Raw genomic sequence first — 144179 nt, 5'->3', positions numbered from 1 at the left:
ATCAGACTGTGCCACACAGCATTAAACTTTGTGCATTGCTGAAATCCCTCAACCTCAAGCCTTTTTCAGAAGCATCATAAAAAAATGAAGTCTTATGTATACAAATAGAAATAGTGTTAGGACGATATGCAGAAGCCAGTTAGTGTGCTTGCTCCACATTTTAGGAAACATCTTCTGAATCTGGCTATGCATTTAGAAGATCCAGTCTCTACGCTTCAATTCTATTGTTAGCAGTATTTTCTTTGGAAAATAAACTGCTTTGGCTCAAATTGGAGCTTCTGCCACGTTAATGCTCACTTCCTAATATATGGCAGTAGAAAATTTAGACCACCTAACATAAATATTAGCATCTGTGTCCACAGAGAGAAAAAAATATATAAAACACATATATAATATATGCAATATTATACATATACATACACATCACTCAAGGAATTGTGTTGGCCACTTAAATATGGGAGTCTACTGTGCTTTATTTATACAGCACTGACAGATGGCATGTCTGAAATCCCCAGCCAGTGTACAGGGCAGTGCTGCTCAAATGGCTGTTACCTATTTCAGACCACAAGTAAATTTTGTTCAGATCCTATGCAACCTTATTTATAAGATCTATCACTAACAGCTGTGGAAGAGCTCACACTTCTTTGTTGTATTCTTTTTTTTCCAAGGAACAAGTGTGGTTCATGGGTAGGGTTCCCAGCTGGGGAGGAGGCATGAAGAGCCCAGCAGAGGTGGAGGTCACACAGCATATCTTACTGAGAAAACTTCAACAGCAGCTGCTGGATATTCATACGATAATCATCAGATTGTGCTAGGATCTGATTCACTTTGAATCCCAGAAATAATATTGACTGTATAATACTCCAAAAATATTGCTGTACTAGCCATTAGGGAGCAGTCTCTGTACACAGGAAAGTGGTAAATTATAGGGATTATAGGGATTTAAAAAATAAATTATATATATGGATATCATTAACGGCTACTTCCTCACAATATCCACAATTTGTATCACTACTGCCTCACAGTGCAATCATCCTAGGCACTCTTACTCTCTGTGGTGTTTCATTCCTATGTGAATACCCCTGTTACAGATCTTCAGAGCAAATGCATACCTTTTTACTGTATACATCATGAAGATGCATTGCCCAGCATGGCCTAAGAGGTGTCCTATCCAAACACCAGATCCTTCTCAAACTGAAAATCTTAGGGACAGCTCAACCTGGGCGTTCTGCAGTAAAGAAGTGCACAGTTATAGGGCAAAGGCTATCACTACAAATCTTAGTAATAATCATGTCTGAATTCCTATTCAGTACTTAGTCACATTCTTTCCAGCACAGCCCTTTTTCATCTTGTTTAAGAAATTATGACTATTTGGTTTGCATCTGTCCATCATCTGGAAGGTGCAGGGGCATGGGAGCTGCAGCAGAGAATTGAGTTGTGGCAATATGATGGAAAGATGAGCAAAAGCTCCTGTTTGTGTGAAGGGAATTTGGAACAAGCTGCCTGGGGAGTTTGCCCCATGTCATTAAGAATGTCTCAAAACCTGATCTGACTTCTACAGCTACTGAACCCATTTGTTCTTTCACATATCTTTTTGCCTTTAGCCACTCTGTACACCTTTCTATGGATGCTTGCAGCGTCTGACTCTTACCAAAAAAACTCTACACTTGTAGCATAAAAAGGAATGCCTGTCATACCCAGCCATCATGTACCTTCTTTTGGTGCCATGATAGATGTACCTAGAATGGAGGACATATATGTATAGAAACTACACATAATAGAATTTTCAGTCTGGAGCAGAGGTAATAGTGAAGGAAGAAAAGGCACTTTTAGAAGAAAAGGACAAATACCAGCCTAATGATGGTAGAAAAGGAGGTAATTCCAGCCCCTACAGTTCTGTGACTCCAAGAATTCAGAAACGATTAGTAGAAATAGTGGGGAACATTTGAGGAAATTAGCAGGCTCAGGGATCAATGAAAGCAGAAGGAAATTCTCATTTACAAAGAGTATAAATTGTGGAATGTATTGATACAGGCCATTGTGAATGTCACAGGCACTGTCCACTTATAAAGTTTTTAACTTCTGCTGAGGTTAAAACACCTTCTGATGCAGGCAGAAAAAATTGGGTAGAGTAAGGATGATCTCTGTCCTTACTCTGGTCTTTTGTCCAAAGCATTTACTGCAGGGCACTGTCATAAACAGGATAGAGGGCTGGACATTCTGATTTCAGCATTCTTGGAGGCGTGTTAGATTGTGACTGAAGAGAAGGGCTGGGGTGTTTATACAGGATGGGATGTATGGTGGCTCATTGAAAGCTCTGGGTCTGAATTTTTGATCAAATGCTGCCTGTGAAGCATTTCTAGCCTCTAGTTCTGGTCTTGTGACATGGAGTCTGCTATAGTGAAAGTTCAGCAACTCTGTAGCAGGAAAATCAGAGTTTGGGGCCAGCTCCCCAAGTATAAAAGAGACACCTAACTTGTTGAAATAAAGTAGTAAAGCAACTAAGTATTACAAAACTTATCAGGTCTCTGATGATTAATATTTACATTTATTTAGCCACATTTAACTTTTTGAAACAGGTGGATGCTCTTCTAGACTTTTCTTTAGCCAGACTGATTTTTTCCTTTAATCACCACATTCTCATTCATTTTAATGCAGCAAGGATTCTGCAATGGAGGACTTTGGTGAAAATCAAATATAATGATGTCTTTAATCACTATTTTCACTTATCTGTGTTCTGATGTGCAAAACAAATACAATATGTAATTAAAATGTGCAGATTCACTTGAATCAGTAACTTTCACCTGGAAGAGCTGAGTAACATCATTTGTTGCCTGATATACAGGAAGAAGCTTCAAGAGCATTTATATAATAGCAGTCTATTTTGGTCTCTGTCATAACCTCCCCTTAGAGGTTTAGTATCTTGGGTTACAATTTGTACCTGCAAGTCTTGCAGAGAAAATAAGTCCTGCAGATTAATTCACATTATGTTCTGGATTTTTTTCCTGATATTGGCAAAACAGTGCTTAACTTCTGATGTTTACAATAGGGGCATCAGTATTTCTTCCACCTCAAATTCCCCATGAACTCATTAAGTTTGTTTCAAAGAGTTATCTACTAAATGTCAATTATTATGAGATGTCTTAAGCTAGTATTTTCTCTCAGAATATTATCTCAGGAGCATACCTACTAATTGAAGGAATTTATAGTGTGAAACATGGCAAAAATATACATACAGACCTAGTTGTCCAAGGCCCAAAAAGAGTTGAGAAATCTCAGAGAATTCCTAGGGAGGAAAAATGCTTCTAGTGTCCGAAAGAACAGTGAGCAGAAATAAACAGATCTGAAATATTTGTCTGGTTCCCTTTATTTTATGATCCATCAGTAGTATTTCCAGAATTAATCAGGCTATGAAACTCAGTTAGTTAGTCATAAAAGCTTACATAGAGTAGTATGGCCTAAAGATACCTTTGCTGAATAATCATCCTCATCTATCATAACAGCAGCAAGAACATTGACAAAAAGATGGAGAATTGCTTAAACTTTTTGGAAGTAAAATCTGTGAGTGATCTAGTATGTGGAGGTTCTCCTACTGAAGTAAGTGCACAAATTCACTGAAGAACAATTTGCAAGAACTAATAAATTGCAGTTTAGAGGTTTTCCATCCAAAAGGAACAGCCAGAAAGATCTTTCCTGATCTTTGTGTAGATAACAACACCTCATAAGTTAATGACAGTAATCTTTGAGGAAGATTAGTCTTACAACAGATTATAAGAGTCAGGTGCCCACGTAATTCTCTAAGCAAAAAGAGAGAGAAAGTGATACCTAAAATGGTATTGTGCTGCTTAAAAGGGTACTTCTGTGGGGGGTATATTATTCTGTGCTTTTCTCCTTTGGCTTCATGCATTTTTAAAATATTTTGTTTCATCATTTGAAACTGATAAAGTAGAAATAAATTAATTAGATCTAATTTTCTAAGATCAGGAGTGGATTCAAGATAGAACTTTGTAACAGTTTCTCTAACAAACTCTTGATGACAACACCTGCATTTGAGAGAATGGCTACAAATGAATTTCTGTTGATTTTATCCATTAATAAAAATAAATCTCAAATTTTACCTACCCACAAGTAAATGTAACTCACATAATCACAGAATTATTGATGCTGGAAGGCTTTTCTAGAGATGATCTAGCCCAACACCTCTGCTTAAAACAGCCATGTGGAACATATTAACCAGGAGTACATCCAGTCATGTCTTGAATACTTGAATATTGCCAAGGAAGGAAATTCTATAGTCTCTCTGGACAACCTATGCTGGTATTTTGCCACCCTCACAGTAAAAATGTTTTTTGCCTTATTTTTAAGGCATGTGCTCTTTTTATTTGAGTTTGGGCCCATCATCACTTGTGCTATCACTGGATACTCTGAGAAGAGTACACCTCTTACCTACTTTACTCCCTCCATCAAGTAAAATGCCCCTTCAGCCTTCTCTTCTCTAGGCTAAACAGAACTAACTCTTTCAGTCTTGTATGACAGATGCTCCAATCTCCTGACCATTCTGGGGCTCTTCACTCCACTCTATTAATGTCTGTCTTGTACTGGGAAGCCCAGAACAGTACTGTGGGTGTACATTGGACTCACCAATGCTGAAAAGAGGAGGATTGCTTCGCTCATTGCTGTTGATACTTTGCCTAATGCAGCCCAGGATACCATTAAGCTTCTTTGCAGCCAGGGCACTTTGCTATCTCATGTCCAATTTGGTGTCCATCAGGACCTTGGATCCTTTTCTACAAAGCTGCTTTCCAGCTGGATATATCCCAGCATGTCCTGGTGTATGGGGTCATTCCTCCTCAGAAGCAGGCCTTTGCAATTCCTTTTAACTTCATCAGATTACTGTCAGCCCATTTCTCCAATCTGTCAAGGTTCCAAGGTAGTACAACCATCCCATGCAATACACATTTCTCTCAATTCTGCATCATCAACAGACTTCCTGAAGGTGTGCTATGCCTCACTGTACAGGCCATCAGTGATGACATTGAATAATATAGAATTCACTATCAACCCCATTAGTGACTGCCCTCCAGCTTGACTTCATACCACTTACCACAGCCCTTTGAACCCAGTATTTTAGTTTTTAATTCACTTTGCTGACCACTTATCTAGTCTATACTTCATTTTATGATGAAGTGGTGAAAGCCTGCTGAAGTCAAAGTAAACAACATCTGCTGGTCTTCCAGACTAGTAATTTTATTCTGGAAGACTAGCTATTTGGCCAGACGTTACTTTTTGTAAATCTGCACAGATTATTTACATTCATGTGTTCAAAAGTCTCCTAGGAAGATTTGCTCCATCGCTTTTCTACTGTGAGGATGACAGGTTTCTTGTTTCCCCAGATCTTCTTTCTCTCTCTGTTTGAATACAGCAGTGATACTTGCAGTGCTGGATTCTTCCAGTCCTCAGGAATGTTCTCCAATTGCCACAATGATATTAGATGTTCCATAACTTTGTTCTCCTCTTACTGGGGAAAAGATTTCATTGATTCAAATGTAACTCCGTTCTGCTCATAAATTGTTCTTTCTTCTGAGGCCGATCTTACTTCGATACATGATGGCTCCCCAAATAGCAGAAAATAAAGGACAAGTAACACAAGTAAAAACTTGCATTTTTCCCTTTCAAAAACAATGCTGATGCAATCCTTGCTAGTAATAGTTTAGAGTCTAATTTTTTTAGAGTAATACCTTCTTACAGGACTTTATACATAACCCATCAAAATGCAAAGTTAATTCTGTCGTAAGACTTTGATGGCACTATCATATCAACGGTAAACCATAGGAACATTAAAATAATTGTTTGTCCTGGCACCTGTCAGATTAATGAGGTTTGAAAGCATGTTGTATCTGTTGACAATCTATTCGCAGTACTTAATATCGGATAAAAAGAAATAGTGATTGCAATTGAAGTGGGAACTAAGGAAAAAACAATGCATACCTAAGCATGGTGTAAGAGTAGACTCATATCTAGATATTTGCATCTAGATATAATGGTGAAAGGCCGCTTGATGAGCTGTTGAAGTGATGTGGGCTCTGTCTTGAAAGTAGTATTAATAAAGAAATACAAGCTTAATTTTAAACCATTTAACAACCTTTCTCACAGATACCAACCTTTCTTGCATCATCAAAATGTTAGCAGTGCTAACATTTCATATGCAAAATGCTAGGCTAATATTTCATTATACTATTTTCAAGTAGATAAAGATAGATTTTTCTATAAAGTCTAGAGAACATTTTCTTTGATCTGTTTTTCTCCTTTTTCTTTAATTCCTTTACATTTATCTCAGAAGTGCTAATTCTCCAGCTCCCTTTAAGAAAATCTCAAACACTTATGAAAGAATACCAAAATACCACAGAAACCATACGTAATTCTGCTAAAAATATTAGACTAAGAATACTGTGAATACTGATGATTCATCAGTTAGGGATGAGGACTGTGAGGAGTTCAGGAAAAGAGAGGCTAATGTTGCCAAGCAAATTTCTCCTTTAGAGTGGAAGGATCCCTCAGAACTTCCTTTCTACTTAGTGATGATGACCATTCAAGCAATGCTTTTAAATACTTCAGAAGACTAATAGATGCAGAATATTTGCATGTATCCTGCAGACTTGCATACCCCACTCTTCACCCCATTATTGCAAGAAAAAAAAATTACCTGTCATAGAGGGCTGCTTAGAAGTACCCTAATCTTTCACTCAGTACTTTACATTCAGATCCAAACTGCTCTCAGCAACTAAATAGGATAGCTGAATCATACCATGAATGTTCCCTCTGAGGATTTAATTGTTTTCTCATACTTCTTTCAATGCTGGATGATAAATGATCTTCCTTTTTTGCATCAGATTCCATTTGCATCAAGGAGAGCTCTTGCTGTTTTGCGTCAGACTTTAGTTAGGGATGATTTCTAAGACAAGTATTGCAAAGCTAGGCCTAGATGTGATCTGAATAGAAAGAGGTGGATTAAATGAAGTGCTCTACCTATGTTAGATAAAGCCAAAGACCACCAGCCATCACAGGTGAGGTCTAGCATCTTCTACAAGAACTCACAACCTCCTCAAAACTAGATTTGTACTGATATTAAAATTTCTGCTAACAGAAGGTTACATATGGCTCTTTGAACATCTTCCCCTTGGCCATTAGGCAGCACAGAATTCCTTTGGATGCAGCCTTTCAAACCACCAGTTAATTTGGTCTTACAACAGCAACCTACCCATTGTCCTTGCCAGCTTTTTGATGTTCAGTGCTTCACCAGAAAGAAATCTAGAATGATTTTAGAAGTCTGAGTTTAGTCTCCTTCTACTTAAAAAGATGACAGCTCTTGAAAATATTGGAAGATAGTACAGTGCATTATTTTAAATCCTTCTGACAGGTTGTTTTTTCCACAGTGTTCTGATGTATAAGGATGTATCTGTCTGTCCATGTCAGGAAGGATTACAGGAAGGTTACAACCCTGACTGAATTCAGAGGCAGCCATGTAGCTGTCCAGATCTCCTGCTGTGTAGAGAGCATGAGCCTTTCATTGGCATTATAGGCCAGCAGTCAGAACAGCTGTGAGATGTGAGCAGGTAGAGTAACTGCTCTGCCTTGTGGCTAGGATACAGTATGAAATATATAGGTTAAAAAGTCATGGAGGACAAAAAAAACAAAAATGAGCAAGGAAACAACAGTTCATCCATGTGCACACAGGTTATTTCCAAAGAAAAACAAAATAAAAAATCCAAGGGAATCTGTATCCCATCAAGTTGAGGGGAGTTGTTTCCAACTTGTCAGGTTGGAGACAAGAACACGAATGAAAGGAGACAAGTCTGCTTGAAGCTGCAAATGAAAACCCTCCTTGCCTTCTCCACCTCCAAATGTGAAGTCCCTAAAGAATTTAGGAGTCCTTTAGGGACCCTTTAGCAGTCTCTAAAGAATAGTCACAATTGTATGGGTGCCAGTTAGAGACTGAGGATGCAAAGGGAGACCTTGTGATTGGTATCTACTACAGGCTACCCAGTCAAGCAGAGCATGTTGATGAGGCCTTCTACCTCCAGTTTCAGGAGGCATTGCAATCACAAGCACTTGTCTTGCTGGGGGACTTCAACCACTGCTGGAAAAGTAGCATGGTAAGCTGCAGGAAATCCAGAAGGCTCCTGGAATGCACTAAGGATAATTTCCTGAGCCAAGTAATAGACAGTCCCACCAGGGGGGATGCAATACAGGACCTGCTGCTCACCAATGCAAATGGACTGATTGGTGATATCAGGATTGGAGGCTGCCTGTGCTATAGTGATCATGCTATGATGGAGTTCATGCATCTGAGGGATATGAGACTGGAAAAGAGCAGGATTAAGATTTTAAACTTTAGGAAAGCTAACTTCCAGCTCTTCAGGGAGTTAGTCAGCAGAAGACCCTGAGAAACTGTCCTCATGGTCAAGGGTGCAAAGAAGAGCTTGCAGACTTTAAGAAAGATTTCCTCAGGGCACAAGGGCTCTCCATCTCAGGTGTAGTAAGTTAGGAAAGGAACACAAGAAACTGGCATGGCTGAACCAGGACCTGCTGGTCAAACTGAAAAGCAAGAAGAAAATGCACAGGCAGTGGAAACAGGGACAGGTACTGTGGGAAGAGTATAAGGAAGTTGATAGTCTGTATAGGGATATGGTCAGAAAAGCCAAGGCCCAGCTTGAACTTTGAAAGGAATGCCAGGAGAATAAGAAAGGCTTCCACAGGCACCTCAACCAGAAAAAGAAAGTCAAGGAGAGCATACCCCCCCTCACTAAGTGAATCAGGCAACCTGGTAACAACAGACAAGAAGGCTTAGGTGCGTAACAAGTTTGTTCCCTCAATCTTCTGTGATAACATCACACAGTCCTCCCACTGTAAGCAAAGATCAGGTTTGTGACCACCTGAGGAACCTGAACAACCACAGATCTATGGATCCCAGTTAGATGCACCCAGAATCCTGAGGAAATTAGCTGATATAGTCACCAAACCACTCTCAATGATATTTGAAAAGAGCCCAGCCCCTTCTGCTTGATGCTCACACTTTCAATGTTTGTAAACAAAGATAAGATATCCAGTCTTCTCTTCTAAGATGGAAGAGTCCTGGATCTCTTTCAGTGGTTTAGGGACTGGTTCAACCCTGTTCCATGACGACTGGGGCAGGGTACACATGGACCCATGCCCCAGAAAAGGGGAAAGGGAAAGGGGAGATGGGCCTAAAAACAAAACAGAGGCAACAATCTGAGGAGGAAAGCTGGTTTACTAAATCAGATATTGGAATGCAAAATAACACAATATAATACAATATAATAGGAATTGAAGCTAATAAATCAAATAAAATGAGCAAGAGAACGCCTGATAAACCAAAGGCCTTATGTAAATCACTGAAGGTGAAATGGCAGCAAGCACCTGCTGCCGGGTCAGTCCAAAAGGGAAGAGAGTGTCTCATGACACAAAGTTTTTGTCTTTTCCCTCAGAAAACAAAAATACAAAGCAATGCAAAGTCCTCTGGGGTACATAGTTCTTCTCTTCTGAGACAGGTATACTTGGAACTATCGATGATCCACAGAGCTGGAGCATTAATTCTTTAACTCCCAATGCACTACATGATGTTATGATGTGAAATATCAATAATACAACAGAAATCATAAAACCATAACAATAGTTTTGGATTTCTGCATACTGAAAACAGCTCTGGTTCAATCAGAATTCATTTTTCTTTTTAGTTTAGGTGATTCCTACTTTAATGCCATTGATAAAATATATAAAAACCATGATAGCAATGACACACAGTATTTTGAAGCAATTAATACCATAAAATTCATATTACTGGCTGTTCTCCCACAGCATCAAATTCCCTTGAGGCACCCATTAGACATCCCCATCTTTCTGCCTTATTCCCCAAGTGCACCCAGATCCTTGCGCAAAGGTAGCCCCACAGATAGACTTGCCATTGCCTGAAGTAAGAATAACCCAAACAGTCTTACCCAGCATAGTTTTTTTTTTTGTTTGTTTGTTTTTGTGTGTGTACTACACTAGAGACTACACCTCCTTCTAAAGAACATGAGAGTTTTGATTGGGCAGAATCAGCTAAACTAGCAGAACCCTGAGTATTGACTAAGTGCAGGGTAAATAACTCCCAAGGATAGTACTCCACAAAGAAATAGTATAGATGATAGTATATTTTGAGTAGTTCTATATAGATAGGATACAAATAATATAAAAGATGGCTCACCTTCAGGATGACAAGGCTCACAGGAGACTCCATGTGGAAGGGATCTCCAAGAAGAGACCCTTCCCTGGTGGTGGTCAGCCCTTAAATGGGGTTTGGGAGAGGTGGAGCCAGGCTCCACCCCTTCCAATCACACAGGTATATCACCTTCACCTGTGGGCCCATGGCTGACTTGGTGCTCACCTCAGGTGACCGATCAGAGGTTCAGGTCATGATTCAGCAGTTCCCATACACTAAGCAGGTGGCTTTTGCTAAATATGTGTCCCAATATTTGAATATCCCAGTACCCTTTGTTCTCTATGTAGTCTTTAACAATCCATTGTATTGTTCAACCTCCTGAGAGGCTGGTGCATAATAGGGGATGTGATGAATGCCATGCTCTCTGGCCCAGGTGTTTAGGATGTTGTTTTGCAATTAAGTTCCATTATCAGACTCAATTCCTTCATGGAGTGCAATGTCACCATAAGACTTGTTTTTCAAGACCCAAAATAGTACTCTGGGTGGTGGCATGGGGGATAAGATATGTTTCGAGCCATCTGGTGGTTACTTTCACTGCTGTAAACACATGACTTTTGCCATGGTGTTGTGGTTTAACCCACCAGGTGGCTCAGCACCACGTAATCATTTGGTCACTCCACCTGCTTACCAATGGGATGAGGGAGAGAATAAAAAAAAAAAAAAAAAAAAAAAAAGTAGAACTTGTGAATTGAGATAAAACCATTTACTAAAGTAGAGAAAAATAAGAGGATAGTAATTATGGCAAATATATTTAAAACTCATTCCACTTGGTGTCATATGACATGGAATATCTCTTTAGTCACTTTAAGTCAGCTGTCCTAATTCTGTTCCCTCCCAGTTCCTTGGGCCCTTTGCTGCAAATGGCCTTGGCTTATCATGCAACTATAAACATTGGTGTGCTATCAACGTTATTTTTCTTCTAGAAACAAAATATAGCATCATACCACAAACTCCATCACAGCTGAAACTAAGATACATGGCAGGTTTTTGGGAATATCATGATATAATCATCTACCAGGCCTCCCCATATTTGTATTTCAGCCATCGTCCTCCATATTAAAGAGGCTTTATATTCTTGGCTTGTTTAATTGCTGTGCATTTCTTTCACATTCATGGGTAACTTGTGCAATAGAGTCCATGATCAAGTCCACCCCTGATCCCATGCTGTCATGTTTTTATGACTTCTGTTATTGATATTTCACATCATAATATCGTGTTGAGCACTGGGAGTCTCATAAGAGATATATTACAGCTTCCAGAAAGCTTTGCTGTTCTGTTTCTGTTTTCTGGTCAGTGGGAAAGATAAAGCTGACTGGAGACCACAAGACTATCTCTCTTTGTTCCACGGCAGATCAGAGTAAGAACCTTGGTTTTCAGAAATTCTCTTTCGTTTATTTTTTAGTTTCAATCCCAATTAACTTGTATTTTCTGCTTATATAATTAGTAAATTAATTTTCCTCCTCAGATCATTGCTGCTGCTTGTTTTGCTTTTTTTTTTTTTTCCATTTTTGTTCCCTTCCCCTTCCCCCACCCCCCACCCCCTCACACCTTTTGAGGTTGATAGGCCTGTGAGCCTGCTATTTCCATGTCATGGATACTGATAGATCTAGAGATACCCATGACACAAATCCATCTATATGTTGCATCTTTTCCTCCATTATATGTTACTGGTCCATTGAGCTAGAAATAATTCACCCTTATTTTGCCTGTCCAGATCTACCTGAGTCACTTCAGCGCTAGCAGTCTGATACATCTGCTGTTGGTCTTGATGTTCTTCAGTGCTCTGACTCTTGGGTATGTGGGTTTCTTCATGACCTACTTTTACAACCATGTTCTCTATCCAGGAAGTAATCTTTCCACAGTGCAGCAGCACAGACTGATTTGCCTCTGCACTGCCAGTTGCTTTGCTTCCATTGCTGTAACCATTCCACAGGGCATTTGCCTCCATCCATCAGTCAGTATAGAGGTAGAGTACTGGCTACTTATTTCATTTGACAATATATAAAGCTAGCTGGATGGTCTTCCTTGTGTAAATTTGCTCTATTCATCCTTTCAATCAGCCTTTTCTGAAATTTGTCATGTAGGGCTCTATACAGCAGCCTTCCACCTCTGACATTTATATTATACAGCAGCCTTCCACCTCTGACACAGTACAACAGGACCCATCACTGAATAAAACATATTGTTTCTCATTCTCTGGTAGTTTATTATACAGTGAGGCCTCTTCAGCACACATCATCTCCTCTGGTGATATTCCAGAATCTTTGCTTGAAGGCCAGTTTATGATAACATCCAAAATTTCTGGATGACTGGGATTCCCTATTCAGGCCTGATGTGTGGTCAGTGTGACCCACTTGCTTGGTGTAGCATCAGTTACTTGATGTGTGGAGTGGACCCTCCCTTTGAACATCCAGCCCAGCACAGGTAGTTGGGATGCCAGTAGTGTGCTCAGGTGACCAAGAAAGCCAACACATCCCGGATTGTATCAGAAATAGCGTTGCCAACAGGAGCAGGGAAGTAATTGTCCCCCTGTACTGAGCACTGGTGAGGCCACACCCCAAGTACTGTGTTCAGTTTTGGGCCCCTCACTGCAAGAAGGACACTTGAGGCTCTGGAGCGCATCCAGAGAAGGGCAACTAGGCTGGTGAGGGGTCTGGAGCATAGGCCTCATGAGGAGCAGCTGAGGGAGCTGGGATTATTCAGTCTGGAGAAGGGGCTTAGGGAGATATTATTGCTCTCTGTAACTACCTGAAAGGGAGATTGTAGTCAGCTGAGGGGCAGCCTCTTCTCTTGTAACTAGTCATAGGACTAGAGGGAATGGCTTCAAGTTGCACCAGTGGAGATTTGGTATAGATGTTAGGAAGTACTACTTTTCTGGAAGAATGGTCAGGCACTGGAATGGGCTGCCCAGAGAGGTGGTGGAATCACTGACCCTGGAGGTGTTCAAGGAACATTTAGACACTGTGTTGAGGGACATGCTTCAGTGAGAATTATTGGTAATAGGTGGATGGTTGAAATAGATGATTTTTTAGGTCTTTTCCAGCCTTGTCAATTCAATGATTCTATAAATCAAGAACAGCTGTGCTTCAGTACCAGCTACTTCCAAAGCAACCCAGAACCCTTTAATTTGTTGTCAGTATAGTTTTTTCAATTGGAATGTAGTGGGTCTTGGATTCTTTGTATCTCTGACTCCAGAACTCTAGGGGTCAACCTTCAGTCTCCCCTGGTGCTTTCTGCTGGAGGCTCCATGTAGGACCATTCACCTTAACTACTGTGTAGAGCACATTTTTTACATTTTGTCCTGCCTGGATTGTCCCAAGGGCTGCTGCATTGATTATCTTCTGCTTCATTTGTTCAAAGGCTTGTTGTTGCTCAGTACCCCATGTGAAATAATTCTTCTTCTGGGTCACTTGATAGAGAAGGTTTACAGTCAGGCTGTAATCTCGAATATGTATTCTCCAAAAACCTAAAACACCTAGGAAAGATTGTGCTTTCTCTTTGCTAGATGGTGAGATCATGGCATTTATTTTGCTGATCACACCCATTGGGATCTGATGGTGTACATCTTGCAATTATATTCCAAAGAACTGGATCTCCTGTGTAATTGGCTTGACCTTACTTTGTTTTATGGCAAAAACAGCTTTTTTAAGAAGGATTTAAATTCTTTTTTTTCCCTCCTCAAAAACTTATTTTGCTGTGTTGCTTCACATGATGATGTTGCCAATGTATTGTAGATGTTCAAGAGCTTCCCCCTGTTCTAGTGCATTCTGTATGAGACCATGTTAAATGATAGGGCTGTATTTCAGCTCCTAGGGTGGTCAATTCTAGGAGTACTGGACATCCCTGGAAGTGAAAGCAAAGTTTGGACTGCATTCTGCCACCAAAGGGACTGAGAAAAACACACTGTCAACATCAGTTGCAACATATCATTTGGCTGCCTTTGCCTCCAGTTTGTATTGAAATTCTATTGTGTCTGGCATGACAGCACTCAGTGGTGGCATGACTTCATTCAGGCCATGATAGACCACTGTTAGCTTCTGAACTCCATTGGCCATATGGGACTATTGAATGTCGAGTGAGTCTTACAGAATATTCCTTGGTTCTCCAGATGACGAATCAACTTGAGGATTGGAGTTAGGGAGTCCTGGCTGGTGCAATACTGCTGCCAGTGCACTGTTGTGGTAGCAATTGGCACCTGCTGCTCTTCTACTCATAGCAACCTCACAATAGAAGGGTTCTCTGGGAGGCCTGCCAGGGTAGGCAGTTACTAACTGTACAAGGTAGCTCTAGCAAAAGATACCAAAAGCCCACCTGTACCATTTGGGCCCATGAAGTACCCCCTCCTGAGGCCTCTGGCCTGGTCACAATGGATACTTTTGCCATTCATTCCCAGATTTACTTCAGACAGAATTAAGAAAAACAACCTTAAAAGGAAATAAAACTACACTGCGAATGAAAAGGTTAGCATTGTAATCAGCAACTATTAAGCTACTATGCCATTCATAACAATTATGTTTGAACACTTCTGGCCAGTTCTGTTATTATCTCAACCCTTTGAACCTCGTGTTGGGCACCACGAGGACTGTTGTATTTTAACCCAGAAGGCAGGTAAAATAGAACACAGTCCCTTCACTCAACCCTTCTCCCCCTTCACTCTAAATGGTATAGGGGAAAGAATCAGAGAAGGAAGAAAAGACAGAAAAGGGAGAAAGAAATAAGAGTAATGATAATAATGAGAATAACAATAATAATGATGATAATAATAATAATAGTACACAAAACAAGTGATGCTTAACACAACTGCTCACCACTTGCTGACAGATGTCCAACCTGTCCCCAGGCAGCAGCAGCTCCCCTGGACAACTCCCATCAGTGTTATAGTTTTTTCACATGTGGTTCAGAATATCTTCTTGGCTAGTTTATGTCAGCTGTCCTGATTCTGTCCCCACAGCTCCTTGTGCTCTCTCAGCCCCTTCACTGGCAGGATAGTACAAGAAGCTGAAAAAACTGAAACATCCTTGGTTTTGTGCAGCACTGCTCAGCAACAACTGAAACATTGGTATGATAACACAACATTGTTTTTTGCCAAAACAGCATCATACCAGACACTATGAAGAAAATCTACACTGTCCCAGCTTAACCAGGACACCATTCAATAATCCGTCTTTCAAATCCATATTCCTCTAATTTAGAGATAAGGATGTGGTGTAGGACATTGGCCTTGCAGAAGTCCAGGTGGATGACATCAGTTTCACTACCCTTGTCCTTCAGTGCCATCACTCCATTGTAGAAACCCACCAGACTGGTCAGGAACAATCCGCCCTTGGTGAAGCTGTGCTGTCTGTCTCAGATTATGTCCTCATCTTGTATGTGCCTTAACATAGCTTTCAGGAGGTTTCTTCCATGATCTTCGCAGGCACGGAGGTGAGGCTCACTGGCCTATAGTTCCCCAGGGCTTTCTTTCTCCTTTTCTTACAAGTGGGAGTTATGTTTCCCTTTTTCCAATCACCAGGGGCTTTGCCAGACAGCTATGACTTTTCAAATATGAATGGAGGTTGGCTTGGCAAACACATCAGCCAGCATCTTCAGAACCCTGCGAGACATGTTTTTGGCCTTGTGGACTTGTACATATTCAGCCTCTTGGGGTGGTCTTGGACTTGATCTGCTCTTACAGTGGCAGATATTTTTCTCCCCCAACCCCACCTCATGGGCACAAGAGGCATGGGAAGCATGACTACCCATGAAGTCTGATGCAAAGAATTCGCTGAATACTTCAGCCTTCTCTATAAGGTTCAAACCATTTCTCCCTCATTTATCAGAGGGGGTACACACTCTTGTCTTTCTCTTCTAACCAATGCATCTAAAGAGTCCCTTTTTTTTATTTTTCACATTCCTTTCAAGTTCAATTCCATGTGCACTTTGGCTTTTTTTGACCTGATCTCTACATGTCTGAACACTATCCCTGCATTATTCCCTACTTCTACTGCTTATACTTTTTGTTCTTACTCCTCAGTTTGACCAGTAGACTCTTGATTTGTTATGCTGAGGGATGGAGAGCTCCTGTGCTCTCAGAAAAGCATCCTGACAGCTCTGTTCCATTCCTATGTCCCTAAGGACAGTTCTTCAAAGAATCTCATCCAATATTTCCTTGAAAAGATTGAAGTTCACTCTCCTGAACTTCAGGGTAATAACTCTGGTCTTCGGTAGCTACTAGTTTTGCTAATTGTTTAAACAAGTTGGTTCTATGCATTATTTGGATTATTAGCCAGGATATTCAACTCTTTCTGTGGTATTCTCAAGAAATGTCTGATATTTCATATTACAATCTAGACAAGAGTAGGAAATAATGAATAGCATAATCCTCACATACAGAGAATGGAGAGTTCAGAGCACTTCTGCAGCTTTCTGCAAAGTATCACTAGGTGTCGCCTTGCAGTAATTTTATTCCTGTAACACATTCAGAACCGTATTCTGGGATGGGAAAAATCCATCCTTTTAAATAAATGCCCCAGAATAGATTTTGGATTGACTTCTCCAGGGTTTCTGAAGCTCAGTTTCATTTATGAAACACAGGAAATATTGGGGTGTTATCAACTCATATTTATGTGATATTAATATGATTTCCAGATCATACTGGTTTTGGTAAAGACCAAAATAATATGAGTACATAATCACACATGCATTAAAGCTGAAAACTGTCCATATGCTTCTGTCACCTGGAGATTTTATTTACAGATCAGTCAATTAGGAAATAACCAACTCCACTTTGGACCTCTACTATTGTTTGAAGTTTTACAGCACAAGTATTTTAAGGTTTATGGTTTATTACATGGTCTTATTTCTAGATCTATATCCGTGATAGAGGGACAGCAGACCTACAGGCCCACTGGCTCAAAAAAAAGTGGAGAAAGGGAATGAAAGGGAAAAAAACAGCAGCAATGATCTGAGGATGAAAACAAATTTATTTTACTAATTATAATAGTGAAAGAAAATACAAGTTAATTGGGATTGAAGCTAATAAATCAAATAACTGAGACAGAGTTTCTGAAAACCATTGTTCTTACTCTGATTGGCCAGGGAGCAGAGAGAGCCAGCCTTGCGACCTCCAGTCAGTTTTAGCTTTCCCACTGACCGGAAAAAGGAAACGGAACAGCAAAGTTTTCTGAGAGCTGTAATACATTTCTTCACTTCAAAGACCGGTAAACAGAACTTGTCGACAATCCACAGAACTGCAGCACTAACTCTTTCACTCCCAGTGCACTATATGATGTTACGATGTGGAATATCAGTAACAAAAATCATAAAACAATGAAGTGTTTTAAAAAGCAGAATTAAGACTTGTGTGACAAGGAGCCCGTTTCTGGCTAGTAGCAATCATGATACATGAAGTGGGTTGACACTACATGCACAGCAGCATTATTTGCTTAGTCATAATTTGACCTGAAAATGTATTTCGCTAATTCCTTGCAGTGCTCAGACATTTCACTGCAGGTTATTCAGTATAATTATGCAATGCTGATACTGGTGAAAAACAGCAGCTAATTTCAAATGCATCACAATATGTTCATCTGATCTTTTGAAAAATCTGATTTTTTTTAAATCAGTGGACTACTAACTGCATTTCTATGATTCTCCTTACTCATAAACATTCAATTCATTCTGTCAGACAGTTGAAAAAATCTGTAAATATCTTACTTTAATTGTGAGGTTTTTTTTAAGTTTCTTCTCTGAATCTCTAATCTTCACCTATGAGCATAAGCTAATAAATTACTGGCAAAAAGAAAATAGGAAAAATACAAAATGAGGAGTCCCTGTGCAAAGAAAAATAAAGTGACATTACCTAAACTCCTTGATTCCGTTCTACCCCGAAGAAAAAGGAAAACTCAATACATGTAGTTAGCAGAATTATTTTTTAAAGCTTGTGGGGCTTTTTTTAGTATGAGGAAAGAAATCTTTTGTTTGCAATTTGACTCTTTATTTTTCAAATGTTTATTAATCAATTTGAATTTTAGTGTTTGTCTAAAAGATAACTCAAAACCAAACAGATTTGCCACCTCCTTTCAGTTTGTTACATTTACTTGGAATGTATTGGGTGGGGCATAGTGATGGTAACACAAACTTTGAGGATTATATTCCTGTTTAGTGCTAATAGGATGTGGTAATAAAGGCAGACTAAGAACAGATGAGATTGTTTGATGCAGCGAGTGTACACTGGCCATGTTGCAAACCCAAGCCTTACAAAAGCAGCAGTAACTGTGCCTTTTCCAAATCTAGAATAACAAGAAAAGATCAGACTGACTTGCTAAGTTGGTTGGTTAGCTACTTACACAGCTCAGGGGTGCCAGTTGACAGGAAACAAGAGTATGTGGGTTAATCCAGACTATAGACTGTAATCAATCTTTCACTAATATAAGAATTGCATGTTGTAAGCCATAAAGAAAATAGTCATTCACTGAACTTTTGGTTGCTAAGCAAGAATTCTATAAAAAAAGATTTCAAGCCTGTTCCTTGAGTAGAAAAAGTTGGGCAGCTATAAATAGGAATTTTTGGCAAATTAAAATTACTAAAAACATACTTTTCTGCCATTATCACAGGAATACACTTAGTAGTTATGGGATTTCATTATTTCTATTTATTTGTTTACTCCCGCAGGCCTAGGTAAGTTTTTCAGGACAGAAAAATTGTCTCTCTGCAGACTGTTTTATATGTGTGCTCTTGGAGAATGTGATCCTTCTAGCTACATTTCAGAATCTTCATCTGAATAAGCAGCATACTATCAAAATGCAAGTGCAATATAAACATAGTTTTATATGTTACCAAAAATCAGTTCTCCTCAGGAGTTTCCTTTCAGTATTGCAGTGGTAACAAGGCAACTTCAACCTCAAGGAATGTTGTAGAATCATAGAAACGTAAGGTTGGAAACGACCTACAAGATCATCCAGTCCAACCATTCTCTCATCACCATTGCTGCCACAAGCACTAAACCGTCATAGGTTGAGTTGCAAATTTTTTAAAACACAAGTAGAAATTCGTGGAAGAGAAACAATGTCCAATTGGTGTTCAAGAAGGTTTTTCCTTTAGCAGGAATTTCTCAGTGTTTTAAAGTATTTGCAGTCATCTTTATAGGAAACTGGTATTATTTGGACTCTGTCACTCTCACACTTTTCATCCTCATCCTTCTTAACATTAAAAAAAAAAAAGTATGTAATATTTGTGGTTTTTATATGCTTCCACAAAATTTCAGATCAACTATTTCTCAGGCCAATACACATAAAACATTAAGGGGCATATAGATGTATAATTTTGTTTGACAAATCAAGACAGATTGAATGTTCAGGTTTTAAGAAAATAAGAGTTGAATCATCTAGAAACAGATTTATGAATGTAGATGAAATGATTATGAGTCTAGATAGGTCTAGTAAAAATTATTGGGGAGTTGCTGGATTTTTTAAATATTCATAATCATTTAATCATATAATCATATCAGACCACTAGTCTGATCATAGACTCATTGTCACCTTGTTCACTTAACTATGTCAGCTTTAGAGTATCTTGGAATCTCTGAAGGTTAAGGACTGAAAGAACAATCCATGTTTTGAAATATATATATATATATATATATATTTAAATTATGAAATGTATTGTTGGACCAAATCCAATATTCCCTGAATGTCAAATTGCTACCATCCTTCTGACTGACACGACTCAACATACTTTTGAACTGTTTCATAGTTAAGCAGGAATTTGGCTTTACTATTCCAGTTCCTACAGAAAAGAGGCTTATGAAATCATTTGGACATTTTTCATCTCTGATCAAGTTTGCTTAAGTATAGTAGAGACTGAAAAATTCTGAAATTCCCTAAAGTTCTCAAAAAAGCTAGGAAAAGGTGAAAATCCCAAATAATGACCTCAATTGAGTCCCATTATCTGTCTGGAGAGATGTCAGACAGCTGGCTGCTCAGCATACACAAAACTCTAAAGCAGCAGTTGTTAACAAACAAGTGTGTAATCTGAGAATGACACACCGACAAAAGAGAGAAATGTTCACCTCACACCTTTGAGAGAGCTCTGTTTTGTTTGATGTGAGAATTTACTAGCTAAAAAGCAAATTCACCTGTAAAAACAACTTCATGATGTCTTCTTTTCAACTTCCCACATCTAACTTTTCTCCGGTCATCTATCAACTTCTTAAGACTCATGGTCAACTGTTGTACATCAAAATTTTCTCTCTTCAGTTCAACTAAATGCTAATTCTTTAAGCACTTTCATGTATGCTTCTTTCATCAATTGCTGTTAGGATATTTTTGGGAACAAAATGCATTAAAGTGGGATATTACTGAGACATACCAGGAAAGTAAGAAAAGGAGAAAATTGATGGTCCAGAATAGTTATTTCTAAAATACATAACATAATATGAGGCAATTTAACAGTGAAATAATATTTCAACAAAAACTAGACAAAACAAAGTAATATGAACACTAAGACCTACTATGTTCAGGCATGGTTTTTTAAGAGTGTGTTATAAAATAGTATTCTGCAGCTGTCTGGGAAAGTTTAATGGTGAGACTAACCTGTCCATCATGAATAGTGCATACATGACAGATCACACAGCACAGGCATTGCATGTACACTGTGTTCAGGTCTCCTGGATGTTCATACCTAAGGTGGTTTTATTTCAGTAATTATCATTGTGACGGAGCACATGAAATCTGTATTTTTGTACTGCCAGTCGTCTTGCTGGTTGCCTTCTTACTGCATTATCCTCACTAATAAAAAGGAGCAGTCAGAGCTATCTTGATTAGCCTCTGGTAGGTCTGGGCCTTAAATGGAAATGACGTTTTTCCAGCACCCCTGACACAGATTGAGAAGTTTCTGCTGGGAGATCTGACTGAAACTACTCCAACCTCTGAATCTTTCTCCATGTTCTGTTTTATGCAAGTGACCTTGAGGAAAACTATTTTGACATCAGAGAGGAAGGTGGTGTTAAAACATAAATTGCTGGAAGCATAAAGATAGGCACACAGCATTCTCTTAAACAGTGTTTACAAAATAATTATTATTGGATGTGCATGGCTATTAAATCAATCTTTTTAACTAAAAGAAAGTCCACAAAATTAAGCATAAAATGTCATCTGGAAAATTATTTCTAACATATTTTATAAATCAATCATCTGAATTCCAGAATATTAATTATTCTGATGAGCATTGTTTTCTCAAGCCAATATATATAGCAAATATAAAACCAGAAATGTTATCACATCTTTTTTTTTTTTTTTTTTTCCATTGGCTTGGAGAATAGCAAAGGCTGTTTTGCACAGACTGTGAGATTTTTGTTCTGTGGGTCTCTCTCGTGCCCAGGGAGTTGTACCATGAGCATCGTGAGAAACTGACATGATATGAGCTGTGAGTATTCAATAAATAGGAAAGGTTTCACAGGATGACAGTAAATCCTGTCAGAACTGACTGTCATGGTACTTGGGATATTCCTTGGCTATCTTCTGACTGTTACTAGAAGAGGCTTTGCTAACAACATGCCCAATAGAAAGTTGTTGGGAAAATTTTTGCCCAATCTTTATCCCCATAAGAGACAGAGGAGAGTCTTCAGCTTTCTTTATTCAAATAAAGGGAGAATCCACCGGGGCATACCCCTGTGGTGTCTCTCAAAGTGATGGGCGACAGCCCCTCTTTTATTCCTGTACCCCAAAGCAAGCGAGACCTTTCCCTATCCTTATTATCTGAGGTATTTGGGGTTCACATTGTTCTCGGTTTCCCTATCAAGCACTCATCCCTCCAAGCAGGTACACCCCTTCGTTTCCTTTGTTTATGCATACTTTGTAATCTGGATTCACAGTTCATTGTTTTGTCCAACTAGAACTATATCTGTATTTGTAAAGTCTATGACTGTTCTGTCCATCAGACAAGCTAGCATCTCTTGTCAAAGACCTGCAAGATAAGTTTATTTACCAGTTCTTCTCAGATTTTATTTTCCAAGTACATCTTATCCTTTCTTCTTTAATCTCAAGAGTGACAAGTTGTTTGGACTGCTGGATGTGATGCAAACCCAGATTTTTTCCTTCTACTAACTGGCAGATAATGAAACTTTCACTAAGATAGCTGTTAAACCTGCAAGTATTCGATGTTTCAAGCAGAATGCTCTGTCCTGGTATGAATAGTGTATGCTTAGGGAAAAGACAACAGGATCTAATCCAAGACAGCATCTGTCTGTAATCGTGACCTTAAGTGGGGATTTTCCTAGATAAAGCATGCAGTTTTTCTGCCTGAGTCAAAAGTCATAGAGGTTATTCTTGTGCCTGTGATAAACTAGAGTTGCTAGTCAGCACCGCAACTTCAACTGTAATTTGGAGAAATCTTCATCTGAACTGAGGACCTTCCTTCATACCCTTGCAGAAATGAATGTGGAAGAGAGAAGTAGTTTACATTTCTTTCTTGGATGTTCTCATTATAGTTGAGGTCTCTTCTGTGTAGGTACTATGTCTGGTAGGGTAAGAAGGAAGTCAGATGTAGCAAATAATATTAATGTAGATCTTCATGAGTAGAAATGCAAACATTATTACTTGATGGTGTGAAGGACATCAAAACTTCCTACTAAGTGGCGAAGAACCTAATTTTTGCTGGTTTTCTGAGCTCTGTGCTTAGGTGTAAAACACTTTATTCAATCAGAGAGGGACTCAGATCTTCCAGAGCAACCCAATTATATTTCCCAAAGCTGACAGTAAAATAAAAGCATTTTTCTCTGTTGAAATAAGACATGAAAATGGCAAGCTCAAGAGAGAAGGTGTTTAAGAAGGCTTAGCACAAGAAAGAAGATAGAATAAAAATATTTTCAGCAGCCAGAAAACCTAAGTAATTCTATTTGAAAAATATACATTGATATTAAAATGGTTATTGTACATTTTCCCTTAGATTTTTTTGGTGTACTTTGATATCTCATTACAATGATTTATAAAAATATATATTTACATATATATGTACATTTATACATCATTAAGATTAAAAATCCAGATTTTTTTTTCAGTTTATAGATCTTCTGGGATCTTGTATTATTTCTTCAAACTAAGCCACTTCATATTTAAAACGAACAGCCAAAAAGAAATCAAAACAACCATTTGTGCTTATTATTTCCAAAGATGTTGAAAATAGTTTAGTGAGTAGCAATTGCATGTTCAGTATAATAATCTCAAAATAAGCAATGATACTTTTTCAAGAATGGGTCATAGGTGTTCTACCAAGTTATTTAACACTCTGGATATTTAAACTGGTTTTGGATGTTCAAACAAGGACTGTGAAAACACCATAAAGAGTTACTGCCATTGATGCTTAACAGTAGTGTTGCTCTTAAATGCTTCACCTACTAAAAGGCATCAGACTATATGATGATTCATACTTTAAAATGATGAGTCAGCTTTAAAACTGATTAGAGGAAGACTAAGATAAACCATAAGTGCAATTAAAACACTTACTTGATTATGAAGTAATTTAACTTCTTAAGAAATTGTATTCAAATCCTTCTTATACAAATGAGCAGATTAACCACTTCACTTGTATTGAGTCAAACCTATATTCTTGCTAAATGATAATCCTTTAACTGAATGACCAGACGTTTGTTGTCAGGTAATTATTACAAAATCACAGAATTGCAGGGGTTGGAAGGGACCTCTAGAGATCATTGAGTCCAACCCCTCTGCCAAAGCAGGCTCCCTACAGCAGGCTAAACATCCAGACATGTCTTGAACAACTCCAGAGAAGGAGACTCCACAAACTCTCTGGGAAGCCCGTTCTGGTACTCCATCACCCTCACCACGAACAAGTTCTTACACATATTGGTGAGGTACTTCCTATGCTCTAGTTTATGGTCATTTCCCCTTGACCTGTCCCCACAGACTGCTGAAAGGAGGTTAGCCATGATGCTTAAGATATTTATAAACATTAATAAGAGTCCCTCTCAGTCTTCTTTTCTCAAGGCTGAACAGACCCAGGTCACTCAGCCTTTCCTCTTAGGGGAGATACTCCAGGCAATTTATCATCTTTGTGGTCCTCTGCTGGACTCTTTCCTGGAGAGCCCAGACTTTTTTTGTACTGGGGAGCCCAGAACTAGATACAGTACTCCAGTACTGTGGCCTGACCAGGAGAAGGAGGATTTTGACCTGCTGGCCTCACTCCTTTTAATGCACCCCAGGATCCCATTGGCTTTCTTGGCCACTTCTTGGCTGGGGCACACTGCTGGCTCATAGCCAAGCTGTTGTCAACCAGGACCCTCTCAACAGAGCCCCTTTCCAGCAGGTCATGCCCCATCCTGTACTGACACTTGCAATTATTCTTTCCCACACACAAGATTCCACACTTACTTTTGTTAAACCTCATTTGGTTTCTTACCACCCAGCTCACCAACCTGTCTTGCTATTGCTGTATTTAAGCGCTTTCTTTCTTTCTTTTTTTTTTTTTTTTTTTGTACCCATAAGGCTTTGTTGACATTTGTCTGCAACTTTTTAATGATGTAAAGGTGTGTAAATGAAGCTTAAGGAAAAAGTAGTTTTTTGATCTTGGCCTTTTTTTCAAGGGAAGAGTTTGTACTGTTAAATCTGCAGAAGAGGTACACTTTTTCAACCTATGGGCTATTCAAAACAAAAAATTTCATTACTAAATCCTACACCTGAACTCAATATAGGAAGTGAGGATAAAAAAAGCAAAAATCATTGCCACAGGATGTTCATGCTTCAGCCTGTGTTGAAGAGATACTATGTATGCCCATGTCAATAGGTTACAGTAAGGCAATACTGTGTCTGGTAGAGACTTGTCATTGTAATACTAAGAATATTGACTGAAAGTGTAGGAATTAAGCTGCTCTAATTAAGCTTCTCTAATTTCTATGAAGCATTTGTAATATTCCTTAGTTTATCATCTATAAAGGTAAGGTTTAATACTTTGTCCCAGTAATACTCAGTTACATGTTTCAGATGGTCAACATATTCATCCCGTGCTCCTGCCGCTCTGCTGGAGTCAGGGCGCACTGACAAAGGAAGTGAGGGACGTGCTCTTCTTACTCTTCCCATGCTACCTTTGTGGATCTTTGTCAGGCAGCTATCCCTAAGCAGTTTTGTGACACACCTAATGATCATTTGACATAAAAATGCACCTTTTCTACCCATGTGCCTTTCTAATGCACCTTAAGAAAGGAGTTCAGGTTTGTGCAATCTTTTACAAGCTCTGTTTCAAATTTAGACTTAGGAGAACTTTACTTCATTTGCAAACAAGACTTTGTATTGCTAACAGTTTAAGAGCAATGGAATTTAGAGGGTTAATCAAGAAAGAATAGTGAAGACTAACCTCCCATTTGTCCTTGAGGGCAGAGTACTCTGGAAAGTTCACATTTTTTATTGCTTTTGCGCACTTGTGATGTACTACTTCAACCAGTTAAAAAGCATTTTTTCAGCCAGGTCTTCAGTCTTCCATACCTGTGACAGAGAACTATTTTGCAACCTTCAGTTTTCTGAATCAAAGGGCAGTTGCTCAGGTTGGTACCGCATAATGATTGTTTCTTCATCTTGTTAGTCACATTATCCCCTCAGCTTTTCATGGAAGCTATTGAACTGCATCTGACATGCCGCCTGCTCCATGTTGTAACTGGTTTTAGAGGTATGTCTTCACCAAGCCTGCTCATTTTTCCAAACTTCACAAAGAGATTTCATTAGATTTGTAGATTTGATTTTTTCTTCCCATTGGAAGAATTTTTGCAAGAACTGATGCTATTCAAGCTCTCTGTTCAGTATGCTGGAAGATAACATGAGCAATACTTCTAATTCTTTGCTTCCCAGAAGCTTTGATTCTGGTTATTTTTCAAATTAAAAGATCACTGTTTTTGAACAAAACTACTCTTGATTCCCATTTATCGCCAAGCTGGAAGTTGAAGTATGGATTTTTCAGTTAGAGAGGGGCCTCCGCAGTCCATTGATGCAGATACTTATGTTAAACACGAGGCAACCAAAACCCTGTTTAACTATAATCATCTGAAATACCCTCAGTCACTTTCAGCAATCTTGACTCGCTTGGGTATGAACTACTTTCAGTGGCCTCTCTCCTTTTTAAGGTCCCTCCCACTATATTTCCAGTGAATGAATTCAAAACATATTTGCTAGAAGTTGTGGATTCTTTGTAAGGAAAATTGGAAATGCAAGCTAGAACTTCAACTGTCCTGTTAAGTGTTCTACCCCACTAAAAAGCTGCTGCTCTCACAAATAGACAGACGCTATCCTCCATCTATGTTGGTGACGCAGACTATGAGCCCTACAACCTAAGTCTTTGCATGAGATGAACAATCTGAACAGGTCTATCTGATCCCACACAGATAATCTCACTCTAGCTCTGCAAATAGCAGAAAGCTGTTGACATAGACCTTGGGTAACTGGGATTTTTTGATTCACGTTGGTCTAAAGAGCCCTATACTTAGATTACAGCTCAGTGTTACATTAAGAGTAGCAAAGTGCATATTGTATAGATGCTAGGCAGAATGAGGTGAAAACATGAAAGGACACATGCTTTGGAGACTCCAGCTACTTCTTAAGGCTTAACTGGTAGCACCCAGGCACGCAAACACAAACCCAAGAAACTCTTAGGGAAATGGCAGACACCTGCAGCCTTTAAACATCTCAAGGATGGCATTAGAGACCAAAGAACTGTAGCTGTGAGTGCAGCATGTAATCACTCTCCCGAGTGCTGGTACTGATTCAGTCAGCAGTGATGATCTTAACTAACATTTCTGGGGCCGTTTTTTTAGTGCTAATAAACTGATGACATTAATTAGACAAACACAACCTTGTTAATTAATGCTTGTACACACTGCGTGAGGATCCATATAAAAGCAGCTCTTCTTGCTTGTTCACAAACTGAGTTGAAAAGATCTTTCTGAGATTTATCTTTAGTAGATGAAATGAGAAAACTAGCATTTGTGGTTGAGTAGGTAGGTTGTACATTTTTTTTATTTTTATTTTTTTCTGAATAGCTGCAATGCAAGTTGCAACACAGACACACCATGACATTCTTCCTCATCATTTTAAACGCAGAGCGGAATAGATGGGCTTTAGGCAGAAGAGGGAACGCTGTCTTTTGTACGTCAGAGGACCGTGTAGTAACCGTTTGATATTCCCCTCCACCGTAATTTCCTCCAGCCTCCAGAATTCGGTCCCGGCTCCGCGCTGCTGCCGGGTGGGGGAGGACAAGGGCAGAAGGCAGGAAGGGGCTCGGGGAGGCGCTGAGGAGCTGCCGCTCGCCTCGTGTGCCGCAGGCAGCTCGGAGCTGGCAGCGGAGCCCCGCCATCCCGGTAAGAAGAGCTGCGGGAGAGCCTTTCCTTGTACCGTCTCCTGAAGCCCGGTGGCAATGCGGGCGGGTCGTGAGCTGTGGAGGCCGGAGACGGGGCGGCCTTGAGCGTGGGGCCTGGGATGTCTCGTCGCCCACCCCTAGTAGATTCCCACTGGCCTGAGCCGCTCCGCATCTCTCTCCGGCTCACAGCCCTCCGCCCCAGCTCCGAGAGGCGGCGGAGGGAAAGACTGAGCACAGGCTGCTCCTCCCTCCCTCGGCCGGATATATAGTATTAAACCCAGAAGGGGAGGAGAGATTTATAATTTTGTATCATTATAATATGTAATTTTATTTTTTTTTTCCTTCTTCCACCGCCTTTTTTTCTTTGCTTACGTGTTAGGGAAGGTGGGGGCAGCGGTTTGCAGACGGGAATTGGTTGGAAAAGCGGGAACTGAAGGTAACGAGCCGCCGGGGGCACGAAAAGGAAGCAAAAAATTAAAAGTAATAAGGAAAATAAAAGGAGTGGGGAGAAGATGAGGAGCCGAGGCTGTGGAGGGCCGGTGTTACTCAGGAATGGGGAGCGGGGCTGGGCCGGCTGCAGCCCCCGCCACTGCGGGAGCCGGGCCGTTCCGGGCCGCGCTGCGCGGGGAACACGGCCCCCAGGCTGCCCCGGTGCTGCGTGGTGCCGCGGGGGAGCGGAGGCCCCGGCCCCGACGGAGCTCTCTTCTATCGCTGGGGAAGTTGAAACGGGCGCAGCCCTACAGATGAGGAGTGAGGCGAGCGGTTCCTGCGCTGCTTCCCAGCGAGGTTTGCTCTGCGTAGGGCTGATTTGGAGTGCAATGCTGTCGATAAATAAGTAGAGAAGCTCTAGGCAATTTAATGGGAGGCTTGCCATCTTGTTTTTACTGGTGCTAAGACCTACATTTAAAATATATATATAATATATACATGTAGTATTAGACGGCATTAGAGTTTTAATTGGCACTGTTCTGAAACTTGCTGCAATTTCTGTTTCTTGATTGGGAAATTACTGGATATCCCTGCTGTCTGCCCACACACTGCGAAGATTTAACCCAAATTTTGTTGCAGGATCCTGTGAGGATCTCCTCAGGTTTCTAGATACTGAAGACATGTGACCCCACCTCCTACAGCTCTTTGCAGTAATATTATTAGTCAGAACAATTTATTTTTTACGTGTTTGCCTCAGAGCCTTTTAAGGACATAACTGGAGGCACAAATAACTAATGACAGACCATTACCTTTGAATGAAACAGAATATAAGTTGATTGACCTAGAAATATTGCACCACAAATTCAGTCATATAGCTATCCTTAGTTTAGACCTTATTTTTAACATTACTGAAATTTATTAATAGGCTGGAGAAATCTACTACAAAGTCTGCATCTGCCCTAATTCATTCGAATTTGCATTAACATAAGAGTAAAATTGAAATATGCAGTAATCCCAAAGGTAGCCCATCAGAATCCCAAAGCCTACATTGCTTTAGAGCACAACTTCCTACACATACATGCATTTCATTTCCACTTGATAAGAAGCAGCTTATGTCAGTTGAGAAAGATGCTACTGGAGTTTTGTTTTCTTTTGCGTCTATTTTATCAAAACCATCATCGTTTCCTCCTTATCTGTAATATTCTTAAACAGGAAAAAATCAGATTTTGTTCATGACTGTGCAATATGCTTATCTTCTCTTCAAAGTAATTACGCACTTTTAAAGATGGTTGCATTAGTGGAGCTGTATGATACCCATTTTTATTTAAATCTCCAGTGCCTTAATCTTCAACCTCAGTAAACTATGGTTTTGTAAAAACAACAGTTTAAAACTTACCCTCTGTGTTTTGGGGTATTTGACTATATTCTACATAATACATAGATTTGTGGGAGGATGGTGTGGGGAAGGCTGCACTCACTCAAAGGTATTTGAATTAAACATGAAGCAATAGATTATGTTTAAGGATTTATCACATCTGATACTGTAACAAAGTTGCAAGTTCTTAATTTCTGCCAATTTGGGTTCCAGTTCTAATCCCTATTAAGGCTTGTTTGGATGAGTCATAGGGGAAAGCATTTTTTAGGAGTGCTTAACAGCTTGAGAGTAGTGTAGTAGATTGAGTAAATAAAACCTATGGAAGGTTATCTGGGGAAAAAAAAAAAAGGAAAAGAGAGACTGATGAGAAGGGAAAGGTAGTAGGGAATTACCAGCTAACAAGCATGGAATTATCAGCTTTATAAACTTCCCATAATTTCTCCAAAGTCCATTTAGATTTGGCAGAGGTGGCCCATCAGGGCTGGGTGGGTGGAGGAGGTTGGTCAGGTGTGGGAGTGCTGGCATGGAGAACATTGGTGATGAGAGGGTGGATGGTTTGTGTTAATAAATATGGATTATGTGACCAAAGGCACAGACTGGCATTTGGTCTGCATGGTACAGCAAAGGAACATGAATGAGTGGTTGATATCTTCAGTAAACTGACACTTCTAACTTCAGTTCCTATAACAGAGTGTAAGTCCAGGTTCCAGCAGGTCTGTCTGCAATGTTATGCTATCATTATAAGACACTTCTAAAATTTTTTCTTTATGTTCAACATAGGAAATTGCTAATTCTTATCACTTAAGGTTATTTTTATTTTTTTTTCTGAAGGTGAAAGGTCCATCCTTTTGATAAATAAAAATTATGTGAATGAGAGAGTAGTGAAGAAGGGGAAAAAATAACCCAACAGGTTTTAAAATGGGGAAAGGAAGAGAAACCAAATTTATTGTTGGTATCACCTATGTGAGTAGTTCAGAGAAGCCGAAATGCAGTGCAAAGAAAAAACTGAAGGTGCGGAAGCTACTGAGTGCTTGTCTTACCTAGGAAATATAGCTTACAATGTTATTTTGCTTTGCTGTGTTTATATGGAAATTTTGGGGATAATGTTAACATTGTTCTGTAATTGCATTATTATCTTTCTTGCTATTTAAAGCTACAAGTATTCTTATCCTTAAAGCTCCTGGGACCACAAAATAGTTTTAGGAAATGATAGTTCAAACATGGCAGTGCTGTCCAATGAAATCAATACTGTTTAAGCTGTTAGCAGTAGACAGTAGAAAGAATTAGATATCTGTGTATTGGACATACATAGTAGTAAGTGCTGATCAAAGCATGCTGACTTTCCTAGTACAGTAAACTATTAGAAAAAGGTAGTTCTTGCCTGGGTGTAGTTCGTCTGTACAAAAGTGAAGCAGGAGGTGAGCAAAATATTCCTCTCAGTAAGGCAAACAGTGTAATTATGTGGTCATTTTAATTTACCACAAATGTAGACTGCTGCTGAAGGGTCAGACTGCCTGCGTTACCTCTGGCTGCAAGTTCCTCATCTTTCTTTTGTGCTGGTGTTATCGTTTTTTGGCCACAAGCAAATCCGTTCTTGTTTCTATTGGCTGGGCTTTCAGCTGGATATGTTCTGGGGCTGATTCAGTGCCTTACTGAAAGTCAGCAGAGGTGTGCCATTGGGAAGAGCTCCAATCCTCACATTGCTCTTTAGGAATCCCAGAGTAGAGTTGATCGCATTGTAGTGTAATGAGATTCCCCTGTCCTGGTTGACGATTCTGCATGCCTTCCAGATTGGGTTTGGCTTGCATCTGGCTAGTTAGGAGGGTGAGGTGAGAATTTGTTTACCGTTGTCTGTCTGTGTAGCTGTACTCTGAGGGCCTGGTGAAGCTAGTGAAAGAGGAAGCTCCAAGGACAAAAGCTTATTGTAAATACCTGTGTCCTTTAAGGTAGTGGGGCTTCCCTGTGGCATGCTAAAAACATTGCCTTCCTGTGTTCAAGATGCAGATCTCTGTATGTAGGTTTTGGATCATTTCTTCCGCTGTAGCTTGCAAACCTGCCTATCCTATTTTTAAATTACAGGCTTCTTTAGCTACAGTTTCTCTTTGTTCCATACTTGCACATAGCTTGTGCTGATAAGGTCAGACTTATGGTGTGAACTGTTGCTATGATGATTATTTCTAGGCATGGGGTGATCAAGGCCACAGAGCCAGTCATGGGGTAGTGCCTGAATTTGCTTTTTTCCCAAATCTCTTGGGCTTCTGTGATTCAGTTAAATGGACTATTTTGCAGTGCTGCCAGGGGTAACTGTATACTGTAGCACCACAGCCCTCTATGACAACCCCCTCTACAGCTGGCAAAAGTTAATTTTCATTAGTTTTCACAACAAAGCCTGTAACTCATGTTTTTAATACCTTCCAAGATAGCCAGGCTTAAAAACAAACAAACAAAAAAAACCTGATAAAAATATTGCTTTCAGGCTTCCTTTAGAAACTATAGTTGTTTTTGAATGATGTACTTTTATAGATTACTGTCAATAGTGGGATCTTCTGTATGTAAGCATATAGTTGATGTTCTGTTGCTAATTACTTAAGGCTGGAAATCACTTCTCCCTCAAATTCTTGGTTAAGTGACCTTTATTAAAGAATTAGAGATATTAAAAGTTTAGCAGAAATACCTGTAGTTTGACTGTGATTATGTGGAGTCCTAAGTTTTTAACTGTCTTCTGTAAGAGTTGCATATAGATGTGCTTCTCTTTGTGTGTAGCCGTGTTTAGACAGTTACAAGCAACTGGAAACCACATAGGACATTTGGTTTTCTCCACTCATACAGACAAAGATGTGTTGTGCCAAAAGAATAAGCTCTTGTGTTGAGCTCAGCTGTTTTCTGCTTCCTTAGAGTAACTGTGGAGCAGCTGTATCCATAGGAGGTGCATATTATAGTGTTTTGTTGTTTTTTTTGTATTTATTTTCATTTTTTTAATCTGTTATGCCAGTATCTGCAACCTATGTATGCTTTCAGAAGAAATGAGTTGCCGTATAGGGGTTAACAGAACAAATAAAAGAATTAATGACTGGTTCGAAATCAGTGCAAGAAGGGCAAGAGTAGTCACAAAGCTGGATGATTACAATTTAATTTCTAAAACTGTCTTTCAGCTTTCCTATCCAAGCCAGATAAATACTGTATTGTGCCCAGAGGTGTGTGGCAGTTTTACTGGCATTTACTTAAAAATACAAATATTTATCCAGATCTAAATGCCTTTTTTTAGGAAACTGTTTTCAGAACTGTTTTTGTTATGTCATATAAAATTGGTATGAGCTGCATTGAAAACTCCTTTTTATTGTTTTAATTTTCTGAAAGTAGCTGCAAAACCTGTTGACTGAAGGAAGGAGATTTCCTGATTTCATTTCTGGTCCTGTCAAGAATGTAGATTTATTTTGCAGTAGCTTGTTCAGGAGGGCTTTTTCTTATGCAAGGGACATTCTATATGGATGCACTGTAGTGTCATTTCTGTCTCTAGAATATTCCTTCATAAGTTGCTTTGATATTGTGAGTGAATAAACTGATCTAAAAAATGAATTAAAAAAACGTAGCCCCCAGCTATAGGTGGACAGTAAAGGAAAGGTTGTCATCAAAGAATACAGTTATACTGCTTAATGAAACCAAAAATGAAAGTACGGGTTATACTGAGATTGTATCAAGCAGATCTAGTTGAGCGCAAAGATGTGATGTAGACAATGTTTCATATCTGTTCTGGGCTCCTCACTAGGAGAAAGACTTTGAAACCATTGAGCGTTCCCAAAGAGGAGCAGCAAAGCTGGTGAAGGGTTTGGAGCACTAGTGTTAGTAGGAGCTCTTGAGGGAGCTGGTGTTGTTTGGTCTGGAGAAGAGAAGGCTCAGGGGAGACCATATTGCCCTCTACAACTACCTGAAAAGAGATTGTAACAAGGTGGGGATCAGCCTCTTTTACCTGGTAACTAGCAGTAGGACAAGAAGTAATGTCTTTAAAGTTGTACCAGGGAAGATTCAGGTTGGTTGATTAGAAGAAATTTCTTGGAAAGAGTGGTGAGGTACAGGTTGCCCTGGGAGGTGGTGGAGTGTGAAGATGTTTAAGAAACGTGCAGATGTGGCACAGAGTGATGTGGTTTAGTGGGCATGGTGGTGATGGGTTGATTGGTTGGATTAGATCATCTTAGTGGTACTTTCCAGCCTTTATGATGCTTAGCTTTCATCATGGCTTACAGTAGGCAGGGCTTCTGTAGCGAGGCAAAAGAGGTCTGTAGGTGGGATGAAGAAAATGAACAAATACACTTTGCTGATCCTCTCCGGGCCCCATGGCAGCCAGTGAGGTCAGCAGTTACTGATTTTCTTTAGTGAGACAGGGAAAGAAGAGTTGTGGAATCACTTTCTCTGCCAGCATCAAGCTGAGTCAGTAGAAGAGCATAGCCAGGGACTGCTGCAAATCTTTTCAAAACCATCTGCTTTTACCACCTGTCATTGCTTATTCACCAACGCATAGTCTTATTTGGAATTAGTATTAAAATTCTTTAAGTATAGAACTAAATACATTTCTTCCGAATTTCCTTCATGATATGTTTGTAGTTCTTGTCAAGAGCTAGGGAAGTATTTGTACTGTCTAGGGGGAGAGAATTTGTTTTTCCAATGTAAAATGCTTTTTGATGTTCATACTTTGCACAGCACTGATTTTGGCTATCAGCTGATCTGAAATGGATGCTACGATTCAATTCTGTTTAACTTGAAGAACGATTTTTGAGGCTGAAGCTTTGTTACACAAGCAGTCTTTAGCAAAACTAGCATGCAGTGACATCAGCTACTTCACTGCTTCTAGCTCTATGCTATGGGAGCATCACAGGCCAGGGACTGCTTCTAGATTTCCTTTGGTTATTGAGTTGAAAGTCAGTGCCCTAAAGCCCCTGAGTTCTTTGTTGGACAAAAATTTTTTTGGAAGAGACTGTGTCTGCAGGTCATTACTAAGATACTCAGACTCACACAGTCACATTTCTAAACTGAATGTGACAGAATTACACCTTTAGACCTCCCTTTCTTCATATATATGCAGCCTCACTGCTTTACTTCTGATCCTGCAGAATTTGCTTGTGTTTCTGACAAGATCTCTGTTTATGCAAAACCAAGCTGTGATAAGCCACATAGTGTAATGTTGCATTCAATGAAGTCCACTTCTATATACTACAGCTGGTCTTTTCAGGGTATAGCTATTTACATGCCATATGATCCTTTCTTCAGTAATGTGCATACATTATTGCTTTGTTACTGTTTTTCTACCGAGTCCCTCAGTTTGCTATTTGTAGGAAGAAATTAAATCCCAGATCAAGATGTTACAGATGTTGAATGACTGTCTTCTACTGGTAACCTCTTTCAAGTGGTCAAGCTCGTCAAGCTTTTCTCTCTGTTAGATACTCCAGAACAAGCTGATTGTCCTTATACCCAACAAGTATGGCAGAGTGCCACTGATACTCTCTGCCTTTTTATATTAAATAATCTTGGCAACGTTGTTGCAAAGCAGGCTTAGAGCACAGAGATACCAGTGTTTTTTGTGCCTTGCTGTGTTGTACATATCAACACAATCATTAAATCTTGTACATAAATCTGATAGCAAACCTGCAAATTCAGTGGAAAACCTTCACAGTTCTGCAGGTAGCTGGTACTTTTTGCCATAAAACCATGTCTAGCTGTATTTCTGAATTTTCTTTACTCTTAAGTTTCTGTTTGGTGGTTACTGCCTTCCCCACATATTCTCAAAGCAGCCAGTGGATTGTTATATATGCCTGAATTCAAAGTTTTAGGGAATGCTGAAGCTCCTAAACAATATATTGATTTGATGGGAGAAGTTGGATCTTGATGTCTGCCTTGGCTAATGTTTTTACCATTTTCCAATTTCCTAACCACTGTGTTTTCTCCCAGGCATTTTTTGTATTGTTCTTTTGCCTCCATTCTACCATCTAGCTCACAGAAGAGATGGGAAGTCTGTGTTCTTGAAGACTGATTTTGTCTGAGATGTGTAGCTTCAGCTTTGTTTTGGCCTGTCACTGATCCATCATTGCTATGTCATACCTGGCAACAGCTAGTTATGTATTACTAAAACCAGTGCTCAACAGACATGTGGCTCAAATCCTGTGCATTGCTGTTTGCTACAGGTCTGAGTTAGCTGATACGCAGAGAAGAAATGTTTGTGGGTTTTGTTTATTTTTTTTGTTTATTTTTCTGGGCACTGCTGTTTCACAGACATAAGACATTGAGTGTTTGATCCAGCAGCTTTACTAATGAATTTTTGTACTGGGCCATATACAATGTGAGATTCAAGCAATTCTTTATTTGCAGAAGGTAAGACTGAGTAGTCTTTCACTGGAAAGCCTAATGCTTTGTCAAGCTCAAGAACTGTCTAATCAGTTGAACTTGAACATCTTGAACTTACTGCTGATGAACTTTTTTTGGCATGCAGGTCAGGGATCAGATAAAACTATACACTTCCAAGACAATGAAATAACATTCCAAGACGAGGCCTCTGGACTCTAATCAGCAATGATACTGGTAAACCAACACATGTGCAAAAGTAAACTCTGGTTTGGCATCAAGGCAATAACTGTATAACTCTGAATTAGCTGCTTATACTGCAGCAGTGCAAGTAAGTGGGGAGGTCATACTTCTCTAGTTCCTCTCAGAAAGCCTATGTTATTATTGTTTTTACTGTATTTTTTTCAAATATTGTATGGTCATATACTTAATTCTGAACACCTTTCCGTCATCCTTTCTAAAAGGCTAGATTTCCCTCAGACCTGATGTGAGGGAGTATGGATTGCTTTGTGACTATCTCTGCTTTGATCCTGAAGTTTAATACAATTTTAAACTCACATCATTGAAGGTTGTAGGCTACCACATCTAACTCCCCATAGTTCACTTTAAGATTTGGGTAGTCGTGTCGATAAGTAAAAAGGTAATATTAAATGCCAGGGTTTCCATGGTTGGCTGGGTCCTTGAAGATAAGAAAGTTCATGCCTTCAGAAGCAACATAGTTTTTATTTAATAAAAGACAAGGACTGTACTTCTCATTAACATTTAATTGCCTTGGTACTGTGGTGGATGAAAAGCTGATCACAAGCCTGGATTGCGAACTTGTAGCCCAGATGGCCAAGGATATCTGTGGCTGCATCAAAAGAGGGGTGGCCAGCAGGGCAAGGATGCTCCTCCTCTACTCTGCCCTTTGAGGCTCCATCTGGTGCACTGCATCCATGCCTGAGGCCCCAGAATAATGAAAACATGGAGCTATTGGAGCAGGTCCGGTGGAGGCCCACAAAGAAGATCAAGGGGCTGGAGCACCTCTGTGCAGAAAGGTTAAGGAAGTTACTTGGAGAAGGGAAGGCTCTGGGGAGACCTCATTGTAGCCTGTCAGTACTTGAAGAGAGCTTATATGTGGGGTGGGAAGCAACGTTTTACACTCACAAATAGTGATAGGACAAGGGGAATGGTTATAAGCTAAAAGAGAACAAGTTAGATGTTAGGAAAATATCTTTACTCAGAGTGGCAAGGCACCTCAAGAAGTTGCCCAGAGAATTTGTGGATGCCCCATTGCTGGAGGTGTACAAGGCCAGGCTGGATGGGGCTGTGGGCAGTGTCATCCAGTGACTGGCAACCCTGCCCATGGAAGGGAAATTGGAACTAGACAATCCTCAAGGTGTTTTCCTACCCAAACTCTTCTGTGATTCTGTGCAGCTCTTATTCTGGAAGATGAAGTGAAGTAATCAAAAGATCTTCATATTACACAGAAGGACTGACTTTTCACTAGTGTTTACAGATCTTATGCTATGTAAAGGGCTTGCCTTCTCTTGTTCTAATTTAGTACTGATTGTTGGTAACAGTACAGCTGGGATTTGTTTTCAGACATCTGGAGGGCAGTGTCATAGTGAATATCTAGGTCATCTTGTATCTTGACTAAAAAGCAACTAGCAATGTATCTTCAACAGGTTGATGTCCCTCATAAATCAGGTTTAAAAGGATATGTAGCAGTTGTGTAGTGAACATTCAGGAAGCTTACCTCAAGTTTATCAGGACAATGAAGGAGATGCTTAGTAGATTTCCTTCTTTCCGTTAGAGGAACTACATCCTAGCAGAATCCTATTAACTTTATTCCTGGTAGGCAAGTATGAGCTCAAATGTCAGAATGGTGAGCTATTCTGTTTCTTCATTTGAAGATATTATTTAAAGGTATGATCAAAAGTTTTCTTTTGACTTGTGGGTATTTCTAGTCTCTCTGTTCTGTTCTCCCTTAATATGTATTTATAGCTCTAGTGATCTGAAGATTTTTGTTCTCTTCTTTCCAATATCACTGGCTGCTTGTGAAAGGAACTTATTGCTAGATGACTGCCTGTTAAGATTGAGGTAAGAGTGCTTTGGTGTTGTAAAAGGATGAGGTGGGGATAAATACCATTTTGTGAGGGTCCAGCTGGTGTGGAACTGAGTGTGCAAGGAAGAGATGACCTTTCTTGCAATGTGGCCTAGTGAGTGAGAGGCACAGTGCATTTCTATTCCAAATATGATTTTGTACAGAAACATTATCTAAAGGAACATAATCTATCAGTCCTGCAAAGCAAGTTAAGAATACTTTATTCATATGAAATACTTAGAAAAGCCGAGTGTATTTAACTCCATCAGCACTGATAGGATTTATTTTAGGATGCTGGCACATGGGTGTTGTAATTGCAATGCAGCTTATTTATGAAACAAGTTGCGAGAGAAGTCTCGGAAAGTCAGAAAAAGGCTTCAATTTCATTCATTTTTAAGAAGGGTAAGAAGGAGAAGCTGAGGAACTACAGGACAGTCATCACCACTAGAAATACTGTGAATCACATCTGCCTGGAATTTTTTTTTCCAGATGTGAAATATGAGAATGTCACTGGGATCAGTCAGCCCAGGTGTACCAAGGACAAATCATGCTTGAGCATTCTGAGTGCCTTTTGCAATTAAATGACTGACTATGCAGATATGGGGACATCAGTGGATATAGCATTCCCTGACCTCAGTGGGATGTACTCAGTACACTAAGCTTTGGAATAACAAATCAGAAGTACAAATTGTCAGATAGACTGAAAATTGCCTGGATGTCTGGATGCAAAAGGTAGCCATCAGTCACTCTCTTGTATGATTAGGGACCAACAACAAGTGACCTGTGAGGTGTTGGTCAGTACTGTTATATCTGACAATTATCTAGATGGTAAGGTAGAATGTGCATTATGGAAATTTGTAGATCATGTTATTTAGGCAGGAGAGAATTTAATAAATCAAGTGATAGAAATTCATCTGGTCTTCAAGAGACTGGACCTCTGTGGCAACAGAAATTTCATGAAATTCATCAAGAATAAATGAGAAGCTTTGTGTTTGTGCAGACTAGCTATAATTTTTTCAGCGGAGAGTGAAGACTTCTAACACGTTACCCAGGAAGGTAGTAGAATCTCTCCTTGGGGATTTACGTGGCTCACTCGTCCAAATTGTGGATGACTCCAGTTGAGCACTGGTGACAGTCCCTTTTCAAGCAGAAAACTGAGTTGATGATCTCCAGAGGGCCCTTCCAGCTAACTTTTCTGTGATTCTAAGAAGTCTGTTCAAGTCAGAGTCTGCCTTGCAATGTGGAGAAAGAATTCTGTGTGGTTGTGACATCTGTAGGTCTGCAGTAGTGGGCATGGAATGATGAACAATGGAAGCTTTTATCTCCATCATCAGCTTGAATTCTCTCTCATAGGAATCTAGGTAGTTTTTATTTAAGTTGAGTTAGTTATTTAATAAGAATTATATCTTCTTATCTATTCATTCTCTTTTCCAAAGCATGCTAGGAGATGAAATCAGCTGTCAGGATCACAGTGGATCTGTTTTCATAGATCAGTGTTGATGATGATTGACTTGTTTTCAATTATACTAATTCCTTTTACATCTGCAGCACTGGCTGACAAGTGCTGCAATATTTGATAGAAGATCCCAGCATGATATGAGGGATAAAGGAAAAAATAAACAACTTAAAGCCAGGATAATTGAGAGTATGGTTTTACCAGTAATCTAAGATAGGAATGGAGGCAGACAGAATTGGGTCAGACTTTGCACAAGTGAAAAAGCAAACACCCAAAATCCTAGTTCCCAAAACTCACAGCCAGAGTCCCAGTTCAGGAATGCTGTGGGTGGAGTGTCACAGAGTACACCCTGAATCCTGTCTTTCCAATGGGACTGCTCGAAAAAGGCTTTGCATTCATATGTTGGTCATCCTTTGGGTTCTACATTAACATCAATGCCAATTGCACTGGGGCTGTGTAAATGTGACTGTGCTATTTTGGGGCTGATACCTGTCTCAAACCTGTTTTATTTCTTCAATTTAATGCCTGAACCAAGAAATCATGCAGCCCTGAGATTTCTAAGAGTCAAACTGCTTCAGAGGCTTCAGATCTCATGTCATAATTGCATAGAGAAAAGGATTTAAAACATAATTTTTAAAAATAATAATTACTGGATTCAGGAGATGGTGTGGGAGAGCCTGGATTTGAACTTTTGGCTTTAGCTGATGTTAGAAGATTCAGGAAACAATGCTCAAGTAACTAAAACAAACAAAACCTTTCTTAACGCATGGCCATAGTCTTTCATTTCCTTCTTCAGTGTTTTTCTTTGTAGTACTTTTACCAAGCTACGCCTATTCGATTAAAGTAGACGTTTCTTTGATTTAGTGCACCCTGTTCTGCTACAATGCTGTGCATTAAGAAGAGATAATATATCAATATAATGCTCTGAGCAGACATGTATTTCCTTTCTGTGGTCAGTACTGCTATCAGAACTAATTATAAAAGTTGCCACTGAATTTATGTGTGATAAATCTTATCTGTATTTATCAAGAAACAGCCTAGTGTCAAATGAAATGCTTACTTTTTGTATTCATTCCTGCGCAAACTTTGATCATTTGTTATTGTTGTTGTTTGTTTATTTCAAGAAAATAGTTTTATTTTTAGAAAATGTCCTTCATGAATTTGAGGAAGTTGTTCCTACACATGAACAGTTTTTCCACTCTGAGGATTTAGTATGCTTGTTACAGCTTATCTTAAGCATCATGCTTTGCTCCAGAAATTCTGCAGGAGAGAATCTTGGTGTGTGTGCCTCTGCCAGATAAATTTTCACAAAAGTATAATTGTGATCTAGTTTAGATTTACAAATTCAGAAAAAAATCAATATGGAGAATCATGAAAGTATATTTAATGGGGATTATACTCCAGACGAACACTACTTGAGTGAACTTGAATCTCCTTGTTTGTGTAACAGGGAGTTTAGTGTATATGTTCATATTTGTTTTCAATCCAGAAATAGAAGTAGTAACCAGAGAGTAAATGCTTTGGATACAAGACTAGCTTGGTCACGCTAGCCTGGGGCTATATCTGGTGTCTTTCAGCAAGTTGAAGCTCTGATCAGCTCTGTCTGAGCCTCAGCAAGTGTTACCCTGCATTTGGCTGTGTTTACTGCCTCATCTGTGCTGTCCCTGTGCTGTATAAGTTACTCTGCACTATTGTCTGCTGTATGTGTGTTGTCTGTCATCTTCCATAAGCTACCTGAGAGTTACCTGTACCAGAGAATCAGAATCTGATTGTTAGATTACAGAAATAAACCTCCATACTCTTAGAAACTGTCGTATATAAACTTACTTTTGTTTACAGCCAGTACATACTGCAAGAGCCCTTATAAAATTAAATTATGATGAGACAGCAGCTAAGGTGGGAGTGTAATAGTGTGAAATCCCCATTTGACCTAGAAGCTGAAGCACTGTTGTTATGAAAACAAATGCAGAAACCTGCTTAGGGCTTTCTGGATCCCCTGTGAATTCCTTGGATTTAATCTGCTGGTTTGCCACACCTTGAAGTGGTTCCGCCTGTAAACCCCAGCAGGGTTTATGGAAACAGGTGATAGGCACGTAGCTTCAATGAGAATTGCAATCTGTATTTATTGTTCCTGTTTGTTCTGTAATATGTGGCCTGCTGATGTATATTATTTACAATTTTACTCTGTGCTTAGACTTTGGACTGATTTTTATTTGAAACGTTAAAGGTTTCCAAGATGGAATATGCATACAGTTTCCTGAAGGACCTTTGTCTGTGTAGCAAAGGTAAGAGAAATAGTGCTCTGGGGATGCTTGTACGAAAGCGACAGTGTTAATGTGAGCCCATTCCTCCTCTCTTTTCGAAAAGTTACTGAGAACAGAATTACACAAGCCTTGGGCTGTAACTTAATTGCTCCTCTCCTATAACTGAATTACCCCTGTGCTAGCTCTCTGTACTTGGCATTCTGGGCCATAAGGAAGGAAGCGACTGTTTTTATGTCATAAAAACATGTAGAGAAGTAAAATCACTTCTTTCTCTGCAGAGGGGACCATGTGCATTGTATGGGTAACGCTTTATAATCTGAGAGCATCACTTTGCACAGATGTTTTTTCAAACCTGAATATATTTGAAACAAGCCTGATCAGTATGCAAGTAGCAGCAGTGCTGTGTGGACTTATGAGGACATCAGAAACACACCAATGTCTGTAAATCCTGTAATCGAGGCGGATGCAAGGTAGTTATAACAGGAGTTGACATGGACTTAGTACCTACAGCATACCTAATAGTCAGCTTCCTATTTGGAACACTGATCGTAATGAAAACTTTATAAAAATGTCACCATGGGATTAGAAAGTATGGCACAACCTTTTCAGGAAAAAATCATTATGCAAAACCGTATATAAAAGTCGCCCCTGTGCCCTTAACTCAGCAATGGGTATTTCGGAAATGGAGTCACTCTGCATGCTGCTACTGTAACAACCTGCAGAACTGAAGTGGGGCAGAGTTTGAAGGCAAAACTTTGCATTTCCTTATGAGTCTGTAGCCTTATTAAATCTGGTAACTGCAAAAGCAGCTGGCTTGTATAGTGACCCTGAATAATTTAAACAGCTCAGAAAAGGGTGTGCACTCTTCTGCTCATTAGTTGAATAGATAGATTCAATGACTCAAATCAGCCTTCTATTTTCTTCAAATGCCAGCATGTAAGAGCTCCTGTATTCTACCTAATGGAAGGGAAATGCACTACATTGCTGGATGCACTTTCATTAAGGTATTAATATCACCTGTAGCTGTACAGGGTTTTTAAAGTTGCTGAAAATTCTTCATTTTCTAGCTAAAAGAAGTTTATGAAATGCTGTGTAAATACAACCAGGTAGTAGACAGTCTCTTTTTAAAAAGTTTCCTGCTATAAGATTAATTTAATGAAGCACATCAACTGAGCATATGAGTTAGGAACACATAACCTTGGAACCCTTCCTCTCTGCATGACTTATAGACATTCTGATTTAGCTTCAAGGGTGATTCTCCTTGAATCCTGTTGTCCTCAACAGATGAATCTATTCAGGAAACATAAATCGCTTCTGCAAAAAAAAAAAAAAAAGAAAAAAAAATAATTAATAATTAAAAAATTGGACAAGCAAATATATTTGATTTCATTATCTAAAGTCTTCTCTCTGTGGTGGTTGAGGCTGTAAAAGCAGAAATTCACATGTTATCACAAAGTCCAGGGACTGGTTACTAAGAAAAAGAAAAGCTACTGTGAGGATTGTCATAGTCCTGCTAAGGATAGGAATACTACAAGTAGAGTGTAACATGAATAGCTGTGGCTGAAAGCAGTGTGTGTGGTCTTGGTAGGTATCTACTGATTATTAGACGTAGCATAACTTTCTACATGCATAAACTCTCATTTTATTTATTTGTAAAGCAGTGTCTAGTTTTTATTTAGGATGAAGTCTCTGAAATCTCGTAATAATTTCTGCAGTAAATATATGCTGTTAGTACAAAATCTGTCAGAAAATGTAACTTATCCCTTGTGTTACTGCTTGGTGTAAAATACTGACCTGACAGGATCATTACGTGGGACAGCTGAACTCTGTGTAATTTTCATTTTGATCTTTCGGATTTGTTTTGTTTAGGAAAACATGTTGTTTCCTTTGAGCACAGTGTAAGTAATTCTTTGTCTTGTTGATGTAAGCTTAAGGCTAATACTGTAAATCACACCAATTTTTTTTTCCTCATTAAAATTTTATTTATTTCATGATAGCAGTCAAATACTCTTTTGTGTCTTACACTTGGATTTCTTGTACCAGAATTAGAAGAAAGGGAATGTTTCCAACTGGTTTATGCATGAGCATGAATTTTATTTCATCAGTCTTGTTGTAAGCCTTTGTTATTCTCAGTTTACATTTGAGCATGTCTTTTGAACCTTTCCAAAGGTGAAAAGGGAAATGTAACAAGTTTTACTCAGCTATATGTTACAGTTAATTATTTGTAGGCTTCAGATTTAGAAGGTATAGGTCTGAGCACATTTTAGTGAAATTGGTTCAGGTAGTTAACATTTCAAAGCAGATGATCTTGATTTGGTGTCAGGTATGAAGGGACATTTCTGAACTTTATTTTCTGCTGATTGTATCTTAATTAAATCTTAGAGTACCTTAAAATTATACATGTCAACATAGTAAGCCATGATTTGATGCAGCAGCTGACCTTCTATGAGTACCTCCACATTACTACTAGTTAGAGACCCATTTTGGCAGATCAGAGGGTTTATCCTTATATTAATTTTCTTTCCATCCTTTTTGTGTGTGTTTTAGATCTATGAGCGCTGAGATTTTCAAGTTATGATTGGAAATAGGCTAACACTTATGTCCTAAGACCTTCTTCACCAGACTTTTTGATATTACATGCTGCTGCTTACTTAACCTTTCTCTTACTTCTGTTTTATTTCTCCATTGGAGACAGTTATCTTGATAAGGATTTTGTTTCGCTTTTTGGATTCTTCTCGAATAACTGGCAGGCTGTTATGCAGCATATAGTCATTTGATTGCCTGAATTAAATTACGTTACTTGATTTGTCAATCTGGAAGTTGGAATGTATGGAAGATGTCTCAAAAACTATTTTAGAAGATATATATATATATATATATATTTGTTGTAGAATAGGTTTAAAAGCAAACAGTTTCCACTTCAGTTTCAACTTCCTTGGAGTGTTTCCCTCCAAGGCAAAAGAGGCTGTGAGAAGGCTTGCTCCAGTTTTGTGTTTTTGTGTGTGTGTTCTTAGCTGAGTTGAGAACTGCAGCTTTTCACCACTGGAAAGGATACTTTCACACCTGTAATGTACAGTCTTAATAAATTATGAATCAGGAAATACCATGTGTGTTAACTCCATTTGTTTGGTACTAAAGCCTGAATTTGCATAGAATACCAAACTAGTAGAAAAGAAAATCATTGAAAAAATAGCACAAGTTGGAGGTGAAAGTTTTTTCTTCTTTCTCGAAGAAAAGAATACTAGTTAAAGGTATCTCTAATGGATGGGGAAAACATTTTTATGCTTACTGTGTATGTTGTACTGTCATATCTTGCCACTGTTCTCTATATTTTTTTTTAATACTGGTAGATAAATGTTTCTATACAAACTTTATCAGTGATTTTTCTTCTTCATTTTCAATTAGATCATTCCACTGGTAAGACTATACACCTCATTCAACCTTCATTCTTAATTGTAATAGGATCAACAATGCATCCTGTAAGGCACCTATAATCTTTTCCTCCTAAAGTCAGACAACAGCAACCACAAAGTGATAAACCCCTCATCGTGTTATCTTCCACCTTCTCATATGCATGGATGTTCGTTGTGTGTGGACTCCACCTTTTTATCAGTCACTATCACCACACCCGTTATCAAGCTATTATTCTGCATCTTAGTTATTATTATACTGGTTGCTTACAGTATTTGAGCTTATCATGCTACGCATGGCACAGTGTTTTCCATTTGTCAAGTGCATGACATGGAGTCATGCTCCAGTATGGAGGCTAGTTAGTATAGATGAAGACAATAATTGTTCCATGAGGCAATGGCTTCAGAGTATCTAACAGCAATCCATATGGGATGCAGTGGCTTGTTTTTCTCTTTCTTCACAAAAGGAAAGAATGATATTAGATATATTTTTCAGGAAGCAACTGCTCATCATTGTGCCATGGCGAGATAAGGCTGTTGTGATCAGGCTGAGTGCTACAAATGTTACAAAGACACTGATGGATTCAGTCCACCCATCTTGGCATTACTGTAGGAAAAAATTGCTTTTCTGTCCATCTGCTTTCTGTAAGTGCAGCAATACACATCCACAATAAGACACAGATCCCAATACAATTTGGAATACTTGTGAAACACCTGAGGATGTAACAAATACAATGATGTATTATATAATAGTACAGGGATGTAAGATACATGCAGACCAGGCAAGCCTTGCTCTGTATACAAGTTCTGCAGCAGTGTCTGTGCCTTGTTGGAATGTTTTGGAGCAGTTCCACAATTATTCTCTTGCTCTATGTTTCCATGTGTCACGTAAAGGGTTGAACTGCTGTAAAATTTGCTCACTGGCAATGTCTGAGGCATGATGACATATAGCAGCAGTACTACTAAGGAACTCACTTCCAGCATTTTCTTTTTTCATTTGTCTCCTTTGTCAGTGTCCCTCTTTCTATGGCAGCTACCTTGTGGAGGCCTGTGTCACGTAAGGACAAATTGATGGGAGGCCTATATTTGGGGTACAAAGATAGTGAAGAGTCTAGAGGCAAAGATGTATGATGAGTGACTTAAGTCCTTTGCTTTGTTCAGCCTGGAGGAGACTGAGGGGGAACCTCATTGCAGCCTACAGCTTCCTCAAGAAGGGGAGTGGAGGAGCAGGCTCTGATCCCCTCTCTCTCGTGATCAGCAATAGATCCCTGCCGCGGATATCAAGGTCCGAGTGGATTGCTTTCGGTTGGGGAGCACAACAGGACTCAATACATGAATGATCAGGCTTCAGTTTATTACCCAGACAGCCTTATTCTTATAGTGTTTAAGACGGGCATGCAGAGAATAGCACACAATCATTGGCTGAGAGCCTCAGAGAAAGACAACTTTAAACAGTTCCCAACAATTAACAGCAGTGAGAAACCATCCTGAGGGAGGTAACTCTTGATATCATCCTAATCCTAAGAAACCAGGCAGGAATGCGTTGGCAGCGGATGCGAAAGGCAGTGCTGGCAGGGCGTCCCCTGTTTCAAAGTGCACTTTTCCTCTCCCACTCGCCACAGACCATCTCCTGCTTTTACTTTTCTCAAGGTTCAAACAGTGTAGTTTCCTTTGAGCACCGTATCAGCGTGGCCAGTGCATAACACAGAACACAAAGGGAACACCTGCTAGCTAAACAGAATAGACTACCAAGGACAGCTTACTCTAAAAATACCTATAGTTACAATTATCAGCAGTCCTGTGAGGCTCTCTTTGCTGAAGGCAGGCTGATCAACATAATCACAGAAGTTTCCCATAGACATCTTGGCAACTTGGGTTGCTCAGCTGAAGCAGTTCATGTCTGCTTTGAGTTGTTTGTCACTTGGCCCAGGAGCGCCATGACCTCCTATCAACATTTAATACTTTTCCATGAATATATAGTCTGTGCTGCTGTGCAAACTATGCTCGTACATATCACCGTGACCTCCCTGCTCCTGCAGCTATTTCCCAACAGATCCCCAAGGGAATGGTGTGGAGCAGTGTTGGCTATCAGGAAAAGACTCTTCATGAGAGGAGCACTGGAACAGGCTCCCCGGGAAGTGGTCATAACACTAAGCTTGTTGGAGTTCAAGAATCTTCTGGATAATGTTCTCAGACATATGGTCTGATTTCTGGGTGGTCCTGTGTGGAGCTGGAAGTTGGACTCAGTGATTCTTATGAGTCTGTTCTATCTTGGAATGTTCTGTGATTTTATATTCTGAAGGTCTTTAACCAGCTGGACACTTTGCTCAGCAGATGCTTCCAAGATATTGGATGTAATAATTGTGAGTAAGTGCTTCATTTTTCAGTAAACATCAGTGGAAACTAAAAATGAAAATGAGTTTATCCTGTAGTGTGCTAAGCCGTGGGAATTGGTGTACAACCCTAAGTGAGTGCCTGTGTATAGTTTGTCATCTGTAGCACTTTATCTTACCTGGAAATGAGTAGTCTTAAATGTGATTATTACTTAAGAAAACTGGTTCCGTTTTTCACATAACTGTTTTAGTTTGTTGCTCTCTTTTTCCTCAATCTAGTCTTCCCTCTATCCTTTTACCATCTATCTGGCTTGACTGCCATCACTGCCATTTCTTTGCTCAAGGTTTTCAATCTACTGCCTCATCCAGTAACACCAGTGAAATAAAGCCAAGACCACCTGGGGCCTCTTAGATAGCTATGGACTGAGCTGCCTCATCTCTACACTGTATCTCCACATGAAGGAATATTTGTAGAGATCTGTCAGGCTGGGACTGCATGCTATTCTGCAAGCGTCTTTATGGTACATGAATAAGATCCCCATTACTTGTGGAGACTGTTTAGTCTGGACAGCAGTACTCAATACATCTAAAGTTACATAACCAATCTCTCCCCTGGTGTTTTCGGAGGGGTTGATTACGGAGGTAACTGTTGCCAGCAAAGTGAAGTGCTACTGATGGCAGTTCAGTCACTGTAAGTACTGGTGGATTGGAGGACCCTAAAGGGGGAAGGGGAGAGGGGGTGGTTAGTGTTCATAGGTCAGAAATTTAATAGGTTACTGAGACATAATGAGCACAGGCATAGCAGGCAAGGAGGGCTCAGATGAGTTGTGCCATTATGGCTTTCACTTCAAACTGACAAGAGTGAAGCCAAATGCACAGGAGCAGGAAAGTGCAACAGGTGATACCACTGATGCTATGTTCTTAATATTTAAGGATAACATCCTAGGAGTTAAGATTACCAGAACTTAATTATTGTTCCTTTATTAAAATTTTTGTGTCTTCGTAGTTACTTGGGTAGTCTTGTGTGGAGCCAGGAGTTGGAGTCGATGATCCTTGTGGATTCCTTCCAACTTGTATTCTATGAGGTACCTATCTTGATATAATAGACATCTATTATATTACTAAGGTAACAGAAAAAGGAGCATACAGTTTGTAAATATTCTGTTGGCCAAATGAATATCCTGTTGGACAGGAGATACAACTAGAGATAGACTTATGACTGCACTTTTTTTTAGAGACAGCTTGTCTGTCAAATGTCCTTGACCTTGCTCCACTGTAATCCTTGCACTGGCTGGAAACACAGACCTGGAGATAAATGAAGTGTCTGCATTCCAACTGAGATGAGCTGGGAAAAGCCAGAACCTAGGAAATTCTTCTATAACACATTATTCCATGGAACACATTACAACGTGGGTTTTGAACTCACGTTTATAACAGTTTAACCTATGCAACATACACAAGCTTCTACAGGTGTGAAAAAAGCAACAGAGTAAATCTGAAACCAGTAAGGATGAACATTATATACTGCCCATGCTTCTTCCTCTTCTGTTGATGGTTTCAACCTCAGCAGCCCCTCAGCTATTCCTGTGTGCGCAGGTAGGATCTGGGCAAAGTGAAGGGAGCTGCTACTCCAAGTCATTTTATTCTTTTTCTTTCCTGAGCAAATATTAGGCTGGATGGTTTATTTCATTTATTTTTATTTATTTTTATGTTTAATGTCAAAGCAAATGACATATCTCTGGACTGATGGTTTACATAGGTGTGACGATGTGGTTGTTGGATAAGGGCTGTTTGCTGCTCTGAATAAAGAATTCAGACTGAACTTTGGATCAGTGCTAGCACTGAAAAATCAGAGGGGAAAAATTGCTGTCTGTGAATTTGAGGAAGAAAACTGTTCTGAGTTAATTAAATTGTTCAGGATGTGCATGTGTGTTGTCATCCAGGTATTAACAAATGTAATAAATCTTAAAGCAAAGCTGGTGATGTCATCAGCATTTTCGTTTTTCACCAAGAAGCTTTTGGTCAAATGTTTCTGGTTGCTTCTAACAGTGTTTCCTTACAACTTCCATTAAAAAAAAAAAAAAAAAAAAAGATGGATAGAAGTCTTCGGATGCATCTGACCTTATATTTAAGATGCCTGTGCTCAGGGCAGATGATGACATTTCAAGGTGTATAATTCGTGCTCTCTGCAATGCATCAGGTCTGACACTTAGTGTTGTTTGTTTATGGTGTATGAACTGCATGAGCAATCTGTTTACCACAGTTAAGTACATTTTGATGAGCACATCAAGAGGCTAAATCAAGGACATAGAATTTGAGGGCTGTGAACGCAGCTCCTCATTGCTGCCTGTTATACGCCACACCCATTAGTCCCTAGTAATCCAACAGGAGGTCTCTTCCAATTCAGTGCTTTTGGATCATCTGTTTTGTAAGGTTGTTTTTCTCCCTAGCCTTTGAGAGTCTTTTCATCACTCTGGAATACTTAAACTACAGTATGTAATTAAGGTTTTTTGGAGAATATCTGTCTCTTTTATAGAGAATGCAACAGCACTTGAGATGCTTGTATTATTTCACTTTACAAGCAAAACTGACTGAATCTAGAGAATCTAGAGTTATTCCAGAAATGACATTTTCTGCATTTCATTTTGTTATAATTATGAAAATTCTAATAATTTTATCTAAAAAGAAACTTTCAGACAGACAGGTTTCCAAATATCTTCTAAATAATGTAGGAGCACTGGCTAATACTAGAAGGAATTTTCAAACAACCTAATGTTTTTTATTTGCATTTTTTTCCTGTGTTTTTCCTGCCCAACCTCCATTTGTTTTCCTTGTGAGTGTCTTTAGCTCCTGTATCATTGCCACTATAAGCACTACTAATGATATGGAACGACTTCTTGGTGGGCAGAATTTACACGTGCAGTTATGTACTTATCCTCAACAGAAGATTTGCAAGATTCGAATAAAAACATGATTAATCCAAATGAATTTTCATTATTTAAAGTTTGAATTGGTGACAAAAACCTATCCCAGCAATGAAAGTAGAAGAGGAATAAGAACCTTACTAATTTGAATGGCAGATTTCCTGTAGAATCTAAAAATGTGGGATTTTGTGAGGTGTGCTGGCATTGAATGGATAGACCCAGAAGACAGCTGAGACATGGGGTTTGTTTTGATAGTTTGGCATAATTTTGTATACTCAAAGTGGTGTTTGACTAAAATAAGAGAGAAAATTTAAGGGCCTACAGAGCTTTTCCTTGTCAGGAAGATAAATTTATTCCCTGTTGCAAAGGCCTATTTCTCTGAATGTAAAATAGAACAGTCAGATGCTGCCATGAGATCAAATTCTTTTGCAACCCTAAAGGATGCACATATTCAGACCTATGTTCTCCCTGTCAAATGGCATCTGATTGTTCTCTTTCTCTGGTATTTTTTACGTAAATACAAAATTTTTGTGCTTGCATTCAAACCGACTGAATCCTGCCCAGATATGTTTGAATTCAGGCAAACCAGGGGGATTAGTTTTCTCCAGATCTGTTCGTGTGGTGGCATTGGTGATGAACTCTGTCTCTCGTGTAAGGAGGTGACTGCAAGACCAAGAACAAAAAAGAACATGGCAGCTAGGAGTATGTTTGTGATGCGTGAGGGAGGCAGTGCAAAGAGCAGCCAGTCATCAGGCTGGTACTTGTGCTTGTTCAGAATGGTGTTGTAGGATGTGATCTTAGACTTTTAAAATTTCACTCAGATTGCCAGTTGACCCTTGGATTAGAGGAGCAAAGTTAGTGAGGTGAAGTACAGAACTGCATAGAGCTGTCTGTCTTGCTCCCAGGTCTGGGAGATAGCTGGGTTCCAGCTGGACTGGACGATGTTGCAGGTCTGTGCTGTTAATCTGCAGATGTGCTTTGTGCTTGTTATAGCAGGACTTAGACCAGTCTTCCTAGTCTTGACTATGCTGGATGATAAAGGAAAGGGTCTGGTAAACATACATCTACAGAAAGCAAGCTGTTTTGCTTTGGTGAGTACTGATGATAGTGGGCAAGAAAACTGATAGTCGTTAGTGATTTTTGTGTTAATGAGAGAAGGGATGATCTTGAAGGTTTGATTTGTTTTCTTACACTGGCATCTTGTTTTTGGTTAAAAACAGCAAAGTATTTGCTTGGGGTTTCTTTTGTGCATAATGAAGAATACTGTGCAGGAGTGCTGTTAAGAATAGTAGGTGTGAAATTAGGTGTGCTGTTTGTATTTTACTATTTTGAAAATAAATGTATCCTTTTCTACTATCTACTGATTCAGTTGAAAAGGCAAGGTCAGTTTTCATCTGTATTCTCCTTTCTTATATACATATACATATATATAATTAGAATATTTAAGAATATTTTAGGATATTCCTCCTCTGCCAGTGAACTTTGTGCTCTCCTTGCTGCCTTATGGGTTGGGCTTCACTGTCATCCAACCTTCCTGGGTATTTCTTGCTGCTTCTGCTCCACACCCTGCTGTAAAGCTCAATAGCTTTATGAATATATATATAAATATATGAAGAATATACATATGAATATACATATGAATATATGAAGAAGATTGCAGGTGCAAGTATGTCTAGCCTGCAGGCTGCATACAGCCCTTGACAGCTAATAATGAGGTCTTACAAGATCATAAACTTCTAACATTACATGATTTTTAGTGATATTTTTCATGAGTCATCTGTGTGTAGTTTGAGCATGGACTATGTAGCTGACAGCTGAACACTGTGCAGTGTAGGACTAACTTTGCTTTGTAGGTGCAGTGCAGGACTAACTTTGCTTCTTGCAGTTACTACATGCACTCAAGTTGAAATGAAACCTGCATGTATTGTACGGTACATCGTCATCAAAGCTGTGAGTTTCATGAAGTCCAAGGGATTGAATCATTGCCAATTCCAGGAGGTCCTTAAAAGTATAGGTGCTTATTATGGAAATATGATGTACTTTTCTGAAGTAAGGTGGCTATGTTGGGGTAAAATGCTAAAAAGGTTTCATGATTTGGAAAATGAAGTCAAGACATTAATGGAATCAAAAGGAAAATGTGTACCAAAACTTGAAGATGAAAACTGGCTCACAGATCTAGCATTTTTTGACCACTTGTTTAAATAAAGTTAAACAAATGTCTTCAAGGATAAAATTAATTTACCTGTGTTTTTTCAAACTATAAGAGCATTCAAAATTAAACAAAATATGGCAAACTCAAGTCATGACAAATAATTTCATGCATTTTGTTATGTTGACTGAACACAGTCCTATGAACAGCAAAAAATTGCTTTCTGTTTTGATAAAGGAATTTGAGAATATCTTTCAAGTTCTCCAAATCACTACTCTTTTTTTTATATATATTTGACACTTTTCAGTCAACACAAACTATCAACAATTTCCGAGTTGAATGTGTAGAGTTGGAATCAGACATTCAAGTCAAATAAAAATTTTATGTCTTTTTACCAGACTTTTATAGAACCAGTCTTACTGGAAGAAAATATTTCTTCCTTCACAATCACACTTTATACATGTCATTACCTTTTGGCAGTACATACGTTTGTGAGTAACTGTTTTCAAGGATGAAACAGTAAAATTAGATCAAAAAATATCTGACAAACACCTTGAGAACTCTCTGAGACTTGTGACTACTTTCATCAAACCAATCTACTGCATTTGTTTCATAAAAATAAGGTCAAATATCCCACTAGTTTTGTTTTTGGGGTCCTCTTTTTTAATGTTTTAATAATTTGTAATAGAAATTTTGTTACATATATACATAAACTACATTATATGTTTTATATGCAGCCCACAGCAATTAGTTGGTTCATGGCAGAGGATGGTAGCGATTCAGCCTCTTTTTGTGACATCAGAATGATGAGGAGCATAGTTGGTGCTCAGCAAAATGAGTGTGTCCCTGTGCAAGATGACAGAAGATGGCTTCAGCTAGAGTGTGCTCCTGCTGCAAGTGCAGTGACTTCCAGTTTACAGAGGATCAAGGAGGGCCTCTGCAAAGAGAAGGAAGTAATGCCTTCCAATGCCACATGAAAAGTCTTGGGCAGCAAAGATTTTGAATCCTGTTAGATTACTTGAAACTGATAAGCATGCAAATCCACACATTTTTTTTTCAAGGCAGCTGTGAAAGAGTGGAGTTCACAGTAGTGGCAAGCCTATGGGGTGTGAATTCTGCTGAATTTGTTTCCATTGAGAGAAGCAGACCTTTCACCATTGACTTCATCTGATCTATGATGTTTGTATTTCTGTCACAGTTAATCTCAGACAGGGTCTGGGAGGAGGCATTGCTAGTATGTGCAGTTAAAGTTGAGTATTGCCCATTCAGAGCTGCAAGATAAAAACCATTTTTCTTTCACAAACTTCCTGGTCTCTTGCAACTTTAATGGCAAGTAATGGATGACAGTGTAGCTGTTAGGGTAGCCATACAGATGAACACATTTGTAAGTCTGTCTTGCATTAATAGATGTTCTGCATGAATTTGGGAAGCCCGTTAGATAGATAATGCTATATTTAGATATAGAAAGATATGCTATATTTAGTGGCTTCAACTTTTGTGTCAGAGGAATCAACAGTTTTGAGGATGGGAATCTCTCATACCTTTACTGCTACTCTAATTTAATCAATGTGAAGTACAGCAAGCACTTTTTTTTTTGTACTCGGAGAGTCTTGAATTCAAAATCTGTGTATATTGCTGTGTGCCCACCTGGCCTATGGAGTTCCTTAGGTATCTTAGGAAATGAGATGAAATACTTGTGCAAAATTATAGGGCAGATGCTAGACATGAGAATTGTGGAGCAAGGTATAAATATGTTGCTTAAAGATTTAGTATTTATATTGTATCAGTATTTTCAAAGACCTCTCTATCTAGCTCTTCTGATATGAAGCCTTAAATGAATCTGTTCATTAAAGAAGTACTTCCTTAATACTGCCAAAATTTTTAGAACAACATTTTCAAAAATAATCATAGAATGGCTTGGATTGGAAGGGACCTTAAAGATCATCTAGTTTGAACCCCGCTACCATGGCAGGAGAGGAAGAGGGGATTGCCACCCACTAGATCAGGCAGCCTAGGGCCCCACCCAACCTGGCCTTTAATGTCTTCAGGGATGGAGCATCAACATTTTCTCTGAGCAACCTGTTCTAGTGCCTCACTACCCTCTTCTTAATATCTAATCTAAATCTTCCCTCTTTTACTTTAAAACCATTCTGCCTTGTGCATGTCCCTGTAAAAAGTTGGTCTCCTTCCTGTTTATAAGTTTATTTCAATTTTAGTAAGGCCGTAGTCAGGTTTTCCTGGGCCTTTTCTTCTCCAAACTGATTAAGCCCAGCTTCCTTGACCTTTCTTCACAGGAGAGGTGCTCCACTTCTTGATTGTCTTCATGGCCCTCTTCTGGACCTGCCCCAAGAGTTCCACAGCTTTGTTGTGTTGGGGCCTAGGCCCAGATGCAGTACTCCAGATGGGGCTTCATGAGGGCAGAGCAGAGAGAGAGACTGACCTCCTTCATACTGAGAGCCTCCTCTCTTTTGTTGCAGCCCAGGATACAGTTAGCCTTCTGGATTGCAAGTACACACTGCAGGCTCGTGTCAAGCTTTTCATCCACCGGAACCCTAACTTATTCTCTGCAGAGTTGCTTTTGTTGAGTTCTTCTCCCTGTCTGTATGCATATCAGCACCCTGCACTTTGGCATTGGATTGAATCTCATTAGGTTCCCATGGATCATTTCTTAAGCTTGTCTAGATCCCTTTGGTTGTGTTATGGTTTTATGATTTTTTTTTGTATTATTGATATTCCACATCACAACATCATGTGATGTACTGGGAGTTAAAGAGTTAATGCTCCAGCTGCATTCTGGGTATTCCTGTCTGGGAATCAAGCCTGGGCCACAGTGGTAAGAACGCTGGCTCCTAACCACTAGCCCAAGAGCATTAGCTCTTTAACTCACAGTACATCACATGATGTTGTGATGTGGAATATCAATAATACAAAAAAAAATCATAAAACCATAACAGGTTGGCATCCCTTTTTTCCGTTGTACCAACTGCACCACTCAGCTTAGTGTCATCAGCAAAGTTGCTGAGGGTTCACTTAGTTCCACTCTTTATATAATTTATAAATATATTGAAGAGTACCACAGTCCCAGTACTGACCCCTGGGGAGTAACACTTACCACTGGCCTCCAGCTGCTGACCACAGCCCTCCGTCTGCTCAACCAGTTCTTCATCCACCAAATAGTCCACCCTTCAAATCCACATATTTCCAATTTAGATATAAGAGTGTGGTGTGGGACCATGTCAAAAATCTTGCAGAAATCTGAGTAGATGACATCAATTGCTCTACCTTTATCTACTGATGTCATCACTCGCAGAAGGCTACAAGATGGGTCAGGTATAATCTGGCCTTGGTGAAGCTGTGCTGGCTGTGTTGCTTCACTCCTCATAGAATCATAGAATCACCAATGTTGGAAAAGACCTAAAAGATCATCCAGTCCAACCGTTCACCTATCACCAATAGCTCCCACTAAACCATGTCCCTCAACACGACATCCAAACTTTTCTTAAACACCTCCAGAGTCAGTGACTCCACCACTTTTCTGGGCAGTCCATTCCAGTGCCTGACTGCCCTTTCAGAGAAGTAGTATTTCCTATGTCCAGCCTCAATCTCCCTTGGCGCAGTTTGAAGCCATTCCCTCTAGTCCTATCACTACACAAGAGAAGAGGCCAGAGGCCAAACCCCAGCTCACCACAACCCCCCTTCAGGAAGTTAAAGAGAGCAACAAGGTCTCCCCTAGCCTCCTCTTCTCCAGGCTGAACATTCCTTAGCTCCTTCAGCCTCTCCCCATAAGGCCTGTGCTCCAGACCCCTCACCAGCCTTGTGCCCTTCTTTGAACACGCTCCAGGGCCTCAGTGTCTTTCCTGTAGTGAGGGGCCCAAAACTGGACACAGCACTCAAGGTGCAGCCTCACCAGTGCTGAGTACAAGGGGACAATTACTTCTCTGTTCCTGCTGGCAGCACTGTTTCTGATGCAAGCCAGGATGTGCTGGCTGCCTTGGCCACTTGAGCACACTGTCGGCTCATGTTCAGCCCAGCATCAATCAATACTCCCAGGTCCATTTCCTCTACACAGTCTTCCAGCCAGTCCACCCCGAGCCTGTAGCGTCGCCTGGGGTTGTTGTGGCCAAAGTTCAGGACCTGATATTTGGTCTTGTTGAACCTCATCCCATTGGCTTCAGCCCAGCTCTCCAGCCTGTCCAGATCCCTCTTTAGGGCCTCGCTACCCCCAGGCAGATTGACACTTCCAGCCAACTTGGTGTCATCTGCAAACTTATTGGGGGTGCACTCGGTGCCCTCATCTAGGTCATCGATAAAGATGTCCTATGATGTTGTCACTGGCTTGGTGGATGGGGGAGGGCAGTGGATGTAGTCAACCTTGATTTCAACTAAGCATTTGATACTGTCTCCCATGACATCCTTGTAACAAAGATAAGGAAGTGTGGGATAGACGAGTGGACAGTGAAGTGGGTTGAGAACTGGCTGACTGGCAGAGCGCAGAGGGTTGTTGTTGGTGGTGCAGAGTCCAGTTGGAGGCCTGTAACCAGCAGTGTCCTGCAGCGGTCTGTGCTGGGTCTCATCTTGTTTAACATCTTAATCAATGACCTTGATGAGGGGATAGTGGCTGCCCTCAGCAAGTTTGCTGATGATACGAAGTTGGGGGATTGGCTAACACACCTGAAGGCTGTGCTGCCGTTCAGCAAGACCTGGACAGGCTGGAGAGCTGGGCAGTCAGAAACTGAATGAAATTTAACAAAAGCAAGTGTAGAGTCTTGCACCTAGGGAGGAATAATTGCATGCACCAGTACAGGCTGGGGGATGACCTGCTGGAGAGGAGCTCTGTAGAGAGGGACCTGGGTGTCCTGGTGGACGACAGGTTGACCATGAGCCAGCAGTGTGCCCTCGTGGCCAAGAGGGCCAATGGCATTCTGGGATGCATTAAAAAGAGCGTGGCCAGCAGGTCAAGGGAAGTGATCCTCCCCCTCTACTCTGCCCTGGTGAGTCCTCATCTGGAGTACTGTGTCCAGATCTGGGCTTCCCAGCATAAAAAAGACAGGGATCTCTTGGAAAGAGTCCAGCAGAGGGCCACAAAGATGGTGAAGGGCCTGGAGATCTCCCCTATGAAGAAAGGCTAAGTGAACTGGGTCTCTTTAGCCTTGCGAAAAGAGGACTGAGAGGGTACCTGATCCAGGTTTATAAATATCTGTGGTGTGGGGGACAAAGTGGCGAGGCCAGACTCTTTTCAGCAGTGTGTGGAGACAGGACAAGGGGGAATGGACAGAAACTGCAGCATACAAGGTTCCGCACAAATGTGCACAAGAACTTCTTTACGGTGAGGGTGACGGAGCACTGGCACAGGCTACCCAGGGGGGTTGTGGGGTCTCCTTCTCTGGAGATATTCAAGACCAGCCTGGACGCCTACCTGTGCGACCTGGTGTAGGGAACCTGCTTTGGCAGGGGGGTTGGACTCAATGATCTCTTGAAGTCCCTTCCAACCCCTATGATTCTATGATTCTATGATATTGAAGAGTACAGGCCCCAGCACCAACCCCTGGGGAAACACTGCTCATGATTGGTCACCAGCTGGATTTAACTTCAGCCACCACCACTCTCTGGACCCGGCCCTCCAGCCAGCTGCTTACCCAGCCAAGAATGTACCTGTCCAAGCCATGAGCTGCCAGCTCCTCATCTTGTATGTGCTTTAACATAGCTTCCAGGGGGATCTGCTACATGATCTTCCCAGGCACAGATGTGAGCCTCTCTAGCTTGTAATTTCCCAGATCATCCTTTCTCCCTTTCTTGAAAGGGGAATGACAGAAAAAAATTGTTTTTTTTTTTTTTTTTCCTTTAGTTCTACCTTAAGTACATGTGTGAAGGTAGTTTATTTGCAGAATCTGACAGGTATGCTTGTCCAACAAATTCTGATTTCAAAATGTAAGCTTTTCTGAATATTTGGGAGTGTTTCTACACTCAGCTATGGATGGAAGACATGTTGTGGGAAAATTTGGGATCACATCCTCCACAGCACATTCAGCTGGTAGTAACAACACCATTGGGTCAACACCTTCACCAGTACTAGCATCAGGTTTCTGAGCCTTGTGTATCGAGGTAGATACAGTTGGACCACTTGTATTTTTGTCTCTGTTGAGCATCTTTTCCACCTTGCAGGTGATAAAATATTGGTATACTAAATGTCTGGGAGTACTCACAGCCTCCTGGAGTAGGAAGAGCTGAAGATGCAATGTCATGTTAGATACCTGGGTTTCATGTTTTAACTACATGTCCAGTTATGGCATCTTCACCACCAGGGCAGGTGAGGAAATCTTGTCTTGGGCTGTAATTAGATTGAAAAAGAGCATTGATCTCTGTTGCTAACCTTCTAAACTAAGTGTGAATTTAGGGGAAGAGCAAACATGCACATAGCCTGTCCAGCTGTACAGATAATTTGTGCTATTTCAGATTTGGAATTGGAAATAGTACAGAATGCAAATCTCACTGTACAGCTACAGAATTTAATAGCTAATATTGGAAAATCATGAGTCACAGTGTCATCCTGTTCCTGTCTTCCTCCCTCTGAAGTGATTCAAAGTAATAGGAGCCTATATGGTTAATGATGCCTTTTGAGCATATTGACTTCACAGGATAGGCTCTCTGAATGTTTTTTGAAAAACTAGTCTTGCTAGAAAACTGGTATTTAAGATATACAGGAAATTGTCATTTTAATGAAGACTCCTCATAGACCAGTGACCTACCTTTCCTCTCTCAGCCCCAGAGCTTTGTTTAGTCCCCAGCAACCTCTTGCCACGCTCACAGTGTTCACAGTCATCCCTTTTTTTTCCTCTTCTCTCACTTTGTAGCCTTCTGCCCTTGATTTACAGCTTCCCAAAATACACTGCTGGGATGTTGAACTTTCTACCTTGTTAACTTTTTCTCGTCTTCTACTTCTCACTGCAAATTTGTTCCTTTTCCAGCTTACTCTGGAGGTCCTCCTCAAAAAAGCATCAGTTTTAACTTCAACCTTGTTTTTTTTTTTTTTTTTTTTTTTTTCTGTCCAAAGGCTCCCTGTTTCACACTGCGTTCTCCCCATGGGTGTTGCCCTCAATCTCTGTCCAGATATCTTCATTTATTGCACTATGATACCCTCCTATCGCACATTCACAGATCCTCTCATTGTCCTCTAAATGAACTTTGAACAGGTAACAACAAGCCTGCATTCACAGTAGCTGGAAAGCACCAGTTAAGATTTTTCTTAATAGGGCACATTTATGCTTGTAACAGAAGCTTTAAGGGAATCAAATCCTGGTCACAGCTGGCCTCCTTCCATCAGAAGGGGGAAAAGGGACACTGGGCATTTGGGAGATTTATAGGAAGAAATAATGAGCTTTTTCCTTTGTTGATGTAACAACTAATAACAAAAGCCTATTCCTAATTTCAGAGATGTGAGGTTGCCTTCTCTGAAATCATGTGGAGCTGATTCTACCAGCAGTTTTGGAAATTTTTATCTTTTCTAATTTCAGATGTCTTCTGTGGACCTATTTTCAGCTGCAGTTTGGGAACAAAAACACAGAGTACCTTAACTCCTGTTTTGTTTGAATTCTTCCTGCACTTTTTCCTCTGGTTTCCTTCTGTTGCAGAGCACAGTATGAACTTGATAATCAGTCTTCAACCACCTAGGTAGCTCTTTTCTGTTTCTCTATTTTCACTTAGCAGCTGGGAAGGAGGATTTATTTGTAGTTGAAGCAGCAGCCAAGAATTTTTTGAGTGTTTTGTAGAAGTTTCACTTCTTACAGTGTTCCTGATAATTCAAAGGGAGTGTAACCTGGTTCAGGTACATCCTTACTCCAGCCCGAATTACTAAGCATTGAGCAGATCCTGCAGAAGACACAATAGCAGATCTTCCCTGCTTTATTTTCTCCCATTTGATTTCCAGACATTTTCTGGACTATATTTGTGCATCTTTGATCAAATTCCTTAATTTCCCACTGCCTAAATCAAAACTAAGTACACCAATACTTTTGTACCTTACAGGAGTGTAGTAAGTTGCAAACTAGTTTACTTGGATTAAAAAAAAAAAAAAAAAGAGAGAAAAACTTAGTAAATTTCACATGAGTTTTGTGGATTAGGTTTCCTTAAAGTTGTCCAACTAAAAATGTGCAATGAATTCAGTTAGAGTCAAGACATAGGATCTAGTTTAGCATACACCATTTTGTACATGAAGGCCATACTGTGATGTTCCATTGGTTGTTAGAACGTGTTGTAATAACTACAGCAAACTGTCTTTCGCCTTTAGTCATTCTGAAAGTACATAAATGTACCTTGCTCTATTCCTTAATTATGAAATTGCTGAGAATACATGAGAATGCCAGATACTGAAAAGATGAATCTATGGAGCGACAGGAAATAATATTTATGTAAGTCTGCTTCTAGCACTTACTGTTGTACTTATACTATTAAGAACTGTGTTCTTAATAAAGATGCATATTCTGCAGTTTAATTAAATTAAAATCTGCTGGAGCTATTCAGCCTACCTGAAAATTCACCTTTTATAATTTGTCATAATACCATTTCTTAGCAGTCATCTTTGGCTGAGAATTAAGGAGTTCTGAGTTTCAGCCCTACTTCTAAATGTTGAATGTTTTCTAGTTTAATTTTATGAAGAAAAGAAAGACCAAATAAATAAATAAAAAGGTTCACCAGTCTGGCTGATGACCCAGGAAACAACATTTCACTGAAACCCTTGTACAGCTGCCACTGGTAATGCTCTACAAAAGCAGTCATTTGCTGTTCTCTTGTTTTTCTTGTTTGTTTGTTTGACACGTGTATGTTTTTAGTTTAACCTCTTCTTTTATGTATATATAAATGCATACATATATATATAAGTCATCTGAAACTGTCTCTTGCAAAATTCATTTCTAATCTTCTCTAGGAGAGAAAAAAACTGTTTCTATTAGCAATTAGAGGTTGGACTAGCAATTTTGTTGATGTTATTACCTTTCCTGGAAAGATTTCTTTACTTCCAAATCCCATTTGTTCTATTTACATTTCAGTAAAAGATCTTTTGCACATGTGTGCTGAACGAGGAGAAAATATGTTTCTTCATTCCCATTGCTCAGTAAGAAGTCCAAGTGGAACCCTCCTCTCATGTCCTGAGACTCAAAGTGTTTTTTGCAGGTGAACCCTGGGATTTGCTGCCAGGAGGTCCTGCTTTCTTACATTTTGTACTTTTCATTTCTCACATCATGTGTCTTCTGTGGCCAGTAGAGTAGTATAATATGGTCACTCTACTCATGCATCTGAAGAACCAAAAAGTTAAGGGACAATAGTTTCAGCTCTGCATATATTAAATTAGGAGAGTAGTATTCCACAAGGAGATCAAATCTCTTTCCATCAGATTTTGCCATCTCTTTATTTTGGGGGAGGGGCAGAGGGAAGTTGGGGAGAGAACAAAATAAGGAGTGTCTGTATGTCTGACATTGAGGGAACAAGTAGAGCCTTAGGCATAATGGCCAGGATAAGAAGAACTGGCTGTGAGTGCAAAAGAGCCACCACCGTTCCCAGATTGCCATGGTAACTTGCATGGAAATGTGACTGGAGCAGTCAGAGTACAGTTTAGGTTATCATTTGAATAAAAGGGCACTCCAGAAGGATGTAAATAGCTACTCTGGGCGAAAGGGACAGAACAAGCCAGGTCACAGGCTATAGCTTTCAGACAGCGAAGGCAAAGGCTTTTTCTTTCTGAATCAGTCTTTGTGCTTGAACGCTCCCTTATCTGAGTCATTCAGTAGCTATTTGGAGGCTTTGTTGATGTTGGAAAGATAAGAATATTTCATTTGGGTTTTCATCAGTCTGTCATTAAGTTGTCAGTGCTTAGTGAAAAGAAATTGTTTCCTGGGGAACAGGTTGAGACAGGAGACTGAGACATCTCAGGAAAGCTTCTCTGACCAAAATAGTTATTAGGCTCCATGGAAATCTGTTGTCCAAAACCACTGTTTGTTTCACTGAGAAACTAGGTGTTTGCTTTATGTAGATGTAAAAATAAAATGTATAGAGAAGTTGTATAACTCCTTAAAACTCAGTGATTTTAGAGTTATTTTCACTTTTTTTCCTGCAGAGTTCTTTATATAGCTTGGAAAATTCATCTGCATTTATATCTGTCTATAATGTCTAAGTTATTTTTGTTATTTTTGCCTGAACTTGCCTGAATTTGAGTTTTAATTTTATTTCTCTTTTAATAAGTGGTCTTGGAAACTGCTTCTAAGGGCCTGCACTGGGTATGCACTTATTGTTGTAGGCTAGCATACCATTTATAACAGGTAAAACAATGCCAGTATTGCATCTCACTCTCACTGCTTTTGAGTGTGTTGTCTTCTTCCTTGTCTCCTTTGAAGGAAAATTAACATGAAATATAGTCCTAATAGTAATGATTAATAATTCTGGAAATACAGTAATGTAGGTGAAAGATACAGCTGGGGGTTTCTAGGTGTCTCCTGGTCCACCTATCTTTTTGATGTATCTCTTATTTACAAGATTAAGGGAAACTGTGCTGAAAGCCTTGCTGCAACTAATGCAGAAGACACCTGCCGCTCTGCCTTTGTTCATTAAGCTGATCATCTCCTTGTTGAAGGTGATCTGTTTGATCAGACATGATTTGCTGGTCATTGCCTGTTCCCAGTCACCTTCCTTCTCTTCATGTGCCTGTGAACAGCTACTGAGAAGTGTTTATTTCATAGTCTTCGTGGCCAATGAGGTTAAACTGATTGGGCTGCATTTCATTGCATCCTTTTTACCCATCCTCAAGATCATCTTGACATTTGACTTTTTACTGTCCATGTGTAGTGGAAATGTTAAACCACAGCTTAAAGCAGTGATTGAGATATTGGTAGGAAGGCAGGGCTGACCCAGAAAGTAACCAGAAGGGATGGAGACAGGATAGAATCTACACATTCCCAGACCTCATTTAAGGGCTGTCAGTGTAGGCAAGGGTATCTCTCTGGAGATCCTTGCGTACCTGAGGCCTTCTGAGGGTAAGCAGCTTCTTTCCCTTATTTCTGTGCCCAGTGCTGTTGTGTTTGAGATGATCCTCTCTCACTGCAGCCTGGGATCTTGCTGCTCTTCTGTAATTGTTGTGCTTTCCATTGTGTTACACAATGACTGTGGTCTCAGTGTGTGTTACCTTCCTCAAAAATACTAGGCTCTCCATGTCTATAATCTACCCAAAACATTGGACTGCTTCCTCTTGATGGCATCAGTGAGCTTGGTTCAGCCTCCTTGGAGGTATCCATCCAGACTTATAGTGCAGATCTGCGATGTCTGTATCCCTTACACCATCTTCCTCTAGCAGGGGTGATACTTTGCTCCCTGAGTCTCTGTCATAAGAAACTTGCACTTGGAATGCCTGAAAGCAGAATTTGTGAATGAAGACTGTAAATTTATATTTTCTATGGTCTTAATAGAAATTTTGAGTTTTTCCACTTCTGAAGTTATAATTTGCTATCTTAGTATGTATGTATCATCATTAGGACTTCAGTAATTAAGCAAGAAACAAAAAAAGTAGTGATGGAACCTCTTTTCTCAGTTCCAGTTCATTAGGGTTTGATATTTTCTGCAGTTATTCTCCTCAGACAGGACACGATTTGCTGTTACTTCCTTTGCAAGGTTGCCATTACAGTGGAATGCAATGTGGCAGTCACATAAACAAAAGGGGAAGTAGAGGAGAGAACGGGAAATAAGAAAAGAAGAAAAATAGAGAATTAAAGAGTCTTTATTTAGTAAATTGTCTAAAAATGTGCAATATAAAATATATTTTAAGTATGAGAACATATGAAGTTGATCTGAAGGCTCTTGTAAAATGGAGAATTTTATCTGAACTTTAATTTGCAGGAAACCTTAATTGGATTTAAAGTCCTTCTGAAGCTTTTAATTTCCAAAGACTTTTATTTCTAATCTCCATATGCAGTTTCTCATTTTACTTTTGTGAGTGCACTAAATCAGAACAATGGCTTGCTCAAAGCATCTCCTGCCCTAGGCTTCTCTGGTTCCTGTGACTTGTTTATTGCCTGCCAGGAGAGAGGAAGCACTGCTCCAAGAAGGCAAGCAGTGGATTTGATGAGCAATCTAATTAATTTTATTTTCTGTGTAGGCACTTCAAAGAAGTTAAAGGTTTATGGTAGGTAATAAAATGAAATTCAGATATATGGTATAGTGGTCAGAGAGAGGGAGTAAGGATGAGATGAAGGTAGATGCTAATTAGTAATCGCTGGGCAGGGAAAGAAATGCCTAGGCAACTGAAAACATGAAGCAAAGTGGAGATGAGCACAAGCTAGTTCTATCTGTTTAGGCAAAGACATAATGATGCCTTCCCATGAGGACAGGTCATGATGCTGTGTCTCATTTCCCTTTGGTAACAGTAAGCAAACTAGAGAATTTCAAGATAAGCATAAGATTTAGTTGGGAAAGGTATAGGAAGAAAAATTTCTTAGCAGAACATGTATGAAGTACTGATATGAGATGAAATGAAGAGGAGGAATAAATAGGGATGATTTAAAATTTAGCATTTAATTCCCTCACGGAATTCTGTTAACTTCAGTATTTATACTGGTTATGAATAAAAAAAAACAACATAATCTTGTTGCAGAAGGAAGGGTTATGAAAAAATGTTAATTTTTTTTTTTTTAATAATTAATGTATAAAAGGGTAGGGTTTTTTTGTTTCTGTTTTTAAAAGACAAATTTGATACTGTTTTATCTTCTTCCAGTGCTTTTGGTGAGTGCTGAGAAGGGCAATTCAGAGCTGCCCTTGCTATGAGCTGGAGTCACTGTCTGAGCACTTCTGTCCTAGTTAATCACACTAATGTCTCCTGCTCTGCATCAGAAGAAATCTAGCAGAGTGGAGGTCCCAGAATTTGCCAGTATTATTAACATGAGTATGTGTTTCTTGGGAGATACAGTCTAACAAGCGACCCAAGTGACATTGGTAATGAAAGTGCAAAGTGCTTAAGGTATAGTTGTTATTTAGCATCATAGCAATAAAACTAGTTGCAGAACAATGTCAAAATGATATGAGATTTGACAAAATGATCTTATTGTTGATTATAGTTGATTATAAGTGACCTTGACTCCAAGAAAAACATTTTGTTTTAGCATTTTTGATGGGGAAAAAGTCTTAAGTATTTAAATAAAATAACTAACATGTTTGTAAACTAAAGAAAGAAAAGTGAGTGAAAATGACACATCATCTGCAAACTAGGTTTCCTAAGTAAATGTAGCCTCAGAAAAGTTATTGTTTCAGCTGTGTTATGACGTTGTACTATTTGCATTTGATATATAAAAAGCTGAGGAAGTTGTGTGTCTAGATAGAAAAAAGAATGTTAAACAGTTCACTGAAGCTTATTGAGATGAAGTTTTATAAAGAGAGAACCAGGGCATTTATGCAACACTATAAAGTTCAGATTTAATTCAGCTAAGTTGTGAGGATCTCCACTGGAGCATGTGCACTCCATTCAGCCATTGGGTGTTACCCTGCAATTAATACTTCTGTGAAATGAATATTTATTAATTTGGGATGCTACTTCATTGAGGTGACATTTATATAATTTTTATGGAGAAAAGGACTTCAGAGTAGTTTTTATGAATTTCCCTCATCATTGGCAGCCTCTAAGACATGTGCCCTTATGAGTTACAACAATAGAAAACAATTAGCTTTCTCCTGGTGTCATATTGCAAATATATCAAATTGGCTTTTTTTTTTTCTACCCTATGGACTAAAATGATTTCTAATGAATTATTATGATGGTTGCAGAACAATGAACAGATTAGAATTTGTCCTTCAACATACAGTGGACTAGTGTGCAGCCAGGAAGCAAGACTGCTTCCTTCATATCTGAGCAACACAGTCCAGCTCTGCATCAATGAGTAGCACAAACAGGAGATCCAGAAAAGAGGCTATTGACCTTTCTTTTTTGAGGTTATTCATGCCTTTCTCTCCATCTCCTGAGTTTGCACTGTTCTTGTTTTCTTTTTGCTGGGCTAATTTGTTTTGTTTTAAGATAGGAAATGAAAAGGAACTGCAGCCTAAAATATTTTCTTCTTGATGCTGAAATTCTTAATGGATAAGAACATGAATGCATTGTATTATGTTATTCCAGTGAAAATGATGATGTATTGAACTCTGGGCTCTTTTTCCTAGGCATTAGGAAAAGAGAACTAAATTGTAATAGATTGTATTGTGTGTATAGCAGTTCTGCTTGTAAACAGAAACCTGAAATATGATACTGCTTTCTGATATGTGACTTTCCATTCAATTGCAAATTAAGAAATTTGTTGTGATAAGAGTAGGCTATATGTTCTAGAAAGGGTTGTCAAATATAAAACTGGTCATGTTGTTTCATCCTAACCATTGTGTCAACTTCTCTGTAGCTGTTGCAATTCTCCCATTGTATGATATGCTCTGATCGTGTGTGTCCAATGTATCCTGGAGGCATTTCAATTCATAGTAAGTAATGGCTTTTCTGCTTTCTGCAGACTTCATGGGAAATAAGGTGAGAGACTGGTTGGTCTCAGTCCTGTTCTTTAAAGTTTCTCTGTGTTGTTGGAGAGTTTGGCTGACTTTCCTGACCAACAGCATGTAGATAAACTTCTCCATGAGACTATTTATTTATTTATTTGTTTATTTCAGGTAAGCTATTTTTCTGCATCCTGCATTATGTGATGGCAGACCTTTTATTCCTTGATGTTCCCTCCTGGTGATCCTCTACTGTTACTTCTATTTTCATCTCCTCTGCTAAGAAGGAAATGAAACCACAGAAGTGGCAAGTTAAGGCTTATGGTGACTACAAGAGTTCTGAGTTACTCCTGCTTGCTTGGTGGCTGTGGGGGATCTGTTCCTGCTATAAGCTGCCCAGTTCAGAGGACAACAATGCAGGTTGGACTGAAGTATAAAGGAGAAAGAAAAGGATGGCTTTGAAAAGGCATTTCAGAGCTTTGGGAAAGCAGCCACTGGAAGATTGTGAGATGGCTTGAAATTCTTCATCTGAGACTTCATGCAAGTACCAGGGAAAGTTGCTTGCAACTGATAAAATCGCTAAATTCTAAAATTGGGGTATCTCATTAAAAGATGTAGATGAAATGCTCCTGCCAAGATGCTGGAGATTCAGTGGGAAGGATTTGGCAATAATACAGGACAAGCAAATTCTCACTTTTTGCTGCCTTGCTTTTTGCCTCTGCCTCTCCATCCTATTGCTGTCTAACACCACCCTCAGTGGTGCTGACACAAATCTTTGTCAAGGTGCTTTGTAAACCAGTTCAACTCACAACTTTGTCCCACAAGAGTCTGGCCTGCACAAGTTAAAAGGGCAAGTTTTTTTTTCAAAAGAAAAAAAAAAAAATCAATCCTGAAACTGTTGCTGAAACCTCTGCATTTAGCTATGGCTTGACTCCAGGAATTCAAAAAGATTAGTGATTAATACAGTGTGTGGTTGTTTTTGTCTTTAGTTAGAACTGAAAACTGTAGCAATTACAATTTTTAATGGGCTCAAAATATGCCTCACAGTTAAACTTTGTGTTTTGAAAATTTAAAAGAATCAGCCTGCCATTAAAAAAAAAAAAAATCCTGTGGTGTAAAATTGATCTAAGAGCTCAGGTATCACCGAAGATCATCTCTGTGCTGTGTAGAGATTAGTGGCTGTAATACCTATAGTGAAGCTTTTGACACCTGGCTAACTGGCAGGAGCTTGTCAACTCTCCATCCCACAGACAGTTGAAAGACTGGCACTGCAAAGGTCCTTTTATTTGCTTTCTCTTCCAGTTCATCGTTTGTCTTTTAGTTCATGGATACTCTTACCAGTTTTCATTTTCTTAATTTCTGATGATGGTCTATTTGTTCTATGAAATACTTAATTTCCCTCAGTCCTTGTAAATGCTGACTTTCTAACATGAATTTGGATCCTGGAGCTTTCTAAACTTCTTAAGAACAAACAAAAACCCACTAAAGGAAGTCTGACTTATTTGTATGAAACAGGTTATCCACTCTCTTTAGGAGTGTTACTATAATGTTACTTTTGTTTTGAGTACCAAATGCTACTATATTGCCTTCAGTTTTTTCAGTCCCTCAACTTACATGTGAAATACCTGTCTTGATAATAGTCTCTTTATTATATGCTGTTAAAAAGGTTGTTGCACAAAGTCACTTAATGTTTTTACACCGTGTATATGTTTTGAGCTGAGGACAGAACCTACACAGAACTTGAAGTGCATACTGAAGACCTGGAGCCTAATAGATCTGACTTAAAACCCATTTTTATAGTGTTTTTCTTGGTAAAAATTAATTAACATAAGTCTATTGAGTTCATTCCAAATCTCAAGATTAAAGTACATGACACAGAGAGATGTAAGATAAGGTGAGCCTGCTCTGAGTGATTTAGTGCAATGAAACTAGAAACTAGGAAGCACATCACTGGTGCATCAGTTTCTGAACTAGCAAAGCTTACTCGACATTTATAACCTGCCAGCTTTGTCTCTAAGATTACATAGTTATATAAAAGTCAAAAAGTACATAATTTCCTGGAAAATACAAATAGAAATTCTAAATAGGAATTGAATAATAATTCATTTTTTCTTAAATGATATGGATAAATCCTTCCATTTCGAATGCTCCTCAGTGGCACACTGTTTCTTTAGAGATTTTTGATCAATTACTAATGCTTATGTAGTCACAACTATTTTACCTTGGAACATATTTTATGATTGTTATAAGAGAAGAAAAGGTTTGTAAAAACAGGAAATAAGAGAGGTCACCAACACTCTGTTCTGGTACTAAGCTTGAAATCACTTTTGAGTAGTAGCACAGCATCTACTGCAGCATTTTATATTTTTGAAATATAAGAAATTCGTGAATTCTAGTTATTTTGAGATATTGCATCTCTGGTATTTTTTCTTACTAACTTGCTAAAACATCGTTACCTACATCTATGTTAGAAGAGTGCTTAGGGAAAGCTGCTTCTTTGGGACAGAAAGCTGTAAGTCCTAGCACATGGGTAGATGAGACTGCAGAAAAAAAATCTAGGAGCATGTCTGACTTCATCTGAAATATGTTGCGTCTTTGTTCATGTATTACTGTAGCTCTCTGTACCGTGCAAGGATTTGCTACTATAACATTCCCAACTTATGTTTATTCAGGACAGAGGAATGTTAATCAGCTCAGGAGCCTAGAAACCCTGCTGCAAGCACTTTCCTGCTTGAGGGATGAGGACTGTACTGCTGGCCCGAGACTGGCTCAGTACTTTTGCACAGGGATATGAATCTCATGAGCCACGGGAAGTTAACACGTATATCTAGTATTCTACTTTTTAATCACATAAATAAGATTTTAATTGTTAATAGTTGAAAAGAAAAGAAAACAAAATAATAAGTTTTATTTAGAGCAGGAGGATATGAATTTTGAACGGAGAGCTTAAGGAGCAGAAGGTGTTTTGTGATGCAGGAAAATATGTGCGCTAAATCAAACCTGGTACTGATTACAACAGGTTTCTTCAAGTGCTTTGAACTGAGCTTAAAATGTTCTTGAACATTTAGAAGATCAGGAACTGTATTATCCTTGAATTAATTATTTTCCATTCCTTCCTTGCGTTTCACAGAATCAGAGGAGTTGGAAGCGACCTCTGGAGATCAGCTAGTCCAGCCCCCTGCTAAAGCAGATTCCCTAGAGTACCTTGCACATTTCTGAAAGTGTCCAGTTGGATATTGAATTTTTCTAGAGAAGACTCCACGACCTCTCTGGGCAGCTTGTTCCAGTGCTCTGTCACCCTCAAAGTAAATAATTTTTTCTCTCATGTTTAGATGAAACTTTCTCTGATCCAGTTTGTACCTGTTGTCCTGTCACTGTGCACTACTGAAAAGAGCCTGGCCCCATCCACCTGATACCCACCCTGTAGTATTCAAAGCACAAAGAAAGTGTAAGATGACATAAGTGCAGCCTGACTATCTTTTGTGTTGCTTCCCTTATGTTTTATTCAATACTGAATTTCTTGAACTTTTCTAAATGTGCCTTGTCATCTCTCATCAGCTTTTCATCTAACTATTGGAAAAAGGTAGAGTGAAAGTTGGTCCCTGTATCTGGAAAAGAAGAAAAAATTTCTCCATGATAGTAAATGCCAGCCAGAAAGCATTATCTTATTGCATTTTCTATCCGCCTTTTTGGAAAAATGTATTTGAAAGGCTCCTACTATTCCAGAGCTTTCTGCTGCCTCATTATTCAGAGCTTCTGATGTGCTGAGCCGGGTTCCTTAATACAGCTTTCAGTAACTTCAGGGGATTCTCTTTAGTTTCTGCTTCTTGCTCTTTCCCCTTTATCTGAAGAGTAAATGTTTATGATTCTTGGAGAACTGCAGGGAGAGAAATGTACAGAATGCACTGACTATCTTTTACAGAAACCAAGTTTTTAAGGAGTGCATTTGCCTTGTAGATTGTAAGAAAATCTGTTCTGTAAAATATTGTTTTGACCTTTTAGTTCAGTTTCTTCAATGTACCGCTATCAACACCCTCCTGGAATCTGTATTTTGAATGGTGTGTGATAGGAACAACTGCATGATAAAGAAGTAAAATAGCTATTGATAAGTGCAAACAAACTTAAGTTGGAAACATAACTTTTTTTCTAATTTAAAAAACTTTCTCATTTACATTTGAATATGATACTAATGAAATTGTACTATCACAGCAAATATTTTGATGAAGGCAATGTTACATAGATTGTTCTGAAAGTAATGACTCCCTTTTACTTCAATGGAAAAGACAACAGATACAAAAAGAACAGTAACACTATTTGATGGAGAAACTCTCAACTATAAAACAATATTTTTCAACATAGTCACCACCATTAACTGCACATTTTTGCTGGCAGTGAACAAAAGCCTGCTTGCTGCTTTCATAAAAATCGTGCGAGTTGGAGGTGACTCATTTTTGCTGTTGCCACTACAGAAATGTACCACCCACCACTTCACTGTGCTCACATACACTGCTTGGTCCCTCTAAACATTCAGCAAGCATGACTAAATGTCTGTGGGTGCAGTTTTTTCCACATGGAAGAATTCAGTGACATACCTCTGCTTCATACACACTTCCATGTCAGATGCCATTTTGTCAGACCACCCCTATGCTGTCATCTATTGCAGGGCAACAAAGTGTAACTGAATATTGGTTGGAATGTTCAGCCTCTACTGCCATGCCAATGTCCATATCTGATATTGCGGGCCAACATAATAAAATAGGAGGCATTATTTTCAGAGTAGCCCCAGTATTTTACATATTTATGATTTTTCTTCCTGTTGTGCTCGTTTTGTGAAATGGAATTCATTTCTTCTCCCTGCTATAATATGACCTAAACAATCTCAAAGAACTGAAACAACTCACAGAAAGAACAAAAAGTGGCTGACTGGCAATGTACTAATGAATTGACAGCCTCTGTGAATCTCTTCACTTCTAATAGTGGGAATAACAGAACACAGCTACTTAGCTTCTCTGGGATATTTCAGAGGTCATTAGTTAGTGTGTTTAAAACAGCATGTGAGTAAATGTATTCATATAACAAAAGAAGAAACTTCTAACAATATAAGCAAGGGTTACACATGGCTGTGCTGTCTTTGCTGTAACTTCTTGTTATATTTCTGATTTACATATACAAATCCAAAAAAAATATTTCCATTCCAATAACTTCTTGGTGCCAGTTGTAATTAGAGATCTGTTTTGACTGGTACCATTAAACTTGCATCTCTATGAGATGGGAATGAAGCAAATCTACAGTCTCTGCTGAGGGTTTCAGAAAATCTTATCACTCTATTTTTAAAAAAGCATATTCAAACTCACTTAGTGTTTGCTTTTTAGTTTTATTTCTGTTCTCTTCTATGATAGAAAAGGGAGAGATGTAATAATTAGGAGAGTCAGAGATCTTTAAAGTCTTCTTTTGAAGATCAAGAGGTACTAAAACATAAAGGATTGAGATAATTCCACATAGTATTGCTCTTTGCAGAGGTAACATGGCCAGAAAAGTGTTTCACTGATATTTTTATTAATAAAACACTAAAACACTGTCTCAACATAGGGCAATGAAGAGTATTCATCTCTTAATTTCCCTGCAAAGCATCTGTCATTTTGTTAGCTGACATTGGTATCAAGCAAACCAAGATTTCAAAATGGCAATGCAAGCTTTCTTCCTTCTCCACCTAGATCAGGATGTTTTGCATATTTGACCTTTCACTTAAGTCTCTTTTCCACATTACTGAGATGGTGTCCAACAGCTGAAGAGAAACTAAATTCTCAGAAATGAAATAAAGATTGCATTTAGTATGAGGAGTGCAATCTGTTGAATTATGAAAGAGGGTGTGAATATGTTCTCACTGAGGCACTGTTAGTAGAATGCTGCTCGCTAACAGCAGAGTTTCAAGCAATGGAGATGGTGGGAAGGAAGTTTTTATGTTTGGAATATGACCATGATTTCTGTGTGTTGTTGACACCTTAACAACTACAATGTGTGCATCATTAAGATATCTCTTAAATTATTTTTGTATTGGCTTTCAGCATACAAAAATACAAAAATACAGCATAGATCTCTTATGGACTGTCAGTGGCTAAGCTGTCAGATGTCAGGGAGTGTATGGTCTCAACACGTTTCCTACAGAACTTGTGCCCACTCAACAGAAGCCTGCCTTCTCTGCAAACTCAAGTCCCTTATCAACACACTCTAATATCCCCAAGCCATCTGGCAAATTCCACTAGAAGACACTAATTTTTGAAGGTACATTAGGAGACCCTCATATGATGATTTACATTTCTTTCAGCTATTGGTCTTCTGCTAGTTGTAAGGAAATATATATTTTTGAGGATGAGATCAGTTTTTATTTCATCAGTGTTGAAGGTAGATAGATTACATACTCTAGTATTTCAGCTCAGTGCATTTAGAGATCACAATTACTGCAATTTTAAGCTGTTGTGAGAAGTTTTGGACATAGCACAGCAAGAGAGTGTCTTGAATATGCATGTGTGGTTCATTATAAGCTGAAGATCTGCTGATAGGAGGTGAATAGGAAGTCCTACATTAACAGAGTTACTCAGACATTATTCACTGAAAGATCACAAACTCTTCTCTTTGTGTCTGGCATGCATTGAAGCATTTTTCTTATTTTCTGGAAAGGGGCTACACTTCGCAGTGTCTTCCCTTTTCTATTGGTAGCAGCGTTCAGTCTTCACTCTCAGCCTACCCAAGTTCAGCAGCTTTACTTTAGTTTTCCATTTCAACCAAATAATCTTTTACTGTCGAGAATTCTAGCACCTATCTTAGAGCTATGTATTAACACACACTGTTTGTTTTCATAAGGCTAGTGAAGGGTTTAGACTAGCTGGACTTCTGCATTTTCTCTTTCCAGAGAAATGAGACCACCCTTCTCATGCCTGTATGCTGAAAAATCTTCCCAGTTCTTGGGTTGACCCTTCTTGTCAGAAGGTATAGAGGGAAGCCTAGTAGTCCTACTGTGCACTTGAAGCCCTTAGGGCATTCAGCCCCTGGTCCTAAGCCATCCCGCATGAGAACAGTGGAGGCAGTCAGCTATCCCTCATAATTTCATGTTTCTTCTGTCTAACTAGAAATAATAGTGCCAAGGATTAGAGGTCAGGAGTGTGTCTATATCCCCACAGAGTCTGTCAGGTAAAGAAGTGGATTAATCTACCCAGAACGGTAAGTTTTAAGGGGTGGCAGAAACACCACTGAATCTCTTTGAGATGCTTTATGTCTCACTGTTTTCTGTCATAAAAAATTGGATGTTTTATCTTTTTCATTTATTCATTCTATGTTTTCTTGTTGCTGCCTTTCCTCACTCTCTCTCCAGAAGGAGGCAAGCCCCATACTGGTGTCTCCTCTGCCCCCTCCTCACTGCACACATGAGTCCTTGTGGAAGGATGGCTAGTTTCTCCTTGCTTTGGTTTCTGTGCATTTCCATAGGGAAAATGAGATATTTGTCAGCCAGTGGCATCTGTTCTGTGAAAATAACGCACATCAGCATCCTGCCATGCTGGGAAACATTTACAGCTCTGCTGAAGTAGCTGCCTCAGTATGGGCAAGTATGCTGTCTGTGTGAGGTTGTTTTAGTGCCCAGGACTGTGGCAGCAAAGGTGTCTTGCATTGTAGTTGAGATTCAAGCAGTGCCATGATTGCTCCTCCTGTGCAGGGACAGGACCTGCTGCAAGGTTTGTCACTGAACATGTTTTCTGGCTTGCCAACTTAACAGTGTGCACTTTGGTTGCATTTTTTTCCTGTTCCCAAAGGTCTTGATCCTGCTCTGCTGCCTAAGAACCTTACAGAAGAGTTTTGCATTGCAGAAGAACAATCTGTCTGATTGCAGAAGCTGGATGGAATAAATAGGATCTGGTGGATTGCAAAGTGCCATTGAATGCTCTAAGCATGTGCAATAGAAATGAGTGAGAGAAACAAGAAATAAAATTGAAAACTATTCATTTCTATTTAGCCTAATGAGTTTTGATGCATCAATGATACAAAAGATGTGCAGATGAAACTGTGGTACTTATCTTTTATGTTTCATTATGAAAAGATTGTTTGATTATGCTATCTTTAGTTTTGAAAGCAGATATATATACTGTATATTAAATCATTAGTTTATGCTCTTATGTTTAACTAGTTGTGCTTTTAGGATACTGTTACTGAAGGAATCAGTAGGTTGGAAAGATGCCTTGTTTCATATAGGACTTTGCTCCATAGGATTTGGTGTGCAGATGTTCAACTCAGTACTGTTTCTGCTTCTTAATCTGTGCACACACACTCCCTGAATTTTATTGACACACTTCATGCAATTTTTATACATGTGTTGGAAGAAAACTGTTGTCCAAGTATCTACCTCCCCTGACCACCAAAGTTAAAAGGTCAGGTTGTTCTGAACCGCTACATTTAGGATTTATTTGCTGGTGATTAGCTAACAAGAAATCATACACAGATGTTTTCAGGCAAAGCACATGCATTAGAAAGAATTAGTGTTACTATGATTATGCACTTAGTTTGTGAAGTCTCTGTTACACATCTTGGGGGAAAATAAAATAGTTATGTGAAGATATAGTGTTCGGAATTCCCCAGTGTTGAGTCCATTTTAAACTCATAAAGCAGTTAATAGTTTGAGGAAGCAAATTTATGAGATTGAAATAGTCTGTAACCACTTTATACTGCTGCTTCTGACCTCAGCTATGTAAATTTGTTGAAGCAACAGAAGAAGCTTCGTTTCTCTGCATGCCCCAGGTTAGTTGTAAATCTGCTAGAAAGAAAACTGACTGTGATTGGACATTTGCATCCAAGGTTAACAATTTATATTTAGAATATGGCTAAATATCTCCTTTGACTTAAAGAAGTCTAGCTATCTATATTTTCATATAAAGCTGGTTCATTATATTTTATATGATGTCTAAAAAAACAATCATATGAATATTCTGACCCTCTTGTTTACAGAAATTACATCCCTAGATAAAGTTGTGAAAGTCCATCAGGCATGAGAAAACTCATCTAAACTAGACTAAGAAGAAAGGGATGCCAGAGAGACCATTTGTGGATCTAGACATATATTAATACACATTCTGTCCTTTATGCTTGCACTAAACTAGATCTCTCTGGTTTTGTTTTTGGTTTTTGATTTTTGTTTTTCTTCCTTTTGTTTTATGCAATGGCAAATATCTCAATAGATCAGCTTTTGAAATCATCACTGTCCTAGTTGAGTAAGGCATAGAAATCTTAGTAGTGGTGCAAACTGTAGTGAGATATTAACCTTGCCTGGTGTACTCATCCATCACCGCTTGTGCTCCATTTTACCATCTCTTGTTGACAACCTGAAGTCAGGGGCCTGCTTTGGGCAGTAGAAGTAATGGCAGCAAGGGAGGTTCAGATATGCATTCATCTTCCCTTTGCTGTGGCTTTAATAACTTCTAACAGTCTAACTTCTGGCATTACACTATTGTGAGATGAATGCAGATTTGGCATAAAAAATATGTGGAATGTGGGGGCAGCGTATTAGTTGTTTTCTTAAATAGCAGCTCTGTTTCATTTGTTCTTGGGGTAAAAATCTTTTCTTTATGCTACTATTGAGAATGTGAGGTTTTTTTTTTTTGAAGGAGCAAAGTATTAGGTTGATAGGGCTCCCACTTGTATTGCTTGCTTATGCTTTTGCATATGCCTCTGGCACAAGACCATGGCTTTGTTTGTAATGTGGTGCTGTAGATCATCTGTTATGTCTGATCTAGAGAAGACTGTCACAGGCATCTGTAACACAGCTTTACTCTTAAAGAAGCTTTTGTACTTGTGTCAGTAGAGATGATAGGCATGATTTCTGACTGGCTGTCCAAAAGGTGGCTTTTTTTCACAATACAGTTGGAGATGAGTCAGCATCACTGAGATGTGGACTGCTTTAAAGATGCTGCATTCAGTAATTCAGATACCAGTGATTAATTTCCTGCTCAGATTAGCACCTTAACTATTAAGAGTTATCTGTAATTAAAAATTTGACTTAGACTTTAGGAAGCCTGTGTGTGGGCTTTTCTTCACAATTCAGAGGCTTTCTCACCTCCAGAAAGTTTTGGAAGAAATAGGAATTCCAGGCTCTGAAATAGTCTTATCTTCCATCAGCTCCATAGGGCTCAGCCCGCTGAAACTTCTGACTTGTTCAGGCTTCTAACAGTTTTCTCTTAGCAAGGGGCATAGTTCATGCCTCGTTTTGAATTTTTGGTGGTTTTTTTTTTTCAGAAAAAATTTTTCTTTATTAGAGTGAGTGAAAAAAACCAACAAGGAACATATATGGTTCTTTGTACTTTGAAATAGATATCTAAATGTTCAGCAGGCATTACTTGAATCACATCTTTTGACACTAGAAATCCTCAAGTTTCTTAAAATTTCTGTTACTTTTGCATTTTCTTCTTAAAGACTAGACAATATCCATTAAATTAGAAAAGAATACATTCTGTTATAAAATCACTTTTTAAAACACATTTTTAAAAACTTCAGGTTTTGCAGAAAATAAAATTATTTAATATTCCTTTAGTTGAAAAGAAGATATTGTAGCAGTTTCCATAGTGGAATATTCTTGGATGTAAGCTAGAATCTGCTTTTGAATTTGGGAACTACTAATAAACTTATTAAATTTGTTAGGAATGTGGAGATTCAGGGATCTATCTGAACGCAGCGGTTTCCAGCATTTTTCCTCTTATTTGTCATGGTCACAAAACATCAATTTGTTTAAGCAATTAAATGAATGTACAGTTGTCTTTGAAGAGCATTAGCATGGCATCAACTTAGTGCAAGGTTATTCTATTTTTTCTAAAGTTAGCTGAAGAAGAGGAAAAAGAAGAATCCTGTAATATGCAAATACCATCACATTTTTCATGTTTTTTTGTTGTGGATGAGGTCCTGAGCAACCTAATCCAACACTGAAACTGGCTCAGCTAAATATATGTTGCATGACTTCAGCTATTTTACTATAGAAAATAGAAACTGTATGATTTCTTACTTCTACTTCTAACCCTCAAAGATTAAGCCAATAATGAGGAGAAAGAACAGATTGCATTAGGAATTCATGTTTGGTACTTCCATTGCCATCATATCAGAGTGATTTTCAAGATTTTTCCTTCATTTTTGAAGAGAAATATTTGAGATGGTCTTAAAGTACACAAGGATTGCAAAAAATACTAAAGGAAATCTAGTTGCAGAAGTGATTTTAGGGACATTTTAAAGTAGTGTTATTTTTTTCTTGTTATTCTTTTAGAAGGCACCTAGCTACTGGCCAAAACAAATAAAACCGCACTTGTATAACTCAGAGAACACAAGTGAAACAATATAAGTTTATTTTTATATTCATAACTCTCAACAACTACTTTAGCAGGAGCCTGCAATCAAAATACAAAGCAGTAACATATGGTAATACAATTTAAAAATGTTCTAAACAACTGAAGAGTGGAAAAAAGTAACTACTGCTAAATATTGTGGTCATCTCCAAGTTTGCCATGCTAAGCACTTCATAAATGTACCATATTTTTTTAGCAGAGTATTAGGTGAAGCTAAGTAGGATGTACTCTTCTGAAAGTCAGTTCAAAGCAAAAATCTGCTAACTGAAATTGGTCTAAGTGCTTCTTTTTGTTTCCTTATATTCAGAAGAATTTTTATGGCCTCTAGTGACTGAGGACTTCTGCCATTTATATGTCTGCTTTGCAGGGCACCTGTCATACTCTTAAGCATTTTATCATCATTTTCATCCAGCTGAGCTAACACATACTCTTTCATATACTTCCAGATTCTGCAAATTTGTCTTCCAGTGTTACTCAGTTTTCCCCAACTAGAATAAGATGAGATGTTTTATTATAAATTAATTAGTTATCTAATAGTTTAACCTGTTTATCCAAATTCCCAAGTAGCCAGTTCTTAGATAAGAACAGCTTTATAATAGGCCTGGACAAGTCTGTTAGATTCATTTAAGCTGTGATCTAGGTCATATCTGAAAGTAGGCTAATACCTGAATTCACTGAGCCAGAATACCCACAGATACTAATTTGTAAAATAGCATCCTTCAGATGTTTTCCTGCTTGACCTACTTTCTCAAAATTATATGGTACACTTGATGATTTGTTACAGATTTCTTTTGAAATAAATTTGGATATTTCATTTGATGATAGGTACTACAGTTCCTGGTAGCACTGAGAAAGAGGAGCTTGTATCCCTCATTAATGTTCCTGGTCTGTAGTCCATTAAAGACATGCATTTAGTGTTTCCATGTAGTAATACAGTTACTGTGAATACTGGCAGGATGGTCAGATATGGGTAGGTGCATCAGGTGGAGACATAGGTAATGACAGTAACTACCGAAGTAATTCTGAGTCATTTTTTCACTGTCAGCCTTTGAGATTACAGTCCAGTTAAGCATCTTCCTGAGCTGAAAAGTGTACACCTTGCAAGGGTTGTTCTATGGACAGTTCTTCTGTTCAAGACCAGGTTGATTCTATGATGCTGTTCTATAAGTTAGTCTGTTTTACTGTCTTTACATGGTTTCCTTTCTCTCAGAAATGCAGAAGGGTTGGTGAGAACAAGGAATCTCAGCAGGATGCAAAAATACAACGAATGCTAAATTTCTGTTTCTGGGTATGTGTAAGGATTTGAGGGGGAGCTGGATATTTTCATTGCTTTTGAGCGCTTGACCTCTTTTTATTTCTGTTTCAAATTTAGTAGGTTTAGTAGGTTTGTTTCAGATAAATGTATTTATATTTTTTCAATTTATTTGTATTTTATATGAGTCTTTCCCTTGTAATCAGAGTGTTCTGAGCGTGCTGTGAATTCTGCAGTAGTTCAAAGATGTGTGGGGTGGTTCCATCTATTAGCCTAATAGAGAGAGGGCTCCTCAAGCAAGACTAATTTAAGCCTCGTTTGTCGTTTTATAGGGTTCAGAATGGCTGGGGACATGCCAGCCTGAAAATATTGTATCTAAATAGAATATTTAGCTGGGACGCTTCATGTTGGAGAGTAGTCATGCCACCTCCCTTGTATAGTCAGTGGAAGGGGCCAAGGATCTCCAGAGATAATTCCAAGCAACCTAAACTGTTCATAGTTTATCAAGAGAGCATATGACATTTCTGCTCCTTAGAGTTAGGTGGGATTAATTTTGGCCTTAGCACCCAACAAAACAAGTGGTGATATAAACATGGTTCTGCAGTCTTACAGAGCAAGTAACTGTGCTGTATATTCCAATAAAAAGACATTTTCCAATGGATGTATTCCAAGCCAAAACCATTGAAAAAGACTAAGGATGGTGCAAAGTGATGGCCGACGAGAAATGAAACTGCTTGGCACAGTGGAATAGCAGTGGAAAAACATCATTTGAGTTTACGTTTTTTGTAAGGAGGTCTGTTTCTGCTTTGTCCTGTAGGGATAACTGCATATCTTTGGCTTCCATTTCATAGCATAAGAGATAAATGCTCTTCAGTATTGCAGTTAAGCATCTCCTGCTAAGAGTCTTGACTTGCAACTGTAGTATAAAATAAAGGGTGAACTTGAGGTATGTAGACTTCTCAGATTAATCTTTTGTGTGTGTGGATTCTGTTCATGATGACATCTTGAAGAAGAAAACTGATTTTAAAATTACCTTTGGCTGATCTAAAATGAGCTGCTATAGCTGATAGACTGGAAAAAGTTCTTGCACTGTAGTTCCTTGAAGACTTATCAGTCTAATATGAAAAGCCTTAAAGCCTTATTTCTGTATCTGCTCAGGTACCTCCTACAGGAAGAACAGAAGAAGAAGAAAGCACCATGTCTTCAGTCTCAGCTTATTACAATGGAAAGACCGTACTTATCACAGGAGCTACAGGTTTCATGGGCAAAGTGCTGGTGGAAAAGCTTCTGCGCTCTAGCCCTGATGTGAAAGCAGTTTATATACTTGTAAGACCAAAAGCTGGACAGTCAATGCAAGAGAGGGTGGCCAACATGTTGAAATGCAAGGTAAGCTTCTATATTTTATTCAAGAATCTAGCCTGAAATTCATTTAAGCTGAGTAAAGCAGGTGTGCTTATTACTCAAGAGCAGAATACCATCTTCTTCTGTAATCTGTGTATATTTTTGTTCTGTCTGAAAAAAAGAAAAAAACAGATAAATATTGTGCACAAATGAACCCACATCTGTCTCATTTTGATAGTTGATGCAGGATTTTACACTGTATTGATGTAATTCATTTTCTTACTTTTTCTGCGTTGCTCTATGTTGAGAATTATGTTCAAATACACACTACATTAGTGAATGTCTATTTTGGTAAGAGAAATGTTGTTTTCATGAACTAACTCTTTTTAGTTCCCTACTATCAAAACTTAACATTCAAATTGTAGAATTCAAACATAAAACTAAGTGTGAACACATCACACCCTATTTCTTGTGCTTATTAGTTAAACTTGTTTTGCAAGACAAGGCCTGCTTTGCTGAAGTTCTCTGGGGCATCTGGCATCAGCTACAGTTTCACCTCACTTAGAAAAAGGTAAAATACTCTCACATTTGAAAAAAATGTTTTCCAAATTTGCATGCAGCAGAATGCATGGATGAAGTGAGCTCTGTGAGATGAAGAATAGACCTGTATGACATCCATCTATTCATCGTGTTTCAACTAATCTTTTAGCTTGCCACTCCAGTGAGGAGAGCCATATCTCTTCTGTTAAAAGGATGTCAAAGCCTTTTGTTATATCAAATGTGAAGATTTGTTAAGGAGTCATTGGTAGGCCTGGTATCTTGGTAGATTCTGGCTCTTCTGCAGCTTACACCAGTGGGAAGGGCTTGAACTTAGAACTCCTCCAGCTGTGATAAATGCCAGAGTTCAAGATAATGCTTCCTGCAGGTGAGAATTTGTATGCAGAACATGGAAAATGAGAAGATGGGGCAGATCTAGTTTTAGTGGGCAAGAAATTGGAGTTAATCCAGAACAGGCCAACATATCTTTAGAGCATTGGTCAAAAACAGTAAGCACGAATTTACTGGGAAAGTATTCCTACTTCTACTGGAATTGGAAATAGGTCAGGTCTATTGATATACTAAGAGATAAGTAAAGCTTAGAGAAGACTTTTTATTTTTTTCTTTTCATTGTGTTGAGGCATCCAGACAATAAGCTAGAAAATCCTTAAATATGCTTAAGAACGGAGTTTATTTCTATGTGGGTTTTTTTTCAGGAAATTGTAGATTATTCTCCTGTTTAAGGGAACTTTAGCATTCGTAAGTGCTCTTAAAGGAAACAGTCATCCTGGTTGCTTTTTGCAAGTCTGTCAAACACGCAGTTTCTCATTACTTCTCTTTTAAATGAATATTCCTCAGCTGTTTATATAGCTTTCATCACTGATAACAGGGATAATGTGAGTTTTCATCATTAAAGGACAAAATCCTAAATTTGACATGCTTGAATGATTTTTTTGCATTTTGGTGTTTTGTCTTGTTTTTGTTTGTTTGCTTGTTTGTTTGTTTGCTTTTAACCACAATGAAAATGAGGAGCAAAGCTATTTTTCATGATTTCTAGAAGTGGGTTTGCTTATTCTTTATAAACATGCTGTCTTGTTTCTTCAGTTTGTCAGCACATCTTGATGTTGTTAGCTCTAGGTGAAGTTCTCTAATAGCTCTTCTACTGATGCAGCTTTAAGAGATGTACCCCTTTTTTCCTAGTGTATATCAGCATTTTTAGACATACCAATGGAGAACAGGACTTGACAGCCTTTTCTTTAACCTTTGACAGATTCTTAGATTGTTTCATTGATTTTCGAATGAGTTAAAGGGGGAGGCAAGTGTCTAAGCTGGGTTTTCACATTCTTCAAAGGAAAAAAACTCTGGGGGTTTGAGCGCATCTCGTTCAGGTCCTCTAAGGAGGAGGATATATTTTGATGCTATTCTTTTAAAAATTAAATACTAAGAACTGGGATTTGTGAGAAAGCATCTGTCTTCTACTGAAGGAAGACCAAGGGGATGAAAGTGCTGAGTGTTTATTTTTCTTTTGCATACGTAGATATTATGTCTTTTTCAGATAAATCTTACTACACAGGGCCTTGGACCAAAGCCATATGATTCTTTGAAGGTTTAAGCCCTGAATAGTTTCTAAAAGAAGAGTACCTTTTTACTTTTATTACTACAACTGTATTGTCTGTTACAGATATGAAGGCACATTGCATGGTATAAAGACTCTGTTATGCATAATCAGTATGTGAACAGACCACAGTTAAGCAGAAGAATATGTGAATGTTTTACTGTAAGCTCAAGAAACAGCAGCTTCTTTTAGTAGACTGGTTCATTTTATGGGGTGTGTACTTCCATCAGACACGTCAGACACATCTCACATAGCAAAATTTTAAAACCCTTATTCTGAATTGGTCAGCTGTGCTATACTGTGGACCAGGGAGCAGTGATAAAGGTAGAGTATTGTGGAATAGCCTCCAGGATAGTTTTTCCTTGCCCATGGGATAGGAAAGAGAACAGCGTTTCTTTGAGAAAATGCTTCAGAAATGTGTGCATGTACAAAAGCATGTCACTTGTCAAAATAAAATTCTAAGAGAACAAATAGGCTCGGGTACTGAAAAATGTTACTTTAATAATAATGGTTAGTGTAGAGCAATTTTAAAATGAATAATCAAACTATCTTGACAGTGTACTTGCCATTTACAGTTTTTGTTGTCATTCTCCAGTTTGGGGAACATCCAGGCTACGTATCAAATAAAAATATAGGAAACACTTAACCCAAATATGCTTGAAACATTTGCATTTGTTGTTCTTGATCTTAGTTTTTGATCAAGAATGTATATATCTGAGTATACACAGACAAATTTAGAATAAAATGTTTTCCTTATTCAAAAGGGGGAATCGTACTCAACCAATCTGGCAGTCTTCTATGTTTTCATCACTGGCTGGCTAGATGAGAACAGTGAATGTTGTGTACCTTGACTTTAGCAAGGCTTTTGACACTGTCTCTGACAACATCCTTGCAGTGAGTCTAACTGTACATGGGATGGATGATTGAACAGTGAGGTGGATTGAAAACTAGCTGACTCACAGAGCTCAGAGGTTTATGATCAACAGTGCAGAGTTTAGTTGGAGGCCTGTAACTAGCAGTGTTTCCTAAGGGTTGATACTGGGCCCAGTCTTGTTCAGTATCTTCATCAATGATGTGGAGGAAGGGATAGAGTCCACCTTCTGTGAGTTAGCTGACAATACAAAGCTGAGATGAGTGGCTGACATAGCAGAAGGCCGTGCTGCCATTCAGCAAGACCTGGATAGAATTGGGCAGAGAGGAATCTTGTGGACTTCAGCAAGAGCAAGTGTAGCGACCTGCACCTGGGGTGGTGTAACCACATGCACCAGTACAGACTGACCTGCTGGAAAAGATCTCAATGGAGAAAGACTTAGATGGACTCATTGGCAGCATGTTGTCCATTAACCAGCAAAGTGCCCTTCTGAACAAGAAAGCCAATTGTATCCAGGGGTTTATTAAAAAGAGTGTGGCCAACAGGTTGAGGCAGGTGATCCTCTTCCTCTACTCTGTCCTGGTGAGTCCATATCTGAAATATTATGTCCAGTTCTGGGCTTCTCAGTTCAAAAAAGACAAAGATCTTCCAGAGAAAGTTCAGCGAAAGGCCACAAAAAATGATTAGGGGCCTAGAGAATCTCCCATACAAGGAAAGACTGAGAAACCTGATACTCTTCAGCGTGGAGAAGACTGAGAGGAGATCTCATCACTGTTTATAAATATCTAAAGTATGGGAGTCAAGTTGATGGGGCCATACTCGTTTCAGCGGTGCTCAGCAGCATAACAAGGGGTAATGGCCACCATCAGGAACACACGGTGATCCGTACAAACACAGGGAAGATCTTTAAATTGAGTGTGTAAGAGCACTGGGGCAGGCTGCCCATTGAGGTTGTAAAGTCTTCTATTTAAGATCCATCTGACAAACAGATAAAAATAGAAATTTGGATGAAACAAGATGGAAGCAGAGAAGCAGATTGACAGGAATTAGTTGTACTGCATAATGCTAAGGTTTTCAGGTTAAGTCCTTCTTCAGACTCTTTATCTGTAGTAGTGCATAACAGCATTTTGAAAGAAATTGCCTGTCATTTTTCATCTCCACATATCTATTAGCATAATCTCTGACTTTTTTTTTTTCTTTTGTGGTTTCCGTCATTATGTCTATAGGGGTTTAAACTTTGAGGCATCACATTTTGGAACTGCCTTGTTTGAATTGTTTACACTTGAATACGCTGAAAGATAACTACTATGTAAAAAAATAATAAAGTTCCAAAAGGGTAATGCAGTATGAAGGGACAAAATACCTTAGTGTGTTCTTTTAAAATGTGTACTATCTGCAATTTTTAAAATTCTAAATCCAATGTGAACAGTAAAATTTTAAAAAGTATAATTTAGTTAAAAATCAGAATTCTTTCATAGTATTTTGGAGTAACTGAAAAAGACTGTATTGAAATGCAGTACAATATTGTTTTTCTTCAGATCTTTTAATCTTAGTTGTAAATGTTGTTTTGTTATTGCATTAATATGAAATGTATAGTGAACAGATCATTAATTATCTTGGCATCAATTAGAAAATGAGCACATGCATTGAGGAGTGCATCAGGAATGGTGACCTTGTCAGTTTATGGACAGCAGTAAGTCCCTAAACTATTGCTCTGTGCTTCATGAAATGCCATGTCTGTGTGACACAGAGCATAGCTTGTATACACACAAAAAATGAACATTTTATTATTGGCTTCATCCTGGATGTGTCCACAGATGAGGTGGGGCAGTGTTCTAGTGTTCTTTGTTTTTCCTGATTCCTCTTCATGTTCAAATAAGCAGGAGTGCTTGAAGGGGGTATTTCTCATTTCCTGGAAAGCAATTACTGGGCTAAAGCTGGCTTGCCTTGTAGCTTTCCCAGGGAGAGCTGAATTTGTTCCATTCTGTGCATGCAGTGAACCAATGGTGCTTGCTGCTGCCAGTGTGTCTTTCAGGTCTACTTATCCAGTACTGCTAACTGGAAAGATTGGTCAAAATGGAAAAGACTCTTGCTAATGTCTTATAGTTCAAAGAGAAGATGGAGAAGCTGTGAGGCAGTAGAAAAGGATGAGCAGGATGTGTCTAAAAATACTGTAAAATGCTGCTGCTTTTTAATCCTAACTACATTTTATGAAACTCATGCTAGATTTTAATTCCCCCACTTCCTTCAAGTATCCCTTCTCCAGTTCCTGGCTTATGCATCTTGGTCATCACTATAAGCATTTGAGGTTCTCCATGTCACACAAGTGTAATGACACTCCTCCAGAGGCAGCAACTAAATCTGTTATGGCCACTGTAACAGTGCATGCACCAGTATCTGGAAGAGAATAATACGGTGGTTTGTTGATGGAACAGGATCCTGTTCACTCAGTAAAAGATGTGGAAGCTTATGGTCCAACAGAGATGAAGATGTTATCTATTACTTAATTTTGTCTCACTTTGGTCAGTAGAGTAACAGACATAGTTCTGGTATTTGTGTACCAGAGGGGAATACATCTGTCACTTTAACAGAAATTTATTTCTTACTTATCTCATGGATAGTGGTGTAAAAGAGCTAAACATGTAGTAGAGAGGAGCTAAATCTTAAGGGTGCTAACATAAATGCAGGCAAGGATCTTGAACCGTTCTGTGCCTCTTTACTAAGATAAAACCATCTGCTGCCTTGTTCCATTTCATTTATTTCTTTTTTACATTTTGTTTTTGTGATTGAAGAGGGATGGTGAGGTTCTTCCTTGTATTTAATCAGCTAATAGCCTGCTTTGTGCATCGCATAAGAGGCCAACAAGACAGCTGGTGCTGACAAGATAACCTTTTACACTGAACAAAAAAACACCATCACAGCAGCTCACAAGTTAGTCTCACTTGAATGACTTCAGTCTCACTTCCTGCTGTTGGGTGTTTGCAGCCTTGTGTTGCTGCTCCTTGGCTCCAGGCTTTTTGTGAACATGGGCATCTGGATCAATCCAGGTGCAATAACATTGCCTTTTCTGGGAGCTAAACTGCAGTCTTGTGCCTTAGCTGATGCATATCCAGCACATACCATCACACATGGCGTAGAATCTCACCTGGCAGCTTTCAGCTAAGCTATCTGCCTGCTGTTTCATCAGGTCTTTGTTGCAAAGTCATGCCTACCAGTAGGGTAACTGAAAAGCTGCAAAGCAAAAAGATTCATTGTCACTTAGCATCCAGAGAATTTGGCTTCCTACGGCTCCTCTCTATCTCGCACTTGTATAGCTGTCAGCACAGACCGCATTCTGTAGAACTGCTGGAAAAGCAGCTATGTGGAATTTTTTATTAATTACTACTATTTTTATTGCATACTCAGATGCCATAGGAGAAACCATAAAAAGAGAAAAAGGGAAGGACAGATGAAACTCTTGCTTGATACTTGTTTCTCCATTGCATCAGTAATGTAAATTCGAGCTTTGGTCAGCTGAAGAAGAATGTATGTGTGACTGAAGGAATTCCTAGAGGAAATACGTGTTTCATGCTTCCATAATCACACTGCAGTTTTCTACTTCTTTGTATACATGGATGCTGCTAAATAATTTATGATTTCTCCACACACTGTGTAACTTGATCAGAGATGTATCCAAGTTTAGAGATTTAGAACCACACCTGCATGTAACTCATAACAGTATTATAAATAATAATAACTGTAATTTTCTGTATATAATGAGTTTATTTGATAGAAATTTTCAGTATGTACTGGTAAGTAAAACTTTTCTGTATTCCTGTTTACAAATTAATTCCCTTTGGGATATTTAATTTAGAAGTCTTCAATACATCAGCTCAACAGTGATAATACTGGTCAACATATTTATGTTTGAAAACATGTTTTTGTGTCCATACTCATTTTTCAGAACCACAGACTACATCGGTAAGTTTCTGTGTATGTAGAAAAGCAAACATGAGCTCTTATTTTTCAAATGAAGTCAGAGAGAAAATAAAAGGATTGTGATGCAAATTAAATGTTCTGGGACAGAGAAAGGAGGTAGTTAAATAATGAGTTGATGTTACTGCTAAAAGAAGGACTTGACATTTTGGTTATGAGAAATTACAGTGAACATCAAGGTTCCCAGGAGTTCAAAAACAGAAGGGAGAGAGGAGACAGGAAGAGGGAGAGAGAGAGATGAGTCATGAACAAAAGATTAAAGGGGTTAGTTTATGACATAATGATGACAGCAGTGGAAATCTTAGGGAAAATGCAGTACAGATAGAGAAGATAAAAGGAAAGGCTAGAATAGTATGAAAACTTAAGAAGAGATGATGAAGATACAATAAGAGGGGAAAAAGGAGAACAGAGGAACTCTACAAAGGCTATTGGAAGATAGTGCTTGGGAAGAAAATTGTGAAAAGCATCACAAATAAAATCTGAGGAGTGGGCAATTAGCATTGCTGAAAAGGCAGAGGATCTGAAAGTGATCGAGGATCTAGAGGAGGAAAGAAGTAACAGGGAAAGAGAAAAGAATGTTGGATAGGGATAAGGAAGAAGAGGAACCATAATTCTTTTCTGATATCTGTATATTATACAATATTTTTTTTTTGCCCGATGTTGAAATTAAAATACTATGGGTATGCAAACAGAGATCTTTCTCCTAAAAACCTTTGATTGAAAAGCCTGTTCATAAGCAGTTTAAGGGTGATAAATAGTTTGGAATAATAAGAGATTATTAGGATATAATTATTATTATTAGACTGTTTATAAATTATTATTATTAGACTGTTGGGAGTGAATCATAGAATCATGTCATAGAGTGGACTGGGTTAGGGTTAGGGTTTGTGTCTGACAGGTATTATTAATCTAGCTTTCTACCAGTACAGAGATTTGGGCAAAGGGAAAGGAGGAGCAAGAATATTATAGTCTGGGCTCATGTGAATATCCTGTGGAGAAAATGGGTTCAACCCCTTCCACCTGAGTAGAGGAGAGGAACCTTGTATTTCTGCTTGCCAAGGCAAAAAGAAGGAGTAAGGACAAAAGCAGGAACAGCAGCAGTAATATATTTTTGAGTCTCTGTAATTTCTTCATACACTGCATGTGTGCAGATATCCAGATGCCCTCTCTTCCTCTGTACTGACCACTTTTTTTTGGATAGCAAAAGAAGCCATGAAGGGATGAGTCCTGCAGCCTTGCTCAGTGCCTGCCTGCACTGCAGATCATGTTTCTTGTCCTATATATGCTCTTTGGTGTGTCTTCAGAAAGCAGTGGCACTGGCGTTTGTTCTTTTGTGGTCATTGTCATCTCATAATGCTGTTAGCTGTACAAAATTTAGATATCCCAATAGACTGTAAAATTTGAGCTTAGTCTTTATTGTGGCTTAAAAAACTGAGCTTAGTCTTAGCTTAAAAACCTGCACACTTATTCTTGATCTCTTCCTTATTTCATGTGGTTTTCAGAACGTTCCTTCTCCTGAAAACAGCAATGTGAGAGCCCATCTGCTTCCTAAGGGTAAATAGTAAAATCTCAGATTATCTCCAGTAGATCTTTGTCTATATTGTTCAACTTGCATGTATGCAAATCTGGATATCACATTTGAAAATAATTTGAATGTGTTAAATTTCATTTATTATCCTTTTATCACTTCTGATGTTTTTCGAGTGTCTTTTGTTTCGAGAGGCTGTTTGGGAATAATTGATTAATTTGCACATACAAATAAATCCTTCCCCCTGTACCAGCATGTATTTCAGTAGTGAAGACTGAATGGTGCAAAAAGTCAAATTGATGGATCAGAAACAAAGGAAATAATGTTTTTGACAGTCAACCTTTAACCTCCACCAACAATATCTTGAAATATTGCCTTATAGACCCAACTGCAAACCAAAATCTGTCATATTTAGTTTTAAATGTAATGGAAAAGTCAGTTTCACATAGCATTAGCTCTCCATGCATGCCGTTTCTTATTTTAAATAGCAAGTAAGCTGAAGCATGTGCACATAAATGGAGTTATGTTGGTTGAGCCTGTACACTGCTTATCTTTGACTCAAAGGTAAACATATCTCAGGTGACAACAGCAGAAAGCAAATAATTTAAGTATAATTCACATCTTTTACATGGAAATACGTGCAATTAAATTACTTATTGTGCTGGATGGAATCAGTTGTAGAAGATATGCATATGAAAGTACTTTACCAAAATAAAATTTGAAGTTACTTTCCTTGGGAGGTTCCAAAAACCTATTTGAGAGAATCATAGAATCTCAGAATGGCCTGGGTTGAAAAGGACCTCAAATATCATCTTTTTTCAAACCCCCTGCCATGGACAGGGTTGCCAACCACTAGACCAGGCTGCCCAGAGCCACATCCAGCCTTGCCTTGAATGCCTGCTCGGTTGGGACATCCACAGTCTCTCTGGGCAGCATGTTCCAGTGCGTCACCCCCCTCTGAGGGAAAAACTTCCTCCCAGCATCCAACCTAAATCTCCACTGTCTTAGTTTAAAACCATTCCCCCTTGTCCTATCACTATCAACCCATGTAAACAATCGTTCTCCCTCCTGTTTATACGCTCCCTTCAAGTATTGGAAAGCTACAGTGAGGTCTCCCCAGAGCCTTGTCTCCTCCAAGTTAAACAAGCCCAGTTCCCTCAACCTTTCCTCATAGGAGAGGTGCTCCTGCCCTCTGATCATCTTAGTGCCCCTCCTCTAGAGCCATTTCAAGAGCTCTGTGTATTTCTTGTGCTGTGTGTCCCAGGCCTGGATGCAGTTCTCTAGATGAGGCCTCAGAAGAGCAGAGTAGAGGGGGACAATCACCTCCCTCTACTAGCTGGCCACCGCTTTGCTAATGCAGCCCAGGATATAGTTGGCCTTCCGGGCTGCAAGCACACACTGCAGGCTCATGTCCAGTTTCTCATCCACCAGGACCCCAGGTCTTTCTCCACATAACTGCTCTCCAGGACTTCTTCCCCCAGTCTGTATGAATACCTGGGATTGCCCTGGCCTAAGTGCAACACCTTGCACTTGGCCTTGTTGAACCTCATTAGGTTCATGTTGGGCCCACCTCTCCAGCCTGTCCAGGTCCCTCTGGATGAACATACTTGATTTGTTATTTGGCAAACAAATGGGGCAGCTGAGCAACTATTGTAACTATTTTTTATTCTTGAGGTTCAGAGGTGTGGCTGAACTGAAGCTCTTTATTAAAAGTGCAAAGATCAGCCTTCCACTGAAGGGGATGTGAAAGAAAAAGCTCTAGCAGTCTGCTGACTCCTTGCTGCTGTTCATAGCAGTTTAGCCTAGTCCAATTGCATGTTATCTGCTCATTTACACAAAACGAGCAATATGGAAAGCTCCTGAGGGATACTTTCAAAAATCTCTGATTGTTTCTCTAAGTGCTTTTCATGCACCATTGTACTCCTATGTCAGAGCTGATTTGGAATCAGTATTGCACCAATTCTGTGTTTATATGTGCACCACAGGAAATACTCCTCTGATTTTGTGCCAAAGCTGGTACATGTGTATTTTTTTTTGGTTTTGTTTTCTAGTGTCTATCTTGGTTACACATTTGTTCCTTCTCTGTCCTTCTCTGGAAAGAAACAGTTAAGTAAGGAGTATTACCTCCTAGAAGGATTTAAAATAGGTTCTCTTCTTCATTCTTCCACTGTTTAATTATGTGACCTCGAGTTAGTCATTTCAAAGCTAAGTGTCTGTTTCCTTGTCTGAAAAGTTATTTGGATCATCTTTATAAAGAGCTTAGTGAAAAATAAGGGTAGTAGTACTTGGGTATTAATGGAATACTTAATAAAAATATACGTATGTATATTTGCAATCCAAAAGACATATATGGAAATCTTATCTTATGTCCCTTCTGCTTCACATGTAATCTGTAAGGTTCATGAACATGTAATCAACATAATTCCCTGGTCACTCATAACCTTGAGACCATCTTCTTTAATAAAATATTCTTTCCATGGGCTGTATGAATATGAAAACATTGAATTCCTTGGAATGCAGATGCTCTCTAGGAAAACAGTCAGTTCTGTATGCCTGACAACAGATTGTTCATGCACTAATAGATGTTCAAATTCCTGGCATCAGGAGAATCAGTGAAAAATGAAACCACAGTGGCCAAAGACTTCTGTGCCAAAAATAGATAAGATAAACTCAGTGCCCAGATAAGGGGAAACTCAGAGAAAGTAAAAACAAGTGCTTGTTTTTTTTTTGTTTTTTTTTTTTCCTTTCAGTGCTGGGAAAGAGAAGACTATGTTACTAAAAAACAACTGAATTTTGAAATTAATTACATATGATGTTTTGGGCAATTAAATGAGGGATTGTTACTGTCAATCAGTTGATCAGGAAACTCTCTAAGACTCATTTTGCAGTGTTAGAAAGCAGGCATTCTTTATTTTCAGCACCAGGAACATGAGGGGATCCTTCCTAATCATGCATACCTTGCATAAATGATCTTTAGTTTATATACATTACTTGCATTACATATGCAAAGGTTTTCCTAGGCAGTACATACATATTCAATATTTCCCTCAAAAACAGTAACAAAGGGTTCTACCTCATTGCCTAGATTACACAGTACTTGTTTTTACAGCTAGATGATGCAAAGCAAAACTTGCCTTATCTACTGAATATAAAGAGTTCATCATGTCATCCTTATCTACTTAGTACAAAGTCACAGACTGTTCCCATTTTGTAAACAAACTACAGGACTATCCATCAACAAGCATTAGCATGCTTAACAGTATTGTTAGAACTTGTATCGATCTCTTTTTTCCTTTTGAGGGTTTGTAGCTAACACACTATGATCCTCACTATATCAATCTATTAAATCTCCAGCAACAGTCAGAACAATAATTGCAGCCTTTTATCTTTACACATGCAATCATGCACACAGCAATAAAAAAACAATGATCAAAGCAGTTTCTTCAACTAAGACCAATCAGGTAACCATGAGATCAGCTTGACCCAGACCTCCTCAGAACCCTGTGAGGTATCATCAAGGGATATTTGATAACGTAGCTTTAGTAGTTGTTGTATTTCCTCTATATCTTCTTCTATTCTGTGTGATTCATCTGCATAATGACAACATGATATATTAATAACTGCACATACACCCGCCTGGCTAGCCAGTAACAAACACAGGGCCATCTGGTTTTCTACAGTTATTTGTTGGATTGTCTCAAATGTCTTTGCAGTCTTACTATGCTATGTATGGTGGCATTAGAGAGTATCTCTAAGGATGTAGCTAGATAAATATACCCTACTCATTGTACTGTTGTCTCGAATTTGCATTGCTAGGAGTATCTCCCCAGATGCACAGGACTTTCCTTCAAGTGATGTAAAACCAGCTACTGGTTGGCTTCTGTAATGGAGCATACAATTGGGCCACTGGAACCAAATGTGTCTATAAGTGCCCTTACTCACATTTTGGAGGCTTGTTTGGTTAGGCCCTTTTTGTGGTCAAGATGTCCAGTTTGTTCCCTTGCTCTTGAGTGGTTTGTTGATGAGCTCTGCAGTGCATAATAGCCACCACATTAGGATTTTTAATGCTCTCCAAAAGCCCTGAAATTTCTTCCTTACATTTAATTTTAGTTCCTTGTGGAGATAATTTTAGTTCCTTGTGCAGATAATTTTAGTTCCTTTCTCCTTCCATATAACCCCATGTGATTGCACTACTCCAAATGCATATTTTGAATGAGTCCAAAAGTTCATCCATCCACAGTTTATCAGTGCCAGAGGTTGGGTGTCCAGGGCAACAGACCATGTCACAGACAGCATTTACATGACCAGTAGCCTTCATAGACCAGTAACCTTCAGTGGACCTTCAGACCATTGGGTGGTCATCCTCTTGGATCACCCCCTTAAAGTCGCCTCATCAGTTTATACGCTTGCCTGTTACCATGTTTGCTCAGATCATTTGTGATCTCTCAATCTTTCAATCTCAGTTTTTCTACCTGTCTCAGGATTTTCCCACTCAAATGCAAACAGCTCTTGATTTTCAAATCCAGAGCAGGATGCATAAAAAGGCATATTTCAGGTCTGAAGCTGTGAACCACATCTGTTCTTCAGTAAGAGCCGTTAGCAATGTATATGGATTTGCTACTACAAGCTGAACATTCTGGGCAATTGGATTAATTGCTCTTTGATAACGTACTAGTCTGTAAGACTTCCCATCAGCTTTCTTAATAGGCAGAGTTTGGGGTGTTGTGCTTAGATTCACATTCTTTTAATAAACCATGTTTTAAGAATTTTGGTATGAGAGGCAACAGACCCCATCTTAGCTTCTAATGTTATAGAATATTGTTTCAGTCTTACTGGTACAGATCCTGTCTTTAGATCTATGCTTACTGTCTCACCTTTCTTTGATTTTCCAGGCACCTCCCCTACTGTTACAAAAGGCACCATTGCAGCTTCTACTTCGAGTGAAACTCCTTTCTTTACTGGATTGGTTTCCTGTAACAGTAATACTGTAGTTTGGACAAATTAAGGGCTGTGATGCCTCTGTTAACTGAGAAGATTCCCAGCTTCCTGATACAGAGTACTCAGATCTGTCATGGAAAGATACCTTGTACCTGTTGTCAGATATGGTCTAAGAACAAATACACCATAGGTCTAATGCTGCATGGCAGTTCTTATCTTCCTGTATAATTTCTCTGGCTACAGCTTGTTCTGTGCTCCCGTCCTCTGGCAGGCACTGTGTTTAATTTGCCCTTTTACCTTCTTTTCATTAGTTTTTCATTCTAACATCAGGGCTAGCTCAATTCCAGTTCCAAAGGCACAGCTAAGCCCTGTACAATGGTAAGATAGCAGGGGTTCTGAGCTGTAAAGACAAAAAAAAAAAAAAAAAAAAAAAAAAGACATGACAAGAAAAGCCACCTGTCTTGTGAAAACTTTAAAAAACTTTTAAAAGATAATAGATTTTTTCTAAGGTCAACAGCTTGGCTCCAGGGGTCTGGTTCAACAGATTACTTGAGGACAAAATATGAAATAGAAATATGAGAGGTAACCATAATATAAACATGAAAATGAAGTACGAAGTAAGGCAGCCTATTATATAATTAACAATGGTATTTCTCTATGGTAAAGGATCTGTTATTTAATCACTATCCTATGAAAAGAATTATCTTAAAATGTTTCTTTTGAATATGCTGATGTATATGTGTAGTCATTGACTGCAAGGGGGAAAAAATAGGGCACCAAATAAAAACCTGAAATGTGCAATGAAAAAAAGAGTTATGCTCAAGGAGAAAATTTACTTCTACCTACTTGAAGAAAACAAGTTTCTGTTGAATGTCAGTGTAAGTCTACTTTATACTTAGTATCTCCAGAGATATTTGATAGAAATAAAAAATAAAACATAAAAAAACATATCTAAGGTGACTGGTAGGTACTGTTAAGCCATTGGTAGCAATTCTATTGTGACTGCCTTGTCTACCTTACTATCACTACCAGCACCAGTCTATTTGCCTGACTGACCTGTTATGTGGATCACTTAAATGGGTGGAATTGTGACAACAGGAAACTGTGCTGCATGTCTATTCCAAATGCATCCTGCTCTAAACTCCCCTGGAAGATTTTTGCATGAAGAATGAGTTCAGAATAGATGTTGTAGATCCACCCATATGCACAGTTTAAATGGGCAGTGTCTTAAGTTCATTTAGTTGAGTAAAGTATTATTCATTAGTATTAACAAAAATGTACTTATTCTGTAAAGGCTATGGTTTTCATTACCAGCACTGATAATGATTTCCATGACCAGTACAGAACAATTTCTGTCACCAGGTGTCTGAATAGGTGAATTAAAGTCTGTCCCCATGAAAGAGATTTTCCCATACAAAGGAAGTACTCAGTACTGTGGGCTATTTACTCAGCTGTGAGTAATCTCTTAAGAGCTCCTTGCAAGCTGTATGATGTGATGTTATTAGAAGTATATGTGTTTCATTTTCAGGGTGTTGAACCATCCCATCAGCTGGAAATTAAAAAGTTAGGGGTTTTTTTCCAGTGTGAGAAGTGAAAGTAGTTAAATAAATGACACATACTTGCAATTTTTTTTCCAGGATTCTTTTGATTGCTGTATTGTCTGAAATACTTTGTAAGGTCTGTTAACTCTGTGGAACCAGCTTAGCGTGAGATTATATCTTAACAACAAAGTTGTTAATGTAGAGATGGTAAACGAGTTTTCCAAGATACTCTGCTGCAGCCACAGAATACGAAGCAAATTTGTCTTTTTTTTTTTTTTAATAAATGACTGCATGTTCTCTGAACTATTCTTAGCTACAGTAGGTGATATTTAATTGTAGAGCAAAAAAAAAAAAGCTAATCAAACAAAACAGTCTGCAGTAATGTTTCAGAAATAACATTTATTGTAAAATCATATTGTAAACTGCTAAGGACTTTAGAGCAACATGCAAGAAAATGTGTATTTCCATGAAAAACTGCAACCCTAAATTTAGGTTAATGTTCTTTCAAAATTGTATTTTAATCTTAGATATGATCTCACAGGTTTCCTCTCCTATAATGGTACAGCAGAATTCTTCATACCTCATATGGCAGAGATAGCTCCAGCAGTTCTTTGTTCATGAGATGTTATTTCTCTTATTTCAGAGACTAATGATCAGATACTGTTACACAACTTGTGCTTTTTATCAGGAGATACTTCTTGATATGAGAGAGAGATGCAAACAGTGATATGGAGAGCCATCTCTTCCAGTGTAAAAGGGAAGATATTCTTGATTTAGTACATTTTACTCTATCTAAATCAGACAAAATTTCATTGCTGAGTGTTGAATTGAATAAATGAAGGGGAGATTATAGCTGTGCTATTATCCCTAGAAAGAAGATGCCAGAACTGAATGTTTTTCGTTTCTAAGGCATGAGTTACAATAAAATGTTCAATATAAGGAAAATCGTGTGGATTCGAATATTCCTCCTAGCATTTTTTTCCTCAAAGTTCCACTAACTGGTGTGTTATAAACACTTCTGTGGCAAAAAATGTTTTGGAACACAGCATACCTGTGAAGCTATAGGAATACAAATATGAGATATTTGGCCATTAACTTACTACTACCAGAGAATCCAAGTTGAAACAAATATTACCATTAAGGCATGAGCCCACCTCAGAGACCGCATATTTTCCACATCTGTAGCACATTATTTCTACTTTCCTGCTTTGGCACCTATGTAGATGTTCAGTGGATCACAAATCTACCAGTCAGATGCATGTGGTACTTGAGGTCCCAAAGAGATTGAAAGGAAGTGATGTAGTACCAGAAGAAGACTATGCAAAAGGAAACCATGGGTGGAGATGAGGAAACAAGAGAATATGAGGTTTCCTCTATCACAGTTATTAGTTTAGTAGAGAAGATCTAGTCATACTGTCATGATTTCCTCAGGTTCACAGGCAGGGATGACACCATGAAGCAGTTCTCCTGACTCTTAAGTTCATAATATAGCAGTAATTCTGCCATTTTCCTGTACAAAAGTGGGAAACTCTTCCTGAGCTGAGCACAGCAAGTCAGAGAATGGGAAGATCAATGTATTGTTATTTTTGCCAAAGTTATTTGGATCCTGTGGACTACAGCTGTCATTTAGTGGGAAGATTAAGACAGAGGTTAATTGGGTAGGATGCAGAGCATCTGTGTGGAGTTGGGATGAAGGCTGCCTCTGGTGATTAATGGCTAGGGCTTGTATTTCAGGGTGCTGAGCTGAAGGTGGTATTCATTTGTTGCTTTGAGTGTCATATTCTCCCCTTCAGGTAGAGGCTTCAGACATAACAGAATTAAGAAGTATGTTTTTTCATTCAGCAGTACACTTACTCAAGACTAATAGAGTAATTAAATGATAATTAATCCAAAAGCACACATAACTGTAAAGCTACTAGTCATCACTTAAATCTTACGAATAATACCCAATTATTCTTGAATTACAGATCTACTTCATTTCCTTCCCGCTATTTAGTCCTAAGGTACAAATCTGTTCCTCATTTTTTTTACTCTTGCCTACCACATCTTACACATAAAGACCTGGTGGAGGCTCCAGAGGGTTGTCCAGTGGGGCTCCCTCAGGAATTTTCTTTAAGGTCCTTTCCAATATAGGGCATTCTATGATTCCATACCTTAATTCCTATTTTTCTACTTTAGACCCACCTTTACAGAACTCATGCACCTCTCTTTCTTCATCCACAGTCCTTTCAAATAAACATTATCCCATGCTACTTTTTCCTGAGTTGTTCCTGTTTCTGCTGCATCCATACCGAATGTTGTTTTTTTCTGATAATGTTACTTAGGCGATGTTTACTTTGTGGAGTATTAGTTATGTGGTTGCCAGGTTACATGTGACTTTGTACCCCAATACTGCTCTGCAATTATCCATTTCATATTGGCATTATATTGTTTACCATATACACTCACTAAGAAAAGCCTTGACTCTTCTACCTAGTGCCAGTTAAGCATAAGCAGTTTCATACTTTTTACAGTCTGCATACCAGATCACCAGAGTAACCTGTTTCATACTTCGGTTTTGCGCTCATGCAGCTTTGCTGTCCTTCAGCTGATTTTATCACTTTTCTAGTTCCCAGCAAATGCTTTAACAGGTTACAAGTTCTGGTGCTCCAGCAGGACCTCCAGCTTAGCCCTCATCACTCTGTTAGTAGAATCTGCAGAAATCTGTACAGTCCCAAGGCTGCTACCTTCTCAAGCTATTTGGAGTAGATTTTTTAAGCAATGGGGTTATTTTTGTTTGTATGTTTCTCCCAGGGAATCTGGGAAAATGATTATGTCCTTATACAGAATATGATAGAGCAGATGTCAACTTAATTGCCACACCTCGAGTACTGTGTTCAGTTTTGGGCCCCTCACTACAAGAAGGACATTGAGGCCCTGGAGCGTGTTCAGAGAAGGGCAACAAAACTGGTGAGGGGTCTGGAGCACAAGTCTTATGAGGAGCGGCTGAGGGAGCTGGGATTGTTTAGTCTGGAGAAGAGGAGGCTCAGAGGAGACCTTATTGCACTCTACCACTTCCTGAAGGGGGGTTGTGGTGAGGAGGGGGTGGGCCTCTTCTCCCTGATAAATAATGACAGGACGAGAGGGAATGGCCACAAGTTGCGCCGTGGAAGATTTAGATTAGACCTGAGGAAGCATTTTTTTTCTGAAAGAGTGGTCAGGCACTGGAATGGCCTGCCTAGGGAGGTGGTTGAGGCACCTCCTCAACCTAGCGCTGTTCAAGAAGCGTTTAGATGAGGTGCTAAGGGATTTGATTTAGTAGTTGGGTAGAGATAGTGATAGGAGGATGGTTGGACTAGATGATCTTATAGGTCCTTTCCAACCTTATGAACTTATGAACTTACGAACTTAATTTAGAGACAAGCTGTACTTCCCTCAGTTAAATATATAATTTGGATGTATAGCTTCATGAAGGTAGTCCTCTGCAGATCATTGTGCATTTCTTGTTTGTGAAACATTAAGTGGGATGAGAGGTTCATTTCAGTACAGGTAGTTGGTTGTGGTACGTTTCTTCTTCACTCCTTCAGGTAGGAATTTCCATCAGTATATTAAAGCATTCAAGTGATTTATAACTCCTCAGGTATAGAGAACACAGGCTCACTAGTGGTAATCCCTGCTTACACAGATAGGTAGACTTATTATACAAACAACTTTTTGTATGGTTATTGGCTTTGAAATATGTATAAAGCTCAGCTCAAGTCTCCAAGTAACAGTGCTGCAGGAGAACTGCAGCTATGACTCAGAATGGAAGGGTATCTTAGAGAAAACAAAAATGTGCACATTGATGATAGAAGTCTAATCACTGTTTAAATAAATTTCTTTGTTTGATGTATTGATATAATTCCTGCAATATAAATACTCATAAATTAAGTTAGTTCCTGTAATCTGTTGCCTTAACTTTAACATAAGAAGCTGTTTGCTAGCCTGAAGTACAGCTACTATGGGAGATAATAATATTTAGTTTCAGTATGAGTCTAGAGGGCTTTGCTCAATTTATTATTACCTCAGAGTATTGTATAATTGGCATGGGAAGTGGAGGAAGAAGGAAGGGAAGGGAAGGGAAGGGAAGGGAAGGGAAGGGAAGGGAAGGGAAGGGAAGGGAAGGGAAGGGAAGGGAAGGGAAGGGAAGGGAAGGGAAGGGAAGGGAAGGGAAGGGAAGGGAAGGGAAGGGAAGGGAAGGGAAGGGAAGGGAAGGGAAGGGAAGGGAAGCGGGTAGGTGAATAGAATGAGAAAAGAAGAAATGAAAGCTAGGAAGCATCTGTTTCTACCTTTCATTGTCTAGTTGGGTGGTGCAGGGATGCACATACATTGTTCTGTAAGAAAGTTCCACCTCAGTGGACAGAAAATTTATAACTTTTATCTGTAGACTGTGAATTATATTGGCAGCATTTTAGCAGCCCATTTTCATCTTCTCTAAAAGCAATACTCTAATGCATGATGGTTAAGGATCCGCCCCCGGGCGCAGCCCCAGCGCAGTGTAGGGCCACTCCCCTCGCGCCCCGCTCCCGGGGGCGGGCAGTGCGGTGGAGATGGCTGCACGGAGCTCTCTGCTTTATGCTGCTTAAGCGAACTTAACTCTGGCGTACAGTGCTCTCCGACAGGAAAGTAAATAAATAAATAAATAAATAGCCTAATGGAGTTAACTCAGCCACTGTTGATGAGACAATAGGTCCTGCTCGACCACCCTGATCTCCTTCTATGTTCAAGTGACCTGTCTGGTGGATGAAGGGAAGGCTGTCAACATAGTCTATCTGAGCTTCAGCAAATCCTCCCATCTACAGGAAGGGCTGTAAGGAGGATCCAGGGAACTACAGGCCCATCAGCCTGCCCTGGGTGCCAGGGAAGGTTATGGAGCGTATTGTCTTGAGGGAAATCACATAGCATGTGTGGGACACCTGGGGGATCAGACCCACACGGCAGGAGTTCATGAAAGGCGGGTCCTGCTTGACCAACCTGATCTCCTATGATCGAGTGACCCACCTGGTGGATGAGGAAAAGGATGTTGATGTGATCTACCTTGATTTTAGCAAAGTCATTTACGCTGTCTCCCACAGTATTCTCCTGCAGAAGCTGGCAGCCTGTGGCTTGGACAGGTACACACTTTGCTGGTTAAAGAACCGGCTGGAGGGCTGTGCCCAGAGGGTAGTGGTGAACTGAGTTAAATCCAGATGGTGACTGGTCACAAGTGGTGTTCCCCAGGGGTCATTATTGGAGTCTGTCATGATCATTATTGAAGTCTGTCTGTTTACTGCTGATCTGGACAAAGGCATTGAGTGCACCCTCAGTAAGTTTGCAGGCAACACCAAGTTGGGAGGATGTGTCGATGTTCCTGGAAGTAGGACGGCCCTTCAGGGGGATCTGGGTGGGCTGGATCATTGGCATGAGAGCAGTGGGATGAGGTTCAACAAGACCAAGTGCTAGGTTCTGCTCTCTGACCACAACAATTCCAGGCAGTGCTACAGGCTTGAGGCAGAATGGCTAGAATACTGTGTTGAGGAAGAGGACCTTGAGGGTGTTGGTTGACGTTCAGCTAAACATGAGCCAGCAGTGTGCCCAGGTGGCCAAAAAGGCCAGTGGCATCCTGGCTTGTATTGGATACAGCGTAACCAGCAGGAGCAGGGATGTGATGGTTTCCCTGTACTCAACTCTGTTGAGAGCACACCCTGAGTACTGTGTTCTGAGTTTTGGGCCCCCCACTACAAGAAAGATACTGAGGTCCTGGAGCACATGCAGTGAAGGGCATATAAACTCGTGACGGGTCTGGAGCACAAGTCTTATGAAGAGCGACTGAAGGAACTGGAATTGGTAGAAAGGAAGCTCAGGGGAGACCTCATCTCTACCACTTAATGGAAGGTGGTTGCGGCAGAGTGGGTGCTGGCCTCTTCTCTCACATAACTACTGATAGGACTAGAGGGAAGGATACCTCAAGTTGCACCAGGGGAGATTCAGGTAGGATATTAGGAAAAGTTTCTTCTCAGAAAGAATGGTCAGACACTGGCCAGGGAGGTGGTTGAATCAACATCCCTGAAGGTGTTCAAGAAATATGTGGTAATAAGGGAGGTGGTTTAGTGGGGAAATATTAGTTGTAGGTAGATGATTGGACTAGGTGATCTTGGAGGTTTTTTCCAACCTTGGTGATTCTAAGATTCGTTCTCATCTTTTACTTAAACATAAAAAGTCTTCCAGGTCATGTGAAACACAAACTGGCTTGTCTCTTACCATCAGCACTGTTAAAGCATTGTAGTCAGGTACAACTGTGATTGCAAAAAAAAGGGGGAAAATACATCATGTAGCTGAGTCATCTGCAGCAACACTGTGATATTTGTACTGGAAAGTGAGTGCCATTGACTCCTGGAAAGGGTGTTAACTATCACATGCTGTCAGTAACTTGCCCTCCTAGCCACTGATGTCTTTATTGTGAAATAAGAGTACACCTTCTGCTTTATGAGATCCAAGGTACTGGAAAAAGGTATATGTGTGCCAAAAATCTGGCATAGACTTCACAGGCCAAATTTGCCTTTTCTTTATATCAGGATAATTTGATATTGATTTATATTCATTCCAGAAAAAGGTGAATTTAAGGAGTGTTTATTATGGGAAGAGCCAAACCAAGCACTGTCAGAAAGAGAACTCATATACAGAAACCAGTCTGTACTTTATATATAATATGCTAAGAGGTTGGATTGAGAGTGAAGATCTGAGCTGTGAATCCAGCTGTCAGACTTGCATGTGCAAGCATAATGTGGTGGATGCCACATCCTTGGAGATATTCAAGGAGAGCCTGAATAGGGCTCTGAGCAACTGTAGATATCCCTGTTCATTGCAAGGGAGTTGGACTAGATGGCCTTCAAAAGTCCCTTCCAACTGAAATGATTGTCTGATTAACTGTGATCTTCATGATGGCATCTCTCCTCTGTGCCTCAGAAAGAGGAAGGGAGAAGGTCAAGGATCTTAAGGAATTGAACATAGAAGTGCAGGACATTCACCCTAGGTTGACACAACTGCTGCATTTGTGGGGTACATGATCACAGTTAAGAATCACAGCTCATCCAGATTTACTTAAAGCATCCATGCAGTTGTCCTTGAAACTAGATTCTGATTTTTTTTCTGAATTTGCCTTCTTTGTGATCTATTGAGGAAAGTATACCTGCTCAGTCAGATGTGCATTCATGGATACCTCTATCTGGCCTGGCTCTCCCTACTAATTCTCCATGTGAAAGGGAGTTATATCTGATAGTACACTTTTCAGCTGCTAGCTACATGTGATCCTCACTTCTCTAAAAGCTCTCTCTGCACCTGTGACATGACTACACACATGAATCCTATATTTTCAGAGGGGAAGAATATCAGAATTCCACATCTCTGATATGAAGCATGTTTTAATGTGATTATAGACGAGAATGCATTAGAAATCATTCTGCTAGCTCTTAGGTAGCCCAGTCTCCATAGACTTTTAAGAAGCAACCCTGTCTTAGGTATTTAAAATGTGACAGTGTCATCTCTCCAAGAAACAAGCATCTGTGTTTAGCACGGCCTTTGCTCCTGGCTGTTTGGTCTTTGGAGACTCAACAAAGTTCCATGGTATCCAAGCAAATCTGGCAGTGAAACTTCAAAGATCTGTAATTAAGTCAGTAGGTATGGAAAAGCAGATTCACAACCTGTGTCTTTATTACTCTGCACCTATTGATGCTTCCAAGTGCATACATCAATTCTCTATACTTAGTGAATGTAGTGAATTCTACACTGCAGAAATTGAGGAAGGAGAGATGGATGAGACTCAAGCCACTACCACATGCTCTTGTCATCCTTTGATATCTGACTCTAGTTGCACCTTTCTCATCACATCACTGGGTCATAGCTATGGAGGAGGACTGAGAAGGAAAACAGTTCTGAAAAATGTGTGGGAAGAACTGTATTAAGTTGATCCTGTAGGAAAAGCTTGAAGTGTTACAATCCTCCTTCTCTGTGCTTAAGTTCTTTCCTGGTGTAAAATGTCAAAAATGCCATCAAATTCTGACTTATCTAATTATACAGGGGTACAAGAAATGTCTAGTGAATTTTAAAAAAGCTCCATAATTCTCTGTGACTTGTCCACCCATCTGCATGATGGTACTATAGACTACAGAAATGTCTGTCAAGTCCTTAATAGTCCTGTCTACCATTCCTGTCTTGGAAAGGGCTAGTTACTGATTAACTGACATGTAACCAGAGTATTCAATACTAAAAGAAAGCAACTTCGTCAGCAGTCAATTTTCAAGGAAATTGGCCATTTAAAAACACATCCTAAGTAGCTGGCTATCACATTGACCTTAGCTGAGCTATACTGATGTTTGCTGTCTGTCGAGTCTTGGTTTCTGTTGTCTTTATGTAATCAGCTTTTGGGTTCTAGATGTTGGTCATGAATACTGTATTTCCACTACATGAGCTTTACTCAGAGGGAAGTAATAATTCTAGACTGAAGTAAAAAGCTTTTGCTTTCCTGTAATGAGGAACACTCTGCTGTACATTTTCTAAAAGATTAGATGAATTATGATATACTTGCCTTGAGAAGAACCATTGAGAAGAACCAAGAAGAACTTAAAAGCAACTTTCTGAAGAAGAAAGGAGGCAGAGTGTGCAAGGGAAAAAAGGCACTATCCTGATAAATGCTACTTGAGCTGGATTTTCACATGTTTCTTGACTGAGCAGTCCTGATGCTTACTTATAGAAATATACCAGGCTAAAAATTAATTGCAGATAATTACTTTATTTCAGGAAGCTGCTAGATTATTTCTCAGATTTGCTTCAGTGGCAATTCTAAAAGTAGCCATTGGAGGACTTTTATCAGTGGCAAACATAACTGGGATGTATTTGATAAGCTGTTTTGTCAGATGAAAACTGCAGAGATTAGGCTTTTGCATAGCTATTATCATGTCCTTGCTACCTGCAAGAGTTTAAATTCATGCTGGTCACTCATCTCCAGTTATGATGCTGTCATAAAAATCAGAGAAGAATGTCTGCACTAGAGTGTTAATCTATGTACAAGAGGTGCTCCAAAAGTAATACCTCCTGTTTTATTATGTTAGCTCGCGATGTCAGAGGTGAATGTTGGTGGTATGTCAGTGGTGGTTGAACGTTCCCAACAATTTAAATCTTGTTGCTGTGTGATGGATAGCAGCAGAGGGGCAATCTGACATGGAAATGCATATGAAGCAAAGGTGTGTCATTGAATTCCTCCATATGGAAAAATGGCATCCATTGATACTAATGGTTGCTGAACATCTGTGGAGCCCACACAGTAGATGTTGGCACAGTGAGACAGTGGGTAGTATGTTTCAACAGTGATGACAGTGACAAGAAAGACAAATCACATACCAGACAGCCATGTACAGAAGTCACATAATAAAAAGAAAAGCATCTTGATCTGCTCGTCCACGTGAATTGGCAGATTACAACCAGGGAACTATGTTGTGATCTGAATATTGGCTTCAGTGCTCTGGAAAGGATGGTGACAATGTTGGAATATCACAGAATTTGCAACAGGTGGGTCCGACGATTGCTCACATGAGCAGAAAGAACACCATCTTCATGTTTGTTAGAACCTATTGAATCAACATGAAGTGGAAGGTGACAATTGCCTGGATTGTATTGTTACCAGTGACCAAGATATGGTTTCACCACTGTGAACTGGAGTCAGAACAACAGTCCATGGAGTGGTAACGTGTGAATTTTCCATCAAGGAAGGAGTTCAAGATGAAGCCCTTAGTAAGCAAAGTGACATGTATTGCATTTTGGCATAGGAAAGGGTTGATCCTTCTGGATTTCCTGGAACCTGGACGAATCAACTCTGACCTTTACATCATGAAGCTAAGTGGAAGATTGGAATTTCCAGAATCAGACATAAGAAGAAAGAAACTGTTCTCTTACGACATGATAACAGCAGGACTGTCCTACAACACCCATGCTATAGTCCAGATTTGACACCTCCTGACTTCCATCTGTTCAGGCCAGTGGAGTATGGACTGTGTGGGCAACATTTTCCTAGCAATGCTACCATCATAGCAGCTGTGAATCAGTGAGCCACTTCACTGGTGCATGCAGACACTTATTCATAGCTTACAAAAATCCATAGCTAATGGTGGTGTCTGTTGGAAAATAGAATTTTGTAGCTGAGAATTTGTTCTATTAAACAGTATTATTGTGCTCTTTGCATGTGTTGTAGCTTCCGCGGAAATAAACTTTCAGAGCAAGCTGTTACCTGTACATAATACAGACTGCTCCCTGTCATATATACACGAATGCTCTGTTCTAAAGAGGGTATTTTAATGGCTTTCTTTTTAAATTATTCCATGCAGCAATGGAATACTTTCTTTTTCAAAGGAGCTGTTGCCACAGAGTTTTGCCACTTGACCTGTGTTTTGCATGGAATTAATTATTTATATTTCCTTCTACATAAGTAATTAATGCTTACATTCTCCTGAGTTATGCTAAGCAATCCCTTCTATTTCTCTGTCTGAAAAGATGGAAGCTTTCTGTTTTGTTTTAATTATTGTTGTCTGTTTTGTTGTTTTGTTTGTTTTTTTTTTAATTGATTTCTTTCAACCTTAATCTTCTCAGCAATACCTCATATATATGATGCGGTTTTTGGGAATTGTCCAATTTTCCTCCATTTCAAATGTTCTCATACTGTAATGCCTTAAAATCTGCACATACAAATTAACAAGTTCTGGTAATCCTTTTAGAGAAGCCTGGTATTCTAGCACCTATTAAACACACTTGGTCCCACCATTCACTATTTTGAATTAGTCTTAGAGAATTAAAATGAAAACAGTAACGTCAGGTTAAAATAGTATAATCTGGGCACCTTAACATTTTTTTAATGTCACAGGAGAAAAGAGAAAGTGACCTTTCTAGGCTGTTCTTTAAATCTTTGTGCTGTCTGGGTCAGTCACCTTCAGTTAGTCAGACACCTGGCCTTGATCCAGCCAATGAGCAAGCATGAGATTGGCCTGAAATTGGCTCCCTAATAGAGCTGTTAATGTCAACAGGTGTTCTCAGAGTAAGGAATCTTGAGTAGAGTAATGGAGAGCCCTAGCTGATCATCAGCATTGCTGGGTTGCAGCATACGTATTCAAAGCTTTGAAAGATTCATCTTTCACATCTGAGGAGAGCTCAGGAAATAATGTTACCTTTACCAAGCAAATAGGAGTGCTGTGTCTCTCCTGCATGTGTTCCTCAATAAAATGCCATGCTGCATAGTGCTTGCTGCAGTAATCATCTTTGCTGAAGGTTGTGGTGCCCCATTAAAGGAAGGACTACTCAGGCTTCTTTAAAAATATGTCATAAGACACTGGTTTTACCAAGCTTGTGTGGGTTCTTTTTTTTTTTTTTTTAATTATTTTGTCTTCACTTCACTGAAAATTTCTCCAAAGGAAGAAGCTAAGCCCTTGGCATTTTACATTGTTTGACTGTTCCTTTATCCTTCAGCTGTGCTCTTTCCATAGATGTGCAGTTTGTCCTTTCTTGGGAGGCTTTTGTGGTATTAAAAAATCCTGAATGTAAGACTGATGGGCAGAAATCACTCTCAACAATTCTTTAACGCAAGGGCAGAGAACAGAGAGAGCTACAGATGTCAAAGCTTGAGTGGGCAGGAGCAGGAAAAGAGGCACTCATCAAGAACACTCAGTGTTGAGATTAATTCTGGAATTATTGTTTTCACAATAAGAGATTGACAATGTAAACTGAAGTCAGAGATTACTTTCATAAGTGGGAATTGCCTAACTATATAACTGTAAAATAAGAAAAAAACCAGAAAATTTCAGAGTGAAATTATCTTCTGCTAATAGTAGCACAAACACTGCAGAACCTGCATCGTTTTTTAAGGATTGAGTATAGCAGCTGTCATTCTGCAGTCCCTTTCGGCTGAGGCTGTGGTGTTGCCACTGGAATGTGTTAGAATACTAAGACAGAATGCAGTGTTACTGATTTCCCTCCACCTACTTAATACTGCACCTAGATGATCAAACATTTTTTCCTTGCTATAATTATGTGGTAATTAGTGTATTACTTCTGCAATATTTCTGACTTGGGTAGAATTTTCATGCAATCCCAACAGTACAGTATACTAGCCTACCTCTATCCCTGAAACCCATCTTGGATAGACATACAGCTTCTAAAAAGGAAAGACAGAACAATGCTAAAGCCTCATGCAGTTAGTAGGGAGTTCTTGTATATCATCTTTGTGAGTTAATCAGAATTTAGATTGTATATTATTGTTAAACTGTAGAATCAGCATCGTCTCTATGTTGGGCATTCCTTCAGCTACAGGAAGAAGCATAGAATAACCTGTGTTTGTCTTGTCCTTAAATCTTCTTGCATTTTCCCACAAAGTACTGACAAGTCTGAAACATTCAGATTTCATAAAAGAGGCAATAGGCTTTGATTAAACAGCTACTCCTGCCTAATGAACTGAGTGTTCTTGTGATCTAGGTTTCCAAAGAATTAGCTGATTTGTGAGCTTCCATTCAGAAATTGTCTTACTCCTTCATAGGAATCCAGTGAATCATTGGAGGAAGTGAAACTCTGTAGTTGTTGAGTGATATGTAGTAGTAGGGAATGCCTACCAGTGGCTAGGAAATGGAAGGGGACATTACCTGCAAGCAGAGGAGATGGGTGTAGGCAGAATATATCTGTCTGAATTTGAATCAAATTGGCACTGCAGAAATATTCTTCTGTTTATATACACTATGACTGAAATAGAGAAAGGGCTAATTTATTCTTTCTCAACCTTCTTATTTTTGCCTAAGTAAAACAGTAGGAAGTAATTCTTTCTGTGTGAAGTTTTTTATTCTCTTTGCAATAGGGCAAATGAGCAGTTGCTATTAAAATTCTTAAAAGATAAGTTCAGTCTTACATCATCTTCTGAGAACTCTTCCATAAGCACTGGGCAGATCAAAGATAAGGCAATCTCCAGGAAAACAAGAGGGTATTAAAGAGATGTGCAAACTCAGTATTACTGAGTTAGCTACAGAGCAGAGGAAATGACAAAATAAGAGCTACTGAGAAGTCAGCTGGTCCATCTTCTTACCCTGAAACAGGCCTAGCTATTTCTTGCCCTTCCTGGCATGGCTTATCTTGGCAGTTTATAAATCTATCCGAAGTGGTGTCCCGCAGCTTCCACCAGTGATTTCTCCCAGCACTAAGTTATTTCTGTCAGTGGGCTGGTTACCTTTGAAAGTGTGGTTATCCTTTGAAATCTAGATTATACCTCTTCAGATTCCACTGACTCTGTTCTTGTTCTTTCTGCCCTTGTTACTGTAGGCTCTCTACCCCCAAAATGAAGGTCTTAATTGTTACTATTATCACAGTTGTAGTTCTGCAAATAAAATGGTGCTAGCTGGAAGCATAAAATCATTAGAACAGAGATTTATAGTTTTGCCCACTTCAAAACCCAAAGATTTTTTAAAATTCTACTGTAACAAATTTATATTATCTTTTGAAATTCAAGCTTCAATACATTTGCCTTTGAGATTAACCAAATCTCAAAGAGATTTCCTAAAAGAGGAACTTTCAGTAGCTGCCTATTTTCAGGTGTCAGGTAGAACTGCACCCAGATGTATATAGCATTATCGGTGACTCAAAGATAATGATAAAAGTGTATTTTGCATTTGCAGAGTAAAATCGAGAACTGAGGAAATTGTCATTTTTATGTGGGCACTTTTCAGGTGATAACAGTTCATACTTATGTTGCAGGGTACCTGCTCTTTTGGATCAACGCTAATTTTGGACCAGTCATCCAACAGACAGTATATGAAAATGTAGGAATCTTTTTACTGGATGAAAGGTCTTGTTGTTGTGCAAAACACTGGAAAAAAAAAGTGTGTCTGAAAGGGCTATGCAACACAGTCATTATAAAAAATGACTTGAGTGGCCAGTTAACTACACATTTGTCCAGTCATGCAACTTGAGCAGTATGGGTTCTCACTGTTCCCATTTTTGCATACCAAAGAGAACTCCCTTGAGACTTATTCTACATGTATGAAAAGAGCAAGTTGGAAAATGGCAGTAAAGGAAGAGGATGAGCTGGAGCATGCATTGGTCTTCTATTTTCAAACACTTCGTGGAACAATCAAGAAAATGTATGAAGCAAATAGTTCATAGGCTTTCCCACTCTGTATTCTGTCCTCCTACTTCTTAGCTTCCTCTGTGGTCTGTGATCTGCCCCTGACGTCAAATAAGAACTGGAGATGTGGAGATACAGAAATTTCAGGGGCTGTCCCAATAAATGAGTGGTCTAGATAAAATCCATTAATCTCTTCAGGGCACTGCATTCCCTCCTGCATTTTTATTCTATTTCCCTTGAAAGGAAACAAGTGAATTAACTGTTTTATCATCTTGCTTGTATTTTGTCTCTGAAAGAATGGGGAGGGGGGACTTCTCTTTCATGTCAATATCATTGACTGACGTAATTGGACTGGCTACTAATCAGAGTGATTTCAGTAGCCTAATTCTGTATGTTATCTCTGTTTGTTTGTACTTCAAGGTCTTCGACAGGGTTCGAGAAGATTGCCCTAATTTCCATGAGAAGATTAAGCCTATTAATGCTGAACTCACTCAGCCCAAGTTGGCCATCAGTGCTGAAGATGAGGAGGAGCTTCTGACCCGGGTCAATATTGTCTTCCACTGTGCAGCAACAGTACGCTTTGATGAACCCCTAAAGTATGTTCTGCTTTCTGTGTTTGCTAAACATAATTCAGAATGCACAGTGGTTCATATTACAGTATTCAGTACGTCTCTTATATAGCAGCAGTAATCTCAGTTTAGATTTTCATGCAACATGTAGTCCAGCACTTAACGTGCATTTTCTAGATGCTCTGAAAATGTTATGTGCATGTGCTCTGCAAAAGTGAAATAACTTGGCAGATTTCCATGGGAACAGAAGGAAACAGGGCAAGCTTGGATTGTGAAATAGTAAGAGAGTAAAGTATGACCTAAAACTGGTATAGAGAAAAGTGTTTTACATCAAGAGGGAAATGTTTTGGCAGATATAGCTGGAGACAGCTTGTAACTAAACTATGTTTTGTCTGTCTCTTAGTGTTAATGGCCTTTCTTTGTCAATGAATAACTGAAGAGGGAAATGAGATTATCTTTAACAAAATAGCTTTTCACAAGATTTGAAGTACTCAATATTCAGCGTAATTAACAGTTCAAAATAAATGCACAATTTCTGAAACAGCTCCCTTGGAACAGCCTTTTCAGAGAACGCTTTCCATTAAAAAAGAACAGAAGAAATAAACATAATAAACGGGATATGTAAGTGCTTCTGTGCAAATGATACAGATCAGCAAGCTGAGGTGCCTCATCTGGATTTCCAGATCTTCCCAGTTTTATGAAAAATGCTAGAGCCATGACAATATAAAGCACAATTATCGATATTCAGTCTTCATTTGCTCCTTTGCAGACTAAGTGGATAGCCACTCAATCTGCCATAAATAGCTGTGTTTTGCAACAACTAATTAGAGAACCCAACAGAAAGGAAGCAGGTCCATTTATAGAAGCAGCTCAAGCTGTAACTAGCAAAACACTGTACTGCATTAATATCAATAAATGTTCTTGAATTGATAGAGGAATGATTATACTACAGAAATACACCACAGTGACATGTAATATCACAGGGAAACTACATCTTTTAATAAGGGAGATAGCTAGAAGGAAATTAAAAAATAAAGCTTAAATAGTCCTCTGCTTGGAGGCAGTTATAGAAGCTATCTAAAGGCTGATTGTATGTAATCTGACAAAATCTCTATATGAGAACGAACAAAATTCACTGATTAAATGGAAAAATGTGTGAAGTTCTTTGATGGAAATGAGTCTTGTATAGATGAGAAGTTGAAGTCTAGCAGGTTTAATGTGATACAAAGGCAGAGTTATCAAGATGCTAGAAAAGCAGTGACAGAGGAACTCAGTGAATTATTGACATCTGTATGTAGTACAATTAGAGAATTCTCCAGATGTTATTATTGTGGGCAGAAATCTGAGAAACTATGTTATACTGAAATATTATTAGATGCAGTTTTAATATAAATAGAAAACCTAAAGAGACACAGATAATATTCCCATAGAAGTATAAAGGAACTCTTTCCCAGTATAAATTCATGCTGAGTCTGCGCTATGAGTGCAGTTCTGTTCATCCCATCTCAGAAGGTTTACAGTGCAATAGAAATGTAAATGAAAAAGTAACATTCATGTGAAAAGAAGATAAAGTAGAAATATTCTATTCTATAACAAGGACAAGTGAGAAAGAAATAGAAATCTATACAAAGTACTATCTTTTAATAGCACAATGCTATTAAAATTAGTATCTCTGGGTTAAGATACTGTGATCCAAACATTAATGATACCCTTAGCTTCTGCTTTCATTCATCTGTACTATTTCCAATTTCACTTCAGTGACGGTGTACTTAATTTCTTTAGTGTACCCTTTACTGGACAACATTATTCATAGTGTCTTACATTTGTTTTGATGAAACCTTCTAATCCAGGGTTGAACAGATTGCATATTCCTTACCCTTTTCCATTCTGTATGGGAAAGTGTCTTTTTTCCAGTACAAAGCATGCAACAAAGTTGAGCATATCTTCAGTGAGATCCAGCAAGTAAGCAGTGTGGATCCTTCAAGGTCAGAGTTGTTAATCAGGACACTTCCTCTCTTCTTTTTATCAACCATTCCTCAAGAATTTAAGTTACCTCTCATTACAGCTTCTTTCAGTATCAACATGTTTTTCTGGGATCAAGGACCCTTTGCTGAACCCTTGCATGTCTGATTTAGCAGTGATCACCTAAGGAGAAAGCTGAATGGGGACCAAAGAAGCTACAACAAATTTTCATGTATATTAGAAATATTTATTCCAGGAGAAGGTGACAAGTATGCCAGATTTAGAGATAGCAGTGAAATGTTACCTGTAGACCTTTGAACTGAGTAAAAGTATTTGAGTAGCATTCTGTGTCCAGATAAGTGGATCCAAGAGCATCTCTGTGAAGGTTATTTCAGATATTGCTCTTCAAAGCTCTTTTCAGTACAGTGGGAGCACATGCTATATACAAATTGGCAAAACCATAAAGAAGTCTAGGCCAGCCCTCAGAGGTGATAAGGAGTGTGGCCAGAGTTAAGAAAAACAACTTCAAGAGCAAATAAAACCACACTGTGAATGAAAAGATCAGCATTGTGACCAGCAGCTGTTAAGCTACTATACCACTTACAATGATTTTGTTTGAACACATTCTGGTTGAGTGTGTTGCTATCTGTGACTTCCCTTATGTATTTATTTTTTGTCAGGAAGAAGGGTTTGGATAATAGTCATCTTTGATAAATTCTTCCCGGTGAAATGCATTTTGTTTCTTTCCCTGCCCTCTTTAGGCATGCCTTGCAACTGAATGCAATGGGCACACAGAGGCTTCTAGAACTGGCCCAGCAGATGCAGAAGCTGGAAGCCTTCATCCACATCTCCACTGCCTATGCAAACTGTGTGCGGAAATGCATAGATGAAGTCATCTACCCACCTCCAGCTGAACCCAAGAAACTTTTTGATTTAGTAGAGTAAGTAGAAACAAGATCACTTGGTTGAGCTTACAAATACTTTCCCAAATACAAAAGAATTAAAAAGCAATATAAAACATACTTGATAAGTCTGTAATTTCAGTTACTCCTACATTTTTTTCACACACCATTTTTAAAAAGACATAGTGATTTCATCAGAGTCCAGCACTAAATCATGCATGAGTGCATTTCTACCAGGGATGAAGTTGTGCTGCTTCTTTCAGCAATACTCAGCCCTGTAGCTACCTTAGTAAGGTATGAAAGTTTTCATATACCTTATAATCACTTTTTTACCTCTTCAGCTTCTCAGTATTGATTCTATGTAGTTCAGGAATTCTGCTATTCTAAACTGGAACTATACAGAGATTAGTCAGAAACAGGATGTTTTAGAAACAATTTAGAAATGTTGCCAAGATATATGAACCTTCCAAGGGCTGTAACCAAGCTTGCTGAGTTTACCCCCTAAGGGCTACTTTCCACAGAGTAACTCTCTTCACATAAACTACTAGGCCATCCTCAGAAGCAGGACTGTTCTCTGTTGAGAAACACAGTTCAGTGTGAATATTTAGGAATTTATTGAAACAACAAAAAGACATGTTTAATTTAATTTACCAAAATGAAGAATAATTACTAAAAATAACAAAATCTGCTGATAATAGTCCCAGGAAGCTTTAAAATTTTCCTACAGATGTAACTTTGTTTTCATTTGTTTTCCAGTGTTATTCCATCTGTGTGATATAAGCAACTAACCTATGAACTACCAACCCAGGGAGCTGGAATAAATTCTTTCCTTGATTCTTGCCAAAAAAAAAAAAAGAAGAGAAAAATCACAAAGTACTGCTCCAGAAACTTACTAAGTCAGTGTTTTCTTTTTCAGTTCTTTCAGTACTCACAGTTTTGGATGTGCTTACTTTCAGTTAATAGTTATTTCTCTTCTATCAGAGCATGATAAATATGTAAGAAATGCCCTATTGCATTACTGTTGCCATCTGGCCAAGCATATTGCCCTCAACAGTATCAATGCTTTGCAAGGTAATGCATCTTTGTGATGCATTCCCCTTGTAGATTTCCAGAAACCAGAACCATTAAATCACAGAATCACAGAATCATAGAATGGCTTGGGTTGTAAGGGACCTCAATAATCATCAGGTTACAACCCCCCTGCCACATTCTCCCTTGTCCTGTCAGTATCTACGCATGTAAAAAGTATATTTCCATTCTGTTTATAATCACCCTTTAGAAGGCCGTAGTGTGGTGTCCCTACAGCCTTCGTTTCTCCAGTCTGAACAAACCCAGCTCCGTCAGCCTGTTTTCATAGAATAGATGCTCCAGTCCTCTCATGATCGTTATGGCCCTACTAGACCCACTCCAAAAGTCAGGAATATTTCCTTGTGTTGGGGGCCACAGACCTGGGCACAGTACTCCAGGTGGGGCCTTATGAGGGCAGAGTGTAGAGGGACAATCACCTGCCTTGAGCTGCTGGTACCCCTCTTCTGATACAATCCAGGATGCTGTTTGCCTTCTGGGCTGCAATCTCATTGCAAGAAGGGTGTTGCATCCCATTATTTTTAGTTACATTTTTGAATCCATGAATTTTTTTTAATCCTTTTTTGAAACTTCTGGTACTCTGTTTCTTCAACTCCTCTGTGGTAACAAGTTCTAGAAATTTATTAACTACAGCATGAAGGTGAGTTTTCTTTTATCTGTTTCAAAATGCCAACCATGGTTTCATTTCATGTCCTGAAGCTATAGCACTGGAGTATATGCAGCATTTGCCCTCTGCAGTATGGTAAATATGTTTTGCATTCACTCAGTATCCTCTGTTCTCCAGACTGAAGAGTCACAGTATTTTTATTGTCTCCCCAGTGCCAGCTGATCTGTCTCCTTAATTTTAACTGCCCTTCTTCTTTGTCTTTTTTAGCTCCACTGCTGAAAATGGAGTGCAAGCCAGAAAGTGCAGTGGCCAGACAAAATTGCATGCAGCACTTAGGGTGTTGGCACTCAAGATTTTATTTAAATAGCTTCAGAATGATACCATTGGTCTTGTACCTGACAATGGTTGGTACATAACTGGCATTTTATTGGCTGTTGCTGTCTGACATGGAAATTTCAGCTGTGTTCCCAAGTGAGCTGTAGCTGCCAGCCCTGAGTCCAGCAAACTCTAAAACCAGTTTAGCCTGATTTTCCCTAACTACATTACCTTACATTTATGTACAGGGAAGCTCAGCTGCAATTTTTTTGCCCAGTGACTCAGTTTTACAATGTCCATTGGAGTTCATCACTATCAGCATTATATATTACTGCTCCTAAAAGCTTTCCACCAATTCTGACTTCAGAAACAATCAGTGTTGGTGGCTCAGATAAAAAGACTCCAGCAAAGCAGTCTGAACATTAATCTACTCCAGAGGCTGCTACTTCAGCTACTTCAGATAAGACAGTAATAATTCATTTATCGTAGTTTGTATACCCAGCAAAGAGGAAGACAGGTTGAGTGACAGAGGATGGGCTCTCAAATAAGTCCTTCAGTGTGTTTTTCTTGGTAGCATGTTTGGTTGTTCATTCTTAGTCATATAAGTAGAGACTTTTCTCCTTGCTTTTTTGCTTGGATTTTCAATTTGTTTTATAATTTTTCATGTTTTTATTCCAGAAGTTCACCATCTTCTGTTACTTTTACTGAGATGAAATTCACAGCATGCACTCAACAAGGATAGGGAATAGATAGTTCAGCGTTTGCAGGTAGAAGTGTAATTGTTCACAGTGAAAACAATCACAGCCCTCAAAGGCATTGACTTAAGGTGGACCTCAGTGAAAATAACTTTATTCAGTGTAATTGGTTTGGAAATTGAACTGAAAATGGCTGAAAGTGAAAATCAAATATATATGAGGGAAATGCATGGAAGAGCAAGAAGCAGGTCTCTGAGATGTTAGGGGGTAAGATAAGGATGGGCAGAACAGAACAAGTGCTGTGCAGCGTGAATTTTTAGCACATTTTGAAACTTCAAGTAGAGAAGGATGCAAATGCATCAAAAACTGATCTCACAACTGAACTAAGTTCAGTGTTATTTTTGGCCATACAATTGATAGGTACTTATGATTCTGTATTCAGGTGAAATCCATCTAGAATTCCAGCTGTTTCTTTTTCTATTCTTTTGCTCTTATTAAATCCCTGCTTTCTTATATTTTAATACTTTACCTGCATGTAAAACTTAGTCTGGGTAAACCAGAAGTCATTCTTCTAAGTGCTGCCAGGCCAGTAGGGGAAACATATAATCTGCCACATCAAGCAAGGTTTGCCTTAATCTAAAGCTGATGGAAATCAGCTTTGAAGGGTATGCTGAGGTAAGGATCACAGCACACAGTGAAGTGTGGGCTGAAGCAAAACTGTTATTATTATTATTGAAGAAAATGTAAGTCTGTCACCACTTAAAAGAGAGTGTGTCGTATTAATGGAAAGTGATTAACACAGTAAGTTACATTTTCCTATGACAGAGTTATTTAGTTTGTGTTTGTGGTGGAAGAAGGGCTACTTATTTTTTTATTAGCATCTCTTACTTCTATGGAGCAATTGCAGCAGTGAGCAGAAGCAGTAGCTTTATGATTTATCGTTTCAGACTCTTCAAAGTAGGTCACTGAAGATACAGAGGACTAGAAACAGTTTGCCTTGCTGAACTGTCAGCTCAGTGCTTCTGTGATTGCAATGCTGGCAGAACAGATCACCTGGTAGGACAGTGCCCTTAGGGCACACAGAAGTATGCTCCTACTGATGAACACTTAAAGTAATGCAGACGCTTGTCTGAAAGGATGAGGGAATGGGGAAATTGCTTCTTCTACACCTGTTTTTGCTTTCTGAGGACTGCTAACCTGTATGTCTGTAAAGGTACATATAGAAAAACAAACAAACAAAAAACCAACCCCATATTCAGCTCAGTCTGAGCTCCTGAATCAATTTAGTCTTCCTCCAGGCTCTGCAGAAATAGTTGTCTCCTTCTGAAAGACAGTTAATAATTTCTTGACAGATTCACACAAGGTCAGTTTAGCTGTGGCTCTGAAGAGGCTATGATTGTCTAAACAGGCTTTGTAAATTGAGTCAGTATTGTGTGCTACTTACAGCCTCTGATTAGTTTAACTTTTCTTATCCTTAAGCAATTTTTCTGCCTTATTTCTGAAACATGGGAATAATGGTTTCAAAGGAAAATACTTATGGCTGCAAAGGTTGGTGTTTTTTCAATTGTATAAGTTTGATTTTTAGATGCTAAAAATGTCAGATTCTCTTTAACTAGCTCTAAAACTGAGAGATTGACTGAAATCAACCCTTCATTGCATGGTTTGGCAGTTTCAATAAATAAGTGTTTTCTCACACAAAAATTTTCATGCAGTATATTAAGCTGTATCTAGTCAGAGCCATCTGAAAAGTACTGTGCCACATTTTTGTCGATGTACCAGGCACGACAATCTCCACCTCATTCCTGTCTGAAATTCAAGGTAAGGAGGGGTGAAGTGAGGATCTGCAGAAAACGGTATCCTTGCAATGCCCCTGTGAAGAGTACATGCAGTTAGTCTGAACTGTAAGTCCATTGACTTAATTACAAATTGGATTATGGGAGTTAATCTTTGATTCTGTGGTGCAGCATCAGACTGTTGAAAACCTGTCCTGGATTGGCAGCAGCTTGTGAGGGCTCTGAAAGTACTGCCAGTTCTGTAGTGCTGGCAGGACCAGGGAAGCGCTGCTGGTGTGCCAGAAGGAAGCCTTTGATTCTTAGGTTCTCACTGCAGCACTGCAGTGTAAGGGCTACATTTTTAAAGGTGTATACATAAGTACTTGAATACCTCAATAAGATTTCTTGGTGGATGTCATGTTTGTTGTTTGGTTGCTTCTTTTTTCTCTTTTGTTTCTATTAGAAGTAGCTAATACTGATAGTTTCCTAATTTTGTGTGAACAAGCCAGTGGAGAACTATAGAAACGAATATCTAACATTGTAAATCATTCAAGTGGAATACTATCACTGTAGTACACAATTATAACTTCTGAAATCTTTCCAGCTCAGTAACTCAAGGTTACCAAGAATCCCCTGAAATATACATGGGTGTATATACAGACTCTGCTGACTGAGTGTAAATGTTATCTATCCAGAATACCAGGCTAGAAAGCTCTGTCACGCTAACTGTAGACCAGTTACAGATTGAAAACAGATTGCAGAGAAACATAAAGCAAACAAGATTGTTTTCCAATGAAACAGCATAGACATCTGTAGTTCAGCTGAACATCCCAGTAGGATGTTCAACAGGATAGTTTTGTATTTCCTAGACAAAAATAACTTTAACCTACAGAGCTATTAAACTAAATCCTTTCACTTCTTGCTTTGTCTTATATGGTTTTGACTTACTTGTCCTTTTTTTCAGGTGAGGATTCATGTCTTAACTGCTCACTTCTTTATTTTTATTTATTTATTTATTTATTTAGCCTCTTTATATCCTCCTTGTTTTCTGTAGGTGGTTGGATGAATCTATCATTCAAGACATCACACCCAAGCTGCTTGGGGACTGGCCCAACACTTACACCTACACCAAAGCCTTGTCCGAATACCTAATTCAGCAAGAGAAGGGAAACTTGAACATCGCTATTATCAGGCCATCCATCGTGGGCGCTAGTTGGCACGAGCCTTTTCCAGTAAGCATTAATCCACAGCAGTTCCCTACTGAGAGTACTTTGATGCAGCTGCATAAAGTCTGGCAGTATTCTCTTGAGAAACAGGTGCCCCAGTTTAAGGAAAGTGTGTGAGAGAGGTAGGGGACTTATGCTGAAGTTGAACAGCAAGCCTTGTTCAACATCTTCTGGAAAGATTTTGTCTATGAGTGGAAGGAACATATTTAAAACGAGATAGAATAGCATTGAAGAAAGATGCTGGTCTTCCAATTTACAATCTTATATGCAGAGAATAGTGCCCAGGCAGGCACAGGAAATTTTCTATACTGGTTGGTGAAACACTTGTGAGAGCTGAATGTTAATCACAATCCTGATGCATTCTGGTTCAAGTCTTTCCGTGTTCTATCCATCATATTAATGTGGTCCTGATAAGCACCCAGATCATGCTTAGTTACTGGTATCTTTGTCTTACTTCAGCAGTTGTTGAATTCACTGGATTCACATGTGTATGAGCCTGTTGCAAACAAAATGTGTCAGCCACACAGCTGATGTACTTAAATGCAGATGTACTTTTATACTGAAACAACTCACTAGGCTATATATATCCTAATTTTGCAGTCAAATTGGAAAGGCAACACTGAGTCACCTTTGCCTTTCATAAAGCTTGAAGTGTGCCAAAGATGGTTGATATACAGCCAAGGCTCTAGGACAAATTATTCATCTCAGGAAGACGGAATTAATTCTGCTAGGCATCATAAATCACCTTGGGTCATGCAGCTTTTCACTGCTTTTAACTCCTGTTCGACAAAGGGAAGTCTTTGTTCTGTGGCTTGGAGTAGGATGGGATTCAAAAGTGGAGTGGTATCTTTTCTTCCTTACTTTAGAAATCAGCTTGAGTAATCAGATTGGTCTCAGTGGCATCTGTGTGTTGTCTGTTGTTGGATATACAACATGCTGATGGTATTTATTAAGTATGACAGCACCAAGGCACTGTAGTGGTTTCAAAGCCATAGTTTATTCCTGTAGCCAAGTTACTGTAGGAAAGGAGTGGTTTCTAAAAGCATGGTTTGGTTGTGTTGTTGACAAATTGCAGATAGTATGAGGCATCATGCAAAGCATACTTTCATTCTGGTTAGCTTCCTAGCAACTGTCCCAGATGGGTTGCTAGTTGTCTTAACTGTTGTCTCATTCCTTCTTTATGTACACCACAGCACTATAGCCCTTTCAGCATTTTGAAACCTCTGTAAGCAACCTGTCATCCTCTTTTTGCAGGGTTGGATTGACAGCTTCAATGGGACAAGTGGAATATTTGTTGCGGTATGTCTAGTTACTATTTAATGTTCTCTTAAAGTGGAGTTAGTAACTAAGAACTCTGAAGACATTCTAAAGCTCCATTGAGAAACTGTCTGCATAAAAGGTTACAGATACTTCCTGAATCTGGTTGAAAGGTGTCATGCTTCTGCCATGAATCCATATGCCCGTGGCACATAACATGTAAGCTACACACTAAAAAAAGATGTTTTGAAAAAGTATGCATGTTTCTGGTTCACTAAGTGTGAACTGTAGTTTTCAGGGTTTTGGAAAATCTGCCCACATTTTCTAAGAAATGGCATAAAATGCATCCCTGTTACTAAGTATAATTCACAGGTGACAGAGATTGAAAGATATAACAGAGTCTAAATTTTCTGACTGGATGAACCTAGATCAATGTCTTTTTTTATAATGTCCACTTTTTTAAAACTTAAGCTAGAGCTTGTTTATATTTATATGTTTATCCTTTGTCACTCAGACAAGAAACTATTATTTTCTGTTCTTCAAAACAAAAATTTCTAGGCTGACTAAAATTAACAGTAAATGTAATGGTTATTTCACTCATGTAGGTTTTCACACAAGAAGCCATTCTGTGTTCAAATTGACTCTTTGGAAATCAAAGATTTTGTGATTCTAGGGGTCATTATAGTTTTTACATAAAAGCCTTGACCTATATAAGATAGTTTTGAAATAGATAAGGTATTTTTTGGTTCAGGATACGAGCTCTGAGGTTCTGCAACACAGGAAATGAAGAAAAATAACTCCAAAACATCACCTACATTGAAATCTTCTGTGATGAAAGCTGAAGATTTTAAATGTAATTAAGACGTTTTTAAATGTAATTATATCAAGATTATCCAAGGTAATCGGTAAGAGAAGTGAGGGTGTACATCAGCTATGTGGCCACATGGGCAGTGGTGATGGCTGGAAATTGTCAGGGCAGACATCCTGTGTTATAGAGAAGGAAGAAGGCACTGTCAGTTCTGACGGTGTCTTGCATTATCTCCAGGTGCCGCTGAACTTAGTTAAACTAAATTTTGAAAAGCATTTATTATTACTGAGTCCAAGATAATTTGGTCCTCTTTGGGGCAGAGGAAGAGGAATAAAAATTATGATGTTTGAATTAAAGTGCTTTGGATATGGTGAATTGTTAATTTCTGTTTCATAGTTCAAAAGTTAAAAACAAAACAAAAAAAGTTCGAATTATACTTCAGTGTTTTACTTTCATCTGGGATGTTTTTTTTCTTCAGAGTGTCTGGTATGATTCTGTGTTTTTGGTTCAAGGAGAAAAATAATGTTGATAACACTGATGTTAATACTTACTGCATAGAGCTATGGACATTCTCATAAAAGGGCCCAGTGAGCTGAGAGGGAGCAGAATTAGGATAACTAACTTAAATTGGCCAAAGGGATATTCCATACCATACAACATCATGCAGAAGTAGTTTTGAAGAGGGTGGGAGTCTACAGAAGGGTGCCTACAGATGGGTGTCTTCTTGCTTTTTTCTGCTACTCCAGGGACTAGCTGGGCACCATTCATGGAGTGGTGAGCAATTGCTTGTGCATCACTTGTTATATACATTCTTTATATATATATATACATAGTCATAACTTTTCTCTATCTTAGTAAATAGTTTTATCTCAACCTACTCATTCTACTTTTTTTTTTCCAACTCTTTCCCTCATCTGACTGGGAAGAGGGGAGTGAGTGAATGTATGGCTGAGCCACCTTCTGGGTAAAACCACAATAATACATACTTTATTAAAAATAGGTCTGTGTATTTCAAAGTGGATTTATTAGTTAAGTAAATGTATTGTCCATAATTCAGGATGAAAAAGGTTGAGGGATGTGTTCTGGTGTTTCTTGTTTGTTTGTTTGATTTTTAAATTCCTCCATTCTAAAATACTAATTTTTAACTACGAACCCAAGCCCATCTTGTATTGAGAACATCCCCCAGTTTTAGATTTCATTCAGATGATCTTTGAGTTCACCTAGCTAGAATCTGGAATCCAAACCATGGAAAAATTTTCTTCAGTCACCACTATGCTATTTGAATCTGATCATTTAATTACACAAATTAAAAACATACTTGTTTTGAATATTCCAGAAATATGGGACTTCAACTCGTCCTTGATAGTCTGTTATGTTTCTTTCACCTATATTCGCTTCAGCTACTACAGAGAGAAGCTTTGCTAGTTGAGCTGAAAAACAAAATGAAGAGAGTTACATTCACTGACCTGTATGTAATTAAGGCATTTTGTCTCACTGTTCCACACTACATGTAAAGATCTTCTTCCCTTCAAGGAAATTGGGCTGTAGGGCAGAACCATGGCTTGATTCACGTTCTAAATTATGATTGGCCCCAACACACTTCAGTTGGGAAGCTGTCAAGAGAGGTCAGGTTCAAGTTAACAAATGGTTTCTGAGGCTTCAGCTGAAGTAGCTTCTATCTCATTAAAGAGGAAAAAAAATCCAGGAAGCACTAACAGAAATAAAGCTATATTTGATAAAGAAATTCCAAGCTTTTCAATGGTGAATGTAATTTACAACATTTAAATTCTGTACTATGTATACAATATACAAAATTTCCAATTCATTCATGTGTATATAACCATCATAATGCTGCTTTCAATACAGATGTATGCAGCACATCCATCAAACTTCTTGGTTTTGAATCCTAACCTCAAAAAAGTCTTCAATCTGCCTATTAAAATGGGATAATTGATCACACAGTGTTCTCAAGTGGACATGTATTCACAGCAGCTGAAAATTCACAGCTTGAATGGCTGCTTTGGACCTCTTTATTTGCTTGCATTTTCCCTTGAAAAGACAGCAGTGGGAACAACAACAAACAAACAAACAAAGTGAAATCAGTGATGTTGCAAGTTAAGGTTTTAATGTTTAAACATAGCTGTGGTTCAGTTTAGTACAGCAGAGGTTAACCTCACACCGTGGGTTTGAAGAGGGTGTTTGAAGTTGTGAGGGGAAGCTTGCATGGTTGCCTGTGTCACTGCCAGCTGTACCAGCATTAAAATGCAACAGCTCAGGAGCCCTAACTCATAAAGATTAAATCAATGTCGTAAGCAGTATTCTCCTACTTGCAAGCTGTGAAATATAACAAAGCCATCTGATTTTAGAGAGGAAGAGGACAAAATAACCCACATAAACACCTCCATGACAGGGGATGTGATGGACTCTCTTACAATCCAGTCAACAATAATATATGATTTACAAGTTAGTATAAAGTCTTAAATGTTTTTTCATCACACCTTTCTTCTTGATTAGATTTTGGGCTAGTTTTTTTTGCACAACCAGGCACTTCCTATTTAGTTTTAGTAGTAAAACTTGATCTTTTACAGCTGGAGAACTACTTCATGATGAAACAGGAATTTTCAGGTTTCATGATGAAACTTGCACAAGTTAGGTTGGGAAAAAAAAATAGAAAGAATTGCTGTAACATTTCCTCTGCCCTGATTTTTATAAATATCCTTGGATCTGTAGAGCATATCCTTTCTCCTTGTATCTCCCTCAAATTAACATTGAATTATTAGAGGTTTTTTGCTTCTTTTCTTCACTAGTGCTCTTATCATCATAGCTTATTTCAGTAGGTTTTCAGTTTCTACATCACACTCAATCACATTTTATTTCCCATGTATTAGATAAATGCAACCTTTCCTCTGCTGTTGAAATCTCTTTTTTAATTACTTTGTTTCATCATTTGATCACAATTTTATTTATTTATGAATTGTACTGTTTGATTAAGTCTGCCAGATTTCCATATGTTCCTTTGAGTCTCTCCCAACCATGTCCTTCCTGTGAAAACTCCAAAAACTAATTGGTCATTAGAGAAACCTCTTCATAAGCATTCTGTTTAAATATACGTATTCTGGGGAGCTAGCCCCTGACAATTGCACTTCTAACCAAAGCAAAGAACTTACTGCTCTTTCCTTTTATCTTTTGTATTTTCATTATTAATTTCCTGAGTTTTATTTTAAACTGGGAAGCAGTTTAAACCTTCAGAGCATGGGCCATGTCTTGATTGTGTATTTGTCTGTAACAGGTAGAGCTTTGGAAAAGAGAAAAGAATGAATGCATCCAAAGGAAAGCAGTAGACTTTTCAAAACGCTTATCAGTGTAATTTCCAAAGCAACTACTGTCTTTAGGAGACATTCAGACCTCTGCCTGTCTGGTTTGTTTGAGAAAATGGAACTTCACTGGGCATTTTATTTCAGTACATCCAAATGAATTTGTTTATTAAGGCATTCCTTTTATACTGAGTTAACTAAAAGTTATTTCTTTTCTTGTTATGTGCAGCACATGTCGTCATGCTTCGAACTTTCTCTGAAAATACCTAACAAGTTGGATCCACGTGAGATCCATGTTAAAACCAGCCAGTTTCTGTAGCAGGTGCCAGGCTTGAAAAATGTTAAGGTTAAAGTCTGCCCATATTCTAAGCAGATGAATTCTTGTGGTAGCTTACTGTCAGTGACCGCTTTCCTTTGTCCCACAGGCAGGAAAGGGGATTCTAAGGACTGTCATTGCTAACAACGAAGCGGTGGCTGATATGATTCCAGTTGACGTTGTCATCAACCTCACACTTGCGGCTGGGTGGTACACTGCTGTGCACAGGTGGGAAGGCACTCCTACTTCTGCCAGGCTGGAACATATGTTGCTTGGCACTGGACTTTAAAGAGAAGCTAACTAAAAGCCTCTGCAAAGACCATGTTGATTCATTATCTGTTTCACATTTCCTTGTTCACAGCTGGGAAAGATGAGGAGCAGAATGGAAGCAATTAAGGCAGGTTTTAGAGTTAGGAAACCTATAAATCCACATACCATACTTGTTTCTCAGCAAAATGTAAGCTCACTTGATAGGTCTCTCTCAGAAATTACTTTTATGAAGTTTAGGATTTTTACTTCAGTGTCTTTGTAGCCTTTTTTTGGCCTACTTTCTCATGTAGCAATGTTGAGTTGCTTTTCAATTGTCTTCTAGAGTTTTCTTGGTGAAAATGCTCTTTTCCTTGAGAAATACTGCTCAAATATATTATAGCCTCATATGATAGGGAAGAGGATATAAAATCCCTTATTCTTTGCTTGACTGAGAAGGGTGTGTGTAAATTACAGGAAGGTTTTAAGATCTCCCGTGAAACTCCATGTTGGGTTTTTAATCATAATGTAAAACGCGCTACAGAGTAAAGCATTTGAATTATCCTAGAGGTTTATGCACCTCTGAGAAATCAATACCAGACAAATAAAAGGCAGAAATATTTTACTTTTTTACTGAACTAAGGATGGGAAAGGTTTGCATAGAGTAATTTCAACACAGGGATCCAAAAAGAATCTTAAAAGCCAGTTCATTTGTTTTTTGGATTTTTTTTTTTGTATAGTTTCTTTTGCTTTCACCAGCAGAAAAACAGCAGCAGTCAGAGAAAAATAAATATAGCTTCCTACACACATGCCATTAAAGCCTCCAGATTGAAGGGTTACATCCTGTCCAAAAAGCTGGAAAAGAACAACAGCATGTGCTGATGTATAGTATATCAGCACAAAGGTAGACGTCCTGGGTCTGGCTTGGATCAGAGAAATGCTGTTATTTGTAACAATTTATTGGCAAAAGACATATGTTTTTAATTTTGATCCTACATAGATAATTGTTAGGCTAAATGAGCAGTTGCAGAACTTGATCTAAAGCTTTATCTTGCTGGACAAGACCCCAAGGTTAGTAAGCTGTAAGACAAAACACAATACTCTGAGCCTTCTGCAGATTTGATTCCACTAAGTTTCACGTTTAGATGCTGTCTTGAAGGATAGTGTGTATGGCTTTAATTTTCTTAAATCATCTAATTAGAAAGTCAGTATTCTTCAGGGCAGATGACATTCATTATTTGCACAAATTAGATTCTAAGTCTTATCAGAGAATTGCAATGTGCACTACCTAGTGTAGAAACTCTACAAAACTCTATACTTGACCAAGACCACACACTCAGCTGGAGTGTGGAGAATGAAAAAACATGAGAAGAGAGACCCTCTTAATTGAATGCTGGAAAAATGCAAAAATCTTCTTTATTCATCTTTAACGAGCCTGTACCTACCGGTGTTAAGTGGAAATCTGTGCTTTAGAATCAGCAGTTTGTATCAGACTGTTGTGTGGCTCAGCACTAGCTGCGTTTTTTATATGGTCCTATTTTATGGATTTAGTCATTCACAAACTGTCATACAGTTCTGCAATTCACAAATGCACACAAAGCACTGCTGTTTATTTTTACGTTTAAAACATCGCTGCAATTCTGTTTAGTAATTCAAAGTTATAGGAGAGAATAATTTCAGACCTCAACATGTCTGTTAGTTTTAACCATCCCTAGAAGTCTACTAGACTTCAGTAATAATAATAAACAATTAAATGTAATGATTTCAAAGCATTAATTAAAAAATATATATAAATCTGTCCAGTTGACAAATGCAGTTGTTAAGTGTTAGTGTGTGAGATTTCCTTTCCCTGTTTCAGGGGTTCTGTCTCCTGGCCTCTCCATTCATGGAATTTTTGAAAAGAAAGGTTCCTCATAGTCAACACATCCAGCCTGTGAGCACCAACCTAGACAACCTAGAAAGAATGAGCCACTAAGCCCGCTTCAGGGCTGCATCCTGCCTCTTTTAGCATTTTGGCTGCAGTTGCTAATGTAGAGTAAAAAAAAAAAATGTTGTATTCATAGTGTTTCTTGCACCATTGGCAAGGCAGGTTTAGATAAAAAAATGTTTGACTAATTCTTGTCCTGTATCAAAAGAAGACATAAAACTCTATGATGTGTGCTTAGTTCTACATGCAAATAACAAGAAATCTATATTAAAATGAGAATTTTGTTGGGACTTTTAATCATTACTTTGACAAATGAATTTTAAAAGTAGTACAGATCACATCTGTTAAGTAAATTATTGTAAAATGTACAGTATGTCACTGGTGTTGGCTTAAGCCAGTTATTTACAGCATGCTAAGAGCAATTTATTAAAAAATCTCACAATTGTCATATGCATGTTTTTCTTATTGTTTTAATAATTTTTGCTAAGTGATATATGTCTGATTCATCTTAAGATTCATCTGTCTTGAACAGCTTCATTTGCTCGCCAGTATCTGAGTTAATCTTTTTAAAACTTCATAATTCATACTCTATTTTCATAGTCATGAAAATGACCTCCTCTGCAATTTTTTTAATGAGCTAATATAATTGTTTTTTGGGCTGTTGGTGTTCATGTTACATTAATAAATCTTTGGGTGCTTTTCTTCACATGTTAAAATAATACTTCTTTCTCCTTTCCAGACCAAAAAACATGTTGGTGTACAATTGTACAACAGGCGGAATCAATCCTTTCTTCTGGGGAGAAATGGGTAAGATCTAATTTAAAACCAGAATTATGTCAACTGTCAAAAGCATTTCTTGGCCAAACTTTGGAAGGATGATTTCCTACATCTAACATTCAATTTCTGTCATTCAAACTGTATGTTGGAGGTCCAATTGTAGTTAGTGAACTCCTGTGAGCAAAAGCTCATGGTGTTGAGCATTTGGCTCAGGAAGGCATTTAATCAATTTTCACTGTGGGCATACAGCAGCCCCACAAAGTATATGCTTTGCTAAACTGAGATATTAACATGGTGGAAAAATGAATAGAGAACCAGTCCCTTGGTTCTAGAAGCAGCAGCTCTACATAGCTGTAAGTGGTAATCTTCCTTTTCTGATTGCTGGGGTTGTTGGATTTGGAAGTAGCAGAATTTGTCCCAGCTGTATATTGCAACTGTATACTGTGTACAATCAGTACACTGATTGAGAGATGTAGAGGGCCTGATTTGCTTCTATTCACATCTTTGCATTTAAAAAACAGGACATGCTGTATTCACCACTCAGCCTTTGCTTTGCATTATGTAACAGGTAAACTTTAAGTCAGCAGGGAAACAGACCGTAACTGCACTTTCAGAACAAGACAAATCTGAAAACGTTACTATTCTCCTGCTATGATATTTGATCAAATGGTGTGCCAGTGAAGATGTCCAGAATTGGCTGTGCTGTGAGAAAATTTCAGGTTCCTGACATTTTTTAATGAGAGATGTAATGCTGTGAATTGTTACAGTCTGAGAAGACAGGAGAATCTTTATGGATTAATTGTTAGAAAATGCAGCCAATCTTCTTAACTTGTAAATTGAGAATTTCTGTGATTTCTTCACAGGAATGTTGTGATTTCACCTAGCAAGCAGCTAAATACCACATAACCTTTTGTTCACAATGAGATGGGGGAGATAACTGGAAAAAAAAGTTGGAACTTTTAGATTGAGATTAAATCTACTCACTAAGACAGAAAAGAGAAATAACAGTAATAATATTTATTTATTTGTTGTTTGTTTATTTATTTATATTTACAAAATGAGATGAGCTTTATGTTGTCAATTTCTTTTACAAATAATATTCTCTTGTGATTATTATTGTCTTCTGTTACTGTGGTGATGCTCTCCAAAATTACAAAAATGTGGTCAGCCAACTGGGTATTAATCTAAAGAAGTGTATTCTGCTTTGCTGCGCTGCAAGTTTTACTAGTCTGACTGTGTGAAGTGCATTTTACAACTTCAGCTCAAAAGTACATCTTAAAGCATACTTTAAAACGGTCTTTAGTTTGTGAAAATTTAATTTCAATTTATTTTTGGTGTTCTACCTATGGGAGATAGGTGTCTGATTATCCCTATGCTAAATAGGCCTTTGAGTTACAGAATTTGCTGTTGCATTTTTGTGCAGTGGTAAGATGGGAGAAAAACACCTCCTAAACCACTTCAGTAGCTCCTAGAGGTGAAGTATTTCTGGATCACACTTTTTTTGCCTTAATGACCCATTTGTTTCAGAACATCTGTTTGTCTGACTTTATTTCCAAAACACAGATAGTTGTAGGATAAAAAGCCATTTTTAGTCTTGTGAAGTTTTAATCCTTTCCAAAAATTAGGAGATAATGCAATTGTGTGTCAGACAGCGGAAGGAAAGTTCATAAAGAATTCACCTTGAATTCTTGAAGATTAAACTATTTCAAGTCACACAAAACTGGCACTTTCCTGAGTTCCTTTCAGTAAGTTTTTCAGATTGGTCACTTCATTTATGTTTATTTTAAAACAAAATTACTTTCATTCCTGACTTGCAGAATTTTGAGTTTTCAGCAGTATCTGCTTTTTGATCCAGATGATTCTCGCATGAAGGAACATGGCCAGCAGGTCAAGGGAGGTGATCCTCCCCCTCTACTCTACCCTGGTCAGGCCTCATCTGGAGTACTGCATCCAGTTCTGGGCTCCCTGGTACAGAAAGTCAGGGATCTCCTCAAAAGAGTCCAGCAGAGCGCCACAAGATGATAAAGGGCCTGGAGCATCTCCGCTATGAGGAAAGGCTGAGTGACCTGGACCTGTTCAGCCTTGAGAAAAGAAGACTGAGAAGGAATCTTATTAATGTTTATAAGTATCTTAAGTGTAGTAGCCAAAGGGACATGGAAAACTTCTTTTCAGTGATCTGTGGGGACAGGACAAGGGGAAATGGCCATAAACTGGAGCATAGGAAGTACCAAAGCAATATGCAAAAGAACTTGTTCTTGGTGAGGGTGATGGAGCACTGAAATGAGCTGTCCAGAGCGGTTATGGAGTCTCCTTCTTTGGTGATATTAAAGACCTGTCTGTACACCTAGCTCTGCAACCTGCTGTAGGGAACCTGCTTTGGTAGAGGGGTTGGAGTCAATGATCTCTGGAGGTTCGTTCCAACCCCTGCAATTCTGTGATTCTGTGATAATATTGTTGCTCCTTTACTACAGTTGCATTTTCCACTACAAGGTGTTGTTGATCTGTGTGAATTCTGAACATGGTTGATCATCTGACATGGTGAGAGTTGCACTTTCTGCTTATAATATTGACTTGTTCCTTCTTGCTATTCTGGCCAAAGAAGCAAAAAATGTGAAGAGGCAAGGGCAGCAACATCTTCAATGTGATTTTAGAAGGAAACAGTCACAGCCACTTACAGCTGAAAACGTGGTATATTAACATCAGGATTTGAATTGAGACAGAGCCATACAGACAATTCCAAAATATCAGTGGTTCTCAGTGAAACTGATAGGTTTCCACGAAGAAATGAGGTGACCAGAGAAGATGGAAAGAACTTAAATGTTGATAAGCAAGTGAGAACTTACACATAGACTGTCATTTAGGGTCTCTAGGAGAATCTTCCTTGAGGGGAAAAGATGCAGAGTTCATGGGATTGCTCTCCTGATCCATAAGGCACTGGGAATGGAATTCTTTACCTGTTAAAACTGCCACTGAAAAGTCACTCTTTGGCTGACAAAGCTGCTGACACATCTATCAGCAGCCTATGTCTCCTCCTCTGCCCAAAGCTGGTTTCACAGCTGCTTGCTACATTTCACCTCTACAGATGCCCTCCTACAGGTTCATGATCTCAACACATTCAATTTGACCAAGCTTTTTGTGGGTGCTTGCAGCATGCTAGAAGGTTGTTCTGGCTGGGCAAGTGATTTTTTGGAGTCAGCTTCTTCCCTGCCTACCTGTTTCTCTGTTGATTAGTTTCTGTATATATTGAGCACAACATTAGGTAATCTCACTTAATAAAAAAAAAAAAAAAAACGAAAAACTAATCCCTGTTCCCACCTGCTGCTACAGAACTAGGATTGCCCAGGCTTAAGGCAGAAACCTGTGGAGTTAAGAAATACTACCAGGGCATGTTCAGGATATACTGCTGTAGCTTGTGAGTGTGTTATTCTGAAGTTTTCTTTCAGAACATTTCATTTCTATCTGATGATAGGGAAACAGTTTTAATACTCCTACTTTTTGTTTAGGTCAACAAGAGAACATGCTGCAAAGCTTAAGATTTCCATATCACAGTCCACAAGATGATCACAAAATAATCACATAATTGCAGTGTGGCTACATAAAACAGAAATGACGTCAGTCAGTTCTGTCTAGTCAAATGTAAAATGAGTTTCAGAAGAACTGGTCTTCAGCCATTAAATGAGAACAAAAATTAACAGTGAACTTGCACTCAAATTAGATTGAACTATTTTAAATCTTTGTTTTCTAAAATTTGCAGCTAAAGTCTCTAACAAGTCTTCTCCAGTTACTGTTACTGTTACTAGTACAAGTAAAGCAAAAATCACTACTTGAAGTGCATTAATGAGCTGACTGCAGATGCATGTGAGGACTGTCTGAATATATGACTGGAATCTCCTTATCTAAAGATGATCCGGATATTTCTGTGACTTTCAAATTCTAATCTGATTTTCTGTTTGTAACATAAGCTTAGACTGTAAACTATAATGTGAGCGTGGACGGCTGTCATAACTCAAACTCATTGGAGGAAATAGTTAAAAGAAAAAAATAAAGAAGTGGATATCATCTTTGGTTAGCTCATAGGAAAGAGGAACACCATCTGTTTGTCAGTCCTTGCAATGATTGTCTTATATTTAACTACTGCAGTTCTATTAAGCCTCTCCAATATGCCAACACTCTAGTTAGTTCCATTTAGGTGCCATTTCTGTGGCTCTGTACCATTGCAGGAGCTCAGAACTGGGACCAGAATACTTTTTGCTTTACCATACAAAGTGAATTAAATGATTTCCAACCTATTTGGAGTTTTTCAAGTTAATAATGCAACAGAATTTGTTGCCTCTGTGTATCCGTAGCTCACACGAAAGCAAGCTACAGTACTTGATGTTGCAAGTCAGATGTCATTTGCAAAGACTTGATGTTTTTGGAGGAGTGGGAATGTACTATATAATAAATAAGTAGTTTCTTCCTGACTCAGAGTAATATTGACACTAGTACTTTTTGGAAATTTTGTAAGAAAAGAGGAATGTCATCTCTGTTTTATGCTAATAGTTCAAAGTTTGTCTTCAGTGATCTGAGGATGATCTAAAGATTATCAGTTACTATACAGTTATTATACAGTTATTATTACTTATCAGTTTCTTTATGTCTTCTCCAAGCAAAATCAGAAATGTAGCTCCTTGGTTTGAAGTGCTTCATGCTACAGCTGCCTGCTTTTATTCCATTAAGTTATTCTGTTTTGATAGGAAAGTTTAGGCTTGCCAATATTAAGTCTAAGTGCAGCATATGTTTTAGATAAGACTCTATTCTGCACTGGTATGATCTCACCTCAAGTAGCATGTGCAGCCACATAGAAATATTAGAGAGCATCCAAGGAATGGTTATAAAGATAGTCTAGAGGACAAGGTATTAGAGTAGTGGGTGAGGTCCCTTGTTTTGATCAGTCTAGAGAAGAGAAAACTGAGGGTAGACCTCATGTCAGCCTACAGCTGGAGGGGCAAGCACCTATCTGTTCTCTCTAGTGACAGTGGTGGGTCTAGAGGGAACAGTGTGAAGCTGCTCCAGGAAAGTGTCAGATTGAGTACTAGGGGAAAAAAAAAACACACAGTGGGTGGTTGTGGACTAGAATAGGCTCTCCAGTGCAGTGGTCAGAGCACCGAGCTTGCCAGAGTCCAAGGAGCATTTGGACAATGCTTTGAGAAATATTGTTTGAGTTTTGGGTAGTCCTTTGTGGAGCTGTAAGTTGAAGCCAACAGTCCTTATAAGTCCCTTCCAACTCAGGCTATTCTATATGATTCTATGGTTCTGTTAATGCCAGAAGGGACCATAGGATCATATTATCCAAATCCTGGTTACATGGTTCACAGAACTATAGATTAAACATATACCCACCATAATTTGGACTTTACTGCAGCATGTTAGTATGACTGTGTCCAGGTCATCTGAGTAACTGCTTTTAAGTAAAATGCCTGTTCTTTTACAGAGCAGTATGTCATGTCCACATTCAAAAGAAATCCACTGGAACAGGCCTTCAGAACACCCAATGCTCACTTGACATCCAACTACTTAATAAACCAGTACTGGATAACTGTTAGTCACAAGGCTCCTGCCATACTCTATGACCTGTACATGAGGCTCACAGGAAGAAAGCCCAGGTAAGAATTTGCATTCCTTCAACCATCTCCACATGCACTGCTGTTACAGAGAGCAGATCTCTAGCTTTTGAAAACAGGCTTCTTCAGCATGAAGTCCCTGGTCTTTCACCAATCTCTGCCTTGTCTTGAGGTGATTACTCAAAACAAAAAGAAACTACACAGAATAATCTAGCATTCCAAACCTTTCCAGTGGTCAGAGCACAGCACAGGTGTTGACTCCATTCTTGAAGATTGGACCGCTGAGGGCTAGCGATTTTCCACGCTAGGGCCACTGCCATCACAGACACCAATATGGTTATGTAGAAAATGGCAAAATGGCCTTTAATAGCACAACAGCTCTTTATATACATACATCTATCATTGTCTATGCCCCCTAGAGCATGCGTCATACATCACTCACAGAGCAGGGGAGGGCCTATCGCGTCACATCCCGGTGTCCCAGCCACACCTACTACAACACACAGGTTATAAACTGAGCTTTAGACCCAAGAAAGGACAACTGCATTAAATTGGTCCAACCAAGGACAAAAGTTAGAGCCGCTGACACCAAAAAAACACAAAGAGTGTTTAGAAACTGGGGACTCCTTGCTAAGAGGCACCCATACGCCACTCAGACAATCTGTAAGAGAGGTTTGTTGCCTGATGGGCACCCACAGTTCTGACATCAAGAAGACGCTACCAGGTCTGATAAAGCTAGAGGGTTACTATCTGCTCCTACTCCTTCAAGTTACATCACATGAGGCTGCAACAAGGAGACTACAGAATATTAACAGACACTTTTTGTCCCTTGGAAAGATCTTGAATAGATTAGGAATACAGGCAGTGTTCCTTATCCTTCCGTTTGGATACTGGGACCCAGCTAGAAGGAGAAGAATGGATCAGTTAAATGACTGGCTGCATGGGTAGTGTCATGTTCTGGGTTTTGGGTTCTTTGATGTTGGATGAACCTTTGAAAGACCAGGCATGTCAGTGTTGGATGGGTTGCAGTTGAGCAGGTGGGGAAAGAATATTCTGGGCAGCGAGCTGTCTGGACTGAGTAGATGGGTAGATGACTGGGTAGATGAGAGGAGAAAAGTGGATGAAGCCTTAACTTCAGCAAGGCTTTTGGCACAGTCTCTCATAGCATCCTCTTAGATAAGCTTAGGAACTGTGGGGTAGATGAGTGGTCAGTGAGGTGGATTGAGAACTAACTGACTGGCAGAGTCCAGAGGTTTGTGATCAGCAGCACAGAGTCTAGTTGGAGGCCTGTAATTAGCAGCGTTCCCCAGAGGTCAGTACAGATTGCAGTGTTGTTCAGCATCCTCATCAGTGACCTGGATGAAAGGATAGAGTGTACCCTCAACAAGTTTGCTGATGATAGAAAGCTGAGAAGAGTGGCTGACATACCAGAAGGCTACGCTATCCATTCAGCAAGACCTGGGTGAGCTTGAGAACTGGGCAGAGAGGAACCTTATGAGGTTCAACAAGAGCAAGAGCAGTGTCCTGCACCAGGGGAGGAATAACTGCATGCGTCAGTACAGGTTATGGGCTTGTCTGCAAGCACTGCACAGAAGGACCTGTGTGTCCTGGTGGACAACAGGTTGGCCATGAGCCAGCAGTTTACCCTTGTGTCCAAGAAGGATAGTGGTATCCTGGAGTACATTGAAAAGAGCATTGCCAGAAGGTCGATGGAAGTTCTCTTCCACCCTAATCAAACCTGCTGGAGCATTGTCAGCAGTTCTGGGCTCCCCAGTTTAAGAAAGACAGGGAACTTGTCCAGTGGAGGGCTACAAAGACTATTATGGAACATTAGCTGCATTTTAGAATTGTAACCAATAAGGCTATCAGTGACAGCTACTGCTGTTGCGGTTTTTTCTCCTTTCACTTCATCCACAATGAAGAAAGAGAGATATTATGAAAAAGAGTGTTATAGCTGCTCAGAGTCTGCAGAAATTCATGTTTCTGCTTAGCTGGTATTTTTCATTACATTAATCCTTAATCCAAACTAGTAAATATTTTGAATATGCTCACAACATCTGAACTGAAACAGTTAGCATATACCACTGTTTTTTTACATGCCTGTTTAGTTTTCTTAATTTCTCTCTATGATGCACAGTTTCAGCTGCTCAGATAATTTGCATTGAGTAGTTCTATAGGTAGGGCTCACAGTGACAGGCGGCCATATGAACAGAGTATATATTTTCCAGTGTAAAAGCCTATTTTTAAAATAAAAATACAGACACACTGTTGGTTCTCTTTGTGGGTTTTTTGTTTATTTATTTTTGGTGGATTTTTTTGTTTGTTTTCTGACAGATTTCATTAACCCTAAGTACTTTAAAGATAATGATGGCTTTTTGAGAGCCAGTTTAAGGGTCAATTCCTGACTTTTGCATTCTAATCATATACTTTGATTCCTGAGTTCCTTTAAGGTATTAAAATACTCAGTTTTGTCCCACAGTACTTGCTCACACAGGAAGAGAGATTAATTTGAAGGACTTCTGAAATAGTTTAAATAAACTGAATTTAATCAAAGTGGACATATTTATTCAGAATGAAAGTTCCCTTAATTTGATGTTTTGCTTCTAAAACGAAAGCTACTTTAATTCTGAGTGCAGTATCTATGTGTGCTTTAAACACACTCTTAGTAAGCTGCACAGCTCTCCTCTGAATTGAATTGTCTTTTTTGCTGTGCTTAGCGCTTATCTAAGTGACAGTCACATCTGCACGAAGAGAGGCCAGCCTGGCACCATTCTTCCACAGACTGCCACTTTTTATTTGTCACAGTGACGTTGTTACCCTCTGGGCAGCTCAAAATTCCTCATGAAAACAGCTCTGTTTTCCACAGAAATCAGCCTTTTGATGCTTTCTCTTACCCTTATCCAGTTTGATAGAACATGATGTTCTCTAAAAAACAGATCAAGCACTGTACATCAGAGCATTTGAAAACAACTGTCTCCTACAGGCCTTTTATACTCATGACCATTGAGACACTTGTCAAATAATCTTGTGAGGTAGGGCACCATTTCTGTCTTTCCCTGTAATATATTAAAAAATAAAAAAATAAAAGAAAATAAAAGAAGACAAGAAACATGAGAGACCTGATTTTGCATTTCCAAAGTTCCTTTCTAGCAGCCCTGAACTGGCTGTAATCATTACCAGGACATTCATACTCCACGAAGACATTGAGACAGTTTATCTGTGTACTCCCATTCTCCCTCACCACAAAAATGCCTGTGAAAATTTTTATCCACACGAGTTCACTGCTATGAGAACCTTCCTGTGAAAGGAAGGACACAAAAACAATTCCAAATTGCCACTGTATTACACAGGGACGATTGTGGCCTTTATGAAAAACAGAGAGATGAATGAAAGCCCAAGATAAAAAAGTTGCCATTATCTGAAAGCTGAATTTGAGTAATAGGCTTCAGAACTTGTCCATGCTGCAGAAGCAGTCACCTCTGAATTAGAGCTGACTCAGTATAAGCTAAATCCAAAATCAAAGCCTTCATTTCAGGTCAAGACAGGCTTCAGGACAGAAGAACATTTCAGTGCTAGAGGGAGAAGTATCCACCTTATGATGCAAAGATACTTCTGTGTTTTTGCAAGACTTGGTACTGGTTCGTGGATATTCACGCCATGTGGTGTAGATATGGGCATCTACCCTTCTGTACAAATCAGTAAATAAAAGCCTTAGTCTTCTCCTGAAGAATGAGTGTTTGCATTCGTGTTAAAGATAAAAACAAAGGCTTAGTAGCTGTAGGTCCAGGACCTCACCTGGAGCAGTTTTTAGATTCTTGCTGAGTTCATTTTCAGCCTGGTATATAACAGTGGAAAGTTCATCAGTTCACTTGGATTGGTGAAAACAGCTTGAGTTTTTTGCATTAAGACATACTTTCTCTCCTTCTCTGGTCCTCTGTCTCTGTTTCAGAATGATGAAGATTATCAATCGGCTGCACAAGTCTATGATGCTCCTGCAGTATTTCTCCACCCAATCCTGGGATTGGTCTTCAGATAATATGAATATGTTAATGGGTCAGCTTAACACAGAGGACAAAAAGGTTAGTATGTCATGCATGTTGCGTGTGTCATGCATGTTGACTGCTGAACTCCACTTCTGTTCATCTGCAGCAATTATTTTTTGTGTGTTGTTGAGTTCTCAAATGACATCTGCCTAGATTACTGCAATTAACATGAACCTGAAAAAATATATATTTCTTCTTGTTTTATTCAAGAACTTACCAAGAACCTTCCATTTACTGTAGGAGAATGTTTTCTCCTGACACGTATTGCTCTTTCTTCTGATAGAAGTCAATCACTGTATTCTTTCCAGCTAACATAGCAACTATTTACCTTTTACTCTCAGATTTCTGTTTGGCATATAAATAGCCTAGATTTGTTTCCACAGCCAAAATGGCCTGCACAAAAGGAACAAAGATTTATATCCTCAGTGCTCCATGTGTGCTCAGCCTTCTGAGATAGCTACATAGATACATAGAATTTCAGGCATCTCCTTTCATGGGGGGTGTATCAATATAAATTAATGTGCTGTACAGGAACCCCAGAAAGACAGTAGCAGTGGTAATATAAATATATGTGGTTAATTTCAGTACAATTATCATTGGATAACTGTAGCATTCTCAGTAGCTTCTCATCCTAGTTTTCATACTGTCTCATTTTTTGAAAACTAGGAAGCTCCTCTACAATATCATTTTCTCCCTTATCTCCTCTGGCAGTATGAAATTTGGTAGGTGACCCAGAAGGAAACCACTTGAAAAAATTTGGTATTTTTATCCACATAGGTCTTAATGGATACTGCATGAGTAAGTTTAGTTAACGTATGGTGTGTTAGCGTGAACAATATGAAAAATGTTCCTGTTTGATTTAAAGTCTCTAGAAAGCAACTGCTTTGCAGGATGTCAAGCTCTGCTGTAGTCTCTGTAGGTTTGAAATACTACTCCTTTGGAATGGAATTGTAACTGAAAGACTGAAGGAATATGGAGATTAGGTAAGCCTGAATGTACTTCAGTTCAGTACCTCATTTCAAAGAGGTACTTAGATATGCATCAGTCTCATGTGAAATTTTGATACAGATTCCCAAGAGAAGAGCCAAGAGGTTTCTTCTATAGTCTGTACAGGTAGTGCATGCAGAAAATTCAAATGGCTAGGGGCAGTGGTACTGCTGTGACTGTTGCAGATGCATATGGAACCTAACTGATAATTCAGAAGCTTGCATTAAGGCAGATAAACAAAAAGTCACAGCAACAAGGGCTTCAGCGCAAGTTAGAAATTGTTTCAGACTTCCCAAGTTGCTTATGAGATTATGGATTATTTTCCACATCCTGTGTTGCCACTGTCATATTGCAAGAAGTGTATTCAAGTTAGGTATTTCACGGAGAATACAGTTCCCTATACACATCTGACAGACACACAGGGATCTGCACAATAGAAACCTGCATTTTACACTGTTTGCTCAAGTTGTTGCTGTTCTAATACCAAAGAGTATTAGATAACAGTATTACTTGATACAATTCCTGTACAAAACCAACATGCCTAGATTGCCTCAAATGTGGAAGGAAGGATTTTATTTATTTTATCTTCCCTTTTAAGGCTGTGTGAATAAAAAAGGCCATTCACTTTAAAAGTGCTCCATTTAAAAGAAATATCACCTCAACAAAACCACTTTACAAATAATTTCTTTGTTCTAATGGTCAGACAACAACATGAGAGCTTGATATCAATTTTTCCAGTATCGGCACTGAAATCAACTAACTAGCTCTGCAGTGAGATAAATTGATACCAAGCAACATAGTAACCCATTCCATTTATTTCTGGCAGTCTAGATGCTGAGAGTAAATGCAGCACAGCACAGAGTGGCAACTGATGCAGAAGCACCCATCCAGTTCATTTATTCTCTCTTAACACTCGTAATGAAAAAAAAAAGAAAAAAGAAAACAAGAAAAACAAACAAACAAACAAACAAACACCTGCAGAGAGCTTTCAGAAGAGTGTATGCTTCAGTGGAATGCCTTTTTTCTTCCATGTGTGTGGGGATGAGTGTGCATTTTCTTATATTTATGTACAAGTGTCTACCTGAAAGAAAAAATGTTTCATTGTTTTCTGCCAGTTAGCACTAAATTTCTACTTGCTTTGCTCAAACTTCTGACTGGAAAAATCATTAATTGACATCTATGAAATACAGTTTTTAAGTGTCCATGTCTTCTTTGAAGCTTAGTGGCTTTAAAAACTTTATAGAGGTGGCATTGTCTGGATCAGGTCAGTGAACTTGTTTTGAACACTGGGATTTAACTTCTGCTGTTTTTCTTTATATCCCAGTTATACAACTTTGATGTTCGTCAGCTTCATTGGTCAGAATACATTGAAAGCTATTGCCTAGGTGCTAAGAAGTATTTGCTAAACGAGGACATGTCTGGCATCCCTGCAGCAAAGCAGCACTTACGAAAGTAAGTCATATCCAATGAAATATACCAAAGTTCCTGGCTATCTTAAATGAATTGTGAGGAAAATCATTCTATTTACCTTGAAAGATGTTGTTGATGAATAAGATGGAGATAAATATAGCATAGTTTATTTTTATGGCAGAGCATTGTCAATGTTTCATTTTTTCTTCCTATAAAAAAAAAAGGACTTAGCATCGTAGAATTACAGAAAATTTTATTTTGAAATAGACATTTAAAGATCATCAAGTTGAACTCCTTTGCAATGAACAGAGACATCTACCACTAGATCAAGGTGCTGTGAGCCCCATCTTGAATGCTGAGACTTTGAATGTCTCCAAGGATGGGGCTTCCTTCACTCTTCTGGACAACTCATTCCAGTCCCTCATCACCCTCGTTGTAAGAAACTTCTTCCTTAGGTCCAATTCAGATCTCGCCTCTTTTTATTTTGAAACCATTTCCCCTTGTCCTATCGCAACAGACTGTGACAAGGTGTCTGTCCCCTTCTTTCTTGTACTCCATTACTAGATACTGAAGGGCCACCGTCAGATCTCCCTGGAGCTTTCTGTTCTCCAGGCTGAGTAGCCCCAGCTCTCTCAGCTTGTCCTCATAGGAAGATGATCCATTCCTTGGGTCATTCTTGTGGCCCTCCTCTGGATGCGCTCCAACAGGTCCATATCTCTCCTGTGCTGAGGAGTCCATGTCTGGATACAGTGCACCCAGGAAGTCTCACTAGTGCACAGTAGAGGGGCAGGACCACCTCCCTTGATGTGCTGACTACACATTTTTTGATGCAGCGCAGGATACAGTCAGTTTTCTGAGCTGCTAGGGCATATTGCTGGCTCATGTCCAGCCTGCCATCCACCAGTATGCCAGTTCTTTTCAGCAGGACTGTTCTCCTTCCTTACATTCCCCAGTTTGTACTGATAGCAGGGCTTGCCATGATCCAGGTGCAAGCCCTTCCACTTGAATTTTTTGAACCTCATGATGTTCAACAGGGCCCGCTGCACAATCCTTTCTAGGTCTTTCTAAATGGCATCCCATCCTGTGGCCTTCTCAGCCTCAGTGCAGGGTTTGGTGTCATCTGAAAACCTGCTGAAGGTGCACTCAATCCCACTGTGAGTGGGATGAAGAAGTTAAAGATCACTGGTTCCAATACGGACCCCTGAGGGACACTACTTGCCATTGACCTCCACTCAGACATTGAGCAATTGGTCACTATTCTCTGAATATTATCTCACAACTGGTTTCTCTTCCATCAAACAATCCAGTATTCAAATCCATGCCTTTCCATTGTGGAGAGAAAAATGTTACGGAGGACTGTGTCAGAGGCCTTACTGAAGTCTAGACAGATGATATTGTTGGCTCTTTCCTTATCTACTGATGCAGTCATACTACCATAAAAAGCAACGAAGTTGGTAAGGCAGGACCTGCCCTCGTGAGGCCATGCTGGTTATCCCATATCACCTCCCTTTCTTCCATATGCTTTTGCATAGCTTCCAGGAGGATCTGCTTCATGATATTCCCTAGCAGTTAAGAGAGGCTAACTTGTGATGGCACTAATAGGCAAGGGCTAGACATTATGCCTTCCCAGCAGATGAACACACAAAGGAATTGCTTTGAATAAGAATAATCAATGAATACAGAAGGCCCTGGCAATTCAGAATTAAAGCAGAAAAACAAGGCCAGATTTAGATATTGTGAAGCTCCTTTAAGTTCTTAGCATTTGAAAGGGATTGCATAAATACCTGAAGTGTTTCTGTTATTTTGAATTTAATTTAAAGTTGATTCTAAATTCTTGGGAGAAGAAAGTGATGTAGAATGGGAACAATTCTCCAAAACTGGTGCAAAGCTTATATTTTCAAGTCCTAGTAAAAGTTTTAAGAGCTTCTAAATGAACAATATGAGATTGTCCTTCTCCTTTTCAGTCAAAGGTTTTCCTCTGAAGCCCTTTTTCTCAGAGATATGCAGACAAAAAGCTCTCTTGGAGCTTAGTTCTTTCTTAAAAGAAAACCGTTCTTGTGCACTATAAATACTAGAAGTGGAAAACAGACTGTTGCTAAAGTAAAGAGTGTTAGAATCATAGAATGGTTTGGGTTGGAAGAGATCTTGAAGATTATTTAGTTCCAATGCACCTCCCATGGGCAGGGACACCTTCTACTAGACCAGGTTGCCTAGGGCCCCACTTGACATGGCACTGAACGCTTCCAGGGATGGGGCATCTATGGTTTCTCTGGTCAGCCTGTTCTAGAGCCTTGCCACTCTCGGAGAAAAAAAGTTCTGAATTCCCTCTTCTTTTAGTTTACAGTCACTATCCCTTGTCCTATCACTACACCTTCTGATAAAGAGTCCATCCCCATCTATTCTTTAGGCCTCCTTTAGGTACTGGAAGATCAGACTGAGCCTTTTCTCTGTACTGAACAACCCCAGCTCTCTTAGCCTCTCCTTACAGGGGAGTTGCTGCAGCCTTCTGATCATCATATTGGATCCAGACCAAGAGATCTATGTTGCTGGTGGCCCTAGAAGTGAATGTAGAATTCCAGGTGCTATAGTACTGCAAAAGTTAAGATCTCTTATGGTTACTGAGTAATTTCATAATATTAAAAGCACAGTTTCACTCAGATAAGATAATTGTATTCATCAGGTCCTAAAAAACTCCTCCAGCTTGTCACCGATCCTACATAGTCAAAAATAAATAATATCCCAAATAAAAGACGAAGGTATAGGGCATGCCCTACACTATCATTAAAAAAAAAAAATTCTCAGTATGTCTTCCATCTGTTCTGGTTTAAAAGCAGAGTACATGGAACAAGAAAGACTTAAAATATGGGTATTTCACCTGTTACATTAACTGTTCACTACACTGCAATTTCGACACAGTCTTGGTGGGATGGTAGGGACTAGTGCTTTCACTAACATAGAAGGGCAAAAAGCCCAAGGGCACTTCTAAACTAGATTTCTTAGAAAGTTATCTGTAGCAAATTAACTAAGCTTATAGCTTTTGTTGTTTTTGTTTTCCTTCATAACATGTCTCTGTCTTTTCTCAGACTGAGGAATATCCGATATGCATTTAACACCACCCTCCTTGTGATCATCTGGCGCATTTTCATTGCAAGGTCACAGATGGCTCGAAACATCTGGTACTTTGTGGTGAGCCTCTGCTACAAGTTCCTTTCCTACTTCAGGGCATCCAGCACCCTCAGGCACTGAAGATGTCCATCAATAACCAGCCACTTCCAAAAGGATCTTCAATCCCCTCTAACCAGCAGCAATGGGCAACGGAGTCTGAAAGTAACATTAAAATCCACTCCCTCCAACTGCAACCTTCATTTATTGTGCACAGATATATGTTCACCTTTTTAGTTTTAATCAGTGCTTTAATACATGGTGATATTTATTCCATAGGACTAGACTGATTTTTAAAGCCAGAAAGCTTTAGGAACAGATGAAGATGGAATTTTTTATCAGGAGTTCAGTGTGCAAGAGTAAAGATTAACTAAAGCTGCAGTCTTCCCATGTACTACCTATTTTAGACTATATTAATTCCATCTTCCTCCATAAAGGAGGCAAAATTAAAGTGCAGAACCTTGGAAGAAAAGAATGCCATCAGAGAAGAACCAGTCAAGGAAATCAACCTTTAAGAGGTCTTCCTAAAGAGGATATTTATTCCTTTATTCTCATTCAGAAATTGTACATTTTCCTTTTTTTGAAACCGAGGGGAAAAACAAAAAAAAAAGTACAGTTACACTAGGCACACTGAACACACTGAACAGTTTTCAGATCTTGCTACTGAGGACTGATACTTTCAAGCCATAATCGAAGACACAAAGAGAATTCATGTACCTGTGCTTACTATACTCACATGCTTCCTTCTTATGGAGAGGCAATTTTTTTCTTGTTGGTTAAGGTTGCAGTTATCTTCCATTAAACAGCCTTGTTCTTGCATTTATCACTTTTGCTTGGAACATTTCTTCAGCTTGAAAAATGCTCTATTTACTCTGAGGATAAAAATACCTTAAAGATTGAAGAAAAATTCAGAAACTTGTTAATATTTTTGATAAGTAGGTCTTTTTCTCAATTCCATTTGCCTCCCTGTAGCTCAAAAATAAACTGATATTGTCCTTCAGGATCTCATTACAGCTAAATCACTTTGCTGATAACTTCAACTGGTGAAAAATATGCAGACATGTATGGAGGGAATCTTATCGATCAGGACAGTTCTGCTACCAGTTGTCAGGAGAGTCTGAAACTTACTTCTGTTGAGGTTAAGAAAGTTTCAAAGGTTGACTTCTGTGTAAAAATCATCATGTGCTCTGAAAGTAATGTTTTGTCCTCCTTTGCAGTTTAGAAAG

The 144179-nt window shown here is 39.0% G+C and overlaps 1 protein-coding gene across 1 annotated transcript; it reads left to right on the top strand.

Moving 5' to 3' along the window:
• Positions 1–80654: 80654 nt before the first annotated feature.
• Positions 80655–143529, top strand: FAR2 (fatty acyl-CoA reductase 2). The gene is made up of 11 exons (XM_065742325.1): positions 80655–80869; positions 110390–110565; positions 113262–113441; positions 118932–119109; positions 120358–120402; positions 124908–125026; positions 127711–127778; positions 133222–133393; positions 137301–137430; positions 139706–139833; positions 142875–143529. The coding sequence occupies exons 1-11, from the start codon at positions 80681–80683 to the stop codon at positions 143035–143037; spliced, it is 1548 nt and encodes a 515-aa protein (XP_065598397.1). The 5' UTR covers positions 80655–80680; the 3' UTR covers positions 143038–143529.
• Positions 143530–144179: the final 650 nt, after the last annotated feature.

The sequence above is a fragment of the Cyrtonyx montezumae genome, unplaced genomic scaffold, assembly GCF_038088225.1.
Source record: "Cyrtonyx montezumae isolate F1298 unplaced genomic scaffold, pur_monq_1.0 scaffold_3, whole genome shotgun sequence".
Lineage (NCBI taxonomy): Eukaryota > Metazoa > Chordata > Aves > Galliformes > Odontophoridae > Cyrtonyx > Cyrtonyx montezumae.
The sequence above is the reverse complement of the archived record's forward strand: the minus strand, read 5'-3'. Positions and strand labels throughout refer to the sequence as shown.

Coding starts and splice junctions, on each gene's coding strand:
- FAR2 (XM_065742325.1), top strand. CDS start 80,681: ATGTCTTCAGTCTCAGCTTATTACAATGGAAAGACCGTACTTATCACA. Junction 110,566..113,261: donor CGCTTTGATGAACCCCTAAA/GTATGTTCTGCT, acceptor TGCCCTCTTTAG/GCATGCCTTGCAACTGAATG. Junction 139,834..142,874: donor GCAAAGCAGCACTTACGAAA/GTAAGTCATATC, acceptor GTCTTTTCTCAG/ACTGAGGAATATCCGATATG.